The 144179-nt window shown below is 43.0% G+C and overlaps 6 protein-coding genes and 1 long non-coding RNA gene across 7 annotated transcripts; 5 read left to right on the top strand and 2 right to left on the bottom strand.

Moving 5' to 3' along the window:
• Nucleotides 1-2272: 2272 nt before the first annotated feature.
• LOC123724420 (uncharacterized) lies at nucleotides 2273-2959 on the top strand. The gene is made up of 2 exons (XR_006756960.2): nucleotides 2273-2490; nucleotides 2619-2959. It is a non-coding gene; the product is annotated as an uncharacterized LOC123724420 (long non-coding RNA).
• Nucleotides 2960-6998: 4039 nt separating this feature from the next.
• LOC106560555 (beta-1,3-galactosyltransferase 2) lies at nucleotides 6999-19083 on the top strand. The gene is made up of 2 exons (XM_014123549.3): nucleotides 6999-7776; nucleotides 16656-19083. Exon 2 carries the CDS (start codon nucleotides 17053-17055, stop codon nucleotides 18352-18354), a length of 1302 nt encoding a protein of 433 aa, XP_013979024.3. The 5' UTR covers nucleotides 6999-7776; nucleotides 16656-17052; the 3' UTR covers nucleotides 18355-19083.
• A 24675-nt stretch (nucleotides 19084-43758) lies between these two features.
• LOC106560556 (protein odr-4 homolog) lies at nucleotides 43759-51349 on the top strand. The gene is made up of 11 exons (XM_082957059.1): nucleotides 43759-43781; nucleotides 43889-44236; nucleotides 44360-44466; nucleotides 44904-44940; nucleotides 45360-45497; nucleotides 45681-45779; nucleotides 45872-45922; nucleotides 46117-46251; nucleotides 46357-46438; nucleotides 46911-47120; nucleotides 51204-51349. The coding sequence occupies exons 2-10, from the start codon at nucleotides 44099-44101 to the stop codon at nucleotides 46991-46993; spliced, it is 870 nt and encodes a 289-aa protein (XP_082813185.1). The 5' UTR covers nucleotides 43759-43781; nucleotides 43889-44098; the 3' UTR covers nucleotides 46994-47120; nucleotides 51204-51349.
• A 4068-nt stretch (nucleotides 51350-55417) lies between these two features.
• LOC123724419 (protein odr-4 homolog) lies at nucleotides 55418-62737 on the top strand. The gene is made up of 12 exons (XM_082957060.1): nucleotides 55418-55509; nucleotides 55617-55721; nucleotides 55869-55964; nucleotides 56102-56208; nucleotides 56827-56863; nucleotides 57301-57438; nucleotides 57622-57720; nucleotides 57813-57863; nucleotides 58050-58184; nucleotides 58290-58371; nucleotides 58846-59055; nucleotides 60048-62737. The coding sequence occupies exons 2-11, from the start codon at nucleotides 55641-55643 to the stop codon at nucleotides 58926-58928; spliced, it is 909 nt and encodes a 302-aa protein (XP_082813186.1). The 5' UTR covers nucleotides 55418-55509; nucleotides 55617-55640; the 3' UTR covers nucleotides 58929-59055; nucleotides 60048-62737.
• A 4025-nt stretch (nucleotides 62738-66762) lies between these two features.
• On the top strand, nucleotides 66763-81587 carry LOC123724418 (protein odr-4 homolog). Its single transcript, XM_082957057.1, has 12 exons — nucleotides 66763-67206; nucleotides 67314-67418; nucleotides 67566-67661; nucleotides 67799-67905; nucleotides 68512-68548; nucleotides 68986-69123; nucleotides 69307-69405; nucleotides 69498-69548; nucleotides 69735-69869; nucleotides 69975-70056; nucleotides 70526-70735; nucleotides 74819-81587. The coding sequence occupies exons 2-11, from the start codon at nucleotides 67338-67340 to the stop codon at nucleotides 70606-70608; spliced, it is 909 nt and encodes a 302-aa protein (XP_082813183.1). The 5' UTR covers nucleotides 66763-67206; nucleotides 67314-67337; the 3' UTR covers nucleotides 70609-70735; nucleotides 74819-81587.
• A 3331-nt stretch (nucleotides 81588-84918) lies between these two features.
• On the bottom strand, nucleotides 84919-95868 carry pdcb (phosducin b). The gene is made up of 4 exons (XM_014123551.3): nucleotides 95781-95868; nucleotides 86673-86734; nucleotides 85810-85958; nucleotides 84919-85449 (listed from the first exon to the last, which is right to left on the bottom strand). Exons 2-4 carry the CDS (start codon nucleotides 86716-86718, stop codon nucleotides 84919-84921), a joined length of 726 nt encoding a protein of 241 aa, XP_013979026.1. The 5' UTR covers nucleotides 86719-86734; nucleotides 95781-95868.
• Nucleotides 95869-137883: 42015 nt separating this feature from the next.
• Nucleotides 137884-143913, bottom strand: ptgs2b (prostaglandin-endoperoxide synthase 2b). Its single transcript, XM_014123554.3, has 10 exons — nucleotides 143790-143913; nucleotides 143318-143434; nucleotides 143065-143208; nucleotides 142731-142874; nucleotides 142004-142185; nucleotides 141676-141759; nucleotides 141321-141567; nucleotides 140454-140740; nucleotides 140080-140227; nucleotides 137884-139156 (listed from the first exon to the last, which is right to left on the bottom strand). Exons 1-10 carry the CDS (start codon nucleotides 143851-143853, stop codon nucleotides 138744-138746), a joined length of 1830 nt encoding a protein of 609 aa, XP_013979029.1. The 5' UTR covers nucleotides 143854-143913; the 3' UTR covers nucleotides 137884-138743.
• Nucleotides 143914-144179: the final 266 nt, after the last annotated feature.

The raw sequence follows: 144179 nt of genomic DNA, 5'->3' as shown, positions 1-144179 counted from the left end.
CAGAAGTTTACATACACTCAATTAGTATTTGGTAGCGTTGCCTTTAAATTGTTTAACTTGGGTCAAACATTTCAGGTAGCCTTCCACAAGCTTCCCACAATAAGTTGGGTGAATTTTGGCCCATTCCTCCTGACAGAGCTGGTGTAACTGAGTCAGGTTTGTCGGCCTCCTTGCTCGCACACACTTTTTCAGTTCTGCCCACACATTTTCTATAGGATTGAGGTCAGGGCTTTGTGATGGCCACGCCAATACCTTGACTTTGTTGTCCTTAAGCCATTTTTCCACAACTTTGGAAGTATACTTGGGGTTATTGTCCATTTGGAAGACCCATTTGTGACCCAAGCTTTAACTTCCTGACTGGTGTCTTGACATGTTGCTTCAATATATCCACATAATTTTCCTCCCTCATCATGCCATCTATTTTGTGAAGTGCACCAGTCCCTCCTGCAGCAAAGCAGCCCCACAACATGATCCTGCCACCCTCGTGCTTCACGGTTGGGATGGTGTTCTCCGGCTTGCAAGCCTCCCCCTTTTTCCTCCAAACATAACGATGGTCTTATGGCCAAACAGTTCTATTTTTTTAATCATCAGACCAGATGACATTTCTCCAAAAAGCACAATCTTTGTCCCCATGTGCAGCTGCAAACCATAGTCTGACTTTTTAATGGCGGTTTTAGAGCAGTGGCTTCTTCCTTGCTGAGTGGCCTTTCAGGTTATGTCGATATGGTACTCGTTTTACTGAGGATATAGATACTTTGAACCTGTTTCCTCCAGAATCTTCACAAGGTCCTTTGCTGTTGTTCTGGGATTGATTTGCACTTTTTTCATCAAAGTACGTTCACCTCTAGGAGACAGAATGTGTCTCCTTCCTGAGCAATATGACGCCTGCGTGGTCCCATGGTGTTTACACTTGCGTACTGTTGTTTGTACAGATGAATGTGATATATTCAGGCGTTTGGAAATTGCTCCCAAGGATGAACCAGACTTGTGAAGGTCTACGATTTTTTTTTCTGAGGTCTTGGCTGATTTCTTTAGATTTTCCAATGACATCAAGCAAATAGGCACTGCGTTTGAAACTAGGCCTTGAAATACATCCACAGGTACACCTCCAATTGAGTCAAATGATGTCAATTAGCCTATCAGAAGCTTCTAAAGCCATGACATAATTTTCTAGGAATTTTTGAAGCTGTTTAAAGGCACAGTCAACTTATTGTATGTAAACTTCTGACCCATTGGAATTGTGATTCAGTGAATTACAAGTGAAATAATCTGTCTGTAAACAATTGTTGGAAAAACGACTTGTGTCATGCACAAAGTAGATGTCCTAACCGACTTGCCAAAACTATAGTTTGTTAACAAGAAAATGGGTGGTTGAAAAATGAATTTTAATGACTCCAACCTAAGTGTATGTAAACTTCCAACTTCAGCTGTAATATAACTTTAACTCTAGCACCTGCAAAACGTACCTAGACGTGTGTATGTTCTTCAGCTTTTGAAAAAGAAAGGACTATTGAAAGACGAATGAAGACGCAAAAATGTCCAGTTTAAAAGAGTAGGCCATTGTGTATTTTCACATTGAGTGAAGTAATCGATTGATGTACAGTTGACCTACATGTTGCAAAGAATTATCGTTATGGTTGGGTGAATAACTGCATTGTGAAACAGAATCATTCTAATACACCATGTGGGGGAAAAAAATGACATTTTCAAACTACTGAAGGCCAAATAGCTTCCATTGGAATCTTTCAACACCCAATAAGCCCTGCACAATGCAGCCTCTGTCTGTCTGCCACTTGAATACATCGACCAGGCTAATTCTTAATTTGTCATTCTTGTGTACCTAGCAGACACATTTGGCGAGTTCTCTTGTCAATGCCAGCCTCTGCATATTATCCATACACCGAGCATCTCTTCATCATCATTTCTCAACATTGAAACATTGAAATAAAGTATTTTACTCTCAAGGCACAAACGTGGGTCCATTTCATAAATGCTGGGTCAGATCCCGTCTAGCCATGTGTGGACAGCTACTACAGCCACAGACACAACTCAGGTAGGTGAACTCCCCAAATCCCCAAACCCACCCAGACAATATGCTTACTAAGGCAATGTCGGTGGGACTATGGCTATGCTGTTCGTCGAGGAGCAACGGTCCGTTTAGGAGAGGCCCAGGCAGGCTTTATGTTGATTCATTACTCTATTAGGCCCTGTGACAGAGATAAGGACCAGCATGTTTCAAAGTGATAGCTGACTTCTGAGTTTTACCCATCACGCCACCATCACACCCACTGAGAGGGCTCCGTTAGTCAAACAACCAGACCACTGCTCCGTTTCTCCGTTCTCCCCCACTGCACTTCTTCTCAAGTCAATTACTAATGAAATGGATTTCCTTCATCGTCTCACAGAGAAATGGGAGAGAGAGATGGACTGGGCTGAAGTGTTTGGTAACTGGTGAAGACAGGAACTGAAAATATAACTTGTGAGGCCATTGTAAGTGTTATGACAAGTGTAACTTATAATATATTGTGTACCTTTCCCATGATATTGTTTTTCAGGAACATAATGAGCAATGGGGACTGCGGTATGATTAATCTTGAGTCTGTGATTCCTCTAAACAGGAAGTGAAGAAATGGATCATAAGGGGGAAGAGAGTACGGAAAGGTTCTGACAGATATTTTGGGATTTGTATGATTTTAAATAAGGAAAATATGCATGTTACATTATGACAAGGAGAAAGTCTATAATAACGAAACATAGCATTCATATATTCCTATCAACCAATTCACTTCCTCCGGTATATAGTCAAAGGTTTGAGAAAAATTTGAAAAAGGTTTGTCACATTGAGGCCACCATACAATAGTGTTCTGGGCTTGTTATTGTAGCAGCCTGCTAACAATATGAGATGCTCTGCTCTGTCCTACATGCCTTTCTATTAGCATAATAAAATCTGTCTTCTTTCGTCTCTTCTCTTGATGTTAAAAAGCCCCATGTGACAGAGACTGAGGCAGCTAGAGGAGGGGAATGAAATATGAATGAACTCCATAGAATTAACAGCAAATTGATCCAATATGTTTTTCCACACTTGCTATAGACATACACATCTTATAGTACCGTATATATTGGAAATAAAAACCCAGACAAGAGTAACAGTTTGATAGGTTCTGAAGCTAGACTTACAGTAGAAATCATTCTAGTTTTGCTACGATAACATAGATCAATTAAATTTCAACAAAGAACCCTCGTCCCGAATCCACACAGGCTACACCTGGAAGCTTTCAATCTCCAGTCAGTTATTCTATGATTATGCTTGAAAAAGGTGATTCTGCATAGTTTAAGACTGAAATTGTAATTTTTTATAAGAATTTAATTGAGCAACTATCAGAAACATATTAACAAGACTAAATTACTGTATTCACAGTATTATTTCACAGAATAAACATTGATTTATTGATTAAATGAATCCAATTTGCACGAAAACATTGTTTTTTTTTGTCTTGCCTGGCAGTGCTCAATTAGTGTCTCTGATGAAGAATCTATGGCTGACACAGAGCTTCTGAAACATCTACAGCATAAGTCTGAGGACACAGAGATTCTGAGACATCTAAGGCATAAGTCTGAGGACACAGAGCTTCTGAAACATCTACAGCATAAGTCTGAGGACACAGAGATTATGAGACATCACCATACTTGAGGCTGTGCTACAGGATATTGAATCTGCACTCTTAAAGGGAAGTAATACCACCTTAACGCCTTCGCAGGAAGTCAAGTTAACGGTCTTTGGTCCTCAGGTAATGTCTGAGAGAGAGAAACAAACTGAATGGATGTGAAGTCTACTAAAGAAACCCCAAAAAAGAAAGGCACTTTGGAGAGAATTAGAAAAATGCCAACAAATGAAGTATAAACATTTGGGAAAAATGTTGATTTCTAAAATGTTTAAAAAGTAGATAGAATAACATCATTATTTGCTGTTTTATTGTACAGTTCTTTTCAGCCTTTGCCAATATGCAGAAATGGCCATGACAGAAAGCATAGAAATTGGAATTTATTCAAATGAAAAGGTGTTTTCAGATTGTTATGATTGTAGATTGTAGGGGCCATTTGTATTTTAACTTATTGCTTTGCAGAGAAAAGGAATGGTCGTGACTTAGACTCACCATTCAAAAAACAGATTTTGTCTATATTGAGATCGGTCTATGAACTAGCTATAACATTTAGTCCCTGGCACTAGTTGTTAGTCTTTTTTGACAGCGTGTAGCCTTATTGTCTGAAAAGAGCCATACCTCCTCTGACCTTATGTTAGTAAACTCTGTAATACTGCTTCTACCCAGGAAGACACAAGGCTCAAACAGGTGGATTAGAGCTCCAGAGGAAGAAAACACTAAAACAAGAACTTAATCGCACTAAAAGCTGTTGTAGCTATGTTTATTCATACAATGCCTCAGTAGTGGGGGGAGTCCAGAATTCAACTCCATAAAGACATTTTTTTTCTTCAATCTAGATTTTATTTATTTATTTATTTCACCTTTATTTAACCAGGTAGGCTAGTTGAGAACAAGTTCTCATTTGCAACTGCGACCTGACCAAGATAAAGCGTAGCAATTCGACACATACAACAACACAGAGTTACACATGGAATAAATAACAGATTAACTGTTGCTAATTGAAGATAATGTATAACGCACATTTAAATATGTAGCCTAATGTTGGGTTGCAACGGAGGCAGCTTCATGTGTAATTTGAATGACCAAATAAGATCAATCAAATCAAATCAATGACCAGAACGTGACAGCTCAGCAAGCTGGTGTGTGTCCATAGCATCTGCTGAGTTGATACGTCTTCTAATGTACAACAACCTATGTGAGCATTTATGTGAAAGAAACAAGCTATAAAGAAAGTGAGAGAGCACCTGTGTGAGAGTATAATGCCCGAGTGCAGACAGTTAATGATGACAATTTAAAATGTTGATAAGCTAGCTGTTTCCATTGGCCAGCCAAGCCAGACGCGTCCAGGAAGTCACCTATCTAATAGATGCCACATGATATTAATGCACCGAGGCACTGCCTGTAACCTAGCAGCTAAGGGGCAATCAATCACCCACACAGCATTGCTTTCTTCTGATAAATACCCTCTCCCTGGCCAGGTAGCAGGGCTACTGGGCAGGTTAGTGTTTTTTGTCATGAATGTTGTTCTGGAGGCAGCTCTGCAGAGCGGTCACTAGCTGGCACAGCCACAAAGTCATACAACATAACCTTAACCTTAACCACACTGGTAACCCTAATGCCTGGCCCTAACCTTAAAAAGCTTATTTTTGTTTTCATGACTTTTTGCAACAGAGCCAATTTTAACTTTGCAGCTGGGCCATCTAATGGAAATCACTTGATTCTGCCTCCAGGACAAGATGCATGACAATAAACTTCAACCTGCAGTTAATGATCTCCAAAGCAGTGCTGTCAACCAGAGGCCTCCTATTAATAATTGAGTCCCTCCACCATGCCGCAGAGATACCTTACAATATTTCCAGTGTTCCTTTGGCCCAGTGGCACCGCAGAAACCTGCTCCTGGTGGCTCACTCACTTTACATGGAGAGGATCCCATCTGCATCACACCGCTCTCCTGTAGACTAGTAGGCTACTTTACTGCACCACAGAGTTACTGTACGTGAAGAATCAGACAACGAGGGTTCACTAGGTTGTCAAGTTGTAAAATATGTGTGAGGAAACAAAGATGTGTTCGATTTTTACTTATTCATGAACAGCAGTGTTAATAAGATTGGTTGTGCTTCATTGAGGCGCTGCAGGAAGTCTGTCTGTCTGTCTGTCTGTCTGTCTGTCTGTCTGTCTGTCTGTCTGTCTGTCTGTCTGTCTGTCTGTCTGTCTGTCTGTCTGTCTGTCTGTCTGTCTGTCTGGGTTCAGGGGTGTTTGATGGAGTAAAGGGAGAGAGGAGAAGAGAGGTGACAAAGAAAATAAAATAAAAGACAGAGTGACAAAGGTGATGATAGCAGAAAAACAATCCATCACACAGTACAGGAACTCCTTTTCTCAGAACAACAGTCCATCACACACTACAGGAACTCCCTTTCTCAGAACAACAGTCCATCTCACAGTACAGGAACTCCCTTTCTCAGAACAACAGTCCATCACACAGTACAGGAACTCCCTTTCTCAGAACAACAGTCCATCAAACAGTACAGGAACTCCCTTTCTCAGAACAACAGTCCATCTCACAGTACAGGAACTCCCTTTCTCAGAACAACAGTCCATCAAACAGTACAGGAACTCCCTTTCTCAGAACAACAGTCCATCTCACAGTACAGGAACTCCCTTTGTATTCCAGCATTCTAGCATGATGATTCTAGCCTCATGATTCTAACCTGATGATTCTAGCCTGATTATTCTAGCCTGATGATTTTAGCCTGATGATTCTAGCCTGATGATTCTAGCCTGATGATTCAAGCCTGATGATTCTAGCCTCATGATTCTAGCCTCATGATTCTAGCCTCATGATTCTAGCCTGATGATTCTAGCTTGATGATTCTAGCCTGATGATTCTAGCTTGATGATTCTAGCCTGATGATTCTAGCCTGATGATTCTAGCCTCACGTACTATGCATAAACATATGGAACTTTCTGAATCCTTTAGGTCTGTGTCATCTGAAGCATACGGATATATGGAAATATCACAAACAAACCAAACAAAGAGTTCATTATTCATTGACTAATAATTAACACAGCGTACAGATTTTACCCTGTTCCTGTTTTTCTTTCATATTTTAAAAGATCCTCAAAGGTTGCACAATGCTGAACACCACATCTGTAATCATAAAACCAGAAACCACTGGCCCTTCTCTCTAGCTCTCTTTCTCACTCTCTCCATCCACCAAGCCCACACAGTTCAATCCCTTTTTTTCTCTCAGAGAAAGGGGGATGGGTTGGTAAGGGGAGGACGGAGAGAAGGGGGGAGTGAATTCTAAGTGGGTCACGTGGGATGCCCCCCCCCCCCTTCCTCTGCCTGAGCCTTCACACTACAGCGGCTGATTCTCCTCCTGCTGCAAAACAACGAAGCCCAGCCGAGAGGAGAGGACAGGAGCTGGACAGAGAGAGGGAGAGAGAAAGTGAAAGGAAGAGAGAGGGAGGAGTGTTTTCTTCCTCGAGACTCAGGATCATGTTCTTCTGCAGCCATTTTCAGAAACTCTGAGCGCTCCCTCCCTCTCTGTCTCTCTCCATCAGACTGCCTAGCAACATGCGGGACTAGCCACAGCACTATCAACACAGCTCTGCCGTCTCTTACTGCTTTCTTTTAGCGGAGCAGCCTGAGAAGAATACATGCACACCGGAGCAGAGAACAGAAAACACAAGGCAAGGTGAAGGCTTCCGTTTTATTTTCGGACACATTGCAAAAGGGAAGTGGGGAGAGGAAGAGAGACAGAGAGAGGGAGAGAGAGAGAGAGACCATTGGAGAGATAGGAAAAAAGAGAGGGGGGCTGTAGTGCATAACTGAGACCAAGGATCAAGAAGAGGAAAGGGGAGGAGGAAGAGAGGAAAGAAAGAGCCCTAAACCGAAAGGCTTGGTGACGCAGAGGAGGAGAGGAGATGACGGAGACTCTGGAATGCACTGTGACAGATGGACGGATGTTACGCCAACAATAATCCATTAGGCAGACAGGGTGGAAGAGTACATTACCCCAGATTCCAGAGAAGAGGAACAGTGATGGCGTACCGAGTGTGCCGACAGACGGCACCAGCAACCACACAGTCCGTCTGCCAGCTGCAGGAGGAGGTATGTACAGTACTACATGTTTCATCAGCTCTGGCACTCAACCTCCCCCAATCCAGTCTTCTCTTTCCATCATCTCCCCCTCTCTCTCACACATCCATCTATCCATCCTCCTCTCTCTCTCTCACATCCATCTATCCATCCTCTTCCCTCAGCATAGCCAGGCTTACAGCTCTGTTGTTTCCAGACCTCTCAAAAACATTACCTGGCTGATCCAATGATTGATGCTGGCACGCCGGGCAGATCTCATTGATCCAATTCAATTAACACTGTCTCTAACCCCATGCATCATGTCCATCCCACTGACTGGGAAGTTGGCACACCAGCCCAGATGCATCGGGAAAGCTAATTGCTGAGGTGGATATTTAAAATGCATGGGGTTTGGCTCTTCATGGGGCGGCCCCTGGACTATGAAACTTTGATAGGATCTCTTTTTTAAAGCACATCATGAAAAAGACACACACACACACAGCCCCAACACAGCAGTGTACCTGAGACACACACAACCCCAACACAGCAGTTTAACTGATGAGACATACACACAGCCCCAACACAGCAATTTAACTGATGAGACACACACACAGCCCCAACACAGCAATTTAACTGATGAGACATACACACAGCCCCAACACAGCAATTTAACTGATGAGACATACACAACCCCAACACAGCAGTTTAACTGATGAGACACACACACAGCCCCAACACAGCAGTTTGACTGATGAGACACACACACAGCCCCAACACAGCAGTGTAACTGATGAGTCACACACACAGCCCCAACACAGCAGTGTAACTGATGAGACACACACACAGCTCAACACAGCAGCTTCACCTGCATACCATTGCCCACCATGCAGTCCAACTCAAATCACGTATTCTCTTTTATTCGCACAATTCTTACCAAGCGTCACCCATTCTGAGGGTTTGCTGTATAACTCACAACTACTAATACAGAATCACAAAATCCCTCTGAGTTGCTACGGCTGAATATGATTTGATAAGCAGGCATCCGATATGGTGATGAGTACATTAGATAAGGGTTTGTGTGCAGGGAGGCTCGGGTGGCCTGGCCTAGATTTGACCAGCGCCTCGGCCATGAAGTGTAGAAACACCCTGTCTATCCAGTAACATTAACCCATTCACAACCCTGTCTATACAGTAACATTAACCCATTCACAACCCTGTCTGTCCAGTAACATTAACCCATTCACAACCCTGTCTGTCCAGTAACATTAACCCATTCACAACCCTGTCTATCCAGTAACATTAACCCATTTACAACCCTGTTTGTCCAGAGAGAGAGAGAGAGAGAGAGAGAGAGGTCTTGACCGGATCCTCCAGGTCCATTGAGTGGTGAAAGAGAGTGAAGGTGTCCATTTACCAGCACCTCATATTAAAAGAATACTCACTCTAAAGGAAGCATAGCCTGCAATTCCCAGGACATTCCTTATGTTTAAAAAAAATGGAATATCTTAACAGGAACCTGAGAACTCAACTGACAGAGGACAGAATGGAAAACTACAAAGGAAGCTGAGTAAATTCAATCAGACTCAAATACACCCCACTGGACACACACTGGTTGAATCAACATTATTTCCACGTCATTTCAATGAAATGACGTGGAATAGATGTTAAATTGACGTCTGTGCCCAGTGCTTACAATAGGCTTACAATACTTGAACATGGCTGTAAAGGTTGTTCCGCTCTAAAAGGATGATGGTAATAACAAGCCGCTAAGTTATTTATAACCATGACAACAGATTAAAATCAAAGCCTTTATATGTGAGAGCGAAGGAGTCTGAGGGTACAGCATGAGATTTCACTAATTCCTTTAGACCCGTTCTGGAGCAGCCACACACACACACACACACACACACACACACACACACACACACACACACACACACACACACACACACACACACACACACACACACACACACACACACACACACACACACACACACACACACAGGAAGGGAGATGAAGACTTTAGATTGTAGTTTAGTTATTTCTGTTAGAAGCCAGCACCGGATGGAAAGACCATTAAAGCTATTCTTAGGAACAAAGCGTGTGTTAAAGTTTAGTGTAAACTGTGTTAGCTGTGCTACCTGCTCAATGCTTTGGCCTCAGACTGACTATGAATGAGTCTGGATGTAACAATTGGGGAATGCAGCCATAGCATTGTGCTACAGTCTTAGGGTTCTATTAAATCAGATCCGCTTTAGCAAACATCCGCATAGCAGTTGTTTTGGTGGTGTCGGAGGTGGAACTATGTTAGAGCTGTCAAATCCAAAAGAGGCTCCTGGCATTATACCTAAAGTAAACATTGCGATTGGCTGCACTTAGTCGCATGAACAGAAATTCCATGCAGCCTTGTTTACAAGTTGGAACACTGGAATGTGAGATGTAAACCGATTTGACCAGCCTGATCACTAGAAATAGACTTTGAATTCCAGACGTTTGAAAAGGTCCTGAGAACGTAGATATAAAAATAAAAGAACAATGATTGGCCAGCACTGGGTGAACCAAAGTCCTAACCTTAACCACTCAGAATGAGTACCTAAACTGTTAACCTTTAACCCTGTAACCATGCTGAATTAATGCATCAAAAATAGACGTTTATCCATAATATGTCGGATTTTGAAAGGAATCTATTAGATCTTTTGAATTTTATTTAAATTTTTTATTTAACTTGGCAAGTCAGTTGAGAACAAATTCTTATTTACAATGATGGCCTACCCCGGACAAACGCGGACATCGCTGGGCCAATTGTGCGCTGCCCTATATGGGACTCGCAATCACGGCCTGATGTGATACAGCCTGGATTCACACCAGGGACTGTAGTGACACCTCTTGCACTGAGATGCAGTGCCTTAGACCGCTACGCCACTCAGGAGCCCACAGGATTTGACAGCTCCAACACCGCCCAGACATCAGCAATGTGGGTGTCGGCTATCGTCGGTTAACTTCTGATCTGATTTAATCTAGGCCTTAACTTGTACACATATTGCAGATTTGTGAGAACGCTTTATCAAAACACATATCCCAGTAATGGTCTATGTACCTGCGAATAGTAAAATTTGTGTCTTAAAAACAAATCCCAGTCTAGTTGAATGATCAGCTGGGCGGATGCCAGCAGTATCTGTCTGGTATACAGTCAAATAAAACATTAACGTCCAGAGACCTTTGTTTTGCCAACATCTTTGTTTTGGCCTCTATATACAAACAGCACGCAGCTCCCTATTAAATATCAGAAGGCCTTTGACAGAGTGCCAATGACAACTATGAAACAAAGAGCGATCGATACTCTGTCGAGGCTTGCAGTTATCAAATCAAAGTTTATTGGTCACGTATACAGATTTGCAAGTGTTACAGCAGGTGCAGTGAAATGCTTGTGTTACTAACTCCAACAGGGCAGTAGAATGTCTTGTGTTACTAGCTCCAACAGGGCAGTAGAATGTCTTGTGTTACTAGCTCCAACAGGGCAGTAGAATGTCTTGTGTTACTAGCTCCAACAGGGCAGTAGAATGTCTTGTGTTACTAGCTCCAACAGTACAGTAGAATGTCTTGTGTTACTAGCTCCAACAGGGCAGTAGAATGTCTTGTGTTACTAGCTCCAACAGGGCAGTAGAATGTCTTGTGTTACTAGCTCCAACAGGGCAGTAGAATGTCTTGTGTTACTAGCTCCAACAGTACAGTAGAATGTCTTGTGTTACTAGCTCCAACAGGGCAGTAGAATGTCTTGCAAATACAATACAAATACACACATAAAATTATCACGGCAAGAAATCAGGAAATAACAACCCACAGTAGATACATTACAGTGAACATGTGTCAGAATCCACAATATAAATACGTGGTGTGTTTAGACAGTATATCATTTGGACAGAAAATGGTATGTTCAGTAGTATGTAAATTAGGATGAGCTATGTATATACAGTATATACATCAGGGATGGCCAACTCCAGTCCTCAGGGGCATGACTGCTGATAATAAGTCACCGTCAACATATTGCACTATGAACTTTGATACGTTGGAAGACTTGTGTACAATGTTAATCTTTGATCTCGGTTTGGCTGTCCAAGAAAATAAAAACTAAATATAGAATATTTGGACATCTAGGCTTTGGTACTTAATTCCATATCACCATTAAATGGTGGCTAGCATTAGCATTAGGCTAGGTGAGATTTGAGGTGCGTCGGTCACTAGCTGGATTCTAATATTTTCATGCAGCCTTTGAGATTATTGACCGCAGTGGAACAACTGGGGCCTCAATTAGCAACGCTGTAACTAATTCGCTAGTGTGGAAGTGACTGTGATGGGAGGCAAGGAAATAAATTAAATGAATGGAGTGGCACGTTCAGCAGAATGACTGGGATGCCACTCAAAGGGATGCCTGCCTGGTGCCTGATCCGACGATGTGAAATTGTCACTGGATTAGACAACAGTGTAGTCATTCCACAAACAACAAGTCAACATCTCCTCTCCTATGGATAGAGTCTGTGTGCGTGCATGTGTGTGCGCTCCCGCATATGTGTGTGTGTGTGTGCATGCATGCGTGTGCACTCCTGCATTTGTGTGTGTTAGTTCCAGCATGTGTGTGCTCTCTGCATTAGCTTCCTGATAATTAGGTCCATGTATAGGCGACAACAGAAACCTTTGGAGCGTTGGATTTGCTCTGATGTAAAGTCTGTTAACCTTTAAAGCAAAGCCAGCCATGGCCCCCACTCATTCTGCTGTAATTGCCTGCGCAGGGTAAGCACATTCTGCTGAAAAGGTTAGCGTGCACCCATCCCACCCAGTCGTCGTGATGAATGGGCAAACACTCCAAGAAAATTAAAATTGGGACGAGTGTGGTTGGCGTTTTCTCTCTCTGTCTCTCGCTGTCTCTCTCTCTCACACAGCATCACACATCATAACACAAAATAACACACCATTTTTTCCCGATGTGGCGGAACACAACAACCGCTAATAAACAAACCGAATGGAAGACAGAAAGAAACGGAGCTGTTTGTGTCACAATTGTATGGAGAGAAATGCCTCCTCCTGCCAGTATCTGTCAGCACATTTGAGTGTGTACGTGTGTGCAGGAGAACGTGTGTGTGTGTGTGTGTGTGTGTGTGTGTGTGTGTGTGTGTGTGTGTGTGTGTGTGTGTGTGTGTGTGTGTGTGTGTGTGTGTGTGTGTGTGTGTGTGTGTGTGTGTGTGTGTGTGTGTGTGTATATATGTCTGTGTACTGTATGTGTGTGTACACAGAGAGAGAGAGAGAGAGCTGGCAGGGAGGCCTCTCTCCAGGCAGGCAGAGAGGCAGGCAGGCGAGGTATTGATAAGCTGGAGGTGGAAGGTGAATGGCGGGTGAAGGCTGTTATTGCCGGCGGCTGACTGGGGCTCCAGCAGCACTGCTTGCTGGACCCTGAAAATTCATTTTGACAGATGCGTCTCCTCCCCGGCTGGCGAGGCGCGGAGCAGTGGGGGGCTGATGGCACAGGCTCACCAGAGCGGCTCAGAGTAGTGTTAGCCAGCATCATGTTGTGCAAACCAGCAATTTATACTTCCGCCTCTGGCATTAGACCCGGCTGATGATATGCAAGAGGCCCCCCTACCATCCTACCATCCCATTCAACCTCCATCATCCCCAGTCCACAAGCCCTAAGGAGTTTACATACCAGACATATGGATCATTTTACTGCCTTGTTATAGCTAGTGTTTACCTGCTTTTTAGGCCTCTGAAACAGTCTGTGGAGTCAATGGGTACTTGTTAGGTCGGCTGTTGATATGTCAGCCCCACTACCACCTATGTCTGCATTCACCTTCCCTCCTCACCAGTCTAGCTGCCTGGAGTTTTCATACTTCACCTTCTCTCCTCACCAGTCTAGCTGTCTGGAGTTTTCATACTTCACCTTCTCTCCTCACCAGTCTAGCTGCCTGGAGTTTTCATACTTCACCTTCTCTCCTCACCAGTCTAGCTGTCTGGAGTTTTCATACTTCACCTTCCCTCCTCACCAGTCTAGCTGCCTGGAGTTTTCATACTTCACCTTCCCTCCTCACCAGTCTAGCTGCCTGAAGTTTTCATACTTCACCTTCTCTCCTCACCAGTCTAGCTGTCTGGAGTTTTCATACTTCACCTTCCCTCCTCACCAGTCTAGCTGTCTGGAGTTTTCATACTTCACCTTCTCTCCTCACCAGTCTAGCTGTCTGGAGTTTTCATACTTCACCTTCCCTCCTCACCAGTCTAGCTGCCTGGAGTTTTCATACTTCACCTTCCCTCCTCACCAGTCTAGCTGCCTGGAGTTTTCATACTTCACCTTCTCTCCTCACCAGTCTAGCTGTCTGGAGTTTTCATACTTCACCTTCCCTCCTCACCAGTCTAGCTGCCTGGAGTTTTCATACTTCACCTTCTCTCCTCACCAGTCTAGCTGTCTGGAGTTTTCATACTTCACCTTCCCTCCTCACCAGTCTAGCTGTCTGGAGTTTCCATACTTCACCTTCTCTCCTCACCAGTCTAGCTGTCTGGAGTTTTCATACTTCACCTTCCCTCCTCACCAGTCTAGCTGCCTGGAGTTTTCATACTTCACCTTCCCTCCTCACCAGTCTAGCTGCCTGGAGTTTTCATACTTCACCTTCTCTCCTCACCAGTCTAGCTGCCTGGAGTTTTCATACTTCACCTTCTCTCCTCACCAGTCTAGCTGTCTGGAGTTTTCATACTTCACCTTCCCTCCTCACCAGTCTAGCTGCCTGGAGTTTTCATACTTCACCTTCCCTCCTCACCAGTCTAGCTGTCTGGAGTTTTCATACTTCACCTTCTCTCCTCACCAGTCTAGCTGTCTGGAGTTTTCATACTTCACCTTCCCTCCTCACCAGTCTAGCTGCCTGGAGTTTTCATACTTCACCAGCTGTTGTTTAGTTGGTAAATATTGAGAAATGATGTACCGTAATAACAATGTAGTTGGTAAAAATAATTCCTCATAATAGGGAACTAATTGATGTCGAATGGAACATGGCACTGGTTGTTCAAATGACTCATAAAGAATGAAAACAGCTGGTCATTATTAAGTAATTACTGTTTTACTGCCATTTTAATTATGGGTATGAGACTGTAAAGCAAAACACAACTCAAATTATCAGAAGGTGGTTGCCAGTACACAGCCACACCCTACACACACGGACATGCACCCAGACGTATACAGTAACACGTACTGTATACAACTCCCTATTACACATATGCAGTACCATAAACAGTTACAACACACATGCACAAACATACGCACACACTCACACGTACGCACACACTCACACACACACACACACACACACACACACACACGCACACACGCACACACTCGCACACACGCACACACTCGCACACACACACACACACACACACACACACACACACACACACACACACACACACACACACACACACACACACACACACACACACACACACACACACACACATAGCACACGCTCATCCCTCTGTCTGCCTTCCCCACTAGCATCTACAACCTATCGGCCATTGCAGTCGTCTTGACATCTATTTTATATTTAGTTTTAGTCTTAAAATACCTTTTAGTCTTAGTCACATTTTAGTAATTTAATCGTTTGTTAGTTTTAGTTATTATGAGTCGGCTAAAACTCGTGGACAATTTTGGTCTTGTTTTAGTCAGCCATTTTAGTCACATGATAGTAAGTGCATTTTTTAATATTAAATAATGAATATTTAGGCTACCTCTAACTTCCATCATGTGCACATTCAGATAGCCTTGTCCAGCTAGGCCTACTATCCCCTTATATACCTTAGCTAGAAACATTGATATTGTGGCAGATTGTAACCATGCCAGCCATAATTAGCAATAAATCCTTGGCTACAGGTTAAACAATTTACAGCTCTGATTTTCTCCCTATCATAACCAGGTAGATAAGAGTGGTTTCCTTGAAAAGGAGAGAATTTGAGCTTTACAAAATAGTATTACTGTACTCCTAATATTTAACAAATAGCATTCGTTTTTCCCATATAGATCTTCTTACGTGATCAAAGTAAAAATATCCTCCATGAAAGTAAGAGAAAGAGTAAACATTGTTTCTAGTTGAGGTTAGCTAAAAGTAAAGTTTCCTGGCTTCGCATCTGTTCAAAAGACTGACGAGTGACTGAAGGGACCGCCTGGGAGCTGTGTGGGAGATTCTGTGTGCTTCTGATTGGACCAAACAGATGAAAAGGAGCGCCATGTCATATTAAATGTCAATTAGTTTCACTTGGAATTCTTGTCTCCTCACATTTAACGTTATCGTTATAGTTTGAGTCAAGAAAAATAGGTTGTTGACAAGTATCTTTCGTCATAGTTATTGTGTACGTAAGATCTCACATTATTCACTCTGTCTTAACACACCTTCCATTAACAATCTACCCCAGGCAGGGTGGTTAGTAAGCAGACATATAGGGTAGCACTTCCACAAGCCAGTGGAAGTGAGTGTCAGGTTTTGTTGCTCTCCGGAATCTACAGAAATAAACAACAACCAAGGCAGTTACCATGGTGAATGCCATAACATTATACTGTACATTACTCATGCAGTGCAGCAGAGGTGTTTTATATTTGAATAGACAAGTCATTCTGAATGACTTTGATCATCCATCACTAAGAATAGATGGAAAATGCAAAGATACAACACAACATCAAAGCTATATATAAATAAAGGTGAAATAAAAAAATAAAAAAAGCTGAATGATTTTAAATATGCTTTGCTCTTCCTCATGGGAATATAGTCAGATCTCTACAACTTAAACAATTGACATATGGCTCAACGCCCCACAATGCTACAGTAGTAGGCAGAATTCTGAACATTTTCCAAGCCTGCTTCTCTGTTCTTTCCTCCCAGATAAGAGAGGTGATCCACTGAGGAGGTGACTCCGATCTCTGATCTGAAGGAGCCCAGACCTGGAGCATGATCCTGGGTGTGTCTGCAGAGTCAGTGAAGAGCCTGGGACCTGCCTCCATGGCCACAAATTCAGCACTGTCCTAGCTCTGCCACGGGACCCAAGCATCCCACTGCTGGCTCCGCGAGGGGCCTCAAGTATCCCCTTGCTAGCTCTGCCAGGAGGCCTTGTACAGTACATCCCGTACTAGCTCTGCCAGGAGGTTCACTCCCACGTGTCTGCCAGCTCAGATAACCCTCTGGCTATTGGCAAACACATGTTTGACGTGATCGAATGTGACCGCCGCCGTGCCATCCAGAGCAGCAGCAGCCCCCTGTTCCCTCCGCCTGCCGATTCACCATGCAGTGGAGACGTTGGCACTACTGCCCCATCAAGATGACCTGGACCGTGAAGCGCTCGCTCTTCCGGACCCACGTGGCGGGCCTCCTATCCCTGGCCCTCCTCTTCACACTCTTCCTTTTCTTTAGCCACCAGGACTGGCTGCCGGGCCGGACCGGGCCCCGGGACAACCCCCTGGCCTACACCGTCAGGGGCTTCCGCACGGCCAGGGCCGAAGCAAACCAGAGCCTGAGTCTGCGGAGCCTGTGGAAGGAGACGGGCTACGTGCCTCCCAAGCCCCATCTCAACATCAGCTCCCAGCAGGCTGAGGGGGGCGGTGGTGGAGGAGCCATGATGGGCGTGACGGGACTGGAGAACTCAATGAGTGCCAACAACAGTTTACAGCAGGAAATGGGCGTGGGAGGGAGGCTCAATGCCCAGCCCTATCGCTACATCCTCAACCAGCCCTTCAAGTGCAGAGACAGAACCCCGTTCCTGGTGCTGCTTATCGCTGCAGAGCCAGGCCAGGCAGACGCCAGGAATGCCATCCGGCAGACGTGGGGCAACGAGAGCGTGGCCATGGGCCTGAGCTTCGTCCGACTCTTCCTGCTGGGTTTGGGGCGTAGCTCAGACTCGTACACCCAGACCGCCATCGAGGAGGAGAGCCGGGTCCACAATGACATCATCCAGCAGGACTACCAGGACACATACTACAACCTCACCATCAAAACCCTGATGGGCATTAACTGGGTGGCCAGCCACTGCCCCCAAGCGCGCTATGTCATGAAGACAGACAGTGACATGTTTGTCAACACGGAGTATCTCATCCAGAAGCTGCTGAAGCCAGAGCTCCCGCCCAGACAGAGCTACTTCACTGGCTATCTGATGAGGGGCTACGCGCCCAACCGCAACAAGGACAGCAAGTGGTACATGCCTCCTGAGCTGTACCCTAGTGAGAGGTACCCCATCTTCTGCTCGGGGACGGGGTACGTGTTCTCCGGAGACATGGCGGAGAGGATCTACCAGGCATCTCTGAGCATACGGAGGCTGCACCTGGAGGACGTTTACGTTGGCATCTGCCTGGCCAAGCTCCGCATCGACCCCACGCCGCCGCCCAATGAGTTCCTCTTCAACCACTGGAGGGTGTCTTACTCCAGCTGTAAGTACAGCCACCTCATCACCTCCCACCAGTTCCAGCCCAACGAACTGGTGAAATACTGGAACCACCTGCAGAGCAACAAGCACAACGCCTGCATCAACATGGCCAAGGAGAAGAATGGGAAGTATAGACACAGGAAGTACCACGCAGAGAGACCTCAGTGAAGATGCCTCTACTTCATGTGGAAAGGGTGTGGACAGGAAGAGGAAATGGGATGGAAGTGGACTAGAGGAAGGGCTGGGTCTTGAAAGGGCGTGTAAAGAGAGCTCAGCACTATACACTACCTGGGAAAGAGCACTGTGTTTTTGGTATTGTGTACGGTCGATTAAAACTATTTTTTTTATTTGAGAGAAATGTTATGTATTGTAAACCTGTTGAAAACTCTTTTTAAAGGGGCAGTGAAGTGTTTATGTGCAATATGAAGCATGCACAACGCGAAAGAGAGAAGGCCAGTGGTTGATGGGGTTTTGTTATGCAACAGGTACTTCACTTTAACTTTTGGGCCAATTCTATCAAAGACCTTTCAACTATTAATGACATAAAGAGTATTTACATGGGATGGGAAAGGGGAAAGACAGAAACCTATCACGTTAATAATACCTACTACCACTACCTACAAAAAAATGGATGAATATATTTATGATGTGGACATGTAATGCTGCCCTTTTTTCAATGTTTACTTTACAGAATGATCATCAAATATGAATTAAAAGGGTTTACCTGTCAATATGCCATATATTTGTATTTACAACCAAGGTAAAAGCACTCAGAATCAGAACTGTCGGAAATGACTGAGATTGTATTTTCTAAAGCTTTACATTAGTAAGTATGAGGAGTCTGCACTTCAGTAAATGTGCAATGAATTAAATAACAATTAAATGTATTCAATTCTTGAGGTTTCTTTTGCGTTTGTTGTTTGTAATGTTGGGTAACTAACACCTTAGTTAATTAAGGCTGCCTCTTCCATTCACCAATATACGGCAACTCTTTATTTTACCATTCCGTAGTCGCCATCCATTTGACAGAGTCAAAACACTCCAGGATCCGAATCCAACAGGGAATGTGTGAAAACACTGATGAGGGAGAAAGAAATGAGTGCCATACTGTATTCTCTCATTCTCTCACCCCGAGAGAAGGAGGAAAAAGTCCAAGTCATAACAATTAGATTTTATTAGAACTGAAGACTCACTCATAGTGTTTACTCCAGATGGGCCAGGACTGAGAGATGTTCTGTACCATGTAATAGTTAGGCTATGTATTAGATGTCTACATGCTCCACTGCTCAGGGTTAGCAGTTAAAAGAGCACACATAACTGGTTGAATTGGTTGACGACTTGGAATAGCTCCCATACGAACACAATAATCTACTTATATTAATGCATAGCGAGGTGGAGCTTTTTAATCGGCAGACTTCATTGCACATCTGTCCGTCTGGTTTTAAATCAGCCATACATTTTTGAGTAATTTTGTTAATGATGCTAAGTAAAGGTCAAAGTTCACAAAGCAATGTAATAACGATACATTATATTTTAAACCCCTTTTATTAGTTGATCCGTAAATCTATGCTGATAAAATGCAATCAATCAGGCAATGTTTACTGACTGAAACAAAAAACACACATTTGGATAACAATAAACAGATATATTATTTGGTAAATATAAATATTTTTGTAATTAGTTGTACTAATAGTACCAGACTTCTGATCACCTGATATACTGTTGTAAAGTGCAGTACGGCACCAGAAAGACATCTGACAAACATCTTTCCCTGTGGGATACCTGTGATCTGCAGACTGCCTGAGCACCGATTTATAGCAGCCGTCCTTTAAACCGGCACAAGAGACAAGAAAGACCATCCTCGTCTGAGAAAGCATGTAATTCCAGCGCTGTGCAATTCATTAAACACTCAACTGGCCTAAAGTATTCATCAGCCTCAATTAATGAGAATGAAAGTCATGGCTCAAGAGGATATTGGGACCCAGGTCTGCTTCCATTCATCCATGGCCTTGGCAATCACACAGCCCAGATTACCAGCATCCGGTGCCTCCGGAAAAATATGATGAGCGGCAGAGAGGGAGAGGGAGAAGAGGGGAGGGGAAGAGAAAAGGGCAGAGAGGGGAGAGGGGGATGAGAGGAGAAAAAGTGGAGAGGAGGAGGGAGGAAGGGCAGAAGGGGTTGGGGGAGAGAAGGAGGGAGAGAGGAGGTGGGATAGAGGTGGAGAGGAGAAGGGAGAGAGGTGGAGAAGAGGACAAAGAGAGGTGGAGAGGAGGGAGAGAGGGTGAGAGGAGGAAGGAGAGAGGGCAGACGAGGTTGGGGGAGAGGAGGAGGGAGAGAGGTGGAGGAAGAGAGGAGGAGGAAGAGAGATGGAGAGGAGGAGGGAGAAAGGGCAGAAAGGGTTGGGGGAGAGGCGGGAGAGGGAGAGCGGGGGAAAGAGAAGAATAGAAGGAAGGAGCTAGTGATGAATGAACAGGAAAGAGGCCGTGACTGATCGGTATTGAAAACCTGTGCTGCTGTAAACGTGGTAAAAGTGAAGCGGGGAAACGGATTGAGATGTCGGCCATGATGAAGTGGGGGCTACGGCCTCAGCCTGGAATCTACCAGGCAGCTCAGCACTACCACAGAAACCAGAGAACTAAAATACACTTGAGGAGGAGATAGATATCCTGACCTTAAACCGGCAGAGCTGTAGTAGACCTCACCCTGATAGGCCTAAATGTACTAAGACGAATTGCAACTAAGCCTGGGCATGGTATGTTCTCTATAAAAACACAGTAAATGTAGTAACAACAGTTTCATTAGGTTTTAGAAGCTCATGACATTATAACGGGGTGTTTCTCCCATCAACAGGCCAACAGCTACATCTCAGTCATTTAGGCCTATGTTGTAATTATTTCATTGACTAGATCTACATGTAACATGTATACCACGTCTTTAAGCAGCAACATGTTGTTGTTTTTAATGATATAGAAGACAGCAACGGTCTATTAATAAATTGTCATTTTTTTGTTGTCAATTTCCTGAGCTTGTCTATCCTGAGACACAGAGCTGAATAACCTCTTCTAACAGATGGTAGATTCCAACCAAGCCTCAAGTATTCAACGATGGGGAGTGGACAGCTTCGAGACAAAATCTATTTATAAACCTCAATTGAGGGTGACAAAAATCCTGAATGGGCCATGCAGGACAGGAAGAGCGGCTAGACATCCACCTGCCAGCTCTCAGATAAACCCATTTTACCACACTATCAAACCCTCTTCTCTTCAGCCATGTAGGGGCGAACTGAGGGCTTTTGTTGAGTATAAGATAAGTCAAGGGTGAGTTGATGACAGGCATTTTGTGGAAAACAAAACCAATCCAAGAGCTGTAGGTATCGTATCATATTGTCACATTCTTCTTCGTCAGATGATAAAGAAAAATCATTGTCGGACCAAAACGCAGCGGGGTTATGTGCACTCATCTTCTTTTATTGAATTGGCAAAGAAGGAAAAACCAAAATAAACACGTACACAAAACACAATGACGAATAACAGGCCGGTAAGGCATAAAAGCTATACCTAGCACAATCTCCCACAAATTACCAAAACAAACACATACCTATTATATAGAACCCTCAATCAGAGGCAACGAGAAAACACCTGCCTCCAATTGAGGGTTCAACCCCCCAATTAACTAAACATAGAAACACAAACGACTAGACTAAACCTAGAAATACATAAACAAGAACATAGCCCAAAACCCGGAATAAATAAATCAAACACCCTTCTAAACAACCAACCACCCCGAACCACAAAACAAATACCCCCTGTCACGTCCTGACCAAACTACAACACAAATAACCCCTATTACTGGTCAGGACGTGACACATATTGTATTTACTGTATATGATATAACATCTAATACTGTTATAGCACTGGTACTCACTGGTACACAACATTGGTAGGCTGCAGTTGTATCAGTTTAATAAGCACATAACGCTCTTCAGGTATTTGTTTTTTCATTTTTATTTATTTAACGAGGCAATGACGGCCTACCAAAAGGCCTCCTGCGGGGGCGGGGGATTAAAATAAATAAATAAATACAATATAATTATAGGACAAAACACACATCACAACAAGAGAGACAACACAACATAAAGAGAGACCTAAGACAACAACATAGGAAGGCAGCAACACATGACAACACAGCATGGTAGCAACACAACATCACAACAACATGGTAGCAACACGAACATGGTAGCAGCACAAAACATGGTAGAAACATTATTGGGCACAGACAACAGCACAAAGGACAAGAAGGTAGAGACAACAACACATCACACAAAGCAGCCACAACTGTCAGTAAGAGTGTCCATGATTGAGTCTTTGAATGAAGAGATTGAGATAAAACTGTCCAGTTTGAGTGTTTGTTGCAGCTCATTCCAGTTGCTAGCTGCAGCGAACTGAGAAGACGAGCGACCCAGGGATGTGTGTGCTTTGGGGACCTTTAACAGAATGTGACTGGCAGAATGGGTGTTGTATGTGGACGATGAAGGCTGCAGTAGATATCTCAGATAGGAGAGAGTGAGGCCTAAGAGGGTTAGAAAACATCCCCATATTATATCATATATAAACCAGAAAGCCTTTGACCACAGTCATGTGTACATGCAGTACATAGGTTGAAAGGTCCTGACCATTGTACTGCTACACCATCCAGGGTCAACAGAATAGCGTCAAATGTTTGTTTAAAGTACATTAATCCTCTCAAAATCAATACATGGGGTACTAATTATCCTCTCCCACGTTTGTCTACTTCCTCCTGTGATGAGCAGTGTGTGGTGCAACACCGATACAGCTTCTCCGCCAGAGTCACGTTTCAGCGGGGTGTTTACGGTTCCACCATCAGCCATGACAAACGAGGACAAATTGCAGGCCAGGAGTGCATTAGCGCACGGTGATTGTATTACATGTTGGTAAAATACAAGCCTGACAAAACACTTTATCCTGCACAATCTCAGAGGTGTCACAGATGCTGCACAAATTGGAAAAAGGAACAATGTCCCTGTCTCTTACAGCACTGAGGAAGGTACCTCAGGGATTACCATTTAAAGTAAAAGAAAGCACGGGGATTAAACGCACTATCGCACTATTCTCAATATTGACAGTTCAAAAGGAGATTATCCAGGCAATATGCTCTTTCTGTGAGTTTGGTCAGTCAAAATAATATAATCAATGCATTTTTCATGGGAAATTGTTACGTGACACTGTTACAGACATCACGTTGCTTGCTTAGCCGGTACCACTTCCCACTGATTCAGCTCATAACTCGGGATCTCTACTTTACTAATACACGTGACCGCCCTCTTTGACAAACGTTCCAACTGGTTGAGCCACCCAAAAGGTACCAATTGGATGGCTCCATCCACGACACGTAGGCTAGCTGTGGAGTGATCTTACAGTACGTTCTTAACGCCGTTACACCACTTCCGTCTCAACATATAATAAGACTCTCATAAATTACCATTTTAGATATTTACTCCCTCAGAAGACCTCCATCCCAGCAAGGAAATCAACAGTATATCCCTTTGGCAGCAAGTCTCTTTATCTCTCTTTCTTTCTCTATCTCGCACTCTCTTCATGTACTCTTCTTCATGTACATACAGTATCTACTTCAAAAACCTTGTACCTCTGCACATTGATCTGGTACTGGTACTCCCTGTATATAGCTCCACATTGATCTGGTACTGGTACTCCCTGTATATAGCTCCACATTGATCTGGTACGCCCTGTATATAGCTCCACATTGATCTGGTACTGGTACTCCCTGTATATAGCTCCACATTGATCTGGTACTGGTACTCCCTGTATATAGCTCCACATTGATCTGGTACTGATACTCCCTCTATATAGCTCCACATTGATCTGGTACTGGTACTCCCTGTATATAGCTCCACATTGATCTGGTACTGGTACTCCCTGTATATAGCTCCACATTGATCTGGTACTGGTACTCCCTGTATATAGCTCCACATTGATCTGGTACTGGTACACCCTGTATATAGCTCCATTCTCTTGTATTTTATTTTATTCCTCTTGTGTTAGTTACTACACGCTTTGTATTATTATTTTTAAACTCTGAATCTTTGGAAAAGGTTCGTAAAGCAAGTATTTCACTGTAAAGTCCTCACCAATTGTATTCGATAAATACAATTTGATTTAATTTCTCACACACAAATACACGCACATACACACTCTCTCTGTACCTCACACTTTTTCTCCCTTTCCACCTCTCAATCCAGCCCCATCCTGTAGCTTTAATATTGGCTCTAAACGCACTACAAGGCCTTGCTGGTGGAAACTGATTGCTGTATGGAACACCATGGAGAGGGTTGCAGCCATCTGCATCAATCCAGATATATGACAAAGGCAAGGGATTGTGACAAGGCACTTTGCAGATGGCAGGCAAGTCTGGAAATCTGACAATTAAATGCTAGTCCCTGTGAGATGCTAGTCCCTGTGAGGTGCTATTCCTTGTGAGGTGCTTGTCCCAATAAGGTATCGCTAGTCCCTGTGAAGTGCTAGCATATCTCATGCATGACATGTAGTAACCCCAGTAGCCTGCCAGACAGGAAGTAACCCCAGTAGTCTACCTGACATGAAGTAACCCCAGTAGCCTACCTGACAGGAAGTAACCCAAGTAGGCTACCTGGCATGAAGTAACCCCAGGAGCCTACCTTACAGGAAGTAACCCCGGTAGCCTACCTTACATGAAGTAACCCCCCCAGCCTACCTGACAGGAAGTCTCCCCAGTAGCCTACCCACCAAGAAGTAATCCCAGTAGCCTACCTGACAGGAAGTAACCCCAGTAGTCTACCTGACATGAAGTAACCCCAGTAGCCTACCCACCAAGAAGTAACCCCAGTAGCCTACCTTACATGAAGTAACCCCAGTAGCCTACCTGACAGGAAGTAACCCCAGTAGCCTACCTGACAGGAAGTAATCCCAGTAGCCTACCAGACAGGAAGTAACCCCAGTAGCCTACCTGACAGGAAGTAACCCTAGTAGTCTACCTGACAGAAAGTAACCCCAGTAGCCTCCAGCCTCTATTCCAGTGCATACAGATGACATGTCTTTTTTGTCTTGCCCCTGTTCCTGTTCCTGCCCATTTGATAATAGGGCATTCTAAATGGAAACTAATTTTACATATTAGTTAAGACAACATTAAATTGAGAATAGTCTGAGGGGTGAACATTTGATCACTAGATGAGAGAACAGCATGTGCAGAAACAGATCGCAACTCATCAATAGCCTATAGTCACATCATGCAGCCCATATATGTTTTGATTTCTAAGACATTTTAAGGTTTGCATCATTCAATACTAAAGTTGCCAAATAACTAAATCTAGCACATAGGACCTGTTTCAAATGATTGCTTTTACACTCAACATTGCCACTTCATATGGGCACGCTCCTCCAGAATGGGAAAAATATAATTTCTATTTTATTCAGCTAAGTTCAATTATGTTCTTCTTACTATAAAATCATATAATATAAAATAATGGCAAGGTGATTATAAGCATATTGTATCTTGTCAGCTAAATGAATAATCCTAGAGCCTATGGCATGGTGCATAGCCAGATAACATACAGTAGGCCAACTCATATTCTGTTCTTCAGAAATACATTTTCTTCATATCATAATGTTTCTTCAGACCTGCCTAAGATAAAAAATAGATTTATTGTGATGGTGTATATTACATTGATTTATTATACTTTTTTAAATGTAGATGTTCCAAAGGCGCGCATCAGCGGCTTGTATGCGGCTTCTATGCATGTCACTGTGTTTAATTATGTTAATTAATGGTCAATTACAGTGAGACAGGCAGTCTTTGTTTTTTGCATGACAATAACCATCTGACTATATTTCATGACGGCCACAGCTCTCGTCATGATCAAAGGCTAGCTCTGGTCCAACGTTAGTAAAGCCAACTCTCTGAAGTTCAAAGAGATTCAAAGTTCCTTCCTAGAAGCCATTCCTCTGTAGTTATAATTCTGTGTACCTAATTCAGATAATGCATGGCATAACAACAAGATACACAGCACTTCATGCATAGCGCTTTCCTCACCCGCAAAATTTCAGTCACATGTCACACCATACACTACACTTATTTGTCCAATGCATGTCCATAGCTTGCCCACTCAATAGGAAGCTGCTCTATATATTAATTTGAGAACCAGGCTTTTAATTTAATGTTGAGCTAAATGTAAAAAATATATATTTTGCTGGTCGGAACAGTGGAACGGAATTCAAAAAATAATCATTCTGTTCAGAACAAAAATAAATAAATAATTTCCCTTGACAGAGTGATGATGAATGTAAAAAAGGTATCAACTTACCCCACTCTCCCATATAGCTAGACTGGAGAAAATGTTCATCAATGGCAGGATTACATTATATAATCTCTGGAGAACAATTATAACTTGGATTGTAATTATTATCAAAAGTCGGGGAACGCACGAAAACTGTGTTTTTGAACATTCTGTGTACTAAGGAAATTGAGGGTCGACTTCCAATTATAATCAATTTGTTTGGTATGCGTCTTCACTTAACCTTGGGGGCTTTGAAGTTATGTTGAATGTGCCTACACACACACACACACACACACACACACACACACACACACACACACACACACACACACACACACACACACACACACACACACACACACACACACACACACACACACATCCCTCTAGTCTAAAAGAAGCGATTGATGTCGTGGACTAACTTGTAATGTCCAAGTTTCATTAAAACGAAATTCAGGAATAAAAAAAAGGGAGTGAGAGAAATTAGAGCAGATTTGTGAAGCCTGGTTCTCAAAGTGACAGGCCTGAAATTAGAACAGATATGAAGCCTGGTTCTCAAAGTGACAGGCCTGAAAATAGAACAGAAAAAAACCTGGTCCTCAAAATGACAGGCCTTAGAACAGATTCAAAGCCTGCTTCTCAACGTGACAGGCCTGAAATTAGAACAGATATGAAGCTTGGTTCTCAAAGTGACAGGCCTTAGAACAGATTTAAAGCCTGGTTCTCAAAGTGACAGGCCTGAAATTAGAACAGTTTGAAGCCTGGTTCTCCAAGTGACAGGCCTGAAATTAGAAAATATATAAAGCCAGGTCATCAAAACAACAGGCCTTTGAACAGATCTAAAACCTGGTTCTCAAAGTGACAGCCCTGACGTTAGAACAGATATGAAGCCTGGTTCTCGAAGTGACAGGCCTGAAATTAGAACACATATGAAGCCTGGTTCTCAAAGTGACAGGCCTGAAATTAGAACACATATGAAGCCTGGTTCTCAAAGTGACAGGCCTGAATTTAGAACAGATATGAAGCCTGGTTCTCAAGGTGACAGGCCTGAAATTAGAACAGATTTGAAGCCTGGTTCTCAAAGCGACAGGCCTGAAATTAGAACAGATTTAAAGCCTGGTTCTCAAAGTGACAGGCCTGAAATTAGAACAGATATGAAGCCTGGTTCTCAAAGTGACAGGCCTGAAATTAGAACAGATATGAAGCCTGGTTCTCACTTAATTCCTTTGACAGACCTTTTGAGACATGCACATATTCCTATTGGGCCTCCATTGTTTCCCATTATTATTACTTTGGTATTATCAATTGGCAGGAGTAAGGACAGGAATCCTGATCATTAGCACAATCAAATCAAAATTACATTTTATTTGTCACATGCGCCGAATACAACTAGTGTAGAAATGCTTACTTACGAGCCCTTTCCCAACAATGCAGTCAAAAGGTATTAACATTAACAAATAGATCAAAAGAAAATAACAGCAATGAGGCTATGTACATGGAGTACCGGTACTGAGTCAGTGTACTGGGGTATGAGGTAGTTGGGGTTGGTGATTGATTGAGGTAATATGTACATATACATTTGGTTAGGTGATTGATTGAAGGCAGGGGGTGAAAAGCAGAAAGTCTGGGTAGCCATTTAACTGTTCAGGAGACTTATGGCTTTGGGATAGAAGTTGTTCAGGAGCCTTCCTTTGACACCACCTAGTATATAGGTCCTGGATGGCAGGCCAGTCAAGATGCTCTCAATGGTGCAGCTGCAGAACTTTTTAAGGATCTGAGGGCCCATGCCAAATCTTTTCAGCCTCCTGAGGGGGTGAGAGGCTTTGTCGTGCCCTCTTCACAACTGTGTTCGTGTGTTTGGACCATGATAGGTCCTTAGTGATGTGGACACAGAGGAACTTGAAGCTCTTGACCATCTCCACTACAGCCCCGTCGATGTGAATGGGGGCGTGCTCGGCTGAACAATCTATGAGCTTCAAGGCCCAATGCAATGTGCCTGAAATGTCTCATTTCTACAATGTCTTACCAACTCTTTACAGCTAGGCATCTTATCAGAAATATAAAACGTTAAAATACAAATCAGTAAATGACCTAATCTTGGCTTCAGAGAATTCCCACAAAAAGATGTGAAAAGGGAGTTGTAGTATACTTAAGGGACACTACAACTCCCTTTTCAGTGGCAAATGTTACTACTACATGATGCACCAAATGTTTATTTGTTTAATTTAACCTTCATTTAACTAGGCAAGTCAGTTAAAAACAAATTCTTATTAACAAAGACTGCCTACCCTGGCCAATGACGGCCTACCCCGGACGACGCTGGGTCAATGGTGCACCGCCCTATGGGACACCCAATCACGGTCGGTTGTGATACAGCCTGGAAACAAACCAGGGTCTGTAGTGACGCCTCTAGCCCTGAGATGCAGTGCCTCAGACCGCTGCGCCACTTCGGGAGCCCAAAACTCGAGAGCCCAAAACCAAAACTCAGCTAGATTATGCTCACGTCACAGGTCAGTGACTACTGCAACAGAATGGGGTTTGTTTACTTTCTCTGGCTGCCCAAAATAGGAAAACTAAAATTGGAAATCCCCCCCAGAACAGACTTGTTATTGTTTTCATCATCTCCATGTTCCAGCATGTGACACCATAGCAAGGCACTGTCTCTCTGGGACCAGCAGAATAGGGAGCAGAATGTCCAGTATACACATGTACAAATAAAGTTATATTCTATGGTTCCACAGCTCATATTCTATTAGGGCCAATCAGGGACAGTGAGATGGTAGATTGATTAGTCTTTAGCTGATTACTGAGGGCAGAGCTATAACAACATGGCCGTCCCCTCAGTCTTAGCTCGCCAATGGAGATTCAGCATGTAAATAAACGCCAAATCTTGAAACAAGCTCCTGGATGTGTTCAGTTGTACACAGAAAACCGGTGAGCATGTTTGTACTGTGGAGAGAGAGACAGACAGACAGAGAGTGTGAGAGAGAGCAACGGAGGCATGACTGATCAGCATGAAAGGAGCGTTATCATAGTCAAACACATCAATGATTAGCATCAGAGCCAGATTAGCCACAATTAGCAATCATTGACAGCCTATCTCCAGTAATATAAAAATGTACACAACATCACTGGCACAAAGCCTATTAGATACACCAGATATAAATAGAATATATTACCGGGTGGATTTTGTTTATTAAAACAGAAAGTCCTAGGAGAATGATGACTCAATGAAGGAAGGAAGAAGGAAAGGAAGGGCTGGTGCAGATATCAGCATATTTTTGTTGCTCAAAGCTAAATAACTAATTTATTCTCAACAGACACCACCAGGCACCCTTTTTGCATCTGTAAGATATAGCAGTTTTTAGTTTTTTTGGCGAAATAGTAATTTCTCATGCACACAATCTGAAGCGCTACACTTTTCTTGGTACATGTAGTACTTTGGGAAGTGCATTCCAAAACCAAGGCTCGAGAATCTTTTACATCGTCTGAGTTAAAATGATAGGCATTAATCTACATTTTCCCAAAAGTTCTGTAGTTATCAAAAGACCAGCCAACTGTAGATAATGAACTCAAATTAACACTCTATATAGTTAGTATTTCATAGCATAATGGGCATATACTGTATTCCCCTTACTACTGCAGAGGCAGTTCAATTACTTTTGTAATGGCCTAATTGGAAGATATATTTCCAGTGCTATATGAAGCCACCTCTTCCTCTCATTTCCTGCTGTCCCTCTCACTACCTAGGTTACATCACCAGGAGATAATTCACACAGTGCAGAGAGATACAGAGAGAAAGAGAGAGAGATATACAGAGCGAGATAAAGTAAGAGAGAGATACAGCGAGAGAGATATAGAGAGAGATAAAGTGGGAAGGAGATACAGAGAGAGAGAGATACACAGAGAGAGAAAGAGAGATACAGATTGAGAGAAAGAGAGAGAGAAATACAGAGAGAGAGAGATACCGAAAGAGAGAAACAGAGAGAGAGGGAGGGAGAGAGGAGGAGAGCAATAGTCTGCAAGAGTCATACCTACATTTTACAATACTAACCTCTCTCTTGAAGCTGCCTGTCAGCACATCAGAGTGTACATAATTACAAATACTGATAACTGTCCATTACACACTCAACACAGCTCTACATGTCATCCAGATGTCAACAGATCCTTCTAGAATAGCACATATTGGTAACTGCCAAAATAAAGGAAACACCAACATAACAAGTGTCTTAATAGGGAGTTGGGTCACCACGAGCCATCAGAACAGCTTCAATTCGCCTTGGCATAGATTCTACAAGTGTCTGTAACTCTATAGGAGGGATGCAGCACAATTCTTCCAAGAGAAATTCAATAATTTGGGGTTTTGTTGATGGAAAATGTTGTCTCAGGCGCTACTCCAGAATCTCCCATAAGTGTTCAGTTGGGTTGAGATCTGGTGACTGACACACACACACACACACACACACACACACACACACACACACACACACACACACACACACACACACACACACACACACACACACACACACACACACACACACTAAACACCTTCCGCTAATTCCCTCTTTCAAAGACTCTCTTCTTCTAGCCATGATAGCCAATATAATGGGCAACTGGGAATTTTTATACATGACCCTAAGCATGATGGGATGTTAATTGCTTAACTAACTCAGGATCCACACCTGTGTGAAAGCACCTGCTTTCAATAAAAATTGTATCCATCATTTACTCACATTTCCTTTATTTTGGCAGTTACCTGTATGTCTGTCAGCATGCTCTGAATGCACATGTAGCTAGGGCTATCAGGACTGGGCTGTGCTTAACACACTTACCCTGAGGGCTACAGTACATGTGCACTCAGAAATTAATCTGTTCTTTGTAATCTAATCTCTGAATACAAAGTGGCGATAGAAGAAAAGGACTGGGATTGTAACTGCAACAGGACCGCTAAAAGACAGTGAACATCTGCTGTTTGTCATGTGATTGGTGCAGCCTGCCATTAAGGTGTGCTCAATTCAGTTACACTTTATTTGAACCCAATCTGTCTCATAAGACTTACTTAGTAATAGTGTAATAATGACATAACAAATCTGTCTCATAAGACCTTCTTAGTGATAGTGTAATAATGACATGATGTCCTAAAAAGTTTATCAACAATTGATGTTTGAATTCTGGGTCTATACAGACATTTACAAGAAACAGAGTAGTGGGGCTGCAGATGAACAAAAACAATGTGATATTGACCAGGCAGCCGCCTGTGCTTTCCATGCAAACCAACAGCACAGTAATGAAGCATTCTCAACTGCTCAAATGCTGACTCATAGGCCCAATTAAATCTAAATATTCTGTTTTGTTTACCACTGCTGTGTAAACCACAGAATGAGTAAATACCTTCTGAATGTGTTTACAGCCAATATCCTACTGGATTAACAAGTAAATCACGTCTTGCCAACTGAAAGGAATCATTTACAAATTTCAAACATGATGAAGAGCTAAGGGTCGACATGTAGTCAAAATACTGTAAATCACACTATGGTAAATCAAAGTTGGGGGCATACTGTAGATCACAGTATGCAGAATATTCCTTGTATTATTTCTGAACGTTGGCTACTTTGGCTACTACTCATAAATTAAATGAAAGGATTGCATACATTTTTTTCATCAATTGCACACAAGGTCCAACTGAAACTTTCCTTCCGCTTTTAACCCAACCCCTCTGAATCGGAGCGATGTGGGAGGCTGCCACATTGGGCACCCAGGGAGCTGTTGTTGTGGGGGATTAACCAGCTTGCTAAAGGGCACAATGACGGATTTTTCACCTTGTCGGCTCAGGGATTTGAACTGGCAACTTTTCGGTTACTGGCCCAATGCTAACCACTAGGCCACCTGCCGGCATCCAGCCGGTCTTCATCATCTAACAACTGGATGTGCTTCTGTTTCTATCTTTCCCAAACGAATTCCCTGAATTACTACACATAAGATATAAGCAAGATTAAAAGCAAAACACCAAACAACACGTAGCATAATACTGCTTCCCAAAGCCCAAACTGTAGCCTAAAGCCCAGACAGAGAGACGGACAGCTCAACCAGTGTCTCTCTGCGTCATCTACCCAGTGTGTTCATCCAATGTGTGGATGAGAGTTTTAATAGGAATCATAAAACATCCTGTAGCACCTCACAAGACTTTCATTCAGCCAGCTCTCTCCTTCAACAGTACAGACCCAGTAACCGTAACGGTTTATGAACTGGTGCGTTTCACAGAGGGAGCTGATGCAGAGGTTCAAGGTTGGCTGCTTCCTGGCCTGAGCGATAATACCCTCTAGTCTGGACAGCCGGTGTATCAATCTCTCTCTCCCGTCTGGCAGAAGTAAAGTCTGCCCGCTGACTCACCGACTTGCTGTAGTCAGGGAGTTCTTTCAAGGCCTCGGCAGGGAGAGGGGAGGAGAGAACTCAGGAGGGATTTGCCTAGTGATCGGGCCAGAATCAGGAAGGATTTGCCTAGTGGTCAGACCAGAATTAGGAGGGATTTGCCTAGAGATCAGACCAGAATCAGGAGGGATTTGTCTAGAGGTCGGACCAGATCAGGAGGGATTTGTCTAGTAGTCGGACCAGATCAGGAGGGATTTGCCTAGTGGTCAGACCAGAATTAGGAGGGATTTGCCTAGAGATCAGACCAGAATCAGGAGGGATTTGTCTAGAGGTCGGACCAGATCAGGAGGGATTTGTCTAGTGTGCGGACCAGAATCAGGAGGGATTTGCCTAGTGGTTGGACCAGAATCAGGAGGGATTTGTCTAGAGGTCGAACCAGATCAGGAGGGATTTGTCTAGTGTTCGGACCAGAATCAGGAGGGATTTGCCTAGTGGTTGGACCAGAATCAGGAGGGATTTGTCTAGAGGTCGAACCAGAGCAGGAGGGATTTGTCTAGTGTTCGGACCAGAATCAGGAGGGATTTGCCTAGTGGTTGGACCAGAATCAGGAGGGATTTGCCTAGTGGTTGGACCAGAATCAGGAGGGATTTGCCTAGAGGTCGGACCAGATCAGGAGGGATTTGTCTTGTGGTCAGACCAGATCAGGAGGGATTTGTCTAGTAGTCGGACCAGATCAGGAGGGATTTGTCTAGAGGTCGGACCAGATCAGGAGGGATTTGTCTTGTGGTCAGACCAGATCAGGAGGGATTTGTCTAGAGGTCGGACCAGATCAGGAGGGATTTGTCTAGAGGTCGGACCAGATCAGGAGGGATTTGTCTAGTGTTCGGACCAGAATCAGGAGGGATTTGCCTAGTGGTTGGACCAGAATCAGGAGGGATTTGCCTAGTGGTTGGACCAGAATCAGGAGGGATTTGCCTAGTGGTTGGACCAGAATCAGGAGGGATTTGCCTAGTGGTTGGACCAGAATCAGGAGGGATTTGCCTAGAGATCAGACCAGAATCAGGAGGGATTTGCCTAGTGGTTGGACCAGAATCAGGAGGGATTTGCCTAGAGATCAGACCAGAATCAGGAGGGATTTGCCTAGTGGTTGGACCAGAATCAGGAGGGATTTGCCTAAAGGTCGGACCAGAATCAGGATAAGGTTTAAGAACAGAGAAAACATAACCGAACTAAAACGCTATGAGTAAACTCTGAAACAGGTACCACACTACTGTGGGCTCACTGTTTTAGCTGATTTATTTGCTTACCATTAGATAATAAGCCCCCAGATTTAAAATGACGAGGGTGTCATTCCAAACTGACGATTTCAAATTCCCCTCGACAGACAAATGTTTCCCTTCCTCTCAACACACTGAAATGCTTTGTCTTCCCTCGTCCTTCTCACCTGAGTATCATGTTGTTCTACCTCAGGGCAGGCTCCCTCCCTCCATTACCGCGTGATAACCAAGACCTTCCTGAAACACTATGGCAATTACAAATGTTTATTCATTTACCTGAAAGATGCTTTGTATAATAAAACTGTTTGAAGTAGGAAGAACACCATGCACGCCATCATTCCTGCTTTATTATAATTAGCCCATCTGTCATCAACCCATAAATAAACCTTATGAATACTCTGAGAAAAAACACTGGCGTGAGAGAGAGCAAAAGAGAGGGGGGGGAGTAGCAAAAGAGAGGGGTGGGAGAGAGAATGACAGGGAGAGAAAGAGAGAATTTTAATGAATAAATGAATGAATGGCATTTCTGCATAGTGAAAAGCTCCCTTCGAAAGGAATGAGAAATGACGCACATGCAGTATTTTAAACCTTACACTACATTAAGTGGAAAATAGAGGATTTTATAAGAGACCCATTTCAATGAGAAAGGGTTATAAGTGAATGAATACATAGTTGGCATATTCCTTGCTGTATTTCTCTATCCACAGCAGAGAGAAGAGAGGCGTGGCAGATGAGCGCATCAGGACTGACCAGCTGTCACAACAGTTTGACAGGATGAATGGTGAGGTAGGATGGCCTGGCAGCATCACACATGTAGGTCTCACTGCTTTGACTGAGGAGAGGCAGGTACAGCCTAGTGACTCTGACACTCACACAAGCATACACACACACACACACGCACACACACACACGCACACACACGCACACACACAAGGCACGCACAAGGCACAAGAGTGACTGGGCCATTTCATTTCCATGGCAACCACTCATTGAAGCCTAGAGTTGTGCTGTGTAGGGACAAGAGAGAGAGAGAGAAAGAGAGAGAGAGAGAGAGAGAGAGAGAGAGAGAGAGAGAGAGACAGTAGGGATGAGGGTGAGGGTGAGTGGGAAAGGCAGTAGTGGTGAGAATGAGATTGACAGTAAATATGACAGAGACCATAAATATGACAAGAGAACTAACATGGCTTTTTAGAGCTGCAGAAGTAATTCAACAAGAAGAAATTATGTGAAATAAGAAATTTCTCTTAATGTCAAACAGCATTGCTCCATTACCATCCATGTCTGTCAGGTAAAACAGTGCACTTGGCCTGAGCATAGGTACCTGGTGTGCGACCTACAGCTCCAGCCCTGTCTCTCTGCAGCCTCTGTATCTGAACTAGACCCCACAGAGACACTCTGAGAACCTGCTGGTCATTTTTCAGCTGATGTGCTTTCCTGTGAAGCAGATTATTGAGGTGCAGATAAAGAGTTTAAATTGCTGCAAGGTCAACGTAATTCCTGCTTGAGATAAAGGAACATGGACCTTCTGGCACTCACCTGGGCTTTCTGAAGCCAACTGATAAAACTGCACTGGGGGGGGGGGGGGGGGGGGGGTGAGAGGGAAATCCTACCTATGTGGGAGTCCTTTTATATTAGCAAAGAAAATCACATCCTGAATTGAGAATGTAACAAGTACAGTTTCTTCAGACAGCCATCTTCAGATATGAAACTAAATTACACAGGATTAAACTACTGTACAGATGTATTGCTTGTATATTCTTGCTAAATGGTAGCTGCACTTGACCTGATTATACGTGTAAACTGTCAAATTGAATTTTGTTTTGTGTTTCGTGCACACAACACACTATATGACCAAAAGTATGTGGACACCTGCTCGTCAAACATCCCATTGCAAAATCATGGGCATTAATATTGAGTTGAGCATTAGTGAGGTCAGGCACTGATGTTGGGCGATCAGGACTGGCTTGCAGTTGGCGTTCCAATTCATCCCAAAGGTGTTCAATGGGGTTGAGGTCAGGGCTCTGTGCAGGACAGTCAAGTTCTTCCACACCGATCTCGACAAACTATTTCTGTATGGACCTCGCTTTGTGCAAGGGGGCATTGTTATGCTGAAACAGGAAATGGCCTTCCCCAAACTGTTGCCACAGTTGGAAGCACAGAATCGTCTAGAAAGTAATTGTATGCTGTAGCGTTAAGAAAAACAGCCCCAGACTATTATTTCTCCTCCACCAAACTTTACTTTGCACTTTGCATTTGGGCAGGTAGCGTTGTCCTGGCATCTGCCAAACCCAGATTCATCCGTCGGACTGCCAGATGGTGAAGCGTGATTCATCACTCCAGAGAATGCGTTTCCACTACTCCAGAGTCCATTGGTGGCGAGCTTTATACCACTCCAGCCAACGCTTGGCATTGCACATGGTGATCTTAGGCTTGAGTGCGGCTGCTCGGCCATGGAAACCGATATCATGATTCATGGAAGCTCCCAATGATGTTGCTTCCAGAGGCAGTTTGGAACTCGTTAGTGAGTGTTGCAACCGAGGACAGACTATTTTTACGCGCTACGCACTTCAGCACTCGGTGGTCCTGTTCTGTGAACTTGTATGGCCTACCACTCGTGGCTGAGGCGTTGTAGCTCCTAGATGTTTTCACTTCACAAAAACAGCCCCTACAGTTGACTGGGGCAGCCAATCCACTAATTTCAAAGGGTGTTCACATACTTTTGTATATATAGTCTACTTCAAGAAATTGGTGTATGACACTGAATTAAATAAAAAATGAATCATGTAGGTTAGTTGCTACTGAACTGATGAGCTGGTAACGGCAGAGAAGTGTGGTGTTTTTTCCTGAAAAGATGTATGGCATTATGTCCAACACATAATGCAAACATTAGTGGTTGATCACTGATTGGACCAGTTTGGCCCAATAGAACAGGACATGTAGCCTATCACATCAATACTAAGCATCATCAATATAAACAAGACGTACACCTCAACAGCTAATAGAGTGAGGTGGGGATCGATTCATCCATCAATAGAAATGGCCTGTTTTGACCTTGTGAAAATAACCTATAATTTCAGAACAAAAGCAGCAGCATGTCCAATTGTAACTATGACACAGCTCAGAGGCGGTAAACTAGTCCCCTCAGCATCTTCCAACAGAGCATTCTGTTTGACAACTTGTATCAAGGGCTCGTGGATTACTTTGCTCAAGGAGCTGTGAAATATCTTCAGAGACCTCAAACCGCCCAAACAACCCGGTGTCTGTCCGCCCTTTCTGCTAGTGACGCACACACACACAAACACATGCACACACACACACACACACACACACACACATATGCACACACCGCCCATCGTCCATCTTGAATAACAAGGAGACACCGACACCCGGGCCCCACACCAGACAAGATACCACCCCCCCATCCCTCCTCTCAGTCTGAACCACCACACTGTCAATGATTGGGAGGCGTAAACTTAAGGATTTTAAACACTGACCCGACATCGTACCAATCCAATGTGTGTCAACTGTGCCACTCACCCCCAAAAACAGCAATAAGCACTGACAGCCGTCAGGAGAAAACTAACGTGGCACATTGCAGTAACCTCCCTCTAAAACAAATGTCACCATTGATAGCATCGCCCATCACAGTCAAAATGAGTCCTGTCCAACCTTTTAACAGAGATGTCAAAAGAGTAGGAGAAGGGGAATCTAACAGTTTAATTTCAGATGCCTAAAACTTATGTTTCGAATCCCACCCCCCGTATCTCATTCCTAGAATGTCAACACTGCCCACCCTGTCCCACGATCACACGTAGCCTACTCCCTCAAGCAAACATGATGAAGACAGGAGGGAAGGCATTTTATAGGCGGATGTTGAAGGTTGTATTTCATTGCTGGTGTCGCCTTGTCTCCTTCTCTCTGTCTGCACTGCTCTGAAAGGACAGGAGAGATGAAAGCAAATCCTTCTTGTTTCCACTTCATTGCGTTGCTGCCCTCTTAGGTCAAACCAGATTAATAACAGGAAAACACAGTGACAACTTCACCATAGAGACCAGTTTCCCAGAGCAAGAGTGAGACTACTCTTGGACTAAAAAGCTTGCAAAATGGAGAATCTGGATTGAAAATTCCTTCCAGGAATAGGCTTTTCTTGGCTCTGGGAAACCGGCCCTTGGAGTAGAGGTGCACCCTATGAGGTAGCCTCTACTATCTTTCCGTAGCTATAGTAATCATGCAGTAGCATGGCCTTGATCAGGTGCTGAGCCTTGACTCCAGAGAGAGAGGACCATGATTGTCCACCGTGGGGGGGAGGGGGGGGGGGGGGGTGATTAATGAGGGTATCCTGTGCTGCAGCACCTTGTGGGCTGATTACACGGCCTAGTCAAATGCATGCAGCAAACGGATATTAAATCAACATTGCTTATTGCCATGCCACCGAACGGCGAGGCCCAGGCGTGGGCAAAATACGTCTGCAGCTCACGCGTAAACACTTGAGGGGGAGTGGGGATAACATTTCCGGGGTTTCTGGATGAGTTAGGCAATCTAGCTGTCAGTGGCAATGATTAATTAAGATGGTCTCATAAATTCTGCAGAGAAATATATTGCCCCTATAATATCTGTCATTTGCACTAGGTTCCTCCTCTGCCTTAAGGTCTGTTCTGGGAAACAACAGTCAACAAATGGCTCAGTCCCCAAGAGTAAAAAATTAAATACAACTCCCACGCCTAGCCTGACGTATGACTGAAGGAGTATGGGTAAAAAAGACAAAGTAGATCACAGTGACGCGTGCTTGGCTTATCTGCGTGGTAAGAGCTATGGATTTTGGTGTTAGCTTATCGAAGACATTGCTAATAATGAATGATTATGCACATCGCCAACAGGCACATAACAGAATCTCTCCAGCACTCAGCAGCCAAACCAACATTGAGGAGGGAGAGCATAGTTTTGATCAGTGAAGACCATGATAACTTCTGTTATTACCTCACCATTTAAAAAAGACACAGTGCCAATTACAGTCACTCATATGAGTGGGGAGAGGGATTGCGAGCAGGAGAGAGCGAGAGCGAGAGCGAGAGCGAGTGCGAGAGCGAGAGAGAAGGGGGATGGAGGAAGAGAGAAAGGGTGGACGAAGGAAGAGAGAGATAGAGAAGCTAAGTTGTATTGGTATTTTTGGGGTATTTTATTAGGATCCCCATTCGCTGTTGCAAAAGCAGCAGCTACTCTTCCTGGGGTCCACACAAAACATGAAACATAACATAATACAGAACATTAATAGACACGAACAGCTCAAGGACAGAAGTACATCCAGGTTGATAGATGCCTCAGAGACAAGACATAGAGCGAAAGAGACTTTCCTATTGGTCTCTTTCTTTAAGGTTATCAATGAGGATGAATTGTGTGCGTTAATCTTTCAAATATGTAATCACTAAATAATGAAATGTTCTCTCCCTTTACTCAGAAGCTGGGAAAGAACCTAGCCCTTGTGCGTTATGGTTGGCAAGTTATGCCCCTAAGTTTCCTGGTGGTTTGTTTTTTCTCTACAAAGTAATTTTAGCCAGAGGGACTCCCAAATTGCCACAATGACTATTACTATGGACACTTGATTCATTAGGCACCTTTCATGACCTGTGACCTTGAGGTGACATCATACTCTATGATACCATTCTCATAAATAATACTGAAGCCATTTTCTCAGTTGATAAATAATTGACTAGCAGTTTCAAAAACATGGTTTATGTTATCATATAATGATTTCTGTAGTTAAGGACCATAACACTGCACATGCAATGTTAATCAATAGTTTGATCAATGACCTCTATTGATCAATAACTAACTAACATGATGACAATCTCTGGACTGGGGGCAACTACTAAATGAACAGGGCAGTGTGGCGGATGTTTTTTTATTGTTATGGGCAGGTATGGTATGCCCTCATGTGATTGAATATCAGAGTTGAACTAATAATACAGGACCCAGAGCAATATCCTGGGGGTGTACATTCACTAGCAACCAAGAAGAAGCAACCGGGATGACGTTTGACAACGTTTGGCTACACAACGTGGCCCTGTAGTCCCACCTCATATAGTTGACAGCATGTTCCCTGCTGCCTGTCTTCATCCCGCTGGTAGACATGCAGCCACAGCATCAGAGGCAAAGCTCCTGCATGGTCCAGTGTGCAAGAAAGCAAGCTGCAATAAAAAGAGGAGAAATACAACACACAATTGCCAAATGTATGTTTGATGAGGGAGGAGGGACAAGAGACTATTAAAAATGCATTTCATCTTTATGACATGAGCATGCATATACAGTGCATTCAGAAAGTATTCAGACCCCTTGACTTTTTACACATTTTGTTACGTTACAGACTTATTCTAAAACTGATTAAACAGTTTTTTTCCCTCATTAATCTACACACAATACCCCATAATGACAGAGCAAAAACATGTTTTTAGACAGGAAGAAGTATGTCCATAATAAAGTGCTACTCTGCCTTCTTAACAGCACTATCAACAAGGCAAGTCCTACAGGCCCTGGTTTTGTCGCACCTGTACTACTGTTCAGTCATGTGGTCAGGTGCCACAAAGAGGGACCTCAAAAAATTGCAATTTGACAAGAGATTATTAAAAATGCACACACTACCATAAATCTCAAGAATCTCAAGAAACAAGCAAATGGAGAGCTTGGGACTATAAGGTTTTATCTGCGTTTTTGATTTATTGAGTTATTGACACAGCCTTGATCTGTTCAATGTTCTCTACCTAAATAGTACTCTAAATACCCTAATTCATGTTGTTAAGTTCAAAAGAATACAAGATTTAAAAAAATTACTGACACCATTCAAACCAATGATGGTTCGGAAACGTTAATGCCAATTATCTCAGAATCCTCTTTTTGCAAATCGAACCTTACAGTCCCAAGCTCTCGAAATGTCACCAGAGATTTTTTTAGCAATCTTTCTTTGCTAAAAACACCAGTCTCAACTTCAACAGTGAAGAGGCAACTCCGGGATGCTGGCCTTCTAGGCAGAGTTCCTCTGTCTGTGTTCTTTAGCCCATGTTAATCTTTTATTTTTATTGGCCAGTCTGAGATATGGCTTTTTCTTTGCAACTCTGCCTAGAAGGCCAGCATCCTGGAGTCGCATCTTCACTGTTGACGTTAAGACTGGTGTTTTGCGGGTACTATCTAATGAAGCTGCCATTTGAGGTCTTGTGAGGCGTCTGTTTCTCAAACTAGACACTCTAATGTACTTGTCCTCTTGCTCAGTTGTGCATCGGGGCCTCCCACTCCTCTTTCTATTCTGGTTAGAGCCAATTTGCGCTGTTCTGTGAAGGGAGTAGTACACAGCGTTGTTTCTGGCCATTTTGAGCCTGTAATCGAACCCACAAATGCAGATACTCCAGATACTTAACTAGTCTAAAGAAGGCCAGTTGTATTGCTTCTTTAATCAGAACAACAGTTTTCAGCCGTGCTAACATAATTGCAAAAGGGTTTTCTAATGATCAGTTAGCCTTTTAAAATGATCAACTTGGATTAGCTAACACAACGTGCCATTGGAACACAGGAGTGATGGTTGCTGATAATGGGCCTCTGTACGCCTATGTAGATATTCCATTAAAAAAATCTGCCATTTCCAGCTACAATAGTCATTTACAACATTAACAATGTCTACACTGTATTTCTGATCAATTTGATATTATTGCAATGGAGAAATGTGCTTTTCTTTAAAAAACAAGGACATTTCTAAGTGACCCCAAATTTTGGAACGGTAGTGTATATATTCTTAATTCCATTCCTTTACTTTGGATTTGTGTGTATTGTTGTGAAATTGTTAGATATTACTTGTTAGATATTTCTGCACTGTTGGAGCTAGAAAAACAAGCATTTAGCTACACCCGCAATAACATCTGCTCAACACGTGTATGTGACCAATAAAATTTGATTTGATTTGGCTCAACCTACCCTGTCCTGCGGCTCAATTTACCCTGTCCTGCGACTCAACTTACCCTGTCCTGCGACTCAACTTACCCTGTCCTGCGACTCAACTTACCCTGTCCTTCGGCTCAACTTACCCTGTCCTGTGACTCAACTTACCCCATACCTGTTTTCAAGAGATCACATGTTTTCAAAACGGTTGTGTTTACATGAATTTGGATTAATTCCAGGGATACACATCATCCTGAAATATATCTGGATATCTTCGTTAGAAAGAATACTAGATTTCCCTTGAAGGAGTGATGTTGAATGTAAAAATTGGCTCAACTTACCCCACTTTCCAGTGTCCAACACACCAGTCAGATATTAATGGTCATCGGAGCATATGCCGATACTAATATGCTGGAAAGCAAGGGAGTGCTGCTCTCAGATCAGCTTTCTCCATTAAATTCACCATGCTCAGTTGGTAGAGCATGGTGTTTGCAATGCCAGGGTTGTGGGTTTGATTCCCACGGGGGGCCAGCACAGAAAAAAAATGTACGAAATGAAATGTATGCATTCACTACTGTAAGTCGCTCTGGATAAGAGCGTCTGCTAAATGACTAAAATGTAAATGTAATTACTTCACAATTGCCTACTGACGACTTATCAACTCCTGTTACCACATACGGCTGCAAATATTGACCAATCTTAGTCTAATGCTTAACCCCCAAAAATGCACTAAATCACCGATTTGGCACATCATTGCGCACATGTTAGTCTACACATCATGAAATATATTGAGACAAATTACAGACAGTAGCCTACAAGTAGCAAAATAGAACTCAATTGATTAACATGAAATGTATTTCAATATGATTGAATTAGGCCTATAGCCTACTGTTTATATTTTAATGCAGTCATCTAGGTTTTCATTTAAAGCATAATTTTATACATCACTTGTTTGTATAAACTGCAAAGACATTGGCAACTTTGTAGGCTATTTGAAGTCAACTTTGTTCTGAAATTATCGGCGGCCGAAGAGAGACGGATAAACCATTTGATTCTATGTTTAGCTGAAACCTGTATATAAAGTGAAGCGGATGGTCAAAAAACCATTTAATGACGCAATGATTTACTTATTATTTGAAGCGGATGGTCAAAAAAGCATTTAACAACGCAATTATTTAATTATTATTTGTCTGATTGAACATGGTCAAGAGGCGTTTATAAATTCACTGCATAGAATACTGTGCTTGATAAATTACGATGAATTACGTTCTAAAAAAAGGACATGCTTGAACTTCCTTATGTCACAATGCATTGCTGCATTATGACTTCATACATGTTCTCGAATCACCCGTTCAGGAGATGAGGTAGTGGAAACTCAGCGAAGACTGTCAAGTACTGTTGACTGGACGATAACAGAATCCCAAACGTCTGAAATTGAAACAAAATCCCCGTAGGTTTCTTTGATGATATAATCTTGCATTCTTCTAATACACTGACAATACCTACCTATAGTCCTATACTGTAAAGTTCTCATTGATCTTCATTTATAATTGCAGATTAACTTGGTGTAAATCGGGAAAGGAATGGGAAAAGGCATCATTGCTGATGCTGCAGTGGAGAAATACTTTGCTGACCTGAATGCAAGCACATCTTACATCATTGGACTTTTAGTTGGACAGGTGAGACATTTAGGCCTACTGTACGTAAGGGGACGTAGTCTGTCTTTCTAATGTCAGGCTATCCCATGCAATATCATTTTATTTGTTCAACATTTGTTTTGCTACAGGGGGAGTTTGTGGTGCATGCAGCGATGACCCCACTAAAGGAGGACAATCCTGGTGGCCTGATGAATGAGGATGACAAAGACTACATCCTAGATCACGCAGAACATGTCAGATTTAATGGAGAACATGCCTGAGAAATATGGAGGATTGTTTTTTCTGAAACGATCTTCTGTTGTACTGTGGTGTTATAGTGTTATGATATTCAAGTGTCTATGGTTTGGTTAATGACTCCTGCATTTTTCCTTTTGTTAAAGCTGAACCGCATGGTTCCCGGAGGACTGTCTGTGATGGGCATGTTTGTGGTCTCCCCGTCCCATCAGACCAAAGAGAGCCATATGAACATGAGGCGGGTGAGGCAGGAATTTCTTCTTTGTCAAATTTCAAGCTTTTGTTTTCCTTCGATGTTTTTGGTTTGATTGTCTATCTGATGATTTATCCATTTGTCTGTATTCTGTCTGCATTTTCTCTGTTAGACTATGGTTGCTGTGGAAAATCGTGTATCTGAGGACAGGCTTTGGGGTTTGTCAGAGGAGGACACCAATGACAGAGTGATGCTTCATATCTGCTCCAACACCAACAAGTATCCTCTTACCCAGACTCCACTGCTGATGACACACACACACACACACACACGTCCACACACGCAGACACACACGCAGACACACACGCAGACGCACACGCAACATGCAGACACACGCAGACACACACACGCAGACACACACACCCATCCACACACACATCCACACACGCAGACACACACGCAGACACACACAGACACACACACGCAGACACACACGCAGACACACACACGCAGACACACACACACAGACACACACACACAGACACACATGCAGACACACGCACACATCCACAGACACACACACGCAGACACACATGCAGACACAAACACACATCCACACACACACACACACGCAGACACACACACACACACTGACACACATGCACATAACACAAAGACTAAAGAGAACACACTCTTTCTTAACAATTTCATCACAGAGTGACTTGCTGGATTATGAACATTAAAGAACCCAGTGTGAGTACGGAGTTGAACATTTTACTCATTCATTCATTTGCCTGTGTATTATCTTCTAACACCGCAATACACTGCAAATCAAATTTGCCGAATACAGTGAAATGCTTACTTACAAGCCCTTAACCAACAATGCAGTTCAAGAAAAATATGTATTTAATAAACTAAAGTAAAAAATAAAATAAAATAGTATCACAATAAAATTACATTACATTAACAAGGCTATATACAGGGGATAGCGGTCAGGTTAGTCGAGGTAATTTGTACATGTAGGTAGGGGTAAAAGGACTATGCATAGATAATAAACAGCGAGTAGAAGCGTGGGGGGGTGGGGGGGTAGCGGGAGAGAAGGAGAGAAAATGCTGAATTCTCGTTCCTGGTTAGTGTTGATAAACGTTGACTTACTGCGTCATGTCTTCCAGAAATCTTCTAAATCTGCGACATGGAGTTACCTGCAGTGGATGACAGCGTTCTGGCCTGTTGCAGTCTGCCCCATGGACATCGACCTCATGTTCCCTATCAAGGACAAGACCCGCCACGGTTTGATGCAGGCCATGAAGGTAACCTAGGGCCCCAGTCAAAAGTAGTGTACTATATAGGGAATGTGGTGCCATTTTGGACAGAGGCCTAGTTTAATGATTATTACTCTTACATGTTTATTACACATTCAGTCTTCCATCAGACAAGGCTTCTTCCACCACTACTTCTACTGACAAAGTGACAATACATGTTATCCATGTTAGGATGGGATGATGAGGTGGGCAAAGAAGACTGAGGCCAGTGTTTGTCTCCTCAACAACAAAAAGCTACCAGCTAAGACAAATTTGAACCCCCCAACTAAGGCAAGTTTGGTGTGGTGTACAACTGAATATTGCAATGTTGTTGCTGACGATCCTTGTGAATGACAACTGGTTTTGTCCTGTATGTTCTTTAGAGGAACGATTCACAAAGGATAAAGATTCAAGGTCAGATCTTCATCCCAACAGTAAGTGGGAATATGAATATTGAGAAGCAAAAAAAATTACAGTAAAAATCGGATTGTTGTACTTTTCTTCCATTGTAATGGATAAGTGTAACGGGCTCAAATCTGCTCCATATAGAGGTTCAGATGAACCCAAGTTGCAAGCTCCTCTCTCTCTCTCTCTCTCTCTCTCTCTCTCTCTCTGGGTTGTCTTGTAGGCAGGGGGCAAGCTGGGGGAGAGGCCGTCCACTGCGTCAGTGCAGGTATGCAGCTGTATCCTGAGACTGAAGGGGAGTCTGGGGTGCAGAGCGTACATGAACCCTGCAAGGACCACTGCCAAGACCACCACCATGGTAGGCAACCGTGGGCACCAATAATACCGGCACCCGGTATTTCAAACACTTGAGCTGCATCTCCATGATGATTTTTTGATGACCTTGAGTCCATGTCACTCACAGTACATCAAGAGGGACATCATCAGGAGTGTCTACAGCAGTGCCAAAAACTTCTTTCAACATCTGATAAATGATGAAAACTCAGGTAGGTTACAACTGATGAATAGTTAGTTACAAGTGCAGTAGGTCTTAAATGGCCTTGAAATTCAATAATGAGTCCACAGCTGTGCCACTAGATGGCGATGGTTAGGCACTGTAGTTTTCAAATGTACTGTACACTAAACCAGCATCATACATAACGATATGACAGAGGCTCTTGAATAATTGTGAAATATGTAAAAAACGATCTTTAACCTTAATATAAAAAACAGGTACGCATATATCTGTGTGCATGTGTGACCCTGCAGATATCCATGCCTATGTCTCTGTGTGTGTGTTTGTTTGCATGGTTGCGTGTGTGTGTGTGTGTGTGTGTGTGTGTGTGTGTGTGTGTGTGTGTGTGTGTGTGTGTGTGTGTGTGTGTGTGTGTGTGTGTGTGTGTGTGTGTGTGTGTGTGTGTGTGTGTGTGTGTGTGTGTGTGTGTGTTTGCATGTGTCTATGTATGTGTGTCTCTATAGCGAAGGCATTCATGGGCTCCCAGGCCTTGGCCAAGCGGGTGTTCTTCCTGGTTCCCGACACTGGCATCTCTCTGTGTGACTAGACACTCTCCTCTGAGACTGAGGCAGCTGTCCAGGAGAGGGTGAGGGAGTGGGCAGGCTTCACCATCCCTGATGGGCAGCTCCATATCACCCAGCAGCTGGTACAGGGAAGGTTGGAGTGGCACCAAGGTAGGCTAGGTACTGGTTCAGCTCCGTCTATGCTGTCTGAAATGAAACCCAATTTCTCATAAAGTTGCCAAAAGATAATCTGCTGGTCAAATAGATATCTTGATGTTCCTTGAGTGTGATAAGATATACTTGGCTGCATTTTAGAAAGTGACTGTCAAATGTGACTTGATCACTATTCTAAGTAGGCCTACAGACAGGTCTGATAATGTCACAGCAGTAAATGTTGTTACCTCCTCGTACATCCTGTCATCTGTCATCAGCTTTATTCCTCTTCATGTCATGTTTTAAAATGCACGTAGGACAGGCCATCAGCAAATCGTTATATTCATAGATAATAGTTATATTCTAGTTCTATTCTATTCTATTTACTTTTGCCACTACCTGTGTCTACCTGCTTTTATAAGGTTCCTCCCCAGTTTCAGTTTCTGTCCCACCCATAGCATACATCTCAATAAGATACCTGTGCCCTTTGTGACACGGTTACGGTGTGTGTTCAGATCTTGTCGTGACCTGTTTCATCTGTGTGGTTTACAGATGATTGAGCATCAATATGGATTTTTGTTATTTAATAAAAGACAAGCAGAAGAAAATAAATAGCTGAAGTCAATTGATCTCCCCCAGGCATCAGATATGTGTTACAATAAAGAAGGTGGTTCCTCGCAGCCTTTCTGCCTGTAGTTTAGTGAGGTGTACACTAACAGTAACCTCGCCCTCGCTCTGCTATGTTAAATTCTACCATTGAGTCATCCATCTCAGAGATGTCAATACTTGTTTGAAAAGGGAAATCCAGGGGTCAAGTGTAGGTTTAGACACTGGCCACACAGATCACATCCAGGGGTAGGAAGGTAGGAAGCAGGTAGGAAGCAGTTAGGAAGAAGATAGGAAGCAGATATGATGCAGGTTGGAAGCAAGTAGGATAGAGGTAGGACACATTTAAGAAGCAGGTATGAAGCATGTTGGAAGCATGTAGGCTGCAGGTAGGACACAGGTAGGAAGCAGGTAGGAATCAGATATGATGTAGGTAGGAAGCAAGTAGTATATAAGTAGGACACATTTAGGAAGCAGGTATGATGCAGGTAGGAAGCAGGTAGGCTGCAGGTAGGGCACAGGTAGGGAACAGTTAGGAAGCTGGTAGGAATGCAGCAAACCCTCTCTCTCTCGCATTCCGTTTACTTTTCCCCTCTCCTCCATATTAGTCAGTACTCCTCTCCTCTGTATTGTAGGTGTGGCAGTGGCTTCAGGAGTCTCCCTAGTGGCCTGTCTCATCTATAGGCTCTTCCTAGAAGAGTGACGATGTGGCCCACGGAGTCAAGCGGTTCAATCCCAGGATCTGGCATGCAAAGGGCATCAGAACATCCCAGTGATTCCCGTAAATTAAAGGGGCCTGAGCAATGATATGGAAGTTAAGATGTGTTTTTTCCATTTCTATTAACACATTCCAGTAACAGATGACAGTGTGTCTAGGAATACACTTCATGGGTTCATTGTTAGAGGGGCCCATTCATATTTTCGGCGTGAGACGGCAAAGTCACGTGGAAGGAGCAATTTATTTTCACGTGAGATCAGAGCAGCTGCTATAGTTTTACACTCTAACGGGAGCATCATGCCCCAGACCGGGTCCTCAGCCCTGTGTCATGCCTCATGATGTGACATCATCAGAAATTTGCTTCCTGCAACACAAACTCAAAAAAGTTCTGGGACACTGTAAAGTCCTTGGAGAATAAGAGCACCTCCTCCCAGCTGCCCTCTGCACTGAGGATAGGAAACTCTGTCACCACCGATTAATCCACTATAATTGAGAATTTCAATAAGCATTTTTCTACAGCTGGCCATGTTTTCTACCTGGCTATCCCTAACCCGGTCAACAGCACTGCACCCCCACAGCAACTCGCCCAAGCCTTCCCCATTTCTCCTTCTCCCAAATCCAGTCAGCTGATGTTCTGAAAGAGCTGCATAATCTAGACCCCTACAAATCAGCCGTGCTAGACAATCCGGACCCTTTCTTTCTAAAATGATCTGCCGAAATTGTTGCAATCCCTATTACTAGCCTGTTCAACCTCTCTTTCGTGTCGTCTGAGATTCCCAAAGATTGGAAAGCAGCTGCGGTCATCCCCCTCTTCAAAGGGTGGGACACTCTTGACCCAAACTGCTGCAGACCTAGAACTATCCTACCATGCCTCTCTAAAGTCTTCGAAAGCCAAGTCAACAAACAGATTACCGACCATTTCGAATCCCACCGCACCTTCTCTGCTATGCAATCTGGTTTCAGAGCTGGTCATGGGTGCACCTCAGCCACGCTCAAGGTCCTAAATGATATCTTAACCACCATCGATAAGAAACTATACTGTGCTGTCGTGTTCATTGACCTGGCCAAGGCTTTCGACTCTGTCAATCACTACATCCTCATCGGCAGACTCAACAGCCTTGGTTTCTCAAATGATTGCCTCGCCTGGTTCACCAACTACTTCTCTGATAGAGTTCAGTGTGTCAAATCAGAGGGCCTGTTGTCTGGGCCTCTGGCAGTCTCTATGGGGGTGCACAGGGTTCAATTCTTGGGGCGACTCTTTTCTCTGTATACATCAATGATGTCGCTCTTGCTGCTGGTGAGTTTCTGATCCACCTCTACGCAGACGACACCATTCTGTATACTTCTGGCCCTTCTTTGGACACTGTGTTAACTACCCTCCAGACGAGCTTCAATGCCATACAACTCTCCTTCCGTGGCCTCCAACTGCTCTTAAATACAAGTAAAACTAAATGCATGCTCTTCAACCGATCGCTGCCTGCACCTGCCCGCCCGTCCAGCATCAATACTCTGGACGGTTCTGACTTAGAATATGTGGACAACTACAAATACCTAGGTGTCTGGTTAGACTGTAAACTCTCCTTCCAGACTCACATCAAACATCTCCAATCCAAAGTTAAATCTAGAATTGGCTTCCTATTTCGCAACAAAGCATCCTTCACTCATTCTGTCAAACATACCCTCATAAAACTGACCATCCTACCGATCCTCGACTTCGGCGATGTCATTTACAAAATAGCCTCCAATACCCTACTCAATAAATTGGAGGCAGTCTATCACAGTGCCATCCGTTTTGTCACAAAAGCCCCGTATACTACCCACCACTGCGACCTGTACGCTGGCTCCAGGTCATCTACAAGACCCTGCTAGGTAAAGTTCCCCCTTATCTCACCATAGCAGCACCCACCTGTAGCACGCGCTCCAGCAGGTATATCTCTCTGGTCACCCTCAAAGCCAATTCCTCCTTCGGCCACCTCTCCTTCCAGTTCTCTGCTGCCAATGACTGGAACAAACTACAAAAATCTCTAAAACTGGAAACACTTATCTCCCTCACTAGCTTTAAGCACCAGCTGTCAGAGCAGCTCACAGATTACTGCACCTGTACATAGCCCATCTATAATTTATCCCAAACAACTACCTCTTTCCCTGCTGTATTTATTTATTTATTTATTTATTTTGCTCCAATGCACCCCGTTATTTCTATTTCTACTTTGCACTCTCTTCCACTGCAAATCTACCATTCCCATGTTTTACTTGCTATATTGCATTTACTTCGCCACCATGGCCTTTTTTGCCTTTACCTCCCTTTTCTCACATCATTTGCTCACTTTGTATATAGACTTATTTTTCTACTATATTATTGACTGTATGTTTGTTTTACTCCATGTGTAACTCTGTGTTGTTGTATGTGTCAAACTGCTTGCTTTATCTTGGCCAGGTCGCAATTGTAAATGAGAACTTGTTCTCAACTTGCCTACCTGGTTAAATAAAGGTGAAATAAAAATATTTAAAAAATCTTAGTGGGGTTTTGTGTGGGTCAACTAAAGTGTTGCAGCTGGTGCCATGAATCAAAGCTCCACAGCGCAAACTGAGAAACAACCTACCCAATAAACAGAGAGAGAGAGAGGGAAGGGGGCGCTTATTATAACTACTGTAGGTAAATATTTGTGTTAGCTAATCTCATTCTCGGAAGTCTCGGGTAATCAACAGCACCTCTTCAAACTCAGGAGGCTGAAGAAATTTGGCTTGTTAACTAAAACTCTCACAAACTTTTACAGATGCACAATTGAGAGCATCCTGTTGGGCTATATCACTGCCCGGTACAGCAATTGCACCGCCCACAACCGCAGGGCTCTCCTGAGGGTGGTGCGGTTTGCACAACGCATCACCGGGGGCAAACTACCTGCCCTCCAGGACACCTACAGCATCCAATGTCACAGGAAGGCCAAAAAGATCATCAAGGACAACAACCACCCCAGCCACTGCCTGTTCACCCCGCTACCATCCACAAGGCGAGGTCAGTACAGGTGCATCAAAGCTGGGACCGAGAGACTGAAAAACAGCTTCTATCTCAAGGCCATCAGGCTGTTAAACAGCCATCACTATCACAGACAGGCTGCTGCCTACAGTACATACACATATTTGAAATCACTGGCCACTTTCGTAAATGGAACAATAGTCACTTTAATAATGTTTACATATCTTGCATTACTCATCTCATACGTATATACTGTATTCTATACTATCTATTGCATCTTAGCCTATGCGCTCTGACATTGCTCATCCATATATTTATATATTCTTATTCCATTCCTTTTCTTAGATTTGTGTGTATTAGGTATATGCTGTGGAATTGTTAGATATTACTTGTTAGATGTTGCTGCACTGTCAGAACTAGAAGCACAAGCATTTCACTATACTCACAATAACATCTGCTAACCATGTGTATGGGACCAATACATTTGATTTGATTTGATCTATAATGGGAATTCATGCATAGCCCAGTGTCTAAACAAAAATGTAGCAGTTGGTATAGCGCTACTGTGTTGACTTTATGGAACGTTATAGATCTTATTTTGTTTGTGGCTAATATCTGTCTCAGCCCTTCCATAAGGCACTTGATGTTTTCTCTCAACACTGCTACAGGCCACAGGCTTACACTGCACTCCTGAACCCTGACATCAACAACAACCACCTCAGATACACAACACTTACTGTAGGCTATTATACAGTATATATGACTTGCAGCTACAGTAAAATTCCATCTGTGGCACATCACATACCGAAACTCTGTGGTTACTGTGAGCATGGGGCAAGTGGTGACATGCCTGTCCAGACTCCAGACAGACACAGAGAGGATATTTTGGCTACTAGGCCCAGCCGCCACCCATGCGATGCAACGGTTGCCGCAGTGAGCAGAAGATGTTGTCAGTCTGGTGGGACTGTGTTGTTACATGCTTAAGAAACCACAGGCAGGAGAAGCACCAGGTTGCATGAAAGGAAAGCTCCATTGGGAGGTTTCAGTGTGGCGGTGATAGGGGTTAGACACACCACTGGTTGTGGAGACGTGAAAGACAGTCTCCCTTAAAGGTTACCCTGGTTACCCTGGTTACCCTGGGCCGTGTGTAGTCTGTAACAGGATCACCTGTATTTTAAACTTAAGAGGAAATGTGTCAGTGTGTCACAGTTCACAGTATTCTGCTGTTGGCCTGACGAACAATCACCCGCTGGCCGGTGCCTGACGAACACTCACTTGCTGGCCGGTGCCTGACAAACACTCACTCACTGGCCGGTGCCTGACGAACACTCACTCGCTGGCCGGTGCCTGACGGACACTCACTCACTGGCCGGTGCCTTAGGTTAACACACGTCAACAATTACGGGTAATTAACCTGTCTGGGCTAGGGGGCAGTATTTTCACGGCCGGATAAAAAACGTACCTAATTTAAACTGGTTACTACGCTTTCCCAGAAACGGGAATATGCATATTATTAGTAGATTTCGATAGAAAACACTCTGAAGATTCTAAAACTGTTTGAATGGTGTCTGTGAGTATAACAGAACTCATATGGCAGGCAAAAACCTGAGAACATTCCAAGCTGGAAGTGGCCGGCCTGCGAATTTGTAGTTCTCCATTTGCTTCTCTATCGAAACTACAGTGCCCGTGGGGTTATGTAGCACTTTCTAAGGCTTCCATTGGCTCTCTAAAGTGTTCAGAAAGCGGATTGAGGCGTCTCCTGTCTCTGGGCAGATAACAGGAGCACAGTTTGTAAGTGGACTGCCTGGTGACAAAGAGATTGGAAATGCACGTTCAGGAGACCTCTATGCCATTTTTTCTCTGCCTTTTTGAATGAATACAGCATTGTCCGGTTGGAATATTATCGCTATTTTACGAGAAAAATACCATTAAAATTATTTTAAACAGCGTTTGACATGCTTCTAAGTACGGTAATGGAACATTTTTACATTTTTTGTCTCGAAATGCGCTCGCGCGTTACCCTTTGGATAGTGACTTGAACGCACGAACAAAACGAGGTATTTGCACATAACTATGGATTATTTGGAACAAAAACACCATTTGTTGTGGAAGTAGCAGTCCTGGGAGTGCATTCTGACGAAGAACAGCAAAGGTAATCCAATTTTTCTTATACTAATTCTGAGTTTAGTGAGCTCCGAACTTGGCGGGTGTCAAATTAGCTAGCCGTGATGGCTGAGCTATGTACTCAGAATATTGCAAAATGTGCTTTCGCCGAAAAGCTATTTTAAAATCTGACATAGTGATTGCATAAAGGAGTTCTGTATCTATAATTCTTAAATAATTGTTATGTATTTTGTCAACATTTATCATGAGTAATTTAGTAAATTCACCGGAAGTTTTCGGTGGGAATCCAATTTCTGAACATCACACGTCATTGTAAAAAGCTGTTTTTTTATATAAATATGAACTTGATTGAACAAAACATGCATGTATTGTATAACATAATGTCCTAGGAGTGTCATCTGATGAAGATCATCAAAGGTTAGTGCTGCATTTAGCTGTGTTTTGGGTTTTTGTGACATATATGCTTGCTTGAAAAATGGCTGTGTGGTTATTTGTGTCTATGTACTCTCCTAACATAATCTAATGTTTTGCTTTCGCTGTAAAGCCTTTTTGAAATCGGACAATGTGGTTAGATTAACGAGAGTATTATCTTTCAAATTGTGTAAAATAGTCGTATGTTTGAAATATTGAAATTATAGCATTTTTGAGGTATTTGTATTTCGCGCCACGCTCTTCCACTGGCTGTTGAATAGAGTGGGACGCTAACGTCCCACCTAGCACATAGAGGTTAATGATACAGTATTTATTGCAGTAAGAAGGACGAGTAAGTAGCATATCTTTGCATAGATTTGTCAAATCAAATTCTGAAAATATCAAGGGTGAGATAGAAGAAGCAATGGTCTGATTACAATTTCAGAGAATAAACAAAAGTTTTGTTTTTTTACAGAATATACACTGAACAAAAATATAAATGCTGCATGCAACAATTTCAAAGATTTCACTGCCCGGTGCTTGACGAACACTCACTCACTGTACCCCTGAAGGGCCCCCGTGTTGAGGATCAGCGTGACGGATGTGTTGTTACCTACTCTTACCACCGGAGGGCGGCCCGCCAGGAAGTTCAGGATCCAGTTGCAGAGGGAGGTGTTTAGTCCCAGGGTCCTTAGCTTAGTGAGGGTACTATGGTGTTGAACGCTGAGCTGTCCTCAATGAATAACATTCTCACATAGGTGTTCCTTTTATCCAGGTGGGAAAGGGCAGTGTGGAGTACAATAGAGATGAGTTCAGAGTGGGTCTAGGGTTTCTGGGACAAGGATGTTGATGTGAGCCATGACCAGCCTTTTTTATAAAAAATTTTAAAAATGACCAGCCTTTCAAAGCATTTCATGGCAACAGACGTGAGTGCTACGGGTTGGTAGTCATTTAGGCAGATTACCTTAGTGTTCTTGGGCACTAAGGTACAGACTCAGACAGGGAGAGTTTGAAAATGTCAGTGAAGACACTTGGCAGTTGGTCAGCGCATGCTCGCAGTACACATCCTGATAATCCGTCTGGCCCAGTGGCCCTGTGAATGTTGACCTGTTTAAAGGTCTTATTCACATCAGCTGCAGAGAGAATGATCACACTGTTGTCTGGAACAGCTGATGCTCTCATGCATGTTTCAGTGTTACTTGCCTCGAAGCGAGCACAGACGTTATTTAGCTCATCTGGTAGGCTCATGTCACTGGGCAGCTCTCGGCTGTGTTTTCCTTTGTGGTCTGTAATAGTTTGAAAGGCCTGCCACATCCGACGAGCATCGATGCCGGTGTAGTATGATTCGATCTTAGTTCTGTATTGACGCTTTTCCTGTTTAGTGGTTCTTCGGAGGGCATAGCGGGATTTCTTGTAAGCATCCGGGTTAGAGTCCCACTCCTTGAAAGCAGCAGCTCTACCCTTTAGCTTAGTGTGAATGGATCATTTTATTTGTTGATGCTGCAGTGGAGAAATACTTTGCTGACCTGAATGCAAGCACATCTTACATCATTGGACTTTTAGTTGGACAGGTGAGACATTTAGGCCTACTGTACGTAAGGGGACGCAGTCTGTCTTTCTAATGTCAGGCTATCCCATGCAATATCATTTTATTTGTTCAACATTTGTTTTGCTACAGGGGGAGTTTGTGGTGCATGCAGCGATGACCCCACTAAAGGAGGACAATCCTGGTGGCCTGATGAATGAGGATGACAAAGACTACATCCTAGATCACGCAGAACATGTGAGATTTAATGGAGAACATGCCTGAGAAATATGGAGGATTGTTTTTTCTGAAACGATCTTCTGTTGTACTGTGGTGTTATAGTGTTATGATAATCAAGTGTCTATGGTTTGGTTAATGACTCCTGCATTTTTCCTTTTGTTAAAGCTGAACCGCATGGTTCCTGGAGGACTGTCTGTGATGGGCATGTTTGTGGTCTCCCCGTCCCATCAGACCAAAGAGAGCCATATGAACATGAGGCGGGTGAGGCAGGAATTTCTTCTTTGTCAAATTTCAAGCATTTGTTTTCCTTAATTTTCTTTCTTTCGATGTTTTTGGTTTGATTGTCTATCTGATGATTTATCCATTTGTCTGTATTCTGTCTGCATTTTCTCTGTTAGACTATCGTTGCTGTGGAAAATCGTGTATCTGAGGACAGGCTTTGGGGTTTGTCAGAGGAGGACACCAATGACAGAGTGATGCTTCATATCTGCTCCAACACCAACATGTATCCTCTTACCCAGACTCCACTGCTGATGACACACACACACGTCCACACACGTCCACACACGCAGACACACACGCAGACACACACGCAGACGCACACACACATCCACACATGCAGACACACACACACACCCATATGAAGACACACGCAGACACACACACGCAGACACAAACACACACCCATCCACACACACATCCACACACGCAGACACACACGCAGACACACACACTCATCCACACACGCAGACACACACACGCAGACACAAACACACACCCATCCACACATACATCGACACACGCAGACACACACGCAGACACACACACTCATCCACACACGCAGACACACACAAACATCCACACACGCAGACACACACACACTCACACACATGCAGACACACACGCAGACACACACAGACACACACACACATCCACACACGCAGACACACACACATCCACATCCACAGACACACACGCAGACACACACACGCAGACACAGACACACATGCAGACGCATGCACACATCCACAGACAAACACACGCAGACACACACGCACGTAGACACATGCACATAACACAAAGACTAAAGAGAACACACTCTTTCTTAACAATTTCATCACAGAGTGACTTGCTGGATTATGAACATTAAAGAACCCAGTGTGAGTACGGAGTTGAACATTTTACTCATTCATTCATTTGCCTGTGTATTATCTTCTAACACCGCAATACACTGCAAATCAAATCAAATTGTATTTGTCACATGTGCCGAATACAGTGAAATGCTTACTTACAAGCCCTTAACCAACAATGCAGTTCAAGAAAATATGTATTTAATAAACTAAAGTAAAAAATAAAATAAAATAGTATTACAATATAATTACATAACATTAACAAGGCTATATACAGGGGATACCGGTAAGGTTAGTCGAGGTAATTTGTACATGTAGGTAGGGGTAAAGGGACTATGCATAGATAATAAACAGCGAGTAGTAACGTGGGGGGGTGGGGGGGTAGCGGGAGAGAAGGAGAGAAAATGCTGAATTCTCGTTCCTGGTTAGTGTTGATAAACGTTGACTTACTGCGTCATGTCTTCCAGAAATCTTCTAAATCTGCGACATGGAGTTACCTGCAGTGGATGACAGCGTTCTGGCCTGTTGCAGTCTGCCCCATGGACATCGACCTCATGTTCCCTATCAAGGACAAGACCCGCCACGGTTTGATGCAGGCCATGAAGGTAACCTAGGGCCCCAGTCAAAAGTAGTGTACTATATAGGGAATGTGGTGCCATTTTGGACAGAGGCCTAGTTTAATGATTATTACTCTTACATGTTTATTACACATTCAGTCTTCCATCAGACAAGGCTTCTTCCACCACTACTTCTACTGACAAAGTGACAATACATGTTATCCATGTTAGGATGGGATGATGAGGTGGGCAAAGAAGACTGAGGCCAGTGTTTGTCTCCTCAACAACAAAAAGCTACCAGCTAAGACAAATTTGAACCCCCCAACTAAGGCAAGTTTGGTGTGGTGTACAACTGAATATTGCAATGTTGTTGCTGACGATCCTTGTGAATGACAACTGGTTTTGTCCTGTATGTTCTTTAGAGGAACGATTCACAAAGGATAAAGATTCAAGGTCAGATCTTCATCCCAACGGTAAGTGGGAATATGAATATTGAGAAGCAAAAAAAATTACAGTAAAAATCGGATTGTTGCACTTTTCTTCCATTGTAATGGATCAGTGTAACGGGCTCAAATCTGCTCCATATAGAGGTTCAGATGAACCCAAGTTGCAAGCTCCTCTCTCTCTCTCTCTCTCTCTCTCTCTGGGTTGTCTTGTAGGCAGGGGGCAAGCTGGGGGAGAGGCCGTCCACTGCGTCAGTGCAGGTATGCAGCTGTATCCTGAGACTGAAGGGGAGTCTGGGGTGCAGAGCGTACATGAACCCTGCAAGGACCACTGCCAAGACCACCACCATGGTAGGCAACCGTGGGCACCAATAATACCGGCACCCGGTATTTCAAACACTTGAGCTGCATCTCCATGATGATTTTTTGATGACCTTGAGTCCATGTCACTCACAGTACATCAAGAGGGACATCATCAGGAGTGTCTACAGCAGTGCCAAAAACTTCTTTCAACATCTGATAAATGATGAAAACTCAGGTAGGTTACAACTGATGAATAGTTAGTTACAAGTGCAGTAGGTCTTAAATGGCCTTGAAATTCAATAATGAGTCCACAGCTGTGCCACTAGATGGCGATGGTTAGGCACTGTAGTTTTCAAATGTACTGTACACTGAACCAGCATCATACATAACGATATGACAGAGGCTCTTGAATAATTGTGAAATATGTAAAAAACGATCTTTGACCTTCGTATATAAAACAGGTACGCATATATCTGTGTGCATGTGTGACCCTGCAGATATCCATGCCTATGTCTCTGTGTGTGTGTTTGTTTGCATGGTTGCGTGCGTGTGTGTGTGTGTGTGTGTGTGTGTGTGTGTGTGTGTGTGTGTGTGTGTGTGTGTGTGTGTGTGTGTGTGTGTGTGTGTGTGTGTGTGTGTGTGTGTGTGTGTGTGTGTGTGTGTGTGTGTGTGTGTGTTTGCATGTGTCTATGTATGTGTGTCTCTATAGCGAAGGCATTCATGGGCTCCCAGGCCTTGGCCAAGCGGGTGTTCTTCCTGGTTCCCGACACTGGCATCTCTCTGTGTGACTAGACACTCTCCTCTGAGACTGAGGCAGCTGTCCAGGAGAGGGTGAGGGAGTGGGCAGGCTTCACCATCCCTGATGGGCAGCTCCATATCACCCAGCAGCTGGTACAGGGAAGGTTGGAGTGGCACCAAGGTAGGCTAGGTACTGGTTCAGCTCCGTCTATGCTGTCTGAAATGAAACCCAATTTCTCATAAAGTTGCCAAAAGATAATCTGCTGGTCAAATAGATATCTTGATGTTCCTTGAGTGTGATAAGATATACTTGGCTGCATTTTAGAAAGTGACTGTCAAATGTGACTTGATCACTATTCTAAGTAGGCCTACAGACAGGTCTGATAATGTCACAGCAGTAAATGTTGTTACCTCCTCGTACATCCTGTCATCTGTCATCAGCTTTATTCCTCTTCATGTCATGTTTTAAAATGCACGTAGGGCAGGCCATCAGCAAATCGTTATATTCATAGATAATAGTTATATTCTAGTTCTATTCTATTCTATTTACTTTTGCCACTACCTGTGTCTACCTGCTTTTATAAGGTTCCTCCCCAGTTTCAGTTTCTGTCCCACCCATAGCATACATCTCAATAAGATACCTGTGCCCTTTGTGACACGGTTACGGTGTGTGTTCAGATCTTGTCGTGACATGTTTCATCTGTGTGGTTTACAGATGATTGAGCATCAATATGGATTTTTGTTATTTAATAAAAGACAAGCAGAAGAAAATAAATAGCTGAAGTCAATTGATCTCCCCCAGGCATCAGATATGTGTTACAATAAAGAAGGTGGTTCCTCGCAGCCTTTCTGCCTGTAGTTTAGTGAGGTGTACACTAACAGTAACCTCGCCCTCGCTCTGCTATGTTAAATTCTACCATTAAGTCATACATCTCAGAGATGTCAATACTTGTTTGAAAAGGGAAATCCAGGGGTCAAGTGTAGGTTTAGACACTGGCCACACAGATCACATCCAGGGGTAGGAAGGTAGGAAGCAGGTAGGCTGCAGGTAGGGCACAGGTAGGGAACAGTTAGGAAGCTGGTAGGAATGCAGCAAACCCTCTCTCTCTCGCCTTCCATTTACTTTTGCCCTCTCCTCCATATTAGTCAGTACTCCTCTCCTCTGTATTGTAGGTGTGGCAGTGGCTTCAGGAGTCTCCCTAGTGGCCTGTCTCATCTATAGGCTCTTCCTAGAAGAGTGACGATGTGGCCCACGGAGTCAAGCGGTTCAATCCCAGGATCTGGCATGCAAAGGACATCAGAACATCCCAGTGATTCCCGTAAATTAAAGGGGCCTGTGCAATGATATGGAAGTTAAGATGTGTTTTTTCCATTTCTATTAACACATTCCAGTAACAGATGACAGTGTGTCTAGGAATACACTTCCTGGGTTCATTGTTAGAGGGGCCCATTCATATTTGCGGCGTGAGACGGCAAAGTCACGTGGAAGGAGCAATTTATTTTCACGTGAGATCAGAGCAGCTGCTATAGTTTTACACTCTAACGGGAGCATCATGCCCCAGACCGGGTCCTCAGCCCTGTGTCATGCCTCATGATGTGACATCATCAGAAATTTGCTTCCTGCAACACAAACTCAAAAAAGTTCTGGGACACTGTAAAGTCCTTGGAGAATAAGAGCACCTCCTCCCAGCTGCCCTCTGCACTGAGGATAGGAAACTCTGTCACCACCGATTAATCCACTATAATTGAGAATTTCAATAAGCATTTTTCTACAGCTGGCCATGTTTTCTACCTGGCTATCCCTAACCCGGTCAACAGCACTGCACCCCCACAGCAACTCGCCCAAGCCTTCCCCATTTCTCCTTCTCCCAAATCCAGTCAGCTGATGTTCTGAAAGAGCTGCAAAATCTAGACCCCTACAAATCAGCCGTGCTAGACAATCCGGACCCTTTCTTTCTAAAATGATCTGCCGAAATTGTTGCAATCCCTATTACTAGCCTGTTCAACCTCTCTTTCTTGTCCTCTGAGATTCCCAAAGATTGGAAAGCAGCTGCGGTCATCCCCCTCTTCAAAGGGTGGGACACTCTTGACCCAAACTGCTGCAGACCTAGAACTATCCTACCATGCCTCTCTAAAGTCTTCGAAAGCCAAGTCAACCAACAGATTACCGACCATTTCGAATCCCACCGCACCTTCTCTGCTATGCAATCTGGTTTCAGAGGTGGTCATGGGTGCACCTCAGCCACACTCAAGGTCCTAAACAATATCTTAACCACCATCGATAAGAAACTATACTGTGCTGTCGTGTTCATTGACCTGGCCAAGGCTTTCGACTCTGTCAATCACTACATCCTCATCGGCAGACTCAACAGCCTTGGTTTCTCAAATGATTGCCTCGCCTGGTTCACCAACTACTTCTCTGATAGAGTTCAGTGTGTCAAATCAGAGGGCCTGTTGTCCGGGCCTCTGGCAGTCTCTATGGGGGTGCACAGGGTTCAATTCTTGGGGCGACTCTTTTCTCTGTATACATCAATGATGTCGCTCTTGCTGCTGGTGAGTTTCTGATCCACCTCTACGCAGACGACACCATTCTGTATACTTCTGGCCCTTCTTTGGACACTGTGTTAACTACCCTCCAGACGAGCTTCAATGCCATACAACTCTCCTTCCGTGGCCTCCAACTGCTCTTAAATACAAGTAAAACTAAATGCATGCTCTTCAACCGATCGCTGCCTGCACCTGCGCGCCCGTCCAGCATCAATACTCTGGACGGTTCTGACTTAGAATATGTGGACAACTACAAATACCTAGGTGTCTGGTTAGACTGTAAACTCTCCTTCCAGACTCACATCAAACATCTCCAATCCAAAGTTAAATCTAGAATTGGCTTCCTATTTCGCAACAAAGCATCCTTCACTCATTCTGTCAAACATACCCTCATAAAACTGACCATCCTACCGATCCTCGACTTCGGCGATGTCATTTACAAAATAGCCTCCAATACCCTACTCAATAAATTGGAGGCAGTCTATCACAGTGCCATCCGTTTTGTCACCAAAGCCCCATATACTACGCACCACTGCGACCTGTACGCTGGCTCCAGGTCATCTACAAGACCCTGCTAGTTAAAGTTCCCCCTTATCTCACCATAGCAGCACCCACCTGTAGCACGCGCTCCAGCAGGTATATCTCTCTGGTCACCCTCAAAGCCAATTCCTCCTTCGGCCACCTCTCCTTCCAGTTCTCTGCTGCCAATGACTGGAACAAACTACAAAAATCTCTAAAACTGGAAACACTTATCTCCCTCACTAGCTTTAAGCACCAGCTGTCAGAGCAGCTCACAGATTACTGCACCTGTACATAGCCCATCTATAATTTATCCCAAACAACTACCTCTTTCCCTGCTGTATTTATTTATTTATTTATTTATTTTGCTCCAATGCACCCCGTTATTTCTATTTCTACTTTGCACTCTCTTCCACTGCAAATCTACCATTCCCATGTTTTACTTGCTATATTGCATTTACTTCGCCACCATGGCCTTTTTTGCCTTTACCTCCCTTTTCTCACATCATTTGCTCACTTTGTATATAGACTTATTTTTCTACTATATTATTGACTGTATGTTTGTTTTACTCCATGTGTAACTCTGGGTTGTTGTATGTGTCAAACTGCTTGCTTTATCTTGGCCAACAATTGTAAATGACAACTTGTTCTCAACTTGCCTACCTGGTTAAATAAAGGTGAAATAAAAATATTTAAAAAATCTTAGTGGGGTTTTGTGTCGGTCAACTAGAGTGTTGCAGCTGGTGCCATAAATCAAAGCTCCACAGCGCAAACTGAGAAACAACCTACCCAATAAACAGAGAGAGAGAGAGGGAAGGGGGCGCTTATTATACCTACTGTAGGTAAATATTTGTGTTAGCTAATCTCATTCTCGGAAGTCTCGGGTAATCAACAGCACCTCTTCAAACTCAGGAGGCTGAAGAAATTTGGCTTGTTAACTAAAACTCTCACAAACTTTTACAGATGCACAATTGAGAGCATCCTGTTGGGCTATATCACTGCCCGGTACAGCAATTGCACCGCCCACAACCGCAGGGCTCTCCTGAGGGTGGTGCGGTTTGCACAACGCATCACCGGGGGCAAACTACCTGCCCTCCAGGACACCTACAGCATCCAATGTCACAGGAAGGCCAAAAAGATCATCAAGGACAACAACCACCCCAGCCACTGCCTGTTCACCCCGCTACCATCCACAAGGCGAGGTCAGTACAGGTGCATCAAAGCTGGGACCGAGAGACTGAAAAACAGCTTCTATCTCAAGGCCATCAGGCTGTTAAACAGCCATCACTATCACAGACAGGCTGCTGCCTACAGTACATACACATATTTGAAATCACTGGCCACTTTCGTAAATGGAACAATAGTCACTTTAATAATGTTTACATATCTTGCATTACTCATCTCATACGTATATACTGTATTCTATACTATCTATTGCATCTTAGCCTATGCGCTCTGACATTGCTCATCCATATATTTATATATTCTTATTCCATTCCTTTTCTTAGATTTGTGTGTATTAGGTATATGCTGTGGAATTGTTAGATATTACTTGTTAGATGTTGCTGCACTGTCAGAACTAGAAGCACAAGCATTTCACTATACTCACAATAACATCTGCTAACCATGTGTATGGGACCAATACATTTGATTTGATTTGATCTATAATGGGAATTCATGCATAGCCCAGTGTCTAAACAAAAATGTAGCAGTTGGTATAGCGCTACTGTGTTGACTTTATGGAACGTTATAGATCTTATTTTGTTTGTGGCTAATATCTGTCTCAGCCCTTCCATAAGGCACTTGATGTTTTCTCTCAACACTGCTACAGGCCACAGGCTTACACTGCACTCCTGAACCCTGACATCAACAACAACCACCTCAGATACACAACACTTACTGTAGGCTATTATACAGTATATATGACTTGCAGCTACAGTAAAATTCCATCTGTGGCACATCACATACCGAAACTCTGTGGTTACTGTGAGCATGGGGCAAGTGGTGACATGCCTGTCCAGACTCCAGACAGACACAGAGAGGATATTTTGGCTACTAGGCCCAGCCGCCACCCATGCGATGCAATGGTTGCCGCAGTGAGCAGAAGATGTTGTCAGTCTGGTGGGACTGTGTTGTTACATGCTTAAGAAACCACAGGCAGGAGAAGCACCAGGTTGCATGAAAGGAAAGCTCCATTGGGAGGTTTCAGTGTGGCGGTGATAGGGGTTAGACACACCACTGGTTGTGGAGACGTGAAAGACAGTCTCCCTTAAAGGTTACCCTGGTTACCCTGGTTACCCTGGGCCGTGTGTAGTCTGTAACAGGATCACCTGTATTTTAAACTTAAGAGGAAATGTGTCAGTGTGTCACAGTTCACAGTATTCTGCTGTTGGCCTGACGAACAATCACCCGCTGGCCGGTGCCTGACGAACACTCACTTGCTGGCCGGTGCCTGACAAACACTCACTCACTGGCCGGTGCCTGACGAACACTCACTCGCTGGCCGGTGCCTGACGGACACTCACTCACTGGCCGGTGCCTTAGGTTAACACACGTCAACAATTACGGGTAATTAACCTGTCTGGGCTAGGGGGCAGTATTTTCACGGCCGGATAAAAAACGTACCTAATTTAAACTGGTTACTACGCTTTCCCAGAAACGGGAATATGCATATTATTAGTAGATTTCGATAGAAAACACTCTGAAGATTCTAAAACTGTTTGAATGGTGTCTGTGAGTATAACAGAACTCATATGGCAGGCAAAAACCTGAGAACATTCCAAGCTGGAAGTGGCCGGCCTGCGAATTTGTAGTTCTCCATTTGCTTCTCTATCGAAACTACAGTGCCCGTGGGGTTATGTAGCACTTTCTAAGGCTTCCATTGGCTCTCTAAAGTGTTCAGAAAGCGGATTGAGGCGTCTCCTGTCTCTGGGCAGATAACAGGAGCACAGTTTGTAAGTGGACTGCCTGGTGACAAAGAGATTGGAAATGCACGTTCAGGAGACCTCGCCATTTTTTCTCTGCCTTTTTGAATGAATACAGCATTGTCCGGTTGGAATATTATCGCTATTTTACGAGAAAAATACCATTAAAATTATTTTAAACAGCGTTTGACATGCTTCTAAGTACGGTAATGGAACATTTTTACATTTTTTGTCTCGAAATGCGCTCGCGCGTTACCCTTTGGATAGTGACTTGAACGCACGAACAAAACGAGGTATTTGCACATAACTATGGATTATTTGGAACAAAAACACCATTTGTTGTGGAAGTAGCAGTCCTGGGAGTGCATTCTGACGAAGAACAGCAAAGGTAATCCAATTTTTCTTATACTAATTCTGAGTTTAGTGAGCTCCGAACTTGGCGGGTGTCAAATTAGCTAGCCGTGATGGCTGAGCTATGTACTCAGAATATTGCAAAATGTGCTTTCGCCGAAAAGCTATTTTAAAATCTGACATAGTGATTGCATAAAGGAGTTCTGTATCTATAATTCTTAAATAATTGTTATGTATTTTGTCAACATTTATCATGAGTAATTTAGTAAATTCACCGGAAGTTTTCGGTGGGAATCCAATTTCTGAACATCACACGTCATTGTAAAAAGCTGTTTTTTTATATAAATATGAACTTGATTGAACAAAACATGCATGTATTGTATAACATAATGTCCTAGGAGTGTCATCTGATGAAGATCATCAAAGGTTAGTGCTGCATTTAGCTGTGTTTTGGGTTTTTGTGACATATATGCTTGCTTGAAAAATGGCTGTGTGGTTATTTGTGTCTATGTACTCTCCTAACATAATCTAATGTTTTGCTTTCGCTGTAAAGCCTTTTTGAAATCGGACAATGTGGTTAGATTAACGAGAGTATTATCTTTCAAATTGTGTAAAATAGTCGTATGTTTGAAATATTGAAATTATAGCATTTTTGAGGTATTTGTATTTCGCGCCACGCTCTTCCACTGGCTGTTGAATAGAGTGGGACGCTAACGTCCCACCTAGCACATAGAGGTTAATGATACAGTATTTATTGCAGTAAGAAGGACGAGTAAGTAGCATATCTTTGCATAGATTTGTCAAATCAAATTCTGAAAATATCAAGGGTGAGATAGAAGAAGCAATGGTCTGATTACAATTTCAGAGAATAAACAAAAGTTTTGTTTTTTTACAGAATATACACTGAACAAAAATATAAATGCTGCATGCAACAATTTCAAAGATTTCACTGCCCGGTGCTTGACGAACACTCACTCACTGTACCCCTGAAGGGCCCCCGTGTTGAGGATCAGCGTGACGGATGTGTTGTTACCTACTCTTACCACCGGAGGGCGGCCCGCCAGGAAGTTCAGGATCCAGTTGCAGAGGGAGGTGTTTAGTCCCAGGGTCCTTAGCTTAGTGAGGGTACTATGGTGTTGAACGCTGAGCTGTCCTCAATGAATAACATTCTCACATAGGTGTTCCTTTTATCCAGGTGGGAAAGGGCAGTGTGGAGTACAATAGAGATGAGTTCAGAGTGGGTCTAGGGTTTCTGGGACAAGGATGTTGATGTGAGCCATGACCAGCCTTTTTTATAAAAAATTTAAAAAATGACCAGCCTTTCAAAGCATTTCATGGCAACAGACGTGAGTGCTACGGGTTGGTAGTCATTTAGGCAGATTACCTTAGTGTTCTTGGGCACTAAGGTACAGACTCAGACAGGGAGAGTTTGAAAATGTCAGTGAAGACACTTGGCAGTTGGTCAGCGCATGCTCGCAGTACACGTCCTGATAATCCGTCTGGCCCAGTGGCCCTGTGAATGTTGACCTGTTTAAAGGTCTTATTCACATCAGCTGCAGAGAGAATGATCACACTGTTGTCTGGAACAGCTGATGCTCTCATGCATGTTTCAGTGTTACTTGCCTCGAAGCGAGCACAGACGTTATTTAGCTCATCTGGTAGGCTCATGTCACTGGGCAGCTCTCGGCTGTGTTTTCCTTTGTGGTCTGTAATAGTTTGAAAGGCCTGCCACATCCGACGAGCATCGATGCCGGTGTAGTATGATTCGATCTTAGTTCTGTATTGACGCTTTTCCTGTTTAGTGGTTCTTCGGAGGGCATAGCGGGATTTCTTGTAAGCATCCGGGTTAGAGTCCCACTCCTTGAAAGCAGCAGCTCTACCCTTTAGCTTAGTGTGAATGGATCATTTTATTTGTTGATGCTGCAGTGGAGAAATACTTTGCTGACCTGAATGCAAGCACATCTTACATCATTGGACTTTTAGTTGGACAGGTGAGACATTTAGGCCTACTGTACGTAAGGGGACGCAGTCTGTCTTTCTAATGTCAGGCTATCCCATGCAATATCATTTTATTTGTTCAACATTTGTTTTGCTACAGGGGGAGTTTGTGGTGCATGCAGCGATGACCCCACTAAAGGAGGACAATCCTGGTGGCCTGATGAATGAGGATGACAAAGACTACATCCTAGATCACGCAGAACATGTGAGATTTAATGGAGAACATGCCTGAGAAATATGGAGGATTGTTTTTTCTGAAACGATCTTCTGTTGTACTGTGGTGTTATAGTGTTATGATAATCAAGTGTCTATGGTTTGGTTAATGACTCCTGCATTTTTCCTTTTGTTAAAGCTGAACCGCATGGTTCCTGGAGGACTGTCTGTGATGGGCATGTTTGTGGTCTCCCCGTCCCATCAGACCAAAGAGAGCCATATGAACATGAGGCGGGTGAGGCAGGAATTTCTTCTTTGTCAAATTTCAAGCATTTGTTTTCCTTAATTTTCTTTCTTTCGATGTTTTTGGTTTGATTGTCTATCTGATGATTTATCCATTTGTCTGTATTCTGTCTGCATTTTCTCTGTTAGACTATCGTTGCTGTGGAAAATCGTGTATCTGAGGACAGGCTTTGGGGTTTGTCAGAGGAGGACACCAATGACAGAGTGATGCTTCATATCTGCTCCAACACCAACATGTATCCTCTTACCCAGACTCCACTGCTGATGACACACACACACGTCCACACACGTCCACACACGCAGACACACACGCAGACGCACACACACATCCACACATGCAGACACACACACACACCCATATGAAGACACACGCAGACACACACACGCAGACACAAACACACACCCATCCACACACACATCCACACACGCAGACACACACGCAGACACACACACTCATCCACACACGCAGACACACACACGCAGACACAAACACACACCCATCCACACATACATCGACACACGCAGACACACACGCAGACACACACACTCATCCACACACGCAGACACACACAAACATCCACACACGCAGACACACACACACTCACACACATGCAGACACACACGCAGACACACACAGACACACACACACATCCACACACGCAGACACACACACATCCACATCCACAGACACACACGCAGACACACACACGCAGACGCAGACACACATGCAGACGCATGCACACATCCACAGACAAACACACGCAGACACACACGCACGTAGACACATGCACATAACACAAAGACTAAAGAGAACACACTCTTTCTTAACAATTTCATCACAGAGTGACTTGCTGGATTATGAACATTAAAGAACCCAGTGTGAGTACGGAGTTGAACATTTTACTCATTCATTCATTTGCCTGTGTATTATCTTCTAACACCGCAATACACTGCAAATCAAATCAAATTGTATTTGTCACATGTGCCGAATACAGTGAAATGCTTACTTACAAGCCCTTAACCAACAATGCAGTTCAAGAAAATATGTATTTAATAAACTAAAGTAAAAAATAAAATAAAATAGTATTACAATATAATTACATAACATTAACAAGGCTATATACAGGGGATACCGGTAAGGTTAGTCGAGGTAATTTGTACATGTAGGTAGGGGTAAAGGGACTATGCATAGATAATAAACAGCGAGTAGTAACGTGGGGGGGTGGGGGGGTAGCGGGAGAGAAGGAGAGAAAATGCTGAATTCTCGTTCCTGGTTAGTGTTGATAAACGTTGACTTACTGCGTCATGTCTTCCAGAAATCTTCTAAATCTGCGACATGGAGTTACCTGCAGTGGATGACAGCGTTCTGGCCTGTTGCAGTCTGCCCCATGGACATCGACCTCATGTTCCCTATCAAGGACAAGACCCGCCACGGTTTGATGCAGGCCATGAAGGTAACCTAGGGCCCCAGTCAAAAGTAGTGTACTATATAGGGAATGTGGTGCCATTTTGGACAGAGGCCTAGTTTAATGATTATTACTCTTACATGTTTATTACACATTCAGTCTTCCATCAGACAAGGCTTCTTCCACCACTACTTCTACTGACAAAGTGACAATACATGTTATCCATGTTAGGATGGGATGATGAGGTGGGCAAAGAAGACTGAGGCCAGTGTTTGTCTCCTCAACAACAAAAAGCTACCAGCTAAGACAAATTTGAACCCCCCAACTAAGGCAAGTTTGGTGTGGTGTACAACTGAATATTGCAATGTTGTTGCTGACGATCCTTGTGAATGACAACTGGTTTTGTCCTGTATGTTCTTTAGAGGAACGATTCACAAAGGATAAAGATTCAAGGTCAGATCTTCATCCCAACGGTAAGTGGGAATATGAATATTGAGAAGCAAAAAAAATTACAGTAAAAATCGGATTGTTGCACTTTTCTTCCATTGTAATGGATCAGTGTAACGGGCTCAAATCTGCTCCATATAGAGGTTCAGATGAACCCAAGTTGCAAGCTCCTCTCTCTCTCTCTCTCTCTCTCTCTCTGGGTTGTCTTGTAGGCAGGGGGCAAGCTGGGGGAGAGGCCGTCCACTGCGTCAGTGCAGGTATGCAGCTGTATCCTGAGACTGAAGGGGAGTCTGGGGTGCAGAGCGTACATGAACCCTGCAAGGACCACTGCCAAGACCACCACCATGGTAGGCAACCGTGGGCACCAATAATACCGGCACCCGGTATTTCAAACACTTGAGCTGCATCTCCATGATGATTTTTTGATGACCTTGAGTCCATGTCACTCACAGTACATCAAGAGGGACATCATCAGGAGTGTCTACAGCAGTGCCAAAAACTTCTTTCAACATCTGATAAATGATGAAAACTCAGGTAGGTTACAACTGATGAATAGTTAGTTACAAGTGCAGTAGGTCTTAAATGGCCTTGAAATTCAATAATGAGTCCACAGCTGTGCCACTAGATGGCGATGGTTAGGCACTGTAGTTTTCAAATGTACTGTACACTGAACCAGCATCATACATAACGATATGACAGAGGCTCTTGAATAATTGTGAAATATGTAAAAAACGATCTTTGACCTTCGTATATAAAACAGGTACGCATATATCTGTGTGCATGTGTGACCCTGCAGATATCCATGCCTATGTCTCTGTGTGTGTGTTTGTTTGCATGGTTGCGTACGTGTGTGTGTGTGTGTGTGTGTGTGTGTGTGTGTGTGTGTGTGTGTGTGTGTGTGTGTGTGTGTGTGTGTGTGTGTGTGTGTGTGTGTGTGTGTGTGTGTGTGTGTGTGGTGTGTGTGTGTGTGTTTGCATGTGTCTATGTATGTGTGTCTCTATAGCGAAGGCATTCATGGGCTCCCAGGCCTTGGCCAAGCGGGTGTTCTTCCTGGTTCCCGACACTGGCATCTCTCTGTGTGACTAGACACTCTCCTCTGAGACTGAGGCAGCTGTCCAGGAGAGGGTGAGGGAGTGGGCAGGCTTCACCATCCCTGATGGGCAGCTCCATATCACCCAGCAGCTGGTACAGGGAAGGTTGGAGTGGCACCAAGGTAGGCTAGGTACTGGTTCAGCTCCGTCTATGCTGTCTGAAATGAAACCCAATTTCTCATAAAGTTGCCAAAAGATAATCTGCTGGTCAAATAGATATCTTGATGTTCCTTGAGTGTGATAAGATATACTTGGCTGCATTTTAGAAAGTGACTGTCAAATGTGACTTGATCACTATTCTAAGTAGGCCTACAGACAGGTCTGATAATGTCACAGCAGTAAATGTTGTTACCTCCTCGTACATCCTGTCATCTGTCATCAGCTTTATTCCTCTTCATGTCATGTTTTAAAATGCACGTAGGACAGGCCATCAGCAAATCGTTATATTCATAGATAATAGTTCTATTCTAGTTCTATTCTATTCTATTTACTTTTGCCACTACCTGTGTCTACCTGCTTTTATAAGGTTCCTCCCCAGTTTCAGTTTCTGTCCCACCCATAGCATACATCTCAATAAGATACCTGTGCCCTTTGTGACACGGTTACGGTGTGTGTTCAGATCTTGTCGTGACCTGTTTCATCTGTGTGGTTTACAGATGATTGAGCATCAATATGGATTTTTGTTATTTAATAAAAGACAAGCAGAAGAAAATAAATAGTTGAAGTCAATTGATCTCCCCCAGGCATCAGATATGTGTTACAATAAAGAAGGTGGTTCCTCGCAGCCTTTCTGCCTGTAGTTTAGTGAGGTGTACACTAACAGTAACCTCGCCCTCGCTCTGCTATGTTAAATTCTACCATTGAGTCATCCATCTCAGAGATGTCAATACTTGTTTGAAAAGGGAAATCCAGGGGTCAAGTGTAGGTTTAGACACTGGCCACACAGATCACATCCAGGGGTAGGAAGGTAGGAAGCAGGTAGGAAGCAGTTAGGAAGCAGATAGGAAGCAGATATGATGCAGGTTGGAAGCAAGTAGGATAGAGGTAGGACACATTTAAGAAGCAGGTATGAAGCATGTTGGAAGCATGTAGGCTGCAGGTAGGAGACAGGTAGGAAGCAGGTAGGAATCAGATATGATGTAGGTAGGAAGCAAGTAGTATATAAGTAGGACACATTTAGGAAGCAGGTATGATGCAGGTAGGAAGCAGGTAGGCTGCAGGTAGGGCACAGGTAGGGAACAGTTAGGAAGCTGGTAGGAATGCAGCAAACCCTCTCTCTCTCGCATTCCGTTTACTTTTCCCCTCTCCTCCATATTAGTCAGTACTCCTCTCCTCTGTATTGTAGGTGTGGCAGTGGCTTCAGGAGTCTCCCTAGTGGCCTGTCTCATCTATAGGCTCTTCCTAGAAGAGTGACGATGTGGCCCACGGAGTCAAGCGGTTCAATCCCAGGATCTGGCATGCAAAGGGCATCAGAACATCCCAGTGATTCCCGTAAATTAAAGGGGCCTGTGCAATGATATGGAAGTTAAGATGTGTTTTTTCCATTTCTATTAACACATTCCAGTAACAGATGACAGTGTGTCTAGGAATACACTTCATGGGTTCATTGTTAGAGGGGCCCATTCATATTTTCGGCGTGAGACGGCAAAGTCACGTGGAAGGAGCAATTTATTTTCACGTGAGATCAGAGCAGCTGCTATAGTTTTACACTCTAACGGGAGCATCATGCCCCAGACCGGGTCCTCAGCCCTGTGTCATGCCTCATGATGTGACATCATCAGAAATTTGCTTCCTGCAACACAAACTCAAAAAAGTTCTGGGACACTGTAAAGTCCTTGGAGAATAAGAGCACCTCCTCCCAGCTGCCCTCTGCACTGAGGATAGGAAACTCTGTCACCACCGATTAATCCACTATAATTGAGAATTTCAATAAGCATTTTTCTACAGCTGGCCATGTTTTCTACCTGGCTATCCCTAACCCGGTCAACAGCACTGCACCCCCACAGCAACTCGCCCAAGCCTTCCCCATTTCTCCTTCTCCCAAATCCAGTCAGCTGATGTTCTGAAAGAGCTGCAAAATCTAGACCCCTACAAATCAGCCGTGCTAGACAATCCGGACCCTTTCTTTCTAAAATGATCTGCCGAAATTGTTGCAATCCCTATTACTAGCCTGTTCAACCTCTCTTTCGTGTCGTCTGAGATTCCCAAAGATTGGAAAGCAGCTGCGGTCATCCCCCTCTTCAAAGGGTGGGACACTCTTGACCCAAACTGCTGCAGACCTAGAACTATCCTACCATGCCTCTCTAAAGTCTTCGAAAGCCAAGTCAACAAACAGATTACCGACCATTTCGAATCCCACCGCACCTTCTCTGCTATGCAATCTGGTTTCAGAGCTGGTCATGGGTGCACCTCAGCCACGCTCAAGGTCCTAAATGATATCTTAACCACCATCGATAAGAAACTATACTGTGCTGTCGTGTTCATTGACCTGGCCAAGGCTTTCGACTCTGTCAATCACTACATCCTCATCGGCAGACGCAACAGCCTTGGTTTCTCAAATGATTGCCTCGCCTGGTTCACCAACTACTTCTCTGATAGAGTTCAGTGTGTCAAATCAGAGGGCCTGTTGTCTGGGCCTCTGGCAGTCTCTATGGGGGTGCACAGGGTTCAATTCTTGGGGCGACTCTTTTCTCTGTATACATCAATGATGTCGCTCTTGCTGCTGGTGAGTTTCTGATCCACCTCTACGCAGACGACACCATTCTGTATACTTCTGGCCCTTCTTTGGACACTGTGTTAACTACCCTCCAGACGAGCTTCAATGCCATACAACTCTCCTTCCGTGGCCTCCAACTGCTCTTAAATACAAGTAAAACTAAATGCATGCTCTTCAACCGATCGCTGCCTGCACCTGCCCGCCCGTCCAGCATCAATACTCTGGACGGTTCTGACTTAGAATATGTGGACAACTACAAATACCTAGGTGTCTGGTTAGACTGTAAACTCTCCTTCCAGACTCACATCAAACATCTCCAATCCAAAGTTAAATCTAGAATTGGCTTCCTATTTCGCAACAAAGCATCCTTCACTCATTCTGTCAAACATACCCTCATAAAACTGACCATCCTACCGATCCTCGACTTCGGCGATGTCATTTACAAAATAGCCTCCAATACCCTACTCAATAAATTGGAGGCAGTCTATCACAGTGCCATCCGTTTTGTCACAAAAGCCCCGTATACTACCCACCACTGCGACCTGTACGCTGGCTCCAGGTCATCTACAAGACCCTGCTAGGTAAAGTTCCCCCTTATCTCACCATAGCAGCACCCACCTGTAGCACGCGCTCCAGCAGGTATATCTCTCTGGTCACCCTCAAAGCCAATTCCTCCTTCGGCCACCTCTCCTTCCAGTTCTCTGCTGCCAATGACTGGAACAAACTACAAAAATCTCTAAAACTGGAAACACTTATCTCCCTCACTAGCTTTAAGCACCAGCTGTCAGAGCAGCTCACAGATTACTGCACCTGTACATAGCCCATCTATAATTTATCCCAAACAACTACCTCTTTCCCTGCTGTATTTATTTATTTATTTATTTATTTTGCTCCAATGCACCCCGTTATTTCTATTTCTACTTTGCACTCTCTTCCACTGCAAATCTACCATTCCCATGTTTTACTTGCTATATTGCATTTACTTCGCCACCATGGCCTTTTTTGCCTTTACCTCCCTTTTCTCACATCATTTGCTCACTTTGTATATAGACTTATTTTTCTACTATATTATTGACTGTATGTTTGTTTTACTCCATGTGTAACTCTGTGTTGTTGTATGTGTCAAACTGCTTGCTTTATCTTGGCCAGGTCGCAATTGTAAATGAGAACTTGTTCTCAACTTGCCTACCTGGTTAAATAAAGGTGAAATAAAAATATTTAAAAAATCTTAGTGGGGTTTTGTGTGGGTCAACTAAAGTGTTGCAGCTGGTGCCATGAATCAAAGCTCCACAGCGCAAACTGAGAAACAACCTACCCAATAAACAGAGAGAGAGAGAGGGAAGGGGGCGCTTATTATAACTACTGTAGGTAAATATTTGTGTTAGCTAATCTCATTCTCGGAAGTCTCGGGTAATCAACAGCACCTCTTCAAACTCAGGAGGCTGAAGAAATTTGGCTTGTTAACTAAAACTCTCACAAACTTTTACAGATGCACAATTGAGAGCATCCTGTTGGGCTATATCACTGCCCGGTACAGCAATTGCACCGCCCACAACCGCAGGGCTCTCCTGAGGGTGGTGCGGTTTGCACAACGCATCACCGGGGGCAAACTACCTGCCCTCCAGGACACCTACAGCACCCAATGTCACAGGAAGGCCAAAAAGATCATCAAGGACAACAACCACCCGAGCCACTGCCTGTTCACCCCGCTACCATCCACAAGGCGAGGTCAGTACAGGTGCGTCAAAGCTGGGACCGAGAGACTGAAAAACAGCTTCTATCTCAAGGCCATCAGGCTGTTAAACAGCCATCACTATCACAGACAGGCTGCTGCCTACAGTACATACACATATTTGAAATCACTGGCCACTTTCGTAAATGGAACAATAGTCACTTTAATAATGTTTACATATCTTGCATTACTCATCTCATACGTATATACTGTATTCTATACTATCTATTGCATCTTAGCCTATGCGCTCTGACATTGCTCATCCATATATTTATATATTCTTATTCCATTCCTTTTCTTAGATTTGTGTGTATTAGGTATATGCTGTGGAATTGTTAGATATTACTTGTTAGATGTTGCTGCACTGTCAGAACTAGAAGCACAAGCATTTCACTATACTCACAATAACATCTGCTAACCATGTGTATGGGACCAATACATTTGATTTGATTTGATCTATAATGGGAATTCATGCATAGCCCAGTGTCTAAACAAAAATGTAGCAGTTGGTATAGCGCTACTGTGTTGACTTTATGGAACGTTATAGATCTTATTTTGTTTGTGGCTAATATCTGTCTCAGCCCTTCCATAAGGCACTTGATGTTTTCTCTCAACACTGCTACAGGCCACAGGCTTACACTGCACTCCTGAACCCTGACATCAACAACAACCACCTCAGATACACAACACTTACTGTAGGCTATTATACAGTATATATGACTTGCAGCTACAGTAAAATTCCATCTGTGGCACATCACATACCGAAACTCTGTGGTTACTGTGAGCATGGGGCAAGTGGTGACATGCCTGTCCAGACTCCAGACAGACACAGAGAGGATATTTTGGCTACTAGGCCCAGCCGCCACCCATGCGATGCAATGGTTGCCGCAGTGAGCAGAAGATGTTGTCAGTCTGGTGGGACTGTGTTGTTACATGCTTAAGAAACCACAGGCAGGAGAAGCACCAGGTTGCATGAAAGGAAAGCTCCATTGGGAGGTTTCAGTGTGGCGGTGATAGGGGTTAGACACACCACTGGTTGTGGAGACGTGAAAGACAGTCTCCCTTAAAGGTTACCCTGGTTACCCTGGTTACCCTGGGCCGTGTGTAGTCTGTAACAGGATCACCTGTATTTTAAACCTAAGAGGAAATGTGTCAGTTCACAATATTCTGCTGTTGGCCTGACGAACACTCACTCGCTGGCCGGTGCCTGACGAACACTCACTCACTGCCCGGTGCCTGACGACCACTCACTCACTGGCCGGTGCCAGACAAACACTCACTCACTGCCCAGTGCCTGACGAATACTCACTCACTGCCCGGTTCCTGACGAACACTCACTCGCTGGCCGGTGCCTGACAAACACTCACTCACTGGCCGGTCCCTGACGAACACTCACTCACTGCCCGGTGCCTGACGAACACTCACTCACTGGCCGGTGCCTGATGAACACTCACTCGCTGGCCGGTGCCTGACGAACACTCAGTCACTGCCCGGTGCCTGACGAACACTCACTCACTGCTCGGTGCCTGATGAATACTCACTCGCTGGCCGGTGCCTGACGAACACTCACTCACTGGCCGGTGCCTGACGAACACTCACTCACTGCCCGGTGCCTGACGAATACTCACTCACTGCCCGGTGCCTGACGAACACTCACTCACTGGCCGGTGCCTGAAGAACACTCACTCACTGCCCGGTGCCTGATGAATACTCACTCACTGCCCAGTGCCTGACGAACACTCACTCACTGGCCGCTGCCTTAGGTTAACACACGTCAACAATTACGGGTAATTAATGATACAGTAATTATTGCAGTAAGAAGGACGAGTAAGTAACATATCTTTGGATAGATTTGTCAAATCAAATTCTGAAAATATCAAGGGTGAGATAGATGAAGCAATAGTCTGTTTACAATTTCAGAGAATAAACTAAAGTTGTGTTTTTTTACAGAATATACACTGAACAAAAATATAAATGCTGCATACAACAATTTCAAAGATTTCACTGCCTGGTGCTTGACGAACATTCACTCACTGTACCCCCGAAGGGCCCCCGTGTTGAGGATCAGCGTGGCGGATGTGTTGTTACCTACTCTTACCACCTGAGGGCGGCCCGCCAGGAAGTCCAGGATCCAGTTGCAGAGGGAGGTGTTTAGTCCCAGGGTCCTTAGCTTAGTGATGAGCTTTGAGGGTACTGTGGTGTTGAACGCTGAGCTGTAGTCAATGAATAGCATTCTCACATAAGTGTTTCTTTTGTCCAGGTGGGAAAGGGCAGTGTGGAGTGCAATAGAGATTGCATCATCTGTGGATCTGTTTGGGTGGTATGCAAATTGGAGTGCGTCTGGGGTTTCTGGGATAATGGTGTTGATGTGAGCCATGACCAACCTTTCAAAGCACTTCATGGCTACGGACGTGAGTGCTACGTGTCTGTAGTCATTTAGGCAGGTTGCCTTTGTGTTCTTTGGCACAGGGACTATGGTGGTCTGCTTGAAACATGTTGGTATTACAGACTCAATCAGGGACATGTTGAAATGTCAGTGAAGACACCTGCCAGTTGGTCAGCACATGCCCGGAGCACACGTCCTGGTAATCCGTCTGGCCCCGCAGTCTTGTGTATGTTGACCTGTTTAAAGGTCTTACTCACGTCAGCTATGGAGAGCGTGATCACACAGTCATCCGGAACAGCTGATGCTCTCATGCATGCCTCAGCGTTGCTTGCCTCGAAGCGAGCATAGAAGTGATTTTGCTCGTCTGCATTCAGCATTCTTAAATAGGTATTTTTTTTGTCCAGATGGGATAGTGCAGTGGGATGGCGATTGCATCATCTGTGGACCTGTTGGGGGCGGTATGCAAACTGAAGTGGGTCTAGGGTGGCCGGTAAGATGGAGGTGATATGATCCTTGATTAGCCTCTCAAAGCACTTCATGATGACAGAAGTGTTTGCTACGGGGCAGTAGTCATTTAGTTCAGTTATCTTTGCTTCTTGGGTACAGGAACAATTGTAGCCATCTTGAAGCATATGGAGACAACAGACTGGGATAGGGAGCGATTAAATATGTCCGTAAACACACCAGCCAGCTGGTCTGCGCATGCTCTGAGGACGCGGCTCGGGATACCGTCTGGGCCAGCAGCCTTACGAGGGTTAATAAGTTTAAATGTTTTACTCACATCAGCCACTGAGAAGGAGAGGGGGGGACTCAGTCTTTGTTAGCGAGCTGCGATGGTGGCACTTTATTATCCTCAAAGCAGGAAAAGAAGGTATTTAGTTTGTCTGGAAGCGACGTGGCTATTTTTGTTTTTGTATTCTGTGATTTCCTGTAGACCCTGCCACATACGTCTCGTGTCTGATCCGTTGAATTGTGACTCCACCTTGTCCCTGTACCAGCATTTTGCTTGTTTGATTGCCTTGCGGAGGGAATGACTACATTGTTTATATTCAGCCATATTTCCAGACCTCTTTCCATGGTTAAGTCAAATCAAATCAAATGTATTTATATAGCCCTTCTTACATCAGCTGATATCTCAAAGTGCTGTACAGAAACCCAGCCTAAAACCCCAAACAGCAAGCAATGCAGGTGTAGAAGCACGGTGGCTAGGAAAAACTCCCTAGAAAGGCCAAAACCTAGGAAGAAACCTAGAGAGGAACCAGGCTATAAGGAGTGGCCAGTCCTCTTCTGGCTGTGCCAGGTGGAGATTATAACAGAACATGGCCAAGATGTTCAAATGTTCATAAATGACCAGCATGGTCAAATAATAATAATCACAGTTGTCGATGGTGTAACAAGTCAGCACCTCAAGAGTAAATGTCAGTTGGCTTTTCATAGCCGATCATTGAGAGTATCTCTACCGCTCCTGCTGTCTCTAGAGAGTTGAAAACAGCAGGTCTGGGACAGGTAGCACGTCCGGGGAACAGGTCAGGGTTTCATAGCCGCAGGCAGAACAGTTAAAACTGGAGCAACAGCATGGCCAGGTGGACTGGGGACAGCAAGGAGTCATCATGTCAGGTAGTGCTGAGGCATGGTCCTAGGGCTCAGGTCCTCCGAGAGAGAGAAAGAAAGAAAGAGAGAAAGAAAGAGAGAATTAGAGAGAGCATTCTTAAATTCACACAGGACACCAGATAAGACAGGAGAAATACTCCAGATATAACAGACTGACCCTAGCCCCCCGACACATAAACTACTGCAGCATAAATACTGGAGGCTGAGACAGGAGGGGTCAGGAGACACAAGTGCCTTGGATCCCGCTTTCAGTTTTGCGCGAATGCCGCCATCCATCCATGGTTTCTTGTTAGGGTAGGTTTTAATAGTCACAGTGGGTATAAGATCTCCAATGCACTTATTTATCAACGCACTCACCGAGTTAACGAATAGGTCAATGTTGTTCTCTGAGGCTGACCGGAACATATTCCAGTCCGCGTGATCAAAACAATCTTGTAGCATGGCTACTGATTGGCCAGACCAGCATTGAATGGTTCTCGTCACTGGTACATCCTGTTTGAGTTTCTGCCTATAAGCTGGGACGAGTAAGATGGCGTCAGGGTTGGATTTGCCGAATGGAAGGCGGGGGAGGGCTTTATATGCATCGCGGAAGTTCGAGTAGCTGTGGTCGAGATTATTATCCCTACCTGTCGTGCAATCAATATGCTGATAAAATTTAGTTAGCATTGTTCTCAAATTTGCTTTGTTAAAATCCCCAGCTACAATAAATGCAGCCTCCGGATATATAGTTTACAGTTTACATAGAGTCCAGTGAAGTTCCTTGAGGGCCGTCTTGGTGTTCGCTTGAGGGGGGGGGATGTACACAGCTGTGACTATAACTGACGAGAATTCTCTTGGTACGTAGAATGGCTGGCATTTGATTGTAAGGAATTCTAGGCCGGGTAAGTAGAAGGACTTGAGTTTGTGTATGTTGTTATGATTACACCATGCGTTGTTAATCATAAAGCATACACCCCCCCGCTCTTCCACTTCCCAGAGATGTGTTTATCTCTGTCGGCGCGATGCATGGAGAAGCCCGGTGGCTGAACCGATTCTGACAACATATCCCGAGAGAGCCATGTTTCCATGAAACAGAGAATGTTAGAATCTCTGATGTCTCTCTGGAAGGCAACCCTTGCTCGAATTTCGTAGACCTTGTTGTCAAGAGATTGGACATTGGCAAGTAGTATACTCGGGAGCGGTGAGCAATGTTCCCGTTTACTAATCCTGACCAGAAGACCGCTCCCTCTGCTCCATCTACCCCGCCGTTGTTATTGGGATTAGATCCATTGTCCTGGGTGGTGGTCCGAAGAGAGGATCCGCTTCAGTCGTATTCCTGGTCGTAATGTTGGTAAATGGACGTTGTTCTTATATCCAATAGTTCTTTCTGGCTGTATGTAATAAGACTAAAGATTTCCTGGGGTAACAATGTAAGAAATAATACATGGAAAAACTAAATACTGCATAGTTTCCTAAGAACGCGAAGCGAGGCGCCCATCTCTTTCAGAGTTATTGTTCCCAGCACAAGGTGCACCTGTGTAATGATCATGCTGTTTAATCAGCTTCTTGATATGTCACACCTGTCAGGTGGATGGAATGTCTTGGCAAAGGACAAATGCTCACTAACAGGGATCTAAACAAATTTGTTCACAGAATGTGAGAGAAATACATTTTTCTTTGCATATGGAACATTACTATTTCAGCTCATGAAACAAGGGACCAACATTTTACATGTTGTGTTTATATTTGTGTTCAGTGTATTTGCAATTTCATGTTTTTAAGGAAATACTCTTGGTTTGGACCCGTCTCTCTAAATGTAAAAAAATGTATTGGAGGCTAGCTAGACGCAACCAATCATCATTGTCTTGAGTACCTGTAGCTCACCTTTAGCAGCAGTGCCCAGAGAGAGAGAGTAGAAGCCAGGCCAAACAGCCACAGAGGCTTGTGACTTCATCCTATAAGAAGATTAGAACGCCTGATCAGCTAGAGGAGATCACTGTGATCACCCCTCATCATAACATAACATTGTGGATTATGTTGTGGAATGTGGAATGTCTGGCATTGTTCTGACTGTATGTTTCGTCACCATGCTGTGACACACAGGAGGCTGGTGGCACCTTAACTGGGGAGGACAGGCTCGTGTTAATGACTTGAGCGGTATTAGTGGAATGGTATCAAATACATCCAACACATGGTTTCCATGGTTTCCAGGTGTTTGATGCCATTCCATTTGCTCCATTCCGGCCATTATTATGAGCCATCCTCCCCTCAGCAGCCTCCTGTGAGTTACATCAAAAGATCAAGGTCAGGTTGTTGATTGGTGATTTTACATGACAGATTTGCTGCATTCTTAGGATATGTTTTCCTAACACAGTGGGGTCAGACTGTTAAAACTAAGGATAGGCCTACATGAATAAGAATAAATGCTACAGTATTGGCTCCTCAACAGAAGAGGGTGCACCATGCAAACCTGTTGAACATCTGGATCCCTGGTTGGAATGTGGAGCCTGCTGCCAACATCAAATAAAGGGCCAATGAGCTTTTGTCTTCTTTCTTAGTTATGAACTTGCTCTACACTCACAGCACACCAGCATCCAGTACCTTCTATCTTCATCATGGTAAACCCCTCTTCTGTTCCCGTAATTCTGGGTTCAGCCACAGTTCAGACCACAGTTCAACCAGAAGCACGCTTCCAGCAGTTCCATGTGCACGCATGTGCTTCTGTCAGTTTCCACTAAATAGGAAGCACCGTAATTTAATTTATGACATATCAAATTGTGGGTAAATAATGAACGTCTGTGCTTGAATAACTTTTATGTTTTACATTTTTTTTATTTCTATACGTGAACTTTTCAACCTGTGCTGGGGTCACAGCAGAGTCATTTCTATGCTGTGAACTTTTCAACCTGTGCTCGGGTCACAGCAGAGTCATTTCTATGCTGTAGTTATGTATGTGGCAAGGTTGTTCAACGTGTGAGAGCCTGCCACTCAAACTAAACCCAGGAGAGAGACTCAACGAGAGGGAGGAGACCTCCTGTCTGTCTGTCTGTCTGTCTGTCTGTCTGTCTGTCTGTCTGTCTGTCTGTCTGTCTGTCTGTCTGTCTGTCTGTCTGTCTGTCTGTCTGTCTGTCTGTCTGTCTGTCTGTCTGTCTGTCTGCCTGCCTGCCTGCCTGCCTGCCTGATTCTCTGGGTTCATTATTCTTCTTCCCTGCATTAAGAGCCTGGAGTACTGGAGTTATATCACATTAGAAATTACTTGATAAAATGTTATGCTGTGATCTGCATGTCTGGCATAGAATCAATTGGACTTAATAAAACTCTCCCAATGGCTTGAACTATTATTTAGTCATTATTGAAGACAAGCCAGCGTTTATGTTCTCTATACCAGCTTATATAGATGCCTTTCAATACACAAATTACATTACAGTTACTCAGTCTTTCTCAATGCAAACAAGTGTCAATATCTAGCACTACGTTGCCAGTGGAATCAGCTAAATCCCACAACAACCGCCCAAAAACAGCAATGTTTCCTAGACAACTGAGTGGGATGTTTCCATGATGACTTTATGTCACTTCTTCCAAAGGACACGCAGGAAACAGAATCATGAGGTGATGATTAAATGGTTCATGTAACAGGCCGCTTGTCAATGGCTTATCCAGATACAGTGGGGCAAAAAAGTATTTAGTCAGCCACCAATTGTGCAAGTTCTCCCACTTAAAAAGATGAGAGGCCTGTAAGTTTCATCATAGGTTCACTTCAACTATAACAGACAAAATGAGAAGAAAAAAAATCCAGAAAATCACATTGTAGGATTTTTAATGAATTTATTTGCAAATTATGGTGGAAAATAAGTATTTGGTCAATAACAAAAGTTTATCTCAATACTTTGTTATACACCCTTTGTTGGCAATGACACAGGTCAAATGTTTTCTGTAAGTCTTCACAAGGTTTTCACACACTGTCGCTGGTATTTTGGCCCATTCCTCTATGCAGATCTCCTCTAGAGCAGTGATGTTTTGGGGCTGTCGCTGGGCAACACGGACTTTCAACTCCCTTCAAAGATTTTCTATGGGGTTGAGATCTGGAGACTGGCTAGGCCACTCCAGGACCTTGAAATGCTTCTTACGAAGCCACTCCTTCGTTGCCCGGGCGTTGTGTTTGGGATCATTGTCATGCTGAAAGACCCAGCCACGTTTCATCTTCAATGCCCTTGCTGATGGAAGGAGGTTTTCACTCAAAATCTCACGATACATGGCCCCATTCATTCTTTCCTTTACACGGATCAGTCGTCCTGGTCCCTTTGCAGAAAAACAGCCCCAACGCATGATGTTTCCACCCCCATGCTTCACAGTAGGTATGGTGAACTTTGGATGCAACTCAGCATTCTTTGTCCTCCAAACACGACAAGTTGAGTTTTTACCAAAAAGTTATATTTTGGTTTCATCTGACCATATGACATTCTCCCAATCCTCTTCTGGATCATCCAAATGCTCTCTAGCAAACTTCAGACGGGCCTGGACATGTACTGGCTTAAGCAGGGGGACACGTCTGGCACTGCAGGATTTGAGTCCCTGGCGGCGTAGTGTGTTACTGATGGCAGGCTTTGTTACTTTGGTCCCAGATCTCTGCAGGTCATTCACTAGGTCCCCCCGTGTGCTTCTGGGATTTTTGCTCAACGTTCTTGTGATCATTTTGACCCCACGGGGTGAGATCTTGCGTGGAGCCCCAGATCGAGGGAGATTATCAGTGGTCTTATATGTCTTCCATTTCCTAATAATTGCTCCCACAGTTGATTTCTTCAAACCAAGCTGCTTACCTATTGCAGATTCAGTCTTCCCAGCCTGGTGCAGGTCTACAATTTTGTTTCTGGTGTCCTTTGACAGCTCTTTGGTCTTGGCCATAGTGGAGTTTGGAGTGTGACTGTTTGAGGTTGTGGACAGGTGTCTTTTATACTGATGACAAGTTCAAACAGGTGCCATTAATACAGTTAACGAGTGGAGGACAGAGGAGCCTCTTAAAGAATAAGTTACAGGTCTGTGAGAGCCAGAAATCTTGCTTGTTTGTAGGTGACCAAATACTTATTTTCCACCATAATTTGCAAATAAATTCATAAAAAATCCTACAATGTGATTTTCTGGATTTATTTTCTCATTTTGTCTGTCATAGTTGACGTGTACCAATTTTCCAAATGTTCGAACAATGTTACAAAATTCATTAATGAGCAATTCAATGACACGTTTGGTTTGTTAAGTTTTTTCATGTTTTTCATGTTTTGTTTTATTAAATATTATATAATCTTACAGCATTTGTAAATACCTAAAATAAATATGTAATTTAACCTTGAAAAAAAGACTAAAGACTTGAAAATATGACATATATATAATATATTAAATATTACCCAGAAACACCATAGGCTGGTGTCCTGGACCCAGAGTAATCCTAATCAGAATTGGCCCAATATGTGATATCATGTTTTCCCCCTTTCATACATGTAGCCTAATAATAGATCAACTTTGGCTCCCAACAATAAGTTAACTGGAAGTGTCCTTTTCTAGTAGGAATGCAAACCCTAATCCACATCAGGTACACAGGCCACCCGTATTCAGGCTGCTGAGGTTTCTTCCCTGTATGAACATTGAAATGAGCCCTTATTTAGGGAATGGACTCCTTCTACAGTACGCTCAGGCTCCTCTAGTGCAGTCAACCCAGTCTGTGTGCGTCTGCTACTCTGTTACACAAAACAAGATCCAATCCATCACAAAACCATATCCTCCTCCACACACTTCCCTCCTTCAACCCCACCAACCCTTCATCACTCCACTCCACCATAAACCCCTGTCCTCCATCTCCTCCTCCACACACCTCTCTTCCATAACCACTTCACTCCACTGCCTCCACATCCACGGCTGCCTCCTCCTCCTCTCCCCCAACGACTAAATCTTTCTCCGGCAGCAGGCCGTAGCCGTTGAGAAAAGCCTCCACGTCGGTGGCGAAGAACTCCTCGTTGAAGTGCTGGTTGGTGGCCAGGAAGTTTCCCAGCAGCTCGCCAGCCTTATACACCAGCATGGTGGGCAGGACGTCATCAGTGAAGCGCTCCCCCGCACCAGTCACCCCGGCGTCGATCCTGCAAAACTTGACGCTAGTGTACTCGGTGGCCAGGCAGTCCAGGCAGGAGTTGAGCGCATCGCAACCCTTGATCCCCTCCTTGTAGATGTGCACCACCACCACGGTGAGCCGGTGCTCCTTCTCAATGACCTCCAGAAATGCCTCGCCGCTGTCCAGCTCATACACGCCCTCGAACTTGGGACCGAAGCTGAGGCGCTCGTGCATCTCCTGCATGCACTGCTTGCGGTACTTCTTCATGCACTTCTCGTCATCCTCCTTAATCAGCTCGTACTCCTGTACGCTCATCTGAAACCATGACAACAAACAAAGAATGATTTACAGTTTATTGATCGTCATGGACATTGTTTTGTTTGCTGTGTACAATAGCATTACAAAGACAGTCATGTCTTGTTCTGTTTTTAGCTCAGTGAAGTCAGTTAGTGTACACAGCCCATCTGTCATTAGAGTCACACCTGTTTAGAGTATCTTAGCCATCTGTATAGAGAGACCTAGTCTGGGTGTTCAATTGACCGGTCCAAGATACTGGAAGGGGACACTTAAGTGAACTCATTTAAAGAGTACTTTTGTCAGCATGTGTGGTTCTGTTTGTGCGTTTGGACCATAGAAATATACATTAAACTGTGATGTAACCTAATCTAATCCCACCTTGCGGTTGAGGCCTCCCCTGCCGTCGTCTTTGGGCCTGTGTGGGGAGGACATCTGCCTGAGCAGCTCTCTCTTCTGGGGGGGCAGGGACTCCTGGTCCATGCTCTCAAGCTTAAACCTCCTCCAGTCATTGATCACTCCCTTTGGGCCTGAAGAAAACAGGACAATAGTCATTAATTTGTGGTCATATGGAACTATTGTAAGCCCCAGACTCCTGTCTTGTCATCCTCAATGGTTTGTAATGTTTGTAGTCCTACTGCCTTGACATGGTGTGCCGAACTGACACAGAATTGCAGAACAGTATTCTTGATGTCATGTGCCATGACTCCACCAAAATAGGGTTTATACATGGCATCAGCCATCTTTGTTTGGGGCTGTGACTCAGATGAACACAGCAGACTGTGTGTGTGTGTGATTGACAGATATACAATGTGCAGTGCTGGATGGGTTGGCCCGCCCTCAGATGGATTATGGCCTAAACTAGATGCTTAAGGCTGTCTTCTAATTGCACCTTGGTTGCGTAGGAGCAGGTAGGAAAGTAGCTTAGAGCGTGTGTCAAAGTGCCAGAACACCACAGAGCTCTGTGTTTCTCTGCAACCTGCTACTAACATTGCTTATCCCTTTCTAGTTTGAGTGGCTGCTCGCCGGCTGTATGCTGTATTTGACCTGACCCCTATTCAAAGGAATAATGCCATATATCCTATCAGGCTCGCTGTGGAAAGGCAGACAGACTGTTGCCAGTGTCTTATATATGTCTGATCTCAGATAGACCTAAATGTTCTAAGGATGAACTGTAACTGTACAAGACACCACCTCCACACTTTAATCACACACTCACACACACACATTAGCCTCATCCTCACCTGTGTGGGTGACGTTGGCCTCCTCCTCATCGACGTTTCCAGACATTATGTTTGAGAGTTAGCTGTTGGGAACAGAACACGGGAGGGGAGGGGATGTTTTAAAACTCTCTCAGAACCTAAACCATCGTTTATTGAACAAAAGGAACATTGTGACAATAAAGCTCAAGATCATTCAGGATTATCATATTTTGCAGTTCGGCCATTTGGAGTGGTGTTTAGTGTGCTCGTGACCAAAAGTGACAGCTGAGCTAGTACATGTTGACACCATATAATCCTTTTTGGGACTGAGGGCCATTGGTATCAGACAGAATGACTGCTCTACCTATTTCAATTCTGTGATCCCCAAATAATCTTAGCTCCCAAAACCAAATCTCAGTCTGTCAAAAGAGACTAGTCCCCCAATAACATTATGTAATCAAGCGTGTTTGAAAAGGTTCTGGCCCTGTATGTCCATGGAGCTTTCCTTGAAAGGCTAATCAAGTTAATGTGGTTTGAGTGGATTACTCTGGTATCCGATCCCTCTTGTTAGTGGTTGTCACGTGAGGGTTAGATTTTCTCTGGATTGTTAGTCATGGAAAGGAGGAGGGGCTAATGGAAAGGAGGAGGGGCTAATGGAAAGGAGGAAGGGTCTAAGGTGCCATTCCTGGAAAAATACTGGAAAACCAACAGCCACAAGACAGATTTTTAGACTTAAATGTATCCATCTGTGTGCTTTCGAAATCATCACGTTTTAAATATTTTTTTCTCTTTTGTCTCTCTCTCTCCTATAAACCTCTCTATAGAGATGTTAACCAGTTGAAGGCAGGACACCATATAGTCTAACCTGTGACTGACAGAGTTACACTGACTTTCCAACTGACAGATCACCCACCCCAGAGTTACACTGACTTTCCAACTGACAGATCATCCACCCCAGAGTTACACTGATTTTCCAACTGACAGATCACCCACCTCAGAGTTACACTGACTTTCCAACTGACAGATCACCCACCTCAGAGTTACACTGACTTTCCAACTGACAGATCACCCACCCCAGAGTTACACTGACTTTCCAACTGACAGATCACCCACCCCAGAGTTACACTGACTTTCCAACTGACAGATCACCCACCCCAGAGTTACACTGATTTTCCAACTGACAGATCACCCACCTCAGAGTTACACTGACTTTCCAACTGACAGATCACCCACCTCAGAGTTACAATGACTTTCCAACTGACAGATCACCCACCCCAGAGTTACACTGACTTTCCAACTGACAGATCACCCACCCCAAAGTTACACTGACTTTCCAACTGACAGATCACCCACCCCAGAGTTACACTGACTTTCCAACTGACAGATCACCCACCCCAGAGTTACACTGACTTTCCAACTGACAGATCACCCACCCCAGAGTTAAATTGATTGTCCAACTGACAGATCACCCACCCCAGAGTTACACTGATTTTCCAACTGACAGATCACCCACCCCAGAGTTACACTGATTTTCCAACTGACAGATCACCCACCTCAGAGTTACACTGACTTTCCAACTGACAGATCACCCACCCCAGAGTTACACTGATTTTCCAACTGACAGATCACCCACCCCAGAGTTACATTGATTTTCCAACTGACAGATCACCCACCCCAGAGTTACACTGATTTTCCAGCTGACAGATCACCCACCCAAAAGTTACACTGCCTTTCCAAAGCATTCCGACACCTTCTTCCCTTGTGTGCGAGGACACTGAGGTAAAGCTTGCGGTTGGGCTCGTACAGTGCTGCTTACACTAAACCAATACGTCAATGGATTAAACTGGCTCCAGTGTTTTGAACTTAGCACACCACACACAACATCCCTCCTTTCTGTATCCAACCTCTGACCCGGGTCTGTCCAACAGCCTACCACAAGGACTGATGTCTCCATGGCAACCCCCCAACCCCCAGCTTTAAGGGTGGGTTTGTGATTACAGTGTCCAGGCTATGCAGGTAATAGCCCTGATGCACTCCTCTTTAATGATTAATCTCCCTGATTGGAGTAGTGAAGTCCTTGGACCTTTAGCGAGTCCACAGCCCCATGTAGCATGATGAGCCATTTATAAAGAACATCTGTAAAGAACCAACTGATTGCAGCATTACCGCAGAAATGGAGGAGGCAAGTGGAAAGGGGAGATGGTAAGGAACTTGTCTGTCTGCCCTACATTATTAAGGACCAACATTCGTTAAAGTAAAATCTGATAAATAAACAAGTATACCAGTTTAAGTTAAGGACCAAAAAGTTGGCAGCTGCACCATACAAGTTGCAAAATATTTGGGAGGAGATTATTGATGTACCGATTCCATGCCACATGGTTTATGAACTGATACATAAAACGACGCCGGATTCAAAACGTAGAGTTTTTCAATATAAATGACTATACAAAATTCTTGCAACCATCCCAGCTCTGCAGATTTTGCTGCGAAGAGACAGATCACTTCTTTTGGTAATGCCCATATGTAGCTAGTTTTTGATCACAGGTTCAGGAATGGCTGAAAAGATGCAACATTTACTTGGAGTTAACTCTGCAAATAGCACTGCTGGGGGATTTGATAAGTCATAGTAAATCCATCAATAATATAATTGTACTCTTAGCAAAGGTGTTTGTCTTTAATTTAAAATCTGTAGAAACTTTGAAAACAGAAACGTTCAGAACTTTTGTGAAACATCACAGCACATTTAAAAAAATATATGGCAAATAGAAATAAAAATGGGATGTTCTTCAGAGATAGATAGGAGTGGTTGAGTGGAGGTAAAGGCTGGGACTTGACCGTGAAATATATGTAGAATGTATAAGCTGGAAGTGGATGTCACGACTTCTGTCGAAGTCGATGCCCCTCCTTGTTCGGGTGGTGCTCGGCGATCGACGTCACCGGTCTTCTAGCCACCATTGATCAGTTTTTCATTTTCCATTGGTTTTGTCTGGTCTCCTTACACACCTGTTTCTTATCCCAGTAATTACATGTTGTGTATTTAACCCTCTGTTTCCCCTCATATCCTTGTCGGTGATTGTTTGTTATGTTATGTACGTGTTGATTATGTATCGGTGTGAGACAGGTTATTTTTTCCCGGATTATTTAGTACATTGGTTTTGGAGTTTGTTTTCTTTAATAAATTCTCCATTTTGAACCACTTTGGTTTCTCCTGCACCTGACTTCCCTGCCACCTACATACACGGATTATGACAGTGGAAGCCTAAGTATTGTTGTCCATTAGTTTACTCCAATTAGGGGAGGGGTGGTAGGGTTAGGGGAAAATAATAAAGAAGGAAAATAAACTCAGCAAAAACAGAAACGTCCTTTCACTGTCAACTGTGTTAATTTTCAGCAAACTTAACATGTGTAAATATTTGTATGAACATAACAAGATTCAACAACTGAGACATAAACTGAACAAGTTCCACAGACATGTGACGAACAGAAATGGAAAAATGTGTCCCTGAACAAAGGGGGGTCAAATTCAAAAATAACAGTCAGTATCTGGTGTGGCCACCAGCTGCATTAAGTACTGCAGTGCATCTCCTCCTCATGGACTGCACCAGATTTGCCAGTTCTTGCTGTGAGATGTTACGCCACTCTTCCCCCAAGGCACCTGCAAGTTCCCGGACATTTCTGGGGGGGAATGGCCCTAGCCCTAGCCCTCACCCTCCGATCCAACAGGTCCCAGACGTGTTCAGTGGGATTGAGATCCGGGCTCTTCGCTGGCATTGAGATTGCCTGCAATGACAACAAGCTCAGTCCGATGATGCTGTGACACACCGCCCCAGACCATGACGGAACCTCCACCTCCAAATCGATCCCGCTCCAAAGTACAGGCCTCAGTCATTCCTTCGACGCTAAACGCGAATCCGACCATCACCCCTGGTGAGACAAAACCACGACTCGTCAGTGAAGAGCACTTTTTGCCAGTCCTGTCTGGTCCAGCAACAGTGGGTTTGTGCCCATAGGCGACATTGTTGCCAGTAATGTTTGTTGAGGACCTAGGTCTACAAGCCCTCAGTCCAGCCTCTCAGCCTATTGCAGACAGTCTGAGCACTGATGGAGGGATTGTGCGTTCCTTGTGTAACTCGGGCAGTTGTCGTTGCCATCCTGTACCTGTCCCACAGGTGTGATGTTCAGATGTACCAGTCCTGTGCAGGTGTTGTTACACGTGGTCTGCCACTGCAAGGACAATCAGCTGTCCATCCTGTCTCAGGTGTATCACTGTACAGACATTGCAATTTATTGCCCTGGCCACATCTGCAGTTCTCATGACTCAGGCAAATTCACATAGTTGAGCAGGTACCCTGGGCATCTTTCTTTTGGTGTTTTCAGAGTCAGCAGAAAGGCCTCTTTAGTGTCCTAAGTTTTCATAACTGTGACCTTAATTGCCTATCATCTGTAAGAGTCTTAACAACCATTCCACAGGTTCATTAATTGTTTTACCTTTATTTAACTAGGCAAGTCAGTTAAGAACAAATTCTTATTTTCAATGATGGCCTAGGAACAGTGGGTTAACTGCCTTGTTCAGGGGCAGAACAACAGATTTTTACCTTGTCAGCTCGGGGATTCGATCTTGCAACCTTTCGGTTACTAGTCCAACACTCTAACCACTACGCTACCTGTATGGGAAACAGTGTTTAAACCCTTTGCAATGAAGATCTATGAAGTTATTTGGATTTTTACAAATTATCTTTGAAAAGACAGGGTCCTGATAAAGGGATGTTTCTTTTTTTGCTGAGTTTATATAAAACAAATATACTGTATATATCTAAAATTATAGATACGGTATATTTACAGAAGAAATATATGGAGGATTGGAAATGATGCAGGCAATTACATAGACTGTGGTTTTTATCAATCTGCTAAAGCTGAAAATAAAACGTCTGTGCGTGTACCAATGCATTTATGGTAGATTGGATAAGAGCGTCTGCCAAATAACAAAAATGTACATGTAATGGTACCTATACCAATAGGCTACTGTACAGCGATAAACAGTTTATTAAACCATAGACGTTCAGCACCACTAACACGCACCATCCTTTATTACAAACAGAAAAATATCAGATCTGGGCCTGTATTTAAACAGTTGTCTCAGAGGACGAGTGCTGATCTAGGATCAGATACCCCCCATCCATGTAATCGTTTCCATTATTATCTAAACGGCAAATCTGACTCTTGGGGGAATTCCGACCCGAGTTAAGTGCACGTAAATGGAACGGAATTATCTTTTGATGCACTTTTCTCTATGTGTATTCTGACCTTGAACTGATATAGCATGCTATTCACCCGCTATTAATTTGGGGGTGGAGTTCAAAGAAAGGAAGGTGTGGCGAGATGTGTCTACAGATATGCTCTATTCTAACCTAATTTGTAAATTACAAGTTGTTTTATTTTACCTTAATTTAACTAGGCAAGAAAGTTAAGAACAAATTCTTATTTACAATGACAGCCTACTGCAGCCAAATCCAGACACCAATTGCACGCCATCCTATGGGACTCCCAATCACAGCTCAATGTGATACAGCCAGGTACTATAGCGACACCTCTTGCACTGAGATGCAGTGCCTTAGACCACTGTGCCACTAGGGAGCCCTAGGTAAATGAGTAATCCATTTGGATAAGGGGATTGTAATATGACAATTGTTTTAGATCTAGTTTACCTTATAATCGCTGGAGACAAATGTGAAACCAGTCATATGGCAAGGAACTGAAGCATATACACATGGCACCTTTTCCACAGTAAGTTTATGAAATGCTGGCCTTGTAACTTGGGATGAAATTTGGAGACCCAAGCTATATGCTTCTATAAAATGTTTTGATTAAATGCCCAGACTTTTCACAGTATTTTTTACAATTTGTATCTTGTTAAATATTAGCCACTGTCAGTAGTCACCGTCATTTATACCCACATACATTTATAACTGTTACTTTAGTGTTAGTTTCCTCACATTTATAACGGTTACTTTAGTGTTAGTTTCCTCACATTTATAACTGTTACTTTAGTGTTAGTTTCCTCACATTTATAACTGTTACTTTAGTGTTAGTTTCCTCACATTTATAACTGTTACTTTAGTGTTAGTTTCCTTACATTTATAACTGTTACTTTAGTGTTAGTTTCCTCACATTTATAACTGTTACTTTAGTGTTAGTTTCCTTACATTTATAATGGTTACTTTAGTGTTAGTTTCCTCACATTTATAACTGTTACTTTAGTGTTAGTTTCCTTCCATTTATAACTGTTACTTTAGTGTTAGTTTCCTCACATTTATAACTGTTACTTTAGTGTTAGTTTCCTCACATTTATAACTGTTACTTTAGTGTTAGTTTCCTCACATTTATAACTGTTACTTTAGTGTTAGTTTCCTCACATTTATAACTGTCTCTTTAGTGTTAGTTTCCTCACATTTATAACTGTTACTTTAGTGTTAGTTTCCTCACATTTATAACTGTTACTTTAGTGTTAGTTTCCTTACATTTATAACTGTTACTTTAGTGTTAGTTTCCTTCCATTTATAACTGTTACTTTAGTGTTAGTTTCCTCACATTTATAACTGTCTCTTTAGTGTTAGTTTCCTCACATTTATAACTGTTACTTTAGTGTTAGTTTCCTCACATTTATAACTGTTACTTTAGTGTTAGTTTCCTCACATTTATAACTGTTACTTTAGTGTTAGTTTCCTTACATTTATAACTGTTACTTTAGTGTTAGTTTCCTCACATTTATAACTGTTACTTTAGTGTTAGTTTCCTCACATTTATAACTGTTACTTTAGTGTTAGTTTCCTTACATTTATAACTGTTACTTTAGTGTTAGTTTCCTCACATTTATAACTGTTACTTTAGTGTTAGTTTCCTCACATTTATAACTGTTACTTTAGTGTTAGTTTCCTCACATTTATAACTGTTACTTTAGTGTTAGTTTCCTCACATTTATAACTGTTACTTTAGTGTTAGTTTCCTCACATTTATAACTGTTACTTTAGTGTTAGTTTCCTTCCATTTATAACTGTTACTTTAGTGTTAGTTTCCTTACATTTATAACTGTTACTTTAGTGTTAGTTTCCTCACATTTATAACTGTTACTTTAGTGTTAGTTTCCTTCCATTTATAACTGTCACTTTAGTGTTAGTTTCCTCACATTTATAACTGTTACTTTAGTGTTAGTTTCCTCACATTTATAACTGTTACTTTAGTGTTAGTTTCCTCACATTTATAACTGTTACTTTAGTGTTAGTTTCCTTCCATTTATAACTGTCACTTTAGTGTTAGTTTCCTCACATTTATAACTGTTACTTTAGTGTTAGTTTCCTCACATTTATAACTGTTACTTTAGTGTTAGTTTCCTCACATTTATAACTGTTACTTTAGTGTTAGTTTCCTCACATTTATAACTGTTACTTTAGTGTTAGTTTCCTCACATTTATAACTGTTACTTTAGTGTTAGTTTCCTCACATTTATAACTGTTACTTTAGTGTTAGTTTCCTCACATTTATAACTGTTACTTTAGTGTTAGTTTCCTCACATTTATAACTGTTACTTTAGTGTTAGTTTCCTCACATTTATAACTGTTACTTTAGTGTTAGTTTCCTCACATTTATAACTGTTACTTTAGTGTTAGTTTCCTCACATTTATAACTGTTACTTTAGTGTTAGTTTCCTTACATTTTGCATCATTCCATTCCATCGTTAGCTTACCTTTCTTTCCTCTGTCACGTTCATGTGGTTGTTCCTGAGGATCACTAGCCATAGTGGATCATATTAGGCTAATGTATTACAAGTAATAATTTGGGACATGTAGCCTATTTGAATCATTATGGAAGCAGACCATACTTAGCAGTTTAAACCTGGAGCCTGGTACACGGTTCACAATGACTGGACAGTTGTCATCACACTTCCATGATTAGTGAGGATTATTAGGGTAGATTTATAAGACTACTGTTCAACCCCTATTGTACACTTTTCTAAACTTACAATATTTAATGGATTGAACAATTGAATATGGTAATTTTCAGAATGAATCAAACCACTGTATTTTTGATTCACCAATATATTTGTGCGCAAAGGCTCTCCAAACCAGTTGTTTTATTTATTATTCATAAACACTTTCCTAACCCTAAATAATATACAAGATCAGAGAATTTTTAAATCTACCAATTGGTTCTGAAAAGGAGACGAATATGCATATATTTAGATGGCTTTCTTTCACACTAATATTCTGAATCTGTTCTCTCCATATTTTCTAGTGAGTCTGTTGAGAAAATTCTAATTAAAGGTGCACCAAATTTAAAGGGATGGATTTAAATACACATACTGAAAACCCTATTGAATGAAAACTCCATGAGAAAATCTGTTGGCCAGCAAATGGGAGGATTTCTAGCAGTTAAATTACATGTATTCAGTGTGCAAGGGAACCACACCTGCATAAGGTAAGTTTGAATACCAACTACTGAGAAGTGTGTAGGAAAGGTGTGCGTCTGAATCGGGCACTTTGTGAATATTGGCCACGAAAATATAAATTATTTTCTTAATTATTAAACCATACATGCCGTTCTTTAACTCACCTCATCTCCTGGGTCGAAAACCCCCCAAAATATACAAAATAAAAACAAACTCAAAAAATCCAAGTGCCGCCCAAATAAAAATCATATATAAGCACATGAGTTTCCTTCATTTGAGCTCCAACACTGTCTGTCTGTTTTCCTCCACCTCATCTCCTGAGTGAAAAAACTCCAACACAATACAAAATAGTAGAAACTAAAAATAATCTAATGACCAACCACGTAAAAATGAGTTCCCTTTATATGGGATCCAACATCCCAAATAATATTGTGTTTTTCTCTGTTTTACTCTTCCAGCTAACTATATGTAATGTTGTGTCCAGCTGGAGCAGCCTGCTACTTTTAATATTTAATACATTAAATCAATCAATCAATTGATTACTATCTGACCAGGGTCTCTTTACCCAGAAAATAAATCAATAGAATGAAGTTAGTCCAACATCAACAACATGTTTGTCCATCTATCTATCCATACCCAGCCGCAGAGTCAAAGACTGGCCCCATAAGTCCCTGGAATCAGGAATTTATCTAGTGCTCTGTCCTTACCTGTGAGCCTACAATAAAGCACTTCCTCTGTTGTCGTCAGCTTCCTTATCACTGGACTGTGGTCAGTCACACAACCGGGATGTCTAATGCTGTGAATAGAGTGGGGTCGGATGCTGGGTGTAAGTGTGTGTGTGTGTGTGTGTGTGTGTGTGTGTGTGTGTGTGTGTGTGTGTGTGTGTGTGTGTGTGTGTGTGTGTGTGTGTGTGTGTGTGTGTGTGTGTGTGTGTGTGTGTGTGTGTGTGTGTGTGTGTGTGTGTGTGTGTGTGTGTGTGTATCAGCCAATCACTAGGCCTGAGGGAGATTTGAGAGAAGGTGATCTGGGCATTACGATGGGACCAAGCAGAAATAGCTCAGAGGATCTGAGGTTCTGAGGATAAGAGGATCTACAGGAATTAGAGACCTGTACCAAGTGAGATCTAACTAACCATATAAAACCAGATAAAAGGAGAGAAAGAGAGTGATGGAGAAAATATATATGTATATAGAGAGAGAGCGAGATAGAGAGAAAGAAAGAAAGAGTGAAGAGACAGATGAAGACAGATGAAGAGAGATGATATGGATGAAGATAAATGATCAAGGGAGATTGAAAGAAAGAGAGTAGAAATGGAGGATATGACAAAGAGATAAATGTATGTGTTGTTTTGGCCTATGGCCAATCATGAGAAAAGTTTGTAAAACAGCTGTCAAAAACCAACGGGAGGTCACGTGATCTAGAGTCTAAATGGCTGTTTACACAGCCAACCTAAGAACCCAACTCCCCCGACATCCCCCAATTTTCTACCTACATCCAATCGTTTTACATGTGACCCATATCAGATTTGTGCATTTACACTAATGTAGCCTCTGAAGTAGCACACAGATGCAATGCTCATTTGCTGCCACCTGTTGCTTTAAATGTTAGGGTGGTTGTCATGGTCATGTGCCCCCCCCCCAAAAAAAAAACAACTTCAGAGCAAAAAAACGTCTGATCTGAGTTTCCAGACAGAAGTCGCATATGGAGGACCGGGTTTGTCCCAGGATTCAGATCCACATATGGAGATGGTATAGATCCAAAAGATCAGATTCCATGTTTTTATTTGCTGTTTACACATTAGGGAAAATATCAGATAGGTATCAGATATGAGGGTGGCTGATGCTACTTCCTGATGTTGAGGACCACATCAGAGAGGAAGAGGTGAATCAAGCGGGTTTACTCCCGTGAAAATCTGTCCACGATAAGCAGACCGCCTGCCTTCCTGCCTTTGGGACAACTCCCATTGTTAGGGCCGAGACCATCTCGTCATTTTACAGTACCTCTGACCACGTTCAGCCAGGGTTAAATAACAGAGTCACGCGGTGTGCAACATCCGGAAGTTGTCAGAAAATCTGAAATATAAAAATCTGAAAATGGTGGTGGAAATTGGGTTTGGTAAGACAGTACGCATATTTCCAGACGGGCCATTAAATCGAGTTAAGGAGGAAACCGATGCCTTTTTATGTGCAAACCGATCGCTGGGAGCCACCACCTGGGCACATATCCAGAAGATGGTTGAGAATATTGTCCACTATCGGCTGTCCAGGCTATAAAATAGACAGCTATTTAGTCTGCAACTGGAGTTGAAAATTATGTTGAATAAAACCTATTGTAAATAAGCATATAGCATATATATTTGTATTCTATTCAATTTTTATTTTGTATATTCTATAATATAATTATTTTCTATTTTTAGAAGAAAAAAAAATAATTTTGTTTATGAAATAGTATAGCTTAATAAAAATGTAATTAATTTCGAAATAAAAATACTATATTTGGCTACTTGAACAGAATGAGTTAAAAGTCATACGAGGAAAAACACCAGTATCCCGAGATGAACTTAATTTAGGTGAAAAGCATTCTGCTCTGGAATTCCCAATTATTGCAGGCAAACGACTTCACACGAACTGCATAGAAGCGGGAAACGTTCAAAGTGCCAAGCACCGCCAGCTAAAACCACGGAAATGTTCAAAGCGCCAAGCACCGCCAGCTACAACCACGGAATGTGCAGTAGGGCCTAACGCCTTTTCATTCCTCTTGATTGCGTTGGACATGAAAATTGCCCTTGATCTGAACGCTACTGTCTCTCAAAAGCATCCAAATAACACTAACCGCTGGAGATGAGACATTCGTGTAGGGGATAGTGAGAGATAGTAGCGCCATATGGAAGGTCACATGATGCTGTGGATGCTGAGCCACCTGTTAATGACGCCGCACTGATTCATCCTGCTAAAGAGTCGCTAATGATCACATGTAAGGAAAATAGTGTGTGGAGATGAAAGTGGCATTTACAAACTACAGGTTGTGTGTGTGTGTGTGTGTGTGTGTGTGTGTGTGTGTGTGTGTGTGTGTGTGTGTGTGTGTGTGTGTGTGTGTGTGTGTGTGTGGTGTGTGTGTGTGTGTGTGTGTGTGTGTGTGTGTGTGTGTGTGTGTGTGTGTGTGTGTGTGTGTGTGTTATTGGTCTGATGATCATACAATAGCTCTTAATTTGTCATCTTACATGAACAGTGATTGAAGACCTGTGTATTTGTACATACACAAAACAACCACTATTATATACTACATAAACACATGATGAAAGCTTTACAACACACCGTTATGTTATGTCATGCCATGAATTAGTCATTTTAATTCAAGCACTGCTGAATCACTTCAGAACAGTATGTAAGCCTACCTGTGCACACCTTGGCCACCTGAGGAACACCTCATCTAGCCTGCTGGCCTATATAGCGGCAGTATTCAGGGCTGTTACTGTGTATTTATTGGCTTAAAAGCTTATTGGACTCTATTTTCATGTGGGTGCACTAGGAACACGTCAGATCGACATAAAGGGTTTGGGTTTTGTAAATTATACAATGAGAATAGATTACCTCAGTGTAAAGCACATTGCACATAGGTCGTTATCAATAAAACGTCACAATAAGGTGCAGAGCGTTCGATTTGTCTGCTAGGGGACGAGGACCAACTGCGTGCTGTTTTCAAGGGATTGCTAAATAAATGTTAACTATTTGGTTGTAATATCATCACCTCTTGAACAGCATAGTTAAAACTACACATTTCCGATTATTCCATACAAAATAATTGCGCACATTTTGCTATATCATCATTTATACAACAAGTAACTGCCTGCTTTTCATGATCAGTAAACATCAACTGATCATGTCATTTCAGATAAGTGAGGGTAGCCTCAAGATGTCTCTCAATATTGGCACCATAAATTTGATATTTAAATGATATAAAATAAAAAATGAACTTTAATTGACAGTCATGAGAGGTTTGGGTTAATTTCCCATCCTTATGGGCTCTGCCTGTCAAGCAGCAGAAGGGCGCAATTGCAGATGTACTACTGTTAGATGATAATGTTTTTGTTTGCAAGCTACCGGTAGAAACTTTGCACAATTGTACTAAACATAGTGGTAAATTTGCCTACTTTTTTCTCCAACCAACATAGGCCTACACAGCACATTCACCACGAACTCCGCCAATAGTGTGCAACTGCAGCCCGCAATTCGGGGGGGCGTTCCTTCATGTAGAAGTTCCTGCAACTCCCGGAGTCCTCCTTGTTAGCTGGAGCGACACAGGTAGACAGCGTCCTTCGCTCCCGCCTGCCTAAAACCTGCCCTCACCATTGTAAACAGGACTGCAGAAAAATAGTTCCCGATAGGCGGGAACGAAGCACACTGTCTACCTGTCGCTCACGCCTCCTGCTATCACAGCAGGCGGGAGAGACACCATGTGCTAGCTAACTATCTAGTTTGTTAGCCACATCGCTGACCTACTGCTAGCACAGCCTGTGGGAGGATTGGGGGACACTGTGTGCTAGCTTGCTAGTTAGCTAGCACAAGGTGTCACTCCTGTCTCCCTGCTGTGTAGCGGCAAAAACCATGCCCGACAGGCGGGGGCGAATGACACTGTCTACCGTTCACCCCCCACCTCCCGCTAGCACAAATAACTAACTAGTTTGCTAGTTAGGGACACTGTGTGCTAGCTAGATAGCTAGCATGCTAGTTAGATACTGTAGCTAGCACACAGTGTCCTTCGCTACCACCTGCCGAACATTTGCCCTCGCTGTAGCTATCAGAACTGTGGGAAAACAGTGCCCTGCAGGCGGGGATGAAGGACACTGGCTAACGGTGTACGGCTAGCTAGTTACCATTCTTGCCCCCGCCCTTCTTCTGTAGGGTTTATTCGGTGACTGGAATCCAACGTTATTCTGCATTAACGCCATTTACTGTACTGGAGCACCCACGCCTGTCCTAGCTTAAAAATGGACCAATAGATGTATAAATAGTGATTTCTGCAGATGCGGGAATGACCACATGCAGGAACACCCCGAAATGCAGGCAGCACTTGCACCCTTCTCAACTACGCCCTCTCGTGGCACAAGCCAAGGGCCTGAGACGTAAAACAAACTACCCCAGTTGACTCACTGTTTTAAAACTGTCCTGTGACTCTTGCCTGTGTTTACAGACATCCCCCAAACAAACAAAAACCGACTCTCAGAGAATGAGTGCACAACTGGAAAATAGTCACTTACAGATATGTCAGTCAGTCAGGTGGCTAGCTTCCGTCAGAGACTTACATCAATGACAGTACGGTATGAAGATAGGCTAAAACTGCTTCTCCAATAGAAATCCCAGATCACACTTGTAGGCGATGTCATGGCGACATTGGCTAGCTAAGCTCATGCTTACAAACACCTAATCTGCTCTCTAACGGGCGTCTTGCTCCGAATGTGCATGTGTAGGCCATCAAATCAAAGGCACTCCTTCAATATAAAGTTGTTTTTGATGAAAATGTAAACGTGTTACTTTGTTACTTTCACAAGGTTGGAGTAATAACATGTTCAACTACTTAAGGCATGGTTTAAATCTAGGTTGTGCCTTTAAATTTGGAGAAAATTAACAACTAAGGAAGAATGTTTCACTTCTCTCATTGACTTCTTAAACCCCAAACACTGACCTGGTCTGTTTGGTCTGCTACGCAAGCGTTCCCGGAAGTCATGCGATGTTGCTCCTCTGGGTTTAGAAACTCCTATACTGCTCCTATTGCAATAACATTGAAGGGCTCTGGCTAGTATTACTTAGCCAGTTAGAAGGATGAAGTTAGAAGCCAGAGCTAACCTTAAACTGAGCCTACCTCAGCAGGACCAAGACTATGCTACTGAGTTCTCATAATAACGTTGCTTTACAGAGAGTAGGCTACTGAGACAGACAGTGATATGGCGCACAGTGGTCTCGCTGAGGCAGGCTGCAATACATACAGTAAGGAGGAGAGGAGACAGACAGAGAGAGGATGCAAGCAGAGGCAGAGGTTAGTACAGTGGTTCCCAAACTTGGGGTCGGGCCCCATGTGGGTCCCCTGAGAAAATCTGTACACATTTAATCAAACAAGTCAGGAACTTAAAAGAAAGAAGATGTGTTTCAATATAAACATCTCAACATGGCCTAGCTTCCTTATAGGCTGATATTAAAATATCATCAAAATGCAAACAATACAGTTCTAAAAATGTTTCGTCGTTGATGCTACGTGTCATTTCTCATATCAACATTACAATTGTATAGCTAATAGGCTTTGTGTTCGGGGTCATTTTTGCTTGTTTTTGCTGTTCTCGATACAATATATATTGTAGAAAGCTCATCACACATCAGTAGCCTAATCACAGCGGAGAGATGAGGAGTGATTTATGGAAATTAGAGATCAGGGAATATGCATTTCCCTCTGTATCCACTAGAGGGCAGCCTTGTTCAGCCATCGGTCATAATATATTATGGCCCGTCCCATAAAATGTCTACACCAGCCAGGCATTAGAAAGGGCTTGTCAAATCTGATCACGACCACATTACAATCCAACCACAGGATTTGCATCCACATCTGGTACTGAAATGCCTCCATGCCATGATAACATGTCTCATGGTAATTAACAGCAGATGCCTTTACATGAATCCTCTTCTTTCTTCAGCCTCACTCTATTCTCTAGTCCCAACTTTAATCACTTGTTGTCACTAATCACCCGAGGCCTTTGTCTGTATCTAGCCCGTTGGGAGTAAGGAGAGGGAGAGGGGAAGAAAGAAAGAGCGACGGGGAATGAGAGGAAAAAGGTATTAAACAACATGCCAGGTAAACAGGAGATGATGACAAAAAAGTATACACGAGACAGACAGAAAGACAGACCTTTAATTGGATTGAGATTGACCCTCTTGGGTATGAGAGTTCTGTTGTTTTTCCAAGAACTGAAAATCGGAATTTGAAAAAGCATGAGCAGGATACCGCAAAACAGTGTGAAATTTGACATTCCGCTGTAGTGTTTACAAACACCAAACAACAATGTATTATACTTTTCCTTTCTGTAATGAACATGATTCTGTTTGTGCAAGGTTGATGGTCACTAGACTTATTATTGTGTTATTAAAGGTTATTGACATTTCTCCCATCTGCTGATAGTGTTGGTGCCAGTCTTGGGTGCCAGTTCTATGTGCTGATAGTGTTGGTGCCAGTCTAATGGTGCCAGTTCTACCAGTTCTATGTGCTGATAGTGTTGGTGCCAGTCTAAAGGTGCTAGTTCTATCAGTTCTATGTGCTGATAGTGTTGGTGCCAGTCTAAAGGAGCCAGTTCTATGTGCTGATTGTGTTGGTGCCAGTCTAATGGTGCCAGTTCTACCAGTTCTATGTGCTGATAGTGTTGGTGCCAGTCTAAATGTGCTAGTTCTACCAGTTCTATGTCCTGATAGTGTTGGTGCCTGTCTAAAGGTGCCAGTTCTATGTCTTGATAGTGTTTGTGCCAGTCTAAAGGTGCCAGTTCTATGTGCTGATAGTGTTGGTGCCAGTCTAAAGGTGCCAAATCTATGTCCTGATAGTGTTGGTGCCAGTCTAAAGGTGCCAGTTCTATGTGCTGATAGTGTTGGTGCCAGTCTAAAGGTGCCAGTTCTATGTGCTGATAGTGTTAATAGGAAAAATAGCTGATACATTGGTTTTGTAATCAAATCAAGTTGTATTTGTCAAGTGCGCCGAATACAATAGGTGTAGACCTTTTAGTGAAATGCTTACTTACAAGCCCTTAACCAACAATGCAGTTATTTTGAAAATAACCCCCCAAAAAGTAAGAGATAAGAATAACAAATAATTAAAGAGCAGGAGTAAATAACAATAGCGAGGCTATATACAGGAGGTACCGGTTCAGAGTCAATGTGCGGGGGCACCGCTGTCGAGGTAATTTCAGGTAATATGTACATGTAGGTAGAGTTCTAAGTCTGGGCAGCCATTTGATTAGCTGTTCAGGAGTCTTATGGCTTGGGGATAGAAGCTGTTTAGAAGCCTCTTGGACCTAGACTTGACGCTCCGGTACCGCTTGCCGTGCGGTAGCAGAGAGAGCGGTCTATGACTAATGTGGCTTTAGTCTTGGACAATTTTTAGGGCCTTCCTCTGACACCGCCTGGTATAGAGGTCCTGGACGGCAGGAAGCTTGGCCCCAGTGATGTACTGGGCCGTATGCACTACCCTCTTTAGTGCCTTGCGGTCGGAGGCTGAGCAGTTGCCATACCAGGGAATGATGCAACGTGTCAGGATGCTCTCGATGGTGCAGCTGTAAAACCCTTTGAGAATCTCAGGACCCATGCCAAATATTTTCAGTCTCCTGAGGGGGAATAGGTTTTGTTGTGCCCTCTTCACGACTGTCTTGGTGTGCTTGAACCATGATAGTTTGTTGGTGATGTGGACGCCAAGGAACTTGAAGCTCTCAACCTGCTCACTACAGTCCCGTCGATGAGAGTGGGGGCGTGCTCAGTCCTCCTTTTCCTGTAGTCCACAATCGTCTCCTTTGTCTTGATCACGTTGATGGAGAGGTTGTTGGAGTGGGTCTAGGGTTTCTGGGATAATGGTGTTGATGTGAGCCATGACCAGCCTTTCAAAGCACTTCATGGCTACAGACGTGAGTGCTATGGGTCGGTAGTCATTTAGGCAGGTTACCTTAGTGTTCTTGGGCACAATGACTATGGTGGTCTGCTTGAAACATGTTGGTATTACAGACTCAGACAGGGAGAGGTTGAAAATGTCAGTGAAGACACTTGCCAGTTGGTTATCCTCCTGGTAATCTGTCTGGCCCAGCAGCCTTGTGAATGTTGACCTGTTTAAAGGTCTTACTCACATTGGCTGCGGAAAGCGTGATCACACAGTCGTCCGGAACTGCTGATGCTTTCATACATGTTTCAGTGTTACTTGCCTCGAAGCGAGCACAGAAGTTATTTAGCTCGTCTGGTAGGCTCGTGTCACTGGACAGCTCTCGGCTGTGCTTCCCTTTGTGGTCTGTAATAGTTTGCAAGCACTGCCACATCCGACGAAAGTCGGAGCCGGTGTAGTATGATTCGATCTTCGTCCTGTATTGACGCTTTCCCTGTTTGATGGTTCGTCGGAGGGCATAGCGGGTTAGAGTCCCATTCCTTGAAAGCGGCAGCTCTACCCTTTAGCTCAGTATGAATGTTACCTGTAATTCATGGCTTCTGGTTGGGGTATGTACGTACAGTCACTGTGGGGACTATGTCCTCGATGCACTTATTGATAAAGCCAGTGACTGATGTGGTGTACTCCTCAATGCCAACGGAAGAATCCCGGAACATATTCCAGTCTGTGATAGCAAGGAGCGCCGCCTCTGGATTAACATTTTCCTGTTTGCTTATGGCGGAATACAGCTCATTGAGTGTGGTTTTAGTGCCAGCCTCGGTCTGTGGTGGTATGTAGACAGCTACGAACAATTCAGATGAAAGCTCTCTAGGTAGATAGTGTGGTCTACAGCTTATCATGAGAAACTCTACCTAATCACATAAATGTTATTTTTAAATTAAATCAACTTCATACTTTTAGGGAGATTTTAGGTATGTGTGAGAAATTGAAAAACACAGGGACAGTGAGAGTGGAAACAGGGTGAGGGGCAGTGGGAGTCACAGCGTTGAGTGAGTGTCAGTTGTGCTCCCATAGTGGTGAAGAAAATTGCATGCCATACAGGCAGTCAGGTATCATGAAGAAAAGGCAGTGTAATGTAAGTCTTGGGTGTAAGTACATGAATGCAACATGATTTAGTATTTCTCCCACTCTGTGTAAAATGTGTTGCTCTTTCATCAAGGGTTTGTTTCTCATGTTAGTCACTACTATTCTCAACCTTGCATTCCACAGGTATGTAGGGGTTCAATGGGCAGCAGGCAGCTTTTAGTCCCACACTGCTCACTGATTTGTCATAAAAGGGTGGGGCAGAGGCTGCACGTACAGAAATTCCTTTTTTTGTGGTTGCCATGGCATTACCAATCGAAACCTCTGGCTTGAATGGAAGTGAAACTATCTATATCATGTTGTCGTTATTTGTGGGGGCTGTTTTGTTCTCATCACCTTTTTCCCAAATAAATAATTAACATTTTTTCTTCAGTTCAAACGACTACACACTGGTGTACAGAAATTCACTTGGACGTATTACTCATACATTGTTTGATAAGCACCACCTTGAATACCAAAACCCAGACACTCCCATAAACTTTCACCTACTTTCTCTGTAGCATTCTGTAAAGACACATGGTCATTTCTCTGTGGCGTTCTGTAAAGACACGTGGTCATTTCTCTGTAGCATTCTGTAAAGACACATGGTCATTTCTCTGTGGCGTTCTGTAAAGACACGTGGTCATTTCTCTGTGGCGTTCTGTAAAGACACGTGGTCATTTCTCTGTGGCGTTCTGTAAAGACACGTGGTAATTTCTCTGTGGCGTTCTGTAAAGACACATGGTCATTTCTCTGTGGCGTTCTGTAAAGACACATGGTCATTTCTCTGTGGCGTTCTGTAAAGACATGGTAATTTCTCTGTAGCATTCTGTAAAGACACCTGGTAATTTCTCTGTAGCATTCTGTAAAGACACGTGGTAATTTCTCTGTGGCGTTCTGTAAAGACACATGGTCATTTCTCTGTGGCGTTCTGTAAAGACACATGGTCATTTCTCTGTGGCGTTCTGTAAAGACATGTGGTCATTTCTCTGTGGCGTTCTGTAAAGACACATAGTCATTTCTCTGTGGCGTTCTGTAAAGACACGTGGTCATTTCTCTGTGGCGTTCTGTAAAGACACGTGGTCATTTCTCTGTGGCGTTCTGTAAAGACACATGGTCATTTCTCTGTGGCATTCTGTAAAGACATATGGTCATTTCTCTGTGGCGTTCTGTAAAGACATGGTAATTTCTCTGTAGCATTCTGTAAAGACACATGGTCATTTCTCTGTAGCATTCTGTAAAGACACGTGGTCATTTCTCTGGCGTTCTGTAAAGACACGTGGTCATTTCTCTGTGGCGTTCTGTAAAGACACATGGTCATTTCTCTGTGGCGTTCTGTAAAGACACGTGGTAATTTCTCTGTGGCGTTCTGTAAAGACACATGGTCATTTCTCTGTGGCGTTCTGTAAAGACACATGGTCATTTCTCTGTGGCGTTCTGTAAAGACACGTGGTCATTTCTCTGTGGCGTTCTGTAAAGACACATAGTAATTTCTCTGTGGTGTTCTGTAAAGACACGTGGTCATTTCTCTGTGGCGTTCTGTAAAGACACGTGGTCATTTCTCTGTGGCGTTCTGTAAAGACACGTGGTCATTTCTCTGTGGCATTCTGTAAAGACATATGGTCATTTCTCTGTGGCGTTCTGTAAAGACATGGTAATTTCTCTGTAGCATTCTGTAAAGACACATGGTCATTTCTCTGTAGCATTCTGTAAAGACACGTGGTCATTTCTCTGGCGTTCTGTAAAGACACGTGGTCATTTCTCTGTGGCGTTCTGTAAAGACACATGGTCATTTCTCTGTGGCGTTCTGTAAAGACACGTGGTCATTTCTCTGTGGCGTTCTGTAAAGACACGTGGTCATTTCTCTGTGGCGTTCTGTAAAGACATGTGGTCATTTCTCTGTGGCGTTCTGTAAAGACATGGTCATTTCTCTGTGGCGTTCTGTAAAGACACGTGGTCATTTCTCTGTGGCGTTCTGTAAAGACACATGGTCATTTCTCTGTGGCGTTCTGTAAAGACACATGGTCATTTCTCTGTGGCGTTCTGTAAAGACACATGGTCATTTCTCTGTGGCGTTCTGTAAAGACACGTGGTCATTTCTCTGTGGCGTTCTGTAAAGACACGTGGTCATTTCTCTGTGGCGCTCTGTAAAGACACGTGGTCATTTCTCTGTGGCGTTCTGTAAAGACACGTGGTCATTTCTCTGTGGTGTTCTGTAAAGACACATGGTCATTTCTCTGTGGCGTTCTGTAAAGACACATGGTCATTTCTCTGTGGCGTTCTGTAAAGACACATGGTCATTTCTCTGTGGCGTTCTGTAAAGACACATGGTCATTTCTCTGTGGCGTTCTGTAAAGACACATGGTCATTTCTCTGTGGCGTTCTGTAAAGACACATGGTCATTTCTCTGTGGCGTTCTGTAAAGACACATGGTCATTTCTCTGTGGCGTTCTGTAAAGACACGTGGTCATTTCTCTGTGGCGTTCTGTAAAGACACGTGGTCATTTCTCTGTGGCGCTCTGTAAAGACACGTGGTCATTTCTCTGTGGCGTTCTGTAAAGACACGTGGTCATTTCTCTGTGGTGTTCTGTAAAGACACATGGTAATTTCTCTGTGGCGTTCTGTAAAGACACATGGTCATTTCTCTGTGGCGTTCTGTAAAGACACATGGTCATTTCTCTGTGGCGTTCTGTAAAGACACATGGTCATTTCTCTGTGGCGTTCTGTAAAGACACATGGTCATTTCTCTGTGGCGTTCTGTAAAGACACATGGTCATTTCTCTGTGTCGCTCTTTAAAGACACATTTTGTGATGCTGTATTTTTGGCCTGTTTCGAATATCTGGCCTGTTTCGAATATCTGGCCTGTTTCGAATATCTGTCCTCTTTAGAATATCTGGCCTGTTTAGAATATCAGGCCTGTTTAGAATATCTGGCCTCTTTAGAATATCAGGCCTGTATAGAATATCAGGCCTGTTTAGAATATCTGGCCTGTTTAGAATATGTGGCCTGTTTAGAAGAAAGATCTGGCTACATTGTTATTACTATCACATTATTACTAGCCATCTGAAAGTCCAAGATGCTGTATGGTGACGGAAAATCTAATCCGGTTGCTATGACTCAAGCTCTGTCACTTCCCCTCTTAAGTAGAAAACATAACAAACGTGTGTCTTGCCACTGATGTTTTCCACTGGCAGATGACCAGTTTACAGAGGAGTATAGAGTGCAGTGATGTTTCCTATAAGGAGCATTGGTGGCAAATCGAGCCTTGGGGTACTCCCTTGGTGACAGGCAGTGGCTGAGACAGCAGATTTTCTGACTTTATACACTGCACTCTTTGAGAGAGGTAGTTAGCAGAGACAACAATACTCCTTAGCCGGCCCACAAGAATGGAATGGTCTACCGTATCAAAAGCTTTGGCCAAGTCAATATAAATAGCAGCACAATATTGCTTAGAATCAAAGGCAATGGTGACATAATTTATGACCTTAAAGGTTGCAGTGACACATCCATAACCTGAGCGGAAAACAGATTGCATACCCAAGATTATTGACAAGTTTTTCCAACACTTTTGATAAACAGGGCGAAATAGAAATAGGCCTATAACAGTTAGGATCAGCTTGATCTCCCCGTTTAAATAAAGGATGAACAGTGGATGCCTTCCAAGCAATGGGAACCTACCCAGAAAGGAGAGACAGGTTAAAAAGGTCGGATATAGGCTTGGCGATGATAGGGGCAGCAACAAAGAAGAAAGGGTCTAAACCATCTGACCCAGATGTTTTTTGGGGTCAAGTTTCAGAGCTCCTTTAGCACCTCGGAGTCAGTGACTGCCTGCAGGGAGAAACTTTGTAGCGGGGCAGGGGGAAAAGGGGGAGGAGCATCAGGGATAGTCGCATTAGAAGGGCTGGGAGATTAGGAAATGTTAGACACCATGGTCATATGATGAAAAACATTATCCTACTTTCTGTGACCTCTTTTTGACCTATACTGTCTATACACACACACACACACACACACACACACACACACCACACACACACACACACACACACACACACACACACACACACACACACACACACACACACACACACACACACACACAGAGAAAACCTCAATCTTGTCACAGCCTGCACGTTTTCATTATGAAATTAAGATGATTTTCAATCAATCAACTGAAAGAGTTTATCGTGCCAAAGTCAAACTCACGGGTGTAGTCTATGAGCACCTTCAATATACAAAAGCATTGATTTTATTGTGTGATCCCATCTGCATCATAGAATGAGATTACTAACTGTACGCCCGTGGCAAATCTCAGTTAGATGTTGACAAAACTATGTGGTAGTGTTGAAAGAGCTCAGCTAACTGAGTTAGCTTCATCATCATCCAATTCATTTATCTATCACAAAGAAGAGGCCTCCAAACTGTAGTCAACTGTCCCCCCAACTCCTTTTCCACTCTCGTGGACGATGAGACAGACGAGCCAGTCTAAACTCTCATGGGGTCTGACGTTACCTCCGTAGATACCATCCTGTCAGTCCAACACACATATGGTCATGACATTATAATAGTCTCTGAGCTACAGTATATTTCCCCTTTTTCCTTTTCACTCCCATGTGGTTGTGAAAGAAGAGAAAGTCTGAGGAGACAGGATATTTCACAGTAGGAGAAACACCCATTTGGGATTTTGGAGGTTAGCTTTAATCTCTCCATAGATGGTTGATCCCTGATTCACACTGTGTGTGTGTGTATATGTATATATGTGTGTGTGTGTGTGTGTGTGTGTGTGTGTGTGTGTGTGTGTGTGTGTGTGTGTGTGTGTGTGTGTGTGTGTGTGTGTGTGTGTGTGTGTGTGTGCGTGTGTGCGTGTGTGTGTGTGTGTGTGTGTGTGTGTGCGCGTGTGCGATCACACTCTGGTTACACAACAATCACCACGGTCGGTTTCAGTGGACCTGCGTGGTAGAGTGAGGAGACAGTGACAAGCCCCTGTTGTTGCCGTGGCCTGATTCCTTTTGATTCAGATGTATTATCTTCTGGGGAAACAATGACTTACTCTGTGTCAGCTTCTGCCACTGACTCACCACTAGAAGGAGCTGCAGGAACACAAAGCAGAGGCTTCCTTCCAACACTGGAGCAGAGATTATAGGCTTTGGCTTCACTCCTTTACAGGCAAGCCACCCTGATCAAATGAAATCGAATCAAAGGTGTAGGTAGACCTTATCGTGAAATGCTTACTTACAAGCCCTTAACCAACAATGCAGTTTAAAGAAAATATACTTGATCGATGTATACATCATAGAAGAGTGTAATTGTTGTCACAAGCGGATAGAACTGTTTTAGGGTGAGTCAAGCGCAGGAGACTGAGGTCCGTTGGAACAAACTTGATTTAATAACTCCAAGGGCAAAATCCATATACGGCTGGGAGCACAACAGTCAAAAAGACTAAAAGAAGCTCCGCTCAAAAAGGGCAGACGGGGCGCAGCCCGGCAACCCTACTGCCTATACAATAAGTCGTAACCCAAACAATATAACACCACACGTAACAAAGAACAATCCCGCACGAATCCTAACTAAACACAGACAGACTAAATACTCCCCCACTAATGACAAACACGAAACAGGTGCAATCAAAAAACAGACATAACTAACAGACACTGAAACACAGATCGGTGGCAGCTAGTAGGCCGGCGACGACGAACGCCGAGCACCGCCCGACCGAGGAGAGGCGCCACCTTCTGTGGACGTTGTGACAATTGTCTTTAGGACAGCTGTTTTTAGTCAAGACTTTCGTGTTTTTAACGTAATATGTAATTGTTGTACTGTATGTGTGTTTATAGTTTTTTTAATGTTGTGTTAGTGTATGTAAGTTGTTTTGTCTGAAACGTTGTTCCACCTGCTGCTATTGGACCAGGTCTCTCTTGGAAAAGAGATGTTATCTCAATGAGAAAAACCTGAATAAATAAAGGTAAAATAAAAAGAAGAAGAAAAGAAAATAGAGTTAAGAAAATATTTACTAAATAAACTAAAGTAAAAAAAAGTTACACAATAAAATAACAACAACTAAGGTATATACAGGGGGTACAATCAATGCGCTGGGGTACAGGTTAGTTGAGGTAATTGAGGTCATTTGTAAATGTAGATAGGATTAAAGTTACTAAAGTGGGTGGGTGGGGGGGCGTTAATGCAACTAGTCCGGGTGGCCATTTGATGAATTACTCAGCAGTCTTATGGCTTGGGGGTAGAAGCTGTTAAGGAACCTTTTGGACCTAGACTTGGCGCTCCGGTACTGCTTGCCGTGCGGGGTCCTTGACAATTTTTTGGGCCTTCCTCTGACACCGCCTAGTATAGAGGTCCTGGTTAGTAGGAAGCTTGGCCCTAGTGATGCATTGGGCAGTGCGCACTACCTTCAGCAGCGCCTTACGGTCGGATGTCAAGCAGTTGCCATACCAGGCGGTGATACAACCGGTCAGGATGCTCTCGATGGCCCTCTTCACGACTGCCTTGGTGTGTTTGGACCATGAGAGTTTGTTGGTGATGTGGAAACCAACAAACTTGAAGCTCTCGACCTGCTCCACTACAGCCCCGTACATGTGAATGGGGGCGTGCTCGGCCCTTCTTTTCCTGTAGTCCATAGTCAGAGGGAGAGGTTGTTGTCCTGTCACCACACTGCCAGGTTTTTGACCTCCTCTCTATAGACTGTCTCATCGTTGTCAGTGATCAGGCCTACCACCGTTGTGTCGTCAACAAACTTAATGATTGTGTTGGAGTCGTGCTTGGCCACGCAGTCATAGGTGAACAGGGAGTACAGGAGGGGACTAAGCACGCACCCCTGAGGGGTCCTCGTGTTGAGGATCAGCGTGGTAGATGTGCTGTTGCCTACCCTTACCACCTGGGGGCGGCACGTCAGGAAGTCCAGGATCCAGTTGCAGAGGGAGGTGTTTGGTCTCAGGGTCCTTAGCTTTGTGATGAGCTTTGTGGCCACTATGGTGTTGAACGCTGAACTGTAGTCAATGAACAGCATTCTCACATAGGTTTTCCTTTTGTCCAGGTGGGAAAGGGCAGTGTGGAGTGCAATTGAGATAGCGTCATCTGTGGATCTGTTGGGGCGGTGTGTAGTGGGTCTAGGGTTTCCGGGATGATGGCATTGATGTAAGCTATGACCAGCCTTTCAACGCATTTCATTGCTACCGACATGAGTGCCATGGGGCGGTAGTCATTTAGGCAGGTTACCTTTGCGTTCTTGGGCACAGGGACTATGGTTGTCTGCTTGAAACATGAAGGTATTACAGGAGAGTAGAGGTTGAAAATGTCAGTGAAGACACTTGCCAGTTGGTCTGCGTATGCTCTGGGTTCACATCCTGGTAATCATTCTGCCCCCGCAGCCTTGTGTATGTTGACCTGTTTAACCTCTCTGGTGCAGGCGTTCCACTAGTGACCCACCTCGACAACATCCAGTGAAATTGCAGAGCGCCAACATCAAAAAACACACGTCTTACATAGTTTAAATCTTAACTTCTTGTTAATCCACCGCGTTGTTAGATTTCAAAAAGGCTTTACGGCGAAAGCATGCTATGCGATTATCTGAGGACAGCGCCCCGCTTACAAAAGCATAACAACATTTTCCAACCAAGCAGCAGCGCCACGAAAGTCAGAAATAGTGATAAAATGAATCACTTACCTTTGAAGATCTTCTTCTGTTTGCAATCCCAGGTGTCCCAGCTACACAATGAATGGTCGTTTTGTTTGATAAAATCCATTTTTATAGCCTAACACGAAACATTTTGTAAACCGCTTGTGTCGTGAATTCCGTCTCATTCAACATTGGACGAAACATTCAATGTAATTACTCACACTAAACGTACATTTATCCAGTCATGGTTGGTTTCATTGTAATCCTCTGGTTGTTAGTAACACAACCATACTTCATGGTTCTTTTCGCGGGACGTATTGACCGAAAGGAACTGATTTGAACACATCAAACAGTGACCTCATTGCGCACTAATGATATGTCCGGTGTTTCGTTGATTGACTGTATTTTGGATCAATGACCACTGATCGTCTTGAAATCTTGCTTGGTAGAGAGCCAATGAGCTAAGGTAAACGGAAATATGTAATGGTTATATGCTGGAAGACCAGCCCTTGTTTGAAACTCAAGTGTAAAGAGGGTCATTCGTCATTGAAAATTTTACTGGAAGCAGCCACGCGGGTTACACATAGCAGTATTGGGTTGAGAGCATTTTCCGCTATTTTATATAAAACATTATGGCTAAATCAGAAAAAGAAAAAGCAAAGTCTAAGTATACAGATATACACCAAATTATTGACGAAATTGATAGGGAAAGTGAGACAGAGTTGCTTCAAGACGACTCATTTAGTGAACACAGTTTTGACTCACGAACAGAAGAGATGTTTTTGTACAGAGAGGACCTCTTTCTGGACTGGTAAGTTCTTCTCATGCCGTTGTTTGAAATTAATAATATCAAATATTATTCATTTGAGATTTTTTTTATTTATTTGCAATATATAAAAATATAATCAGTAATGAAATGTGTAATGAAATGTGTAAAGTACACATTGGCTATACATTGTGGGTGTGTGTCTGTCTGTCTGTGTGTCTGTATATATTAGATATTTTTTATTTTTATTTTATATAAACATGGAATGGAGTAGAATGGAACAGCACTTCACCATAGTGATTCTGTTCCCTCGTCTCTATATAATACATATCTGTTTATTTTACGTGTTGATACAGTTTTCAGACGTGAAAGTATTCTTACTGAATTTCTTTCTTTCACAGTCCTACTGACTCTGTCTGGAAGCCCCCGGTGCCAAGGTGCCCATCCCCCACAGAAGCTGGTTCATCCAGCCAGACCCCTGCTGTCTCCGGCTCCACACCTACCCCCGCCCGGCCATCTAGAGGTGTGAAGTCAGTGATAAAGAAGTGAAGGAGGGGAAGTGTGAAACCTGACGAAAAAGAGGCAGAGGGGCATTGGCACACTGTGCTCGAAGATGATGTGGCGCCACATCCACCAACATTTAGACCAAAAAGGCAGCCAGGCCCTCAGCTAGACATGACTGCAAAGTACAGCCCCCTTGAACTTTTTCAGCTGTTTTTCACCTCGTCATTTGTTGATTCCCTGGTGTCTAACACTAGTAAGTATGGGGCTAAGAAGCAGGCAGGCAAGAAAGAGGCATGGAAGCCCATTTCCATGCCAGACCTTTTTTGTTACCTTTCAATGGTCATTTACATGGGTCTTGTGAAGCTAAAAACCCTGAAGGACTGCTGGAAAACTGCACCCCTCTATCAACTGCCTTTCCCCACCACTGTCATGTGTTCCAAAAGGTTTCTGACTATCTCACAGGCGCTTCATATCAGTGACCCAGAAGTTGATGAGGACAATGAGAAGAAGAGAGGCACAGCAAGGTTTGATAGGCTCTGCAAAATAAAACCTCTCTACCACTGCAAGACCTATTTTCAGCCCGCCCAGAACCTTTCCATAGATGAGAGGATGGTAGCCTCAAAGGCCAGAACTGGCCTCAAACAATACATGCGTAAAAAACCAACTAAATGGGGTTACAAACTGTTTGTTTTGGCTGATTTTGCGTGTGCATACACGTGCAATTTTTTTGTTTGAGGGGAAGAGCCATTTTGCGACCGGTAAGGGACTTAGCTATGATTCTGTTATGGAGTTATTGGATTTTCAACTGCTGGGGAAGGGCTACAAACTGTTTGTGGGCAACTTCTACACAAGCCCTAACCTGTTTACAGACCTGAGGAAGCTGGATATGTGGGCTTGTGGCACCATTCGTAGCAACAGAGTGGGCTTTCCAAAAACCAAGGTGAACGACATGCCTAACTGGGCTGATCGGGGTACCATGCGATGGATTCGCAAAGATGGCCTGCTCTTTGTGAAGTAGATGGATACCAGAGAAGTGGTCATGTGCACCACTATCCACAAGTCCTTCAGTGGCGATCACGTCGTCAGGCATGTGAAGGACGCTACTGGGGCATGGACCACCAAAAATGTCCCCATTCCAGCTGCTGTGAAGGATTGCAACAAGAGCATGGGAGGTGTGGACCTGTCAGACGCGCTGATAGGTTACTACAATGTTCTCCACAAGACAATGAAATGGTACAAGACATTGTTCTATCATTTCATCGACATTGCTGTGGTGAATTCATTCATCCTCCAGAAGGAAATTGCTAAGAGCTGTGGACATACCCCCATCTCACAGCTAGCCTTCAGAGAGCTGCTCATCCAGGAGCTTGCTAGCTACATCAAGTCCACTGCATCACCTTCTGTCCCCTCTACCTCTGTCCCTTCTGCTCATTCAACCAGTGGTGTTCACATGCCCAAATTCATCTCTGCATACATGAATGTGCCTCAGGGCAAAAAGAAAACAGTAGGGAGGCACCGTTGTGCTCTTTGCCACAGGAAAACCCCCGTCACCTGCACCACTTGTTCGGTGACCCTCTGCTTTACACCAGAAAGAGACTGCTATGGGCTATGGCATCAGCAGCACAATATTGTGTAGAGGACTGAGGGTCTTCACAATATTATGAATTGAAAGTATGTAAATAGTTACCCTTGTTATTTTTTTTTTTTTAAATGTACATTTTTTTGGTTGAATTTTTATTTAAAAAATTGGGGTGTGTTAGAGTAGCATCTTAGTATTTTGTATATAGTTATTTGCATCAAAATGTATCACTGTACAAATTCGGCCACTTGGTACATTTGGGCAACTTGTGTGGGACACCTGGGTGACTTCATGCACAATGTCATTTAGCTCACTCATTCCTGAAGTTATCTGTCTAAAACTTTGCTCAACTACTGTTGCCCTCTTATGATCTTCATTGAAATTATCCCCAGCATCCTATCTGAATGTTTGGCTTTTCTTGTTTATTTGAAAGATGATACAGCAACAATAAAAAACAGAAAACGTATGTTTTTTCCTTGTATTTTCTTCTACCAGATCTATTGTGTTATATTATCCTACATTCAATTCACATTTCCACAAACTTCAGAGTGTTTCCTTTCAAATGATACCAAGAATATGCATATCCTTGCTTCTGGGCCTGAGCTACAGGCAGTTAGATTAGGGTATGTCTTCAGGCAGAAATTGAGAAGAAGGGGGGCAAGCCCAAACAGGTCTTGCTCACATCGGCCATGGAGAGTGTGGTCACACTGTCGTCCGGAACAGCTGGTGCTCTCATGCATGCTTCAGTGTTGCTTGCCTTGAGGCGAGCATAAAAGGCATTTAGCCCATCTGGGCAGCTCGCGGCTGGGTTTCACGTTGTACTCCGTAATAGTTTGCAAGCCCTGCCACATCCGACAAGCATCAGAGGTTTTGTAGTAGGATTCAATCTTGGTCTTGTATTGACGCTTTGCCTGTTTGATGGTTCTTCTGAGGGTATAGTAGGATTTCTTATAAGCGTCCGGATTAGTGTCCTGCTCCTTGAAAGCGGCAGCTGTAGCCTTTAGCTCAGTGCGGATGTTGCCTGTAATCCATGGCTTCAGGTTGTGATATGTACGTACGGTCACTGTGGGGACATCGTCAATGCACTTATTGATGAAGCCGGTGACTGAGGTGGTATACTCCTCAATGCCATTGGATGAATTCAAGAACATATTCCAGTCTGTGCTAGCAAATCAGTCCTATAGCGTATTGAGCAAGTCACTGGTACTTCCTGCTTTAGTTTTTGCTTGTAAGTAGAAATCAGGAGGATATAATTATAGTCAGATTTGCCAAATGGAGGGCGAGGGAGAACTTTGTACACATCTCTCTGTGTGGAGTAAAGGTGGTCTAGATTTTTTTTCCTCTGGTTGCACATGTGACATGCTGGTAGAAATTAGTTAAAACAGATTTAAATGTGCCTGCATTAAAATCCCTGCCACTAGGAGCGACAATTCTGGGTGAGCATTTTCTTGTTAGTTTATGGCCTTACACAGCTCATCGAGAGTGGTCTTAGTGCCAGCATCAGTTTGTGGTGGTAAATAGACGGCTACGAAAAAAAAATAAGTCAATAAAATCAATGATGAGATAGTCAGATTAACCATTACCTGAAATGGACTGTATATATCTACATGAACATGCACAATGTAATCATACATGTCAAATATGTCAGTTGACAACACTGTACTGTTTGTTAAAATCACTGTGGTGTGAGTAAACACATTAATGTTTTTCCCACGTTCCCATGAAACGTGTCTAGAATATTAATATATTATGTTCTGTGAACATGGCAAAGTTGTGGGAACGTTTGTTGTTAGCTGGGTGCCAGGAAATAATTTAACATGATTTCTGAAATCAAGTTTGTAGGGAAAATAAAAATTAAAACATCCAAATGCTTATTTTTCTAGAGTTAGTTATCCTCCCATTTGCAAAGACAAAGACCACAACCTGGAAGTCAGAGTAAAGAGGTAAACAGATTGATATACATATTAGTCCCATCCCAGTAGCACAGTGGATTAATTCCAGGTTTTGTTCCCCGTTTGCTACTATACATGAAAACTGTTTTTGTGCATTATAAAGTGTAAAGTGATTTTTCTAGGACCGTTTTTGCAATGAAAGTTTAAAACCTGTTATGGCTAGGCGTGGCGCTAGCGACCCACCTCAACAACATCCGGTGAAATTGCAGAGCGCCAAATTCAAATTACAGAAATAGTCATATTTAACATTCATGAAAATACAAGTGTCATACATCAGAAAAAAGACTAACTTCTTTTTAATCCAGCCGTTATGTCAGATTTCAAAAAGGCTTTATGGCGAAAGCACACCATGCGATTATCTGAGGACAGCACCCGCACACAAAAGCATTGAAAACATTTTTCAACCAGGCAGGTGCGCCACGAAAGTCAGAAATAGCGATAAAATAAATGCCTTACCTTTGAAGATCTTCTTCTGTTGGCACTCCAAAAGGTCCCAGCTACATCACAAATGGTCCTTTTGTTCGATAAAGTCCTTCTTTATGTCCCCAAAAACTCAGTTTAGCTGGCGCACTTCATTCAATAATCCACCGGTTTCGCTCCTTCAAAATGCATACAAAATGAATCCCAAACGTTACCAATAAACTTCTCCAAACAAGTCAAACAACATTTCTAATCAAACCTCAGGTACCCTAATACGTAAATAAATGATAGAATTTAAGACGGAGAATTGTTATTGTCTTTAACGGAGATAAACAACAAAGAATGCGCTCTCATCCACGTGCATGAAAACACTACAGTAAAAATGGGAGCCACTTAGAAAAACTACAAATTCTTGCTCATTTTTCCAAAAACAAGCCTGAAACTCTTTCTAAAGACTGTTGACATCTAGTGAAAGCCCTAGGAACTGCAATCTGGGAAGTTTTACTTTCATATTAAACATGACTGCCATTGGAAACAGTGGTGGGCTGAAATTGTCTTTTTCTGGATGGTTTGTCCTCGGGTTTTCGCCTGCCATATCAGTTCTGTTATACTCACAGACATTATTTTAACAGTTTTAGAAACTGTAGTGTTTTCTATCCAAATCTACCAATTATATGCATCTAGCTTCTGGGCCTAAGTAACAGGCAGTTAACTTTGGGCACGCTTTTCATCCAGAAGTCAAAATACTTCCCCCTAGCCCAAAGAGGTTTTAACACAAACATTGTATGATCATCTGCACAACTGGACAGTTTTTGTGTTATGAGAACATTTGCAGCAACCTAACAAATATTCTTTGGACTTTCTCAGAATCCAATTTTGATTGTTGTGATGTTTACAGACTTGGTTGACTCATTTACTTGAGATGTTGCGGTTGAAGTTCAATTTAGATTTCCAGATCATTTATTGTTCATTTCTCTATCAGTTGGTCCGCGCTTTAGAGAATTTGGCAGTACGTCCAACCGGCCTCAGAACCACAGACCGCGTGAAACCAGGACCTCCACATCCGACTTCCCGAACAGATGATGAAACTGTGGGTTTGCACAACTGAAGAATTTCTGCACAAACTGTCTCAGGGAAGCTCATCTGCATTCTCGTCATCCTCACCAGGGTCTTGACCTGACTGCAGTTTGGCATCGTAACCAACTTCCGTGGGCTCATGTTTCAGCATGATCACAGCCCCATGTCTGAAAGATCTGTTCACAATTCTTGGAAGCTGAAAATGTCCCAGTTCTTCCATGGCCTTCATACTCACTAGACATGTCACCCATTAAACATGTTTGGGATGCTCTGGATTGACGTGTACTGCAGCGTGTCCCATTTCCCGCCAATATCCAGCAACTTCGCACAAACATTGAAGAGAAGTGGGACAACATTCCACAGGCCACAATCAACAGCCTGATCAACTCTATGCGAAGGAGATGTGTTACTCTGCTTGAGGCAAATGGTGGCCACATCAGATACCGGCTGGTTTTCTGGTCCACGCCCCTACCTTTTTTTAAAGGTATCTGTGACTGTGACCAACTGATGCATATCTGTATTACCAGTCATGTGAAATCCATAGATTAGGGCCTAATGAATGTATTTCAATTGACTGATTCCCTTATACGAACTGTAACTCAGTAAAATTTGGGAAATTGTTGCATTTTGCGTTTGCATTTTAGTTCAGTGTAGTTGGCATTAATTAGTGGGCATTTTAAGTATGCTACCATGTTGTTGTCATGTTGTGTTGCTACCATGCTGTGTTGTCATGTGATGCTGCCATGCTACGTTGTTGTCTTAGGTCTCTCTTTATGTAGTGTTGTGTTGTCTCTTTTGTTGTGATGTGTGTTTTGGCCTATATTTTTATTTAATTTATTTGTATTTTTAATCCCAGCCCTTGTCCCAGCAGGAGGCCATCATTGTAAAATAAGAATGTGTTCTTAACTGACTTGCCTATTTAAATAAAGGTTAAATATATATATATATATTTATTTTTTCCCATCTACTGTAGGAAATATACTGTAAGAAGACGTCACATCTGATCTCCGCCATGGACATTCCCAGCTTCCCAGCTTCCTGGCCTGTAAACATAAACATACACAACCACCTACTGGTCTTCAAAGCCCACGCTCCCACTACATCAATAATTTTCATAGTTTGGTAAACAAGGGAATATCTCCATTCCTGCTCTACCTTAAGTTTAGAGCAGACTTTCGCACAAACCAACCCACACACCATAGTCAAAGGGTCAGCATGAATTAGGCCTACTTTAGTCTAATGTGTCCACAGTACAGAGGCTCAGAAGCAGAGGTGTCATCCCATAGGGTTCACAGGGGCACCTGCCCCCTCCGATTTTTTTCCTGGGGGAAAAAATGTGAATGTTAGCTTTTTTTTTGTAATACTACTAGCTACTTAGCAATTATATGAAATTGGCTTAAGATAGCCCAGATAGGTTCCCAATCTCCCAACCTCATAACTAGCTACCAAGGTATCAATTTCAGGCTATCAATCAAGTTAGAATAGCTAGCTTGTCTAACTATCTTAGCTGGCATGCCTGCTGGCAAGGTCGGTAGACTTGCCAAGCAATAACTAATTGTACTGAATAAGACTCACGTTCCTTTCAATCTTTTACCCATATTTTAGCAGAGATGCAGAAAAACATATTTTGTTTATTTTAAAACCTCTTTGGGCAAGGTGGGATGCTAGCGTTCCATCTGGCCAACATCTGGTGAAATTGCAGAGCGCCAAATTCAAATTACAGAAATAGTAATAATAAACATTCATGAAAATACAAGTGTTATACATCGGTTAAAAGATAAACTTCTTGTTAATCCAGCCGCTTTGTCAGATTTCAAAAAGGCTTTACGGCGAAAGCATACCATGCGATTATCTGAGGACAGCGCCCCGCTTACAAAAGCATACAAACATTTTCCAATCAAGTAGAGGAGTCACGAAAGTCAGAAATAGCGTTAGAATTAATCATTTACCTTTGAAGATCTTCATCTGGTTGCAATCACAAGGGTCCCAGCTACACAATAAATGGTCATTTTGTTCGATAAAGTCCCTCTTTATATCCCCAAAACTATGTTTTGTTGTTGCGTTTTGTCGAGTAATCCACTGGCTCAAAGGCAGTCAAAACATGCAGACAAATACATCCTAATAGTACCGGTAAAGTTCGTTGAAACATGACAAACGATGTTTATAATTAATCCTCAGGTTGTCAATTATCTAAATAATCGATAATATTTCAACCAGACAATAGCGTATTCAATAGAAAGGAAAAACAACGAAGAGCGCACACACAATCACGCGCACAAACCAGTACTGCATGATTCCATAGTTCCCTGACCAAAAGGTCTCATTCTTCTTCATTTTTCAGAAAACAAGCCTGAAACCATGTCTAAAGACTGTTGACATCTAATGGAAGCCATAGGAACTGCAATCTGGCCCCTAACCCATTACATTTAAAAATTCCCACTTCCTGGATGGATTTTCCTCAGGTTTTCGCCTGCCATATCAGTTATTTTATACTCACAGACATTATTTTAACAGTTTTAGAAACTTCAGAGTGTTTTCTATCCAAATCTAATTATATGCATATCCTAGCTTCTGGGCCTGAGTAACAGGCAGTTTACTTTGGGCACGCTTGTCATCCAGACGTCAAAATACTGCCCCCTAGCCCAAAGAAGTTAAAAAAAGAACCACCACTCAGTAGGATACTGACAGCTCAAGATGTATGCCTAGATATGTAGAACAATTGACATATTTGTTACATAGAATTAAGCATATGGCTCTAGATTAGAGGAAAAACTTGTTTCAGGTGTTACATTTTTTTCCAATTTACGGATAGGGGGATAGCATCCCTCCGGACCAACCCCCACCAGACACTCCACATGTACTTTGGGCCCCCTCAGATTTTGGGAGTGCATGACGCCCCTGCTCAGAAGCCAGCACTGGTGAGAGTCAACAACTTGAAAATGTTTATGCAGAAGTACCAAATAACATCATCACTAATTTGTCTTAGTAAACACATCTGGGCAGGATGGCGTCAGAAAGTCCAGATTGGAATGCTACAAAGAGGCACTTTCCATGGCGATGGAAGAAGTGTGAAAGTGGAAAAGGAGAGAGTAGAATACTACTTCTTGCTTGTGTGGTTTCCATGTGGACTTCCATGTTGTCTGAGCATGAGTAGGCTTGGGAGACGGACTGATTCCAAATAGTCGTTCACAAGACGAGATTAGAAAGCTCATCAATTTTCATCAAATTCTCTCACAAAATGAGGAACACCTAATGTTTATGTAAAGTCACTTTTTAACATGTCAATAAGGAAGAGGAGAGAGTGGAATGCTTCTCGGCTTGTGTGAGAAAAAAAAGAAATTTCTAAAAACTGCTTATATTACTAAGCTATCAGACTGTTTAACAACCATCACCAGATAATGCACACAAACTTTATTTGTATAGTTGTTTTAGCTTAAAACTTACATTTAGTGAATTTTACAAAGGAAAATATTTATTTTCAGAGTTTTCCAAATACTTTCAGTATAATTAATTTCCCTGTCATCTCTATGCCTGGAAATGCCTTTGTCCGGAGCAAAGGATCCCAATTCCAAACTCTCCCAATAAGTGTTTAAAATGTAAAAAAAACTGGCAGTAATGGATATTAACTGAAAAACGATATTATGTAGTATCTTGCAATAGCCCTCACAGTTTCTCTCAAAACTGTGATTCCTAAAAGATGTGTCCGGAGATTTGGTGAACTTTTTGTCTAAAATCCTAAATGAATCAGGAATGAGCAGGGTCAGCTCTACCATAAGGACCCTTTCTTCATGTCCTCATTACCTGTAGTGCAACAAGGCTTCTCAGGGTCTGGAAAGTTCTCTACTTTTGACAGATTTAAACAAACAATATTGCAATCACCATGGTCACAACCATAAACTGTCAACTCCATCTGGCTGATAGAATATGTGTCAGACGTTTAGAGAGACGTTTTAGTTTTTCCTCTAGTTTGGTTAGGTCAGGGTGTGATATGGGGTGGGCAATCTAGGTTGTTGTATTTCTATGTTCCATTCTATGTTTTCTATTTCTTTGTGTTCACCCGAGTGTGGTTCCTAATCAGAGGCAGCTGTCTATCGTTGTCTCTGATTAGGAATCATACTTAGGCAGCCCTTTTTCCCTCCTTCTGTTGTGGGATCTTGTTTTTCTACAGCTCAGTAAAGCCTGCAGAACGTGACGGTCGTTTTCCGTTGTTTTGTTATTTTGGTTTAGTGTTTTGAGTTACAATAAATATGAGCACTTTCCATGCTGCACCTTGGTCTACTCCTTTCGACGATCGTCACAATATGAATTTTGGTTCAAATATATTATGAAATTAATAATTTACCATTTTTACAAATGCTTGTATTGACATTTTATTTTTAGAGGCAAAAATATGTCTGTTTTGAGTATTTGAGTAACTCCATCAGTGGCTTGTCAACTCCGTCAATGATGGCTAAACCCCTTCAGATCGATTGTTTTTCTATTTTCAGAAAAAAATATTTGAATCACTGTTCTGCAACACATGCTTAAACAATTGAAGTATTTGCAGGCAGGGATAATGTTTGCTTTATAAGTGTTGTTTTGCGTTCTATATCTAGAAAAATAAGAATCCCTGAGCTCTAAAACAACAAGATTTTCTCTCAGCCTCATGGCAAAATGTGTAAAATAGCATGAGATTAGCTGTTGTGTGAAACTGAACATCGCCACTGACAGACACACACACCTCATACTCACAATCACACACACACACACACACACACACACACACACACACACACACACACACACACACACACACACACACACACACACTACACACATCCAACACTGCTGTCCCTTGATATAGAGACATTGAACCACTGGTCACTTCCCGTTTCACACTGTGCATTTAAATACTGTATTCTCGACATACTGTATCTGAATGTAAAAGTTATACTGCTCTACATTGTATTTTAGTTACACTGTTTATACAAACCATATATTTACTCTTGACATAGCTCACTCTAATATATCTACGGCTTTACATATCATTCTTAGCAGGGGCGCAACTTTGGTTTTAGAAGTGGGGGGGACATAATATTATAATTGTATTAATTTTTTGCGTGGGGGAACATAATATTATTTACTTATTTTTATTTTGCCAGTCGGATAAACAATTCCGAACAGCCTACCCGACCGCTCGGATGTGTCCGCATGGTTCTAAAGCAAACGTTGCCTCTTTTGTAACAAATCAAATTGTATTTGTCACATGCACCGAATACAACAGGTAACAGCCCTTATCCAACAATGCAGTTTTAAGAAAAATAAGTGTTAAGTAGAAAATTGATAATTCAAAAATGTTAGATAAAAGTAACAAATAATTAAGGAGCAGCAGTAAAATAACAATAGCGAGGCTATATACAGGGGGTACCGGTGCAGAGTCAAATGGCGGGGGCACCGGCAGGTCGAGGTAATTGAGGTAATATCTCAATCTCACACAAATTATTAATGAACCCACCAGGTACAACCCCAAAGCCGCAAACACTGGCACCCTCATAGATATCATCCTAACCAACGTGCCCTCTAAATACACCTCTGCTGTTTTCAACCAAGATCTCAGCGATCACTGCCTCATTGCCTGCACCCGTAATGGGTCAGCGGTCAAACGACCTCCACTCATCACTGTCAAACGCTCCCTGAAACATTTCAACGAGCAAGCCTTTCTAATCGACCTGGCCCTGGTATCCTGGAAGGATATTGACCTCATCCCGTCAGTAGAGGATGCCTGGTTATTTTTTAAAAATGCCTTCCTCACCATCTTAAATAAGCATGCCCCTTTCAAGAAATTTAGAACCAGGAACAGATATAGCCCTTGGTTCTCCCCAGACCTGACTGCCCTTAACCAACACAAAAATATCCTGTGGCGTTCTGCATTAGCATCGAACTGCCCCCGCGATATGCAACTTTTTAGGGAAGTTAGAAACCAATACACACAGGCAGTTAGAAACGCCAAGGCTAGCTTTTTCAAACAGAAATTCGCTTCGTGCAACTAAAAAGTTCTGGGACATTGTAAAGTCCATGGAGAATAAGAACACCTCCTCCCAACTGCCCACTGCACTGAGGATAGGAAACTCTGTCACCACCGATAAGCCCACTATAATTGAGAATTTCAATAAGCATTTTTCTACGGCTGGCCATGCTTTCCACCTAACTACCCCTACTGCATTCAACAGCACTGCACCCCCCACAGCAACTCGCCCAAGCCTCCCCCATTTCTCCTTCTCCCAAATCCATTCAGCTGATGTTCTGAAAGAGCTGCAAAATCTGGACCCCTACAAATCAGCTGGGCTTGACAATCTGGACCCTTTCTTTCTAAAATTATCTGCCGAAATTATTGCAACCCCTATTACTAGCCTGTTCAACCTCTCTTTCGTGTCGTCTGAGATTCCCATAGATTGGAAAGCAGCTGCTGTCATCCCCCTCTTCAAAGGAGGTGACACTCTTGACCCAAATTGCTACAGACCTATATCCATCCTACCCTGCCTTTCTAAGGTCTTCGAAAGCCAAGTCAACAAACAGATTACCGACCATTTCGAATCCCACCGCACCCTCTCCGCTATGCAATCTGGTTTCAGAGCTGGTCATGGGTGCACCTCAGCCACGCTCAAGGTCCTAAACGACATCGTAACCGCCATCGATAAGAAACATTACTGTGCTGCCGTATTCATTGACCTGGCCAAAGCTTTTGACTCTGTTAATCACCACATCCTCATCGGCAGACTCAGTAGCCTTGGTTTCTCAAACGATTGCGTCGCCTGGTTCACCAACTACTTCTCTGACAGAGTTCAGTGTGTCAAATCGGAGGGCCTACTGTCTGGACCTCTGGCAGTCTCTATGGGGGTACCACAGGGTTCAATTCTTGGGCCAACTCTTTTCTCTGTATACATAAATGATGTCGCTCTTGCTGCTGGTGAATCTCTGATCCACCTCTACGCAGACGACACCATTCTGTACACTTCTGGCCCTTCTTTGGACACTGTGTTAACAACCCTCCAGACGAGCTTCAATGCCATTCAACTCTCCTTCCGTGGTCTCCAACTGCTCCTAAACACAAATAAAACTAAATGCATGCTCTTCAACCGATCGCTGCCTGCACCTGCCCGCCTGTCCAGCATCACTTCTCTGGACGGTTCTAACTTAGAATTTGTGGACAACTACAAATACCTAGGTGTCTGGTTAGACTGTAAACTCTCCTTCCAGACTCACATCAATCATCTCCAATCCAAAGTGAAATCTCGAATTGGCTTCCTATTTCGCAACAAAGCATCCTTCACTCATGCTGCCAAACATACCCTCGTAAAACTGACCATCCTACCAATCCTCGACTTCGGCGATGTCATTTACAAAATAGCTTCCAATACCCTACTCAACAAGCTGGATGCAGTCTATCACAGTGCCATCCGTTTTGTCACCAAAGCCCCATATACTACCCACCACTGCGACCTGTACGCTCTCGTTGGCTGGCCTTCGCTTCATAATCGTCGCCAAACACATTGGCTCCAGGTCATCTACAAGACTCTGCTAGGTAAAGTCCCCCCTTATCTCCGCTCACTGGTCACCATAGCAGCACCTACCTGTAGCACGCGCTCCAGCAGGTATATCTCTCTGGTCACCCCTAAAGCCAACTCCTCCTTTGGTCGTCTCTCCTTCCAGTTCTCTGCTGCCAATGACTGGAACGAACTACAAAAATCTCTGAAACTGGAAACACTTATCTCCCTCACTAGCTTTAAGCACCAGCTGTCAGAGCAGCTCACAGATCACTGCACCTGTACATAGCCCATCTATAATTTAGCCCAAACTACTACCTCTTCCCCTACTGTATTTATTTATTTTATTTATTTTGCTCCTTTGCACCATATTATTTATATTTTATCTTTGAACTTTCTTCAAACTACAAATCTACCATTCCAGTGTTTTTCTTGCTATACTTTATTTACTTTGCCACCATGGCATTTTTTTGCCTTTACCTCCCTTATCTCACATCATTTGCACACATTGTATATAGTCTTATTTATTTTTTTTATAATTTTTTTTATTCTACTGCATCATTGATTGTATGTTGTTTTACTCCATGTGTAACTCTGTGTTTTTGTATGTTGTCGAACTGCTTTGCTTTATCTTGGCCAGGTCGCAATTGTAAATGAGAACTTGTTCTCAACTTGCCTACCTGGTTAAATAAAGGTGAAATAAATAAAAATAAAAAATAAATAAAATATGTACATATACTGTAGGTAGAGTTAAAGTGACTAGATAGATAATAAACAGAGAGTAGCAGCAGTGTAGAGGGGGGGAGGCAATGAAAATAGTCTAGGTAGCCATTTGATTAGCTGTTCAGGAGTCTTATGGCTTGCGGATAGAAGCTGTTAATTAATAATACACAAAGTTAACAATGAATGGATGGATTCTCCTCGGGTTTTCACCTTCCATATCAGTTCTGTTATACTCACAGACATTGTTTTAAAAGTGTTAGAAACTTCAGAGTGTTTTCTATCCAATACTACCAATTATATGCCTATCCTAGCTTCTGGGCCTGAGTAACAGGCAGTTTACTTTGGGCACGTCATTCATCCAAATTTTGGAATACTGCCCCCTAGCCCTAAAAAGTTAAGATAACAAAACATGTCAATACAATATCCACATAGCTACATTTTCTAAGATTTGTACACACTTTCAGTCATTACTGCCAATGAATTTAATCTCACCATGAAGAAAATCCAATATTTTCCTAACCATAGAAGCATAAAAAACAACCACATTGCACTACCTATCATGAAACCGCAAAAGATTAACAAGTACATTCTACTGCAACTGTGGAATGTATACTTAAGGTAGGTCCACTGTGTCAAGTGTGATCACTAGTATATCTACTAGTACTAGTACTCCCTGTATATAGCCATGTTATGTTTTACTCCCTGTATATAGCCATGTTATTACTACTCCCTGTATATAGCCATGTTATTTTCTACTTCCTGTATATAGCCATGTTATGTTTTACTCCCTGTATATAGCCATGTTATTTTCTACTTCCTGTATATAGCCATGTTATGTTTTACTCCCTGTATATAGCCATGTTATTTTCTACTTCCTGTATATAGCCATGTTATGTTTTACTCCCTGTATATAGCCATGTTATTTTCTACTCCCTGTATATTGCCATGTTATTTTTACTTGTTATTGTTATTCCTTATTCACTGTGATTTATTCCTCTTGTCACTATTTCTATTTAGATGTGTTTTATCTTTAACTCTGCATTGTTGGAAAAGGACCCATAAAGTAAGTATTTCACTATTAGTCTACTCTACACCTGTTGTTTACGAAACATGTGGCAAATAAAAGTGTATTTAATCTTTATCAAAGGTGCACAACTTGTTTGCCTAAGGGACCAGGCTTCAGTGGCCAGGGGGATACACAATCCCTATGTCACAGGTGCTGGTGTACTTGCCTTGTGGCATCAAGCCTGGTTCAAGCCCCAATTTAAGCTGCTCCCCTTCAATCGCTATGCAATCATTGCTCAGTTCTGATCAAATTTAAGCCACAAAAACAGCAGGAAATGACAAAGAAAAACAAAATGTTATATTTTGGCCAGATTTCCCTTAGTAGTTTTCCTTCTCTGTGAATGGAAGTGTGGTTTTGATATGGAGTTGTTGGTCTATAATGTATCTATATTGGAGTGGGGAACAATATTTGGCTGTGCTGCTGGACTGGCTCAGACTGATTGAGGAAAAGTATTTGGCAGTGCTGCTGGGCTGTCCTACACTGTGATTGGCTCAGGTTCTACACAATGCAGCTACCCGTAGTCTAACTGGTATCTGAATTCAGCACGTAACTGGGCCCGCAGCTGAATAACAGAGCCAACTGATTCATGTTTGGGTAGAGCAAGTAGATAGGAAACAGCTCTGACTCAGCAATTACATGGTAGTGTAACCTACTGTAGGTCACTTCTGAACAAAGCTGAATAAAGCCTGCTACTGTACTCACTCATAGTGTGGTTTCATATTCATCAACGTTGTTTATTCTTTGATTGTACATAGAGCATCATGGGGATAGTTGTAGGAAAGTCCAGCAGGTGATCATTGCCATTTACACAGAGTCAATCATTGGAATGCTCATACATGACGTCATAATGAGCTATCTTGCGATGGTCATAATGATGTCAGAAAATGTCTGTACACACAGTGGATACACCAGAATGATCTAGACATATGTTATTTGTTATCCGTGTTCACAACACTAGATCGTAGTTGATAGGTGCCAATTGAAATAAATTTGCTAAAGGTATATAGGCCTAATTACATCTGTCTATACAGAAATAAAAACAATCATTCAGCAGAGAGCATGACTTATCCACAGAGGATCATATGCATCTTTTAAAGCGACAACCCAATCATTCTTTTCTGTTTCCTTGTTTGGACTTCTCTGTCACTAAGACATTAGTCTTCCGGTAGCAGTCTAAGTATAGGCCTTGAATGTGGTCATGATGTGGGTATGACAGAAGACTATTTGAGCACCTGACTTTGAAGCAACCTGTTTGCTTTATGACAATCAAGCAGATGAATTATTGATTGATTGAGAGATTTGTTGGCTTTTCATTACACAATCTGACCTATTCACAAAGTAGGAATACCGGTAGTCTGAAAGGACAGGCTTACAGAACTACTTACATGTAAGAGCTCTAGTGAGTAAGATTTCCAATGTATTTATTATTATTTTGTCAAGTTAACATGAAACCGGAAACTTCTGTATGTGGATTTTTGGGGGAATTTTCTCCATTGTCACCAGTTGATTCTAGTGTGTTCCTCTTCCTTGTTTGATTTTCAACCCTCTTTCTGGTAATAGTCTTGATTTCTCTGCATCCTCTTACTTCATTCTGTGACCAACTCCAGTGGACTACATGGTGTCCAGGTATTATTGGAATGGTGAAGTTATGGGATGGCTTGTCGTATTTCCATGGCAATTTCCAACCATCCACTAGTGGCAACGCGGGTGCCTTGTACCATCTAGTAAATCTGCAATCTATGGCTCTGAACATCGCAGGTTCAATCTCAGTGCCAGGCACTAGTTTTCTGTTTTAACCTAAACTTCAACCTTAGCCCTAATCTTAACCAGTCACAATGAAAATCTAAATTTAACCCTAATACCTAAACTTAACCAAAAATATCTGAATTAATTCATACTGTTAACTGTAGAGGTGAGTTACAGTTTTACATTTCCGCAGTTTGACTGAGAGCTAACAGACGGCAACACACTCCGTAACCTACAGACGGCACCACACTCTGTTGCCTACGACAACTCTCTCCATTTGCCATAGTGCTTGCTTCTCTATGGTGGTTGAGAGATGGTTGTCTCTGATGGTTGAGAGATGGTTGTGTCTCTCTGATAGTTGAGAGATGGTTGTCTCTCTCTGATATTTGAGAGATGTTTTTTGTTTCTGATGGTTGTCTCCCTCTGATGTTTGAGATATGGTTGTTGATATGGTTATTTAACTAGGCAAGTCAGTTAAGAACAAATTCTTATTTACAATGACGGCATACCGGGGAACAGTGGGTTAACTGTCTTGTTCAGGAGCAGAACGACAGATTTTTACCTTGTCAGCTCGGGGATTCAATCCAGCAACCTTTCAATTACCGGCCCAACGCTCTAACCACTAAGTTATCTGCCAGCCGGAAAAGAAATAAGGTCACTAATTAGTAAAGAACTCCCCTCACCTGGTTGTCTTTTTTTAGCTGTTGATGACTTTGCAAATGCTACAGTGCCTTCAGAAAGTATTCATACCCTTTGACTTATTCCATGTTTTGTTGTGTTACAGCCTGAATTGAAAATGTATTAAAAATAAATAAAAAACACACCTGTTTACACAGCGATATATTAGCAGCGATATATTAGCGATATATCAGCGATATATTAGCTTCGCACATCTGGATTTGGGGATTTTCTCCCATTCTTCCTTGCAGATTTTCTGAAACTCTGTTAAGTAAGATGGGGATCACGGTGAACAGCAATGAAGAAATCTTTGCAAATGTATTGAAATACATAAATATCTAATTTACATAAGTATTCACACCCCTTTGCCATACATGACACTCCAAATTGAGCTCAGGTGCATCCAATTTCCTTTGATCATTCTTTGGCTTGAATGCAAAACACTATGTCTGAAGAAAACCAGGCACAGCTTATCACCCGTCTAACACCATCCCTAACGTGAAGCATGGTGGTGGCAGCATCATGCTATGGGGATGCTTTTCAGCGGCAAGGAATGGGAGACTGGTAAGGATAGAGGGAACAATGAATGAAGCTAAATACAGGAAAATCCTTGATGAGAACCTGCTTCAAAGTGCAAAAGACCTTACACTGGGACGAAGATTTACGTTCCAACAGGACTGACCCTAAGCATACAGCCAAAGCAACACTGGAATGGCTTCAGAACAAGAATGTGAAAGTCCTTGAGTGCCCCAGCCAAAGCCCAAACTTGAATCCCATTGAAAATCTGTGGAAAGACTTGAAGATTGCTGTTCACCGCCACTACCAATCTAACTTAACAGAGCTTTAGAAAATCTACAAGGAAGAATGGGAGAAAATCCCCAAATCCAGATGTGCAAAGCTGATACAGACATATAATCGCTGCCAAAGGTGCTTCTACAAAGTAATGATTCAAAGATGTGAATACTTATCTAAATTAGGTATTTCTGTATTTCATTTTCAATACATTACCAAACATTTCTAAAAACATGTCATTATGGGGTATTGTGTGTAGATGGGTGAGAAAAAACTATATATTTAATCAGTTTTGAATTCAGGCTGTAACAACAAATTGTGGAATAAGTCAAGGGGTATGAATACTTTCTGAAGGCACTGTATATAATCCTAAATAGTGTAAGTTATAATATATTAATGATAGAGTATAGTCACATTTAATTTGCTCTGTTAAACCTTCCCTTTGGGATGACTTTGATAGCAGCAGTAAGTCTATTTCATGTTATGTGGGATCGCTAAACGATCAGTCTCACGATAGCAGAACTGGGCTTGGTTAAAATCCTGGATGGGAGACCGAAGGGAAAGGGAAAAGGGATACCAGGTCAGTTGTACAACTGAATACATTCAACTGAAATGTGTCTTCCTCTGAATCAGAGAGGTGCAGAGGGCTGCCTTAATCCACAACCACGTCTTCGGCATCCGGGGAACAGAGTAGATGTAGATAAATCAATTCTCCAATAGGAAGTCCTGCCCAGCCAATAGTTTTTTTTTCTGATAGTGGATATAACATTGAAGATCTGATGTAGTTTTAAAGGTACAAATTAAACATAAACAAGGTTTTTCTGTTTTTTTATTTTTTTATTTCACCTTTATTTAACCAGGTAGGCAAGTTGAGAACAAGTTCTCATTTACAATTGCGACCTGGCCAAGATAAAGCAAAGCAGTTCGACAACATACAAAAACACAGAGTTACACATGGAGTAAAACAACATACAATCAATGATACAGTAGAAAAAATAAGACTATATACAATGTGAGCAAATGATGTGAGATAAGGGAGGTAAAGGCAAAAAAGGCCATAGTGGCAGAGTAAATAAAGTATAGCAAGTAAAACACTGGAATGGTAGATTTGTTATTTGAAGAAAGTTCAAAGTTAAAATATAAATAATATGGTGCAAAGGAGCAAAATAAATAAATACAGTAGGGGAAGCGGTAGTAGTTTGGGCTAAATTAGAGATGGGCTATGTACAGGTGCAGTGATCTGGGAGCTGCTCTGATAGCTGGTGCTTAAAGCTAGTGAGGGAGATAAGTGTTTCCAGTTTCAGAGATTTTTGTAGTTCGTTCCAATCATTGGCAGCAGAGAACTGGAAGGAGAGACGACCAAAGGAGGAGTTGGCTTTAGGGGTGACCAGAGAGATATACCTGCTGGAGCGCGTGCTACAGGTGGGTGCTGCTATGGTGACCAGTGAGCGGAGATAAGGGGGGACTTTACCTAGCAGGGTCTTGTAGATGAATGTTGAAATTTGGTTACCATGACAACAAAATCCTGTGGTCTAAATGTTATCCTGTTGATGACTTTTTTCAAATCCAATGTATTTTCCACGTAGATTCCATGTCACAATACATTGATAAATGACCTTGAAACAACGTTGATTCAACCAGTTTGTGCCCAGCTACAGCATGCATTCAAAACAAACACATAAACAAATGCCCGTGACATGGAGATGTGCACACACACACACACACACACACACACACACACACACACACACACACACACACACACACACACACACACACACACACACACACACACACACACACAGTATGTGAAGATACATACATACATACATACATACATACATACATACATACATACATACATACATACATACATACATACATACATACATACATACATACATACATACATACATACATACATACATACATACATACATACATACATTCACACATCTAACCACAACACACGGCACAAAAAGCTGTCATTATAACAACGAACAAAACTGATTTGTCAGCCAGAAACTGTCACCATATCATGTGTGCTTTGCTGGTGTGTTTATGTTTTGCATCATTAACATTTATGCCAATCAGCAGTGCCATCTCCCTGCCAGGCCGTTGTGTGTGTGCAGGCCATCATTATAGAAGTCTATGGTGGAGGTGTCCAATTCCCGGTACCCTATCCGGTGGCCGGGGATGCTTCAGGTAGCTACCCACCACCAGTGGACCAGCACATTACACTTTCCCCACTGCACGGCATCCGCGGAGGCGGATGTGAAGAGTGGTCGGAGGGAAAACACACAGGTCTATCTCCCTGATACTCTCCCGCACCACCGCTCACGGCCCACTCACTCATGCTCATTACACACACACAATGGAAGATGTGTTCCCCTGCTCGCTCCTCACAGAGCTCATACCTGGGCCACATAGGCCCTTTGCAGCAGCCTCAACCCCAGGCCACTCGGAAAGGGGAACACAAATAATGTTGCACGTGCAATCCGGTCATTTTCCTGCCGTGATGGGCCAAGTGAAACGACATATGACAGACCATCCTACGCCCAGCTCTTTGAAGTTAGGGAGGACTATAGATTATGAGGGGGACAGCTTTAGGATGGGATGACAACTGATGCACATGACTCATGACTCATTCAATCTGATTTGTCTTTGTGTGTGTGTGTGTGTGTGTGTGTGTGTGTGTGTGTGTGTGTGTGTGTGTGTGTGTGTGTGTGTGTGTGTGTGTGTGTGTGCGTGCGTGCGTGCGTGCGTGCGTGCGTGCGTGCGTGCGTGCGTGTGCGTCATCTTCCCTTGTGTGTGCTGCTATGTCTTCACGGTGAAGGTGAAGACATAGCAGACAGCCTGGACTAACAGCCATGTTTGTTTAGGATGAAAGGACCGAAGATAAATACAGTGATTAATACAGTGATTAATACAGTGATTAATACAGTGATTAATACATTGATTAATACAGTGATTGGTGCAGTGATTAATACTGTGATTAGTGCAGTGATTAATACAGTGATTAATGCAGTGGTTAATGCAGTGATTAAGACAGGGATTAAGACAGGGATTAAGACAGTGATTAATACAGTGATTGGTGCAGTGATTAATGCAGTGATTAAGACAGGGATTAAGACAGTGATTAATACAGTGGTTAATACAGTGATTGGTGCAGTGATTAATACAATGATTAATGCAGTGATTAATGCAGTGATGAATACAGTGATTAATGCAGTGATTAATACAGTGATGAATGCAGTGATTCATACAGTGATTAATACAGTGAATGGTGCAGTGATTAATACAGTGATTAATGCAGTGAATAATACAGTGATGAATGCAGTAATTAAGGAAGTGATTAAGACAGTGATTAATGCAGTGATTAATGTGGTGATTAATGCGGTGCTTAATACAGTGACACTGCTGCTGGATGACTGGGCCTTTCGTCATGTTATGTGTGTTACTTCAGGATTGGGATTATCATTAGTTTAACACTATATTGCTACTTTATACAGAACATTACAGAATGGATAGAGAAGGTCATTGAGCCCATGTGGGTGTCATGGTTTTATGGCATATTACAAACTGGGTGGTTCGAGCCCTGAATGCTGATTGGTTGACAGCCGTGGTATATCAGACCGTATACCACGGGTTTGACAAAACATTTATTTTTACTGCTCTGATTACGTTGGTAACCAGTTTATAATAGCAATAAGGCACCTTGGGGGTTTGTGTCGTGCCTAAGAACAGCCCTTAGCCTTGGTATATTGGCCATATACCACACCCCCCGTGCTTTATTGCTTAAGTATAATCCCCAACAGATTCTATGTACGAAGCACTCACCATATCTAGCATGAGCATGGACGATTGTCTCTACATAGTAAGATGTAGTGGCCCTTGTGTCCTGAGAACTGAAACACTTTCCAGTGGGATTTAACATATTTACTTTGTCTGCAGGCTTTGATCCATTGTAATGAAGATGCTTGAACAGAATCTCTCTCCCTCTCCCACGCTCTCTGTAGTTGTCCGGAGCGTACTGTGCCGTTTTCCCAGCTCCGTAGGTAGGACATGTGGAAACACAAGGGTTAGAAACAAAAGGGTTAGAATTAGGTTTAGGGTTGTCACGCCCAGGGGCGGAAATCCCGGGGGGGACGGGGGGGACACGACCCCCCCATCCTGGGAAAAATATGATTTGTCCCCCCCAATGTATCACTGAAACATAACTATGTCATTTAAATAATATTAATAATACGCAATGAAAGCAATTGTGCTGATTATAGACACTTAATAGCGCGTTTTTAAGTTTCAAAAGATTGCGACCCCCCCACCCTTTGCCTCACAATGGTTAGATCCACTGCCAGTTCCTTATTTGGCAAGGTAACAGAGGGGTGGTATCCACTGTCTGAAAGGCACTCAATGAACGTAACTGACGTGAGGTTAATCCAGTCAATCGCGCACACACACTAGCTGAATATGCAGAGCTAGCGGGCAAATATTAACTATTAAGCTAGCTAGTACCTATTCCATTTATGTGGCCTCGTCAAAGATGGAATCTTTGCTATCGTCAATTTATTCCAAGATCAGCATGCAGATGATGTAAGTTAGTGCTTCAAAGTCCCTGTGATAAGGTTAGCGATAAACTGAAGTCCAAACTGAACAGAACTACACTCTCTTCTACCATTGTCTTAAATATATTTAATGGTCTCGTTGCAAAAGCTAAATTGTCGCAAGGGAACTTTTATTTATTTATTTTATTTCACCTTTATTTAACCCGGGTAGCAAAGATTATAGCAAACACCACTGAAACGGAATTGGTGCTCGCTAGCTTCGCAAATTCAGCTATTGTTGGAAGCCAGCCAATATGAAACAGACTATTAAAATTACAAAAGGTTGCAGCATATGTTGTGTAAATGGTGAACTCATACAGCTATCAACTCTTGTCATTTTAATCCGTTTCACATTTGCTAGCTACCTTTTAGATCGAAGCCCAAATAGAATGATAAAAGATAAGATGATAGAAGCCCATCTCCTACTGTAAATAACCTACACACTGTGTGTGTGTGTAGCCAGCCAGCCAGGTAGAAAAATGGCAGAAAAATAAAAGACGGACATCAGAGTATTTTTCAGTACACCAAAACGCAAAGTAAGAACCCTAGTAGCCTAATATCTCAAAGACTAGTTGATAAAATGTTCATAAGAAAGAAATTAAATTCTAATGGAAATGTTTCACAATGATGTCATTAGGCAGAGCAGGCAACAGATGGCACACAGACAGCAGAGTTGGGGACAGATATGCAGGGACAGACTGGCAGAGACAGGGAGTCTCAGCTAAGTTTGTTGAGTCTTTGTTTGGCAACATTATGAAAGGTTCTCAATTTTTTTTACTTGTATAATAGGAACATAATTGGAAAATGCCATGGATACCCCCACTCTCAACTTAAACTGGTGACTGAACTAAGATTTGTTAAAGGCAATGGTATTGCTGTTGTGATTAGTTGTGTAGTTTTGGGTACCGGTAGTTAGGAGTACGGCAAACACCTTATTTCTTTGGTTCCTCAATATACATTTACCATATTAAACGTAGGCTATGTGTTACAGCACTACTTTTGGTGTCCCCCTCAGGAATTGCTCTTGAGAAAATTTCATGTAATTGTCCCCTCCAAAGTTGATATCAGATTTTCGCCCCTGGTCACGCCTACTCCCACTCCCCCTCTCCAGTGGTCGACATCACCGGTCTACTAACCACCGGCCCTGGCAACCATTATTACGCACACCTGCACCCCATCATTATGCACACCTGGACCTAATCAGCACCTTGATTACCTTCCCTTTATTTAGCCCTCAGTAGCCTCAGTCATCAGACAGTTTTGTTTTACGTTCTCTTGTTTTGTTAATCTGCATTTATTAATTGTGAAACTCTCCTTCTGCACCCGCTTCCTGACGTATACGTAACAAGGGTTAGGGTTAGGAGCTAGGGTTCGTTTTAGGGTTAGGAGGTAACCTTAGGTTTAGGGTTAGGGTACGGGTTAGGTTAAGGGGAAATTGGATTTTGAAAGTGTGTCCCCACAATGTTAGTTGTACAAGACTGTGTGTGTGTGTGTCCCAATGTAAAACAAACTTCTGCAGCAGATATGGAGGACAAAAATGGAGAGAGAGAGAAAGAGAGAGAAAACACAAACAGACCCCACAGAGCCCCAGGACTGCAACACAATTACACCCAAACAAGAAAACAAAAAGATAATTACTTGACACATTGAAAATAATTTACCCAAAAACAGAGCATACTAGAACGCTATTAGTCGCTAAACAGAGAGTACACAGTACACAGTACCCCACAGGAGGTTGGTGGTACCTTAATTGGGGAGGACGGGCTCGTGGTAATGGCTGGAGTGGAATGGTGTCAAATACATCAAACACATGGTTTGATGCCATTCCATTTGCTCCACTCCAGCCATTATTATGTGCTGTCCTCCCCTCACCAGCCTCTACTGCAGTGCACAGTGCCCTCTTAAACAACAATACTTGAGTCAGCAGAGAATATCACAGTAATGCAGCAAGAGGACTGAATCTGAATAGGGCTGCATGGTCATTACGTAAATGTGGAAAGATGAGGGAGTCATGTTTGTATTTCATTAGATGGTGTTTTATTAAAACAATAAGGAGTCAGCTCAAGTATTTTAACAAAACACTAAGAAAATACTTTAAGGGTTACAGTATCATAGTACAATGACTTGTATCTATTAGCTTTAGGTACAGTATTTTACCTGCTATATTTTCCCTTGCACCGAGGAGAAAACAGTTAGGTGGAATGTAACATTGTAACATGCAGTTAAGGCAGAACATAACGTATCAGGTTGTAAACTAAATGTGTTAAATTCAAGTATCAGTTTTAAAACAAAGTCAACTTACATACATAAACAATATTGCCAGTGCTATTTTCTGAGGTCAATAACAGAACATCATTTATTAAAACTGGAATCCTTAATGGTGAAACAGCCACATCCATTCACGATATTACAACAACAAAGACATTAATGCAAACAACAACCCTTTTTTCCCCCTCGGACATCACTGCACACGTGATAGAACAGCCCAATATGTACCATGCTGCTGCAGCCCAATATGTACCATGCTGCTGCAGCCCAATATGTACCATGCTGCTGCAGCCCAATATGTACCATGCTGCTCTGCACCAAAAACCCTGACAATGTGGCAGCCAATGGCGCTGTTTCCCCCTGCTGCGGATTCCATCTTTAAATTAGCTCTTAGAATAAATACAACTAAAAGGATTGGTTTTCTCTGAACTTACAAAAGTAATGTCAAAACAATCAGAGGCAGAAGAAAACATTTCTCAATAACATTTCTCAATAAAGATTCCAGGATGCAATAAATTAAATAAATATTAAAATAAATAAATAAAAAGTTACATTTAAAATACATTTAAAAGTTTTATTCCAGAAACTATTTCAGCTGATGTCTTATCAGAGCTCAGTGGTCCTTTCTTTCAGAAGTACTGTGGGGTTGACATCGTTGCTCCCCGACTGTGCTGTACTGGAATTGATGGTATTGGATCTATTGTCTTCTACGTCGGGCACATGAAAGGATGCCACAGGGCAGGGGCCCTTGACGTTGCTGCACACCAGCCTCTGTAAGGACGCGGTGTTGATGATGTCAAAGCCGATGCTCCCGCCAAAGGTGCTGGGCTTCCAGTACTCTGGTGAGCAAATGGGGTTTCCCATCAGGCCTTTCAGAGAATAGGGGGCACCCATCTCCACCATGGTCTCCCCAAAGATGGCATTGGTTCTGGGCTTCTCCACCAGCAGACCTGGGTAGAGCTCCACAGCATCCACATGCCCATACATCTCCTCCAGCTCTGCAGCCATCTCCTTTTCTCCTGGGAAACACACAGAGAGGAAAGTGTTCCGTTAGTTACTCAACCTGGCTTCTAAAGGAAATGTTACGTTAGTTACTCTACTCAACCTGGCTTCTAAAGGAAATGTTACGTTAGTTACTCTACTCAACCTGGCTTCTAAAGGAAATGTTACATTAGTTACTCTACTCAACCTGGCTTCTAAAGGAAATGTTACGTAAGTTACTCTACTCAACCTGGCTTCTAAAGGAAATGTTACGTTAGTTACTCTACTCAGTTTGAGAGCTGTTTCACAAGGATTTAGAGAGTACGTTTGACAGTCTTGATGCAATACAATATACATGGAAACAGATTCAATCTAAAAGTCCTCCAAACATCTCACTCTTTTACACTGTATCTCTCACACACACAGAAACCCTTCTGGTTAATTCTCACACTCTTATTAAAGAAAATCTTCCTCTTTCTGTGAGGCAGTGCAGAGCCTGTCAACCCCCCAAACACTCCTCTGTTTAGACCTGGCACTCTGCCATCACTAACTGCATTCTGGAACGAAAGTGCACATCTGTTTGCCCCACTGTAGGTTTACTCCAATATAAAACTTATTGGAGTACTTACTATCCCTATACAGGATCTACTGTATCTCCCCAGGCCAGTTTTTTTACTATTTCAAAAAGTTTAAAAAAATGTCACAGTTAAAATGCAAATGTGAACTATGATATAGTATCAGTAACAACTAGAGACACCTTTAGTTATTAGAGTTATTTAGTACCAGTCTTAACTGGTTTTAATGATTTCCTGTCCAAACAGGATAGTAGGATGTTACACCTTCTACTGTTAAACGGAAATTACACGAATTCATCACTACATAATCATCTAACTCAATCTCAATGCTTACAGGGTGATCAGTGTTTATGTTATAGCTGTGATGCTAATGGTGGTTCTCTCACCTGTGAGGTCTTCGAAGGAGGCGTATGGCTTCATGGAGAAGCGTTTCCTATAGGCGTTGAGGGACTGGTAGCGCATCTGTCTGCTGTTCTCTATGGACTTCAGAGCTACCATCATCACTGCAGGGGGGACGTTACGACCTCCAGCAACCTGAGGACGGACAAGGGATAGGAAGTAAGTCGACCAGCCTCAAACAACAATGAGTTTCTCTTTATTTTGAATTACTGACATTCCCTCAGAGTAAACACTGAGGTAAAATAGTTGGATTAAGTTTGCTTAAAACACAATAACATGCAACATCGTCCACCCATACTTCGGCCACCTCAACTGGCCACTCAGAGCCCACAACTTAAATCCCACGCAGAGAGTCTCTTACCCGTCCAGCGATCTGCTTGGTGAAGGATTCCACTAGGTTGGAGATGCCGTGTGTGGTGACCACAGAGGTGTTGAAGACAAACTGTGGGTAGGAGTAGACCTGCTCCTGGATGTGGAAGGCATCAGGCATCAGTGGGTGCCAGTGGTACAGGGTGTTGAACTCTGACGAGATGCGGTTCTGATACTGGAAACGCTCTTTGAAGAGAAGCTCTGGGTCGAACTTCAGCTTGAAGTTGTAGCCGCTCAGGTGCTGCACGTAGTCCTCAATCACAATCTTGATGGTCTCACCTATAAGAAGGAGCAAGGGGAGGGACAATTAGTTAGAGTCTTTTGTTTTCGTTATATTATTTATTTCTTCACCTACCCTTTTACAAGATAGAGCAGTTAGTTAGAAGTTATTAAAAACCTCCATAAAGTCAATTTTAAAATAATGTCTCAGTATTATCAATTCTCACCTACCCCTATTTGTATGGTACCACTGAACTGCCGACACATCAGCCATATTAACAAAGTGACCGACCGACAACTTTAGGTAGCAGCCATTAACACTTAACTATAGAGAAGTTCATGTGAAGGAGAATACCAATCCCTGTAGTCAGACCCATCCAGAGGTAGTGGGGTCATACTTCGGTTCATTAGCTCGCAATATAATCAAATATTGGATCTAGATGTCTCTATTTTAGAAACAAAAAACAGCTGTTTGCAAATTCAGCTAACCTACAGTATTTGATGGGCACAAGTTACAATACACTATGTTAATTCAGATATTATGTAAGATCTGACCACATGAGTATAACCCCATCATATAATTATGAGCAGCAAGTCCTACACCTCTTTTTTCCACATGCTGCTCGCTTAGACTACTCACCAATGAGAATGAGACGCGATGTCTGGAAGAGCCTATCATCATCCCAGTCCGGGTGGACCTCCTTCAGGACATCACAGACGCGGTTGTGTTCCCTCAGCCAGATAGTAGCGTACATCATGAGACCAGGCACCAGGCCGAACGCCTCATGGCCCACAGCGAAGCGGTGAGACTCAGGGACATGGGGAGGGTAGTGCATATCAGCCCCTACCTCTTTCACCGTAGGTGGGTACACCTCTCCATCCAGCACCTAGAGAGAGCAAAGGTGAGAGAAGAGACCGTCAGCTGGAGCTGTGACAAACAGTATAAGTTCAGTGATGTTCAAGGTGGTTTATGGTTGACAAGATCTGTTCAGTACCTGAAACTTCAGCTTGCCATCCTTGAAGAGCCGCAGTTTGTGTTGCCTCTCAAGGTTTTCCCCGTAGATGTGACCAAGGTCCACCTGGAAAACAAGCATCGAAATCAGTCACATAGGCCTATATACATACATCTTCTTTCAGTTAACTCCATCTCTCTGGGTGAAACCATGTTGTATTGTTCAGTGCATGTCTGTTGTGTGCTGTGCTGTGCTGTGCTGTTGTGTGCTGTGCTGTTGTGTGCTGTGCTGTGCTGTGCTGTGCTGTGCTGTGCTGTGCTGTGCTGTGCTGTGCTGTGTAGTTATGCATATATGTATGTACTCTACCCACCCCGTGGCCCTTGGCTTTAGTGAATGCCGGCCCCATCTTCTGGTCAGATTTGAAGAACTGGTGGGTGAAGTGTTGGGCGAAAAAAGCAAACATCAGGCTGGAACCCTGGGGGTCGGGGATAAATTTCCTCCTGATCAGGAGCTTCTCAGCCAGCATCTTAGCATCAGGTAGCTCTATCTTACCTGCATGGGGGAAATACAATATTTCTGTCAATTTAGAGAACCTCACTTTCAATTTGAGCTTATACCTGGAATGAATTACTAATCATGACTAAGTTATGGTTTGATTGTTTTTCTTTATATATCTTTCAAATGAACATTTTGCATGGAAACAACCTAACCTGATCCTATGTCCACCAAACCAAAAGCAAGCCTCTGTGAGGTAACAGTATCAAAAAGTGTTGCCTTATATCCGCCATTGCAAAATCTCTGTGTTGAAATCAGTGAAACATCCTTTCTCATTACAATTAGTATGCTACAATCACTGCATGGGAATGCCACTAGAATGCCGGTGTGGCTCAGTGAGTATGAATTTGTGCTGTGATTTTGCATCATCGAAAACCTCCGCGAAGCAGCCAACTCTACGCTACAAGGACTGTCAGGCATGTGCATGATGTAATGGAGGTTTTTAAAAGAAATCTGAGAGAACAGGTTTGGAGAGAGAGAGAGAGAGAGAGAGAGAGAGAGAGAGAGAGAGAGAGAGAGAGAGAGAGAGAGAGAGAGATTACCTACGACTCCCATAGGGGTTGGGCAATCCTTGGGCAGAGGAGGGAGGGTGCGTGTGTAGTAGGACAGGTTGGAGTAGGCTTCCCAGCTTTTATAATTATAGTCCGCATTGAAGGTCGGTGGACTGTCGATCAGATGAGAGCGGGCTTGAGAGAGAGCGAGAACAAAATTGATTAACATGAACTCAAAATAAACAGGGATGACTTTCTATGTTATTGTAACCCTAATTATCAAATAGTTTTGACAAAGCAAAACTTCACATCAATAGTTTTGACATTGTCAAATGGCAAGAGAGTAAAGCTAATGAAGACTATGACATTATTGAACTCAACTCACATGTCAGAACATATCTCATGATAGCATCCCTGAGGAATGAAATGCTGTTGATGATGTTCCAGAACGCCTTGTAGTTGGTGAGGAGATAATGCACTGTGTTCGGGGTAGGCTTCAGAGACACTTTAATCCACGTGAAAAATTCAGCTGTCAAATCCGAATAAAAACATATTAATTAAGAGTCTAGAGAGAAAAGATTGAGTTGTTTTGATGTTGATTTTTATACAGCTATCGGTATATATTGGATGTACGTTACGTTGTGTGCAGTTGTGGCCATAGAATCCAGTGCGTGTGCAGTCGCACTCATAGTCCTCTGAGCCCATGGCAGTACACACGCCGCGGTTCAGGCATGGTTGCGAACAGCAAGGGTTGCCTGCATAGACACATTTTTGGTTAGGTTAGACTGAGTGTGATAAAAATTATGATCACAAAAACGTGTCATTATCTGATCATTTCTATGTACATATAGACCTACATACTGTATCAAATCATTCACATAGATAGGCCTATATATCCAAATATAGCCTAGGCTATCAAATCCAAAATATGTTTTTTGATATAGCATAAAAAGAAACTCATAATGCTTCGATAGCTGATTGAATAATGGTTAGAAGAGTCAATACCATTTTTAGACACATTTTGTTAACACGTTGCACATATGATATGTTCAAACGAACACATTTAAACTGAATCAAAGTTTAATAACTTATATCTCATCATGTTCTTACCTCCTTCGCAGACAAATATTATGCCCAGAGGCAGAAATAGAAGCGCGGATATGATTCCGTTCATTCCAATGTCTTTTCTCGACAGCGCAACTCTGTTTTTCTCTTCCGTTTGAGGTATCCAACTCTGAGGTTGTGAATGAACCTGTGTGCGGCGAGGACACGTTTTATAATACTTGATGTGGGCGTGAATTTGACAGACTGAGCTATTGGCTCAACCTCTGGTCTTTATCGATAGATTACGATTTAGAACTGACCAGTGGAAATATTTGTAATGAGGATTTAACACCAATTTTGGTAATAATAAACAATCTCAGTCAAATGAATATTAATTAAGCTATAGGAAATAATCAGCAATTACTCACAATTATTCATAGACCTAATGATGGGGAA

Source organism: Salmo salar, chromosome 10, assembly GCF_965601325.2.
Source record: "Salmo salar chromosome 10, fSalSal1, whole genome shotgun sequence".
Taxonomy (NCBI): Eukaryota; Metazoa; Chordata; class Actinopteri; order Salmoniformes; family Salmonidae; genus Salmo; species Salmo salar.
The sequence above is the reverse complement of the archived record's forward strand: the minus strand, read 5'-3'. Positions and strand labels throughout refer to the sequence as shown.

Coding starts and splice junctions, on each gene's coding strand:
- LOC106560555 (XM_014123549.3), top strand. CDS start 17,053: ATGCAGTGGAGACGTTGGCACTACTGCCCCATCAAGATGACCTGGACC.
- LOC106560556 (XM_082957059.1), top strand. CDS start 44,099: ATGGTTTGGTTAATGACTCCTGCATTTTTCCTTTTGTTAAAGCTGAAC. Junction 44,237..44,359: donor GCCATATGAACATGAGGCGG/GTGAGGCAGGAA, acceptor TTTCTCTGTTAG/ACTATGGTTGCTGTGGAAAA. Junction 45,780..45,871: donor ATTTGAACCCCCCAACTAAG/GCAAGTTTGGTG, acceptor TATGTTCTTTAG/AGGAACGATTCACAAAGGAT.
- LOC123724419 (XM_082957060.1), top strand. CDS start 55,641: ATGACCCCACTAAAGGAGGACAATCCTGGTGGCCTGATGAATGAGGAT. Junction 55,965..56,101: donor GCCATATGAACATGAGGCGG/GTGAGGCAGGAA, acceptor TTTCTCTGTTAG/ACTATCGTTGCTGTGGAAAA. Junction 56,209..56,826: donor ATCTGCTCCAACACCAACAT/GTATCCTCTTAC, acceptor ATTTCATCACAG/AGTGACTTGCTGGATTATGA.
- LOC123724418 (XM_082957057.1), top strand. CDS start 67,338: ATGACCCCACTAAAGGAGGACAATCCTGGTGGCCTGATGAATGAGGAT. Junction 69,549..69,734: donor GTCAGATCTTCATCCCAACG/GTAAGTGGGAAT, acceptor GTTGTCTTGTAG/GCAGGGGGCAAGCTGGGGGA. Junction 69,870..69,974: donor CTGCCAAGACCACCACCATG/GTAGGCAACCGT, acceptor TGTCACTCACAG/TACATCAAGAGGGACATCAT.
- pdcb (XM_014123551.3), bottom strand. CDS start 86,718: ATGTCTGGAAACGTCGATGAGGAGGAGGCCAACGTCACCCACACAG. Junction 85,959..86,672: donor GGCCAACGTCACCCACACAG/GTGAGGATGAGG, acceptor TGTTTTCTTCAG/GCCCAAAGGGAGTGATCAAT. Junction 85,450..85,809: donor GGGGAGGCCTCAACCGCAAG/GTGGGATTAGAT, acceptor TCATGGTTTCAG/ATGAGCGTACAGGAGTACGA.
- ptgs2b (XM_014123554.3), bottom strand. CDS start 143,853: ATGAACGGAATCATATCCGCGCTTCTATTTCTGCCTCTGGGCATAATA. Junction 143,435..143,789: donor AATATTTGTCTGCGAAGGAG/GTAAGAACATGA, acceptor GTGTCTATGCAG/GCAACCCTTGCTGTTCGCAA. Junction 141,568..141,675: donor ATGGCAAGCTGAAGTTTCAG/GTACTGAACAGA, acceptor TGCTCTCTCTAG/GTGCTGGATGGAGAGGTGTA.